At 46.3% G+C, this 144,179-nt stretch overlaps 2 protein-coding genes across 2 annotated transcripts; one reads left to right on the top strand and one right to left on the bottom strand.

Annotated features, from left to right (window-relative positions):
* Positions 1-25,581: 25,581 nt before the first annotated feature.
* LOC142259333 (uncharacterized) lies at positions 25,582-128,193 on the top strand. Its single transcript, XM_075331799.1, has 10 exons — positions 25,582-25,672; positions 25,756-25,853; positions 26,051-26,141; positions 39,400-40,992; positions 79,332-79,459; positions 115,294-115,437; positions 115,567-115,746; positions 115,828-115,951; positions 116,035-116,148; positions 125,495-128,193. Exons 1-10 carry the CDS (start codon positions 25,588-25,590, stop codon positions 128,191-128,193), a joined length of 5,256 nt encoding a protein of 1,751 aa, XP_075187914.1. The 5' UTR covers positions 25,582-25,587.
* Positions 58,841-61,369, bottom strand: LOC142259348 (uncharacterized). The gene has a single exon (XM_075331811.1). The coding sequence runs from the start codon at positions 60,964-60,966 to the stop codon at positions 60,220-60,222; it is 747 nt and encodes a 248-aa protein (XP_075187926.1). The 5' UTR covers positions 60,967-61,369; the 3' UTR covers positions 58,841-60,219.
* Positions 128,194-144,179: the final 15,986 nt, after the last annotated feature.

Here is a 144,179-nt window from a genome sequence, read left to right as displayed (position 1 = left end):
TAGAGCACAGATGTTCTCTCCAATCCCACTCGTCTCCTTCAAAGAGGATTGTGATTAACTACACAAGAACATGACACCGCTGCCATGATAAATCGCTAAGCTGTGCGTGGTTGATGGATCTAAAATACAGTTACATCTACAGGATCGTCATGAATTCTATTATGTTTCCGATCCTAAGGAATTCAGATTACTGCACAATCGCTCCTGAAATGGGGAGCACTAATACTTTTCTGGCCAGAACTCATAGTAGCTCCAATAGTCCATCTTAAATGCGTACAACTCCGCTTTACTGGACTATGTTAAAAAGTTCTCTCTAAATGTCTAATATTTATTCAAGAAATTCATCTGACAGAAGATATTGGCCCCTACAATAGTTTGGATTGCCGAGAGCCCATGAGCCACATACTGTAATTACTCCAGATGTGTCACCTCTAGTTGCTAACTCACTGACGGTGAAGGCTGTCGGGGTGGAGGGCGGTCATTTTAGTAGATGTGTGATTGTCTATAGTCACAGTTTTCTCTATAGTATTTAGTACCAAAGCCGCTCTTATTTCATGGCTTTCCACTGCTGCCAGTTTTCTGCTCCTATCCAGGCCCCATTTCTCCAATCTGACATCTGTCACTTTACATGATAACACCTTTGTAATGCTGAATCTTATCCCAGTGTTTCTGAGATTTTTTTCGTGACACATTGTGCTTTATCTTAGTTGTAATTTTAAGATTGATTTGTGTCCTGTTCACTAAAAAAAAAAAAGTCTGAAATTGTAATCCAATGTAAGAGAATACAGTGAAGAGGTTTTGAGGCTCTGTTGCATTGATCAATTCAATAGCTAAATTTATCTTTCTTCATATGTTCATAGTAGTTATGCAGATTCCATTGTTACATTTTCATTTTCACATATAGCTATTGTATTTTTCAGGACAGTATGTATTCACACAGCAGTTTCTGCTATTACATGTATTCCCCCTTACATAATCACTGGTCTGCATACCTTCTCTCCATATGGTGAAGTTTTTTTAGGTTTTTGCACCCAGTTCAGACTTAGAATGGTGTTCCAAACATTATTTCTTAATTTGAAATGTGTTTCAAACATTGCATTTGGATGTTCTTAAAACAAATAGTGATACCACAACATATAGTCAATAAATAGCATTTACCGTATTCTGCTTTAGTGTAAATTACTATTTTTGACTCCAGAGGCAGTCTCTGGAAATTAGCACAGAGTAGATGTTTTAGAGGCAAAATTGCAAATATGTAATTATACTTCCTAAATAGCACCCAGCTTAGGCTATGTGCGCACGTACCGGATTTTGCCGCGGATTTTTCGCGGATTTGCTGCATGTTTCACTGCAGAAAATGTTCATAACATCTCTGCAGTGAATCACCAGCAAATCCTATGGAGAAAAAAAATCCTGTGCGCACTGGGCGGAATTTGACAGCTGCATGTTTTGCTGCGGGAATCCCGCAGCAAAAACAAGTGCATGTCACTTCTTTTACGCACATCGCTGCGGGATTTCACTCCATTGACTCGAATGTTAATCGTGAAATCCCGCAGGGATCAACGCAGGTAGCAAATTCTGTGCGGTTCACTGCGTTTTCCTGCGTTATTCCCTGCGGTATTTCGCGGTTTACCTCCGGTAATGTGCATCGCTTGTCTGCGGTTTTGCAGGGAAGTGATGTCATTACAGGAAGAGGAAGCCGTGCAGAGAGTAAACACACACAGATCACACACACACACAGACATCACAGACATAGAACACAGACACAGACACATAGAACACACATAGAAAGAAAACGGAAATATAGAAAACAAAGAACGTGGGCTCCGCTGCATATTTACCGTCCAGATGAGTTAAGCACACAGCGGCGGCCCGGTATTCTCAGGTTGGGGAGGGAGAGGGGCAGGGTTAATGTCCCCCACCTCACTCCCCCTCCCGCAGCCGAGAATATCAGCCGCAGCTGCCCCGGGACTGTCGCATGCAATATGCGGCAGCACCGGCGTGTCCTCGGCTCTTCCTGCCGCCGTGTAGCAGTGGCGGTCAGGGTAATACAACAAGGGGTTAATGGTGGTGGATCACCGCCATTAACTCCAGGCTTGATCATGGCAGCGTCTATGTGACAGCTGACATGATCAACCCGTAAGTAAAGTGAAGAAAACACAGACACCGAAAAATCCTTTATTTTAAATAAAACAAACAAGCCTCGTTCACCCTTTTATTAACCCCTCCCGCACCAAAGCTCCGGCGTAATCCACACAGCTCTGGCATAATCCACAGGGTCCTGCACTGCTGACATCCAGCCGCGATGTGTCACAGACACAGCGCTGAATGAATGCAGCAGACAGCAGAGGTAATTACCGGTCATTTCCCACGGCCGGTAATGTGAACTCACTGCCGACCGTGGGAAATGCAGCGATCTGTCCTCTATCTATCCCTCTATCTGTCTGTCTATCTATCTATCCCTCTATCTATTCTTCTGTCTATCTATCTACTATCTCAGAATTAAATGACTTTTTTTTTTTTTTTTCAATGTGCTTTATTGCATTGAATGCAATAAAGCACATCCCAACCCGCACGCTGCAAAACCGCGGCAATACCGCGAACAATACCGCGGTGAAACCGAGGCAAACCGCATGCGGTTTTCGGGTGCGGTTTGCCGCGGTTTTTTACCGCGAGTGCCGTAATCTTTGAGAGCATGCGGAATTTTCTCAAGAAAATTCCATTTCCCAGTGCGCACATGGCCTTAGGCTTCAGGAAACACATAAACCGTAAATGTTTATATGGGTTCTTCCCTGTGGCAATGCCAAACGTGGATAGTAACAGTGTTTGGGCCACTGCAACGCTGAGAAGCATCAAGAACATTTGGCTTTTGCAGTTTCCTGGATTGGATTATGCAGCCATATTGCTTTTCAAGAGTCGTTCAGCTATAACTAATGTGGAAACCCTTCATTTTTCCTCTGACCGAGTAAGTTTTTGGTATAATTTTAGCCAGACAACATTATTTGGTGGATTATTATTCCAATATACGGGAGGCAAAATGAAAAAAAGAGGGTGGAACATCATGGTCTACTGGTTCCTGTTTTGAGGTCTAGTATTAAATTATAAACATTTTTTGTTTCAGTAAATAATTATTCTAATTATAGATTGCTACATAACTTGCAGTTTCTTTAGCTATTTTATAAATCGTATCCTTTCATTTTTATATATTAAAAAATATTTTTTATTCTTGGCAGATGTCTGTACCAGGAGATCAGAGATACAACTGACCTCTTCAGTTTTTAAATCAGATGACCTTGATATCACACAAGATATAACTGAAGTGAATGCCATGGCTCCAGATATAGGATCATCTCTCCAAAGCAAAGATGTATCATCTCATTCTTTTATACAGGTCCTACCTTCTGATTTATCTCAGACTATTAAGAAAAATATAAGTCACAAAACAAGCATTCAAAATAGAAATGCTCCTACAGTAAAAACGTCATTTTCAACTTTAGAATCTAAAAAAATTCACACAGGGGAGAAAAGATTTTCTTCAGAGTCTTTTCGTTACCAGAAAACTCAAACAGGGGAGAAGCCTTTTTCCTGTTCAGAATGTGGGAAATGTTTTGCACATAAATCACGTTTTGTTATACATCAAAGAACCCACACAGGAGAGAAGCCTTTTTCCTGTTCAGAATGTGGGAAATGTTTTGCACATAAATCACGTTTTGTTATACATCAAAGAACCCACACAGGAGAGAAGCCATTTTCATGTTCAGAATGTGGGAAATATTTTGCACAGAAATCAAATCTTGTTGAACATCAAAGAACTCACACAGGGGAGAAGCCATTTTCATGTTCAGAATGTGGGAAATGTTTTGCACATAAATCACGTTTTGTTATACATCAAAGAATCCACACAGGAGAGAAGCCATTTTCATGTTCAGAATGTGGGAAATGTTTTGCACAGAAATCAGATCTTGTTGTACATCAAAGAACTCATACAGGGGATAAGCCATTTTCATGTTCAGAATGTGGGAAATGTTTTGCACATAATTCACGTTTTGTTACACATCAAAGAACTCACACAGGAGAAAAGCCATTTTCATGTTCAGAATGTGGGAAATGTTTTGCACATAAATCACTTCTTGTTATACATGAGAGAACTCACACAGGAGAGAAGCCATTTTCATGTTCAGAATGTGGGAAATGTTTTCCACAGAAATCAGATCTTGTTTCACATCAAAGAACTCACACAGGGGAGAAGCCATTTTCATGTTCAGAATGTGGGAAATGTTTTGCACATAAATCACTTCTTGTTATACATCAGAGAACTCACACAGGAGAGAAGCCCTTTTTTTGTTCAGAATGTGGTAAATGTTTTCCACAGAAATTCGATCTTGTTGCACACCAGAGAACTCACACAGGGGAGAAGCCTTTTTCATGTTTAGAATGTGGGAAATGTTATGCACGGAAATCACGTTTTGTTATACATCAAAGAATTCACACAGGAGAGAAGCCATTTTCATGTTCAGAATGTTGGAAATGTTTTGCACATAAATCAAGTTTTGTTATACATCAAAGAACTCACACAGGGGATAAGCCATTTTCATGTTCAGAATGTGGGAAATGTTTTGCACAGAAATCACTTCTTGTTATACATCAGAGAACTCACACTGGAGAGAAGCCATTTTTATGTTCAGAATGTGGCAAATGTTTTCCACAGAAATCAGATCTTGTTTTACATCAGAGAACTCACACAGGTTAGAAGCCGTATTCCTATTCTGAGTGTGGGAAATATTTTATCCAAAAATCTCTGGACACCAGAGAGCTCACACAGGGGAGAAGTCTGTTTCACGATAGAATGTGGGAAATATTTTACATACAAATGCAATCTTTTTGAATATCACAAAAATCACACGGGTGGAATCCATTATCATACCTAGATGTTTTAGAAATGTTCTACTTGAAAATTATAATTTGTTGACCATTAAGAAAAAATCACACAGGGAGATGCAATATACAGGTGCATCTCAATAACGTAGACTATCATCAAAAAGTTAATTTATTTCAGTAATTCAATACAAAAAGTGAAACATTTATATAGAGTCTTTATAAACATTATGATATATTTCAATTGTTTCTTTCTGTTAATGTTATTGATTATGGCTTACAGCCAATTAAAAAAGTCATTATCTCAGAAAATTTGAATAATTACCACAAAACACCTGCAAAGGCTTCCTAAGCATTCAAAATGGTCCCTTAATCTGGTTCAGTAGACTACAAAATCATGAGGATGACTGCTCACTTGACAGATGTCCAGAAGGCAGTCATTGACATACTCCACAAGGAGGGTAAGCCACAAAAGGTCATTGCTACTGAAGCTGGCTGTTCAGAGTGCTGTATCCAAGCATATTAATGGACAGTTGAATGGAAGGAAAAATTGTAGTAGAAAAGGTGCACCGGAATAACCGCAGCCTTGATAGGATTGTTAAGAAAAAGCCATTCAAAAATTTGGGGGAGAGTCACAAGGTGTGGACTGCTGCTGGAGTCAGTGCTTCAAGAGCCACCACACATAGCTGTACCCAGGACATGGGCTACAACTGTGGATTCCTTCCGGGTCCCGCTGGCGGCGCGTGCGCAGTGGTGGGAACTTTAGATAAATATGAGCCCCTCGGGTGTAATCAGACAACGTGTGGTGGCCCTTGAAAAAGGATCACGAAACGCGCGTCGGGCCTCTGACCAGCAACTGCTTGATTCCGCCTGGATATCGGGAAGGCTGCTAGATACCACTCTGTGCGTTCCCAAGGTAAATACTATTGGTGCGATTTTTTTTCTTTACTTTCAGTATTTTGTCCGCGTTCCTCCAGACTGCCCTTTAACATGGGAAAAAAAAATTTTCTTGCAGTTTTCTGGTCCCCACCTTCTGAGATTTATTACCTCCTTGTCAGTCGTCTCTTTTGCTACTTTGTTTCAACTATATAGAGCTTTGTCTCTTTGTAATCTTAAATAATTTTTCAATAAATTAAGTGGATTTCTAAAACTCCATTGTGTGGTTTCCACATCTTTTGCATATTATGTAGGAGTAGATCCTTTAATATTTCCAATTATGGGGGAATATATGTGCACTTGCACCTAATGATGGTTGGTAATATGTCTTCCCCCATTTGTTTTCTGAATATTTTTTTCATCTGTATTGTTTCTGTGTTATTCACAGTTCTATATTCAGGAACTATGGATTTTAGAGCGCGAGACAACACCTGGCACTCACACATAAATGAGGCCTTCAAGGAGGATCTCAATGGTGGTCTTAATAATAAGTATAACGATCACCAGGCGGACATGTTGAAGCTAAAACAGCTATTGCAAAAACGTACGAAACTATGGTGGAACAAGGGTTATCTTGAACAGTATATTTCCAAGGGTCTAATCCCTCGTGGTCTTAGGATCCAGGTGTTCCCCTCGTTCCCTATTCAGGAAGAATGGTTTGTAAATGCCTGGGAGGGGTGTGCCAATGCTTGCTCTAAACAATTCATGGAGTTATTGATCAAATTGAACGAGACAAATGTAAATGACCTGGAAATTGAAATTGAAAACATTCAAGAAAACCTCAAAAAAGAACTCACTGAGGAAACATTGGCTAAATTTTTTTTTTTTTTTTTTTAAATTCTTTATTTTAAAGCCAAACTCGTATCAAACATTACATCCCCTGCTCCCCACTGGGACGCAGGTATTATTACAGAAATGACGGTAATATATATACAAACAGTCAGCACACATATGCAATTCCCATCCCCACTACTACTCAAGTCTGGCCCAGTTTACACCTTTTATAAGCCGACCCAACTTAATGTAAGTAGGGAGAAGAGCGAAGAAAAAGAAATCAAAGCCTGAAAAAGATTGAAGGCCTGTAGAGAAAGAGAGATATAAAGGAAGGAGTGGGAGAAGAAAGCAGGGGGGAGGGTCAGGGAGTAGTTTAGGGAGGAAGGAAGAGGGGGGCGAGGGAGAGAGAGAGGGGGAGAAAGAAAGAGAAAAAAAAAAAAAAAAAAGGTGAATCACGACTCCTGAGGTTCCGAGAACAAGTCCGCGTACTCCGCCGAGTAGGTGAACTCCAACCATGGAAACCATGTCCTATAAAAGTCTTCCTGGCGGTCGTTAATAGAGGATGTCAAATCCTCCATATGCATCAGATCGTTAATCCGCGAAACCCACTGTGTCACCGTGGGGGGGGTAGTAGACTTCCAACCAAGCGGGATGCAAGACCTGGCAGACATGACCAGAAATCTAAGCAATGATCTCCTATATTTAGAGACCGGGAGTTCGGATAGCTGTAGAATAAATAGCTCCGGACCCATTGTCTCAGTAGTACCGGTCACTCGTCTGATTACCTCCCCCACTTCTGACCAAAACCGCTGCAGAGAAGGGCAAGACCAAAAAATGTGCACAAAATCACCCTCCCCCAGACCGCATCTCCAACAAACCGGGTCAACTGAGGGAAACATTCTATGGAGTCTGGTCGGGACCCTGTACCACCTAGCCAACAGTTTGTAATTAGCTTCCAACAGTCTGGAACTGATCGAAGTTCTATGTGCCAGCTGGAGGATGTTGTTTCTTTGTGAGTCGGATAAACTAATCCCCAGGTCCCTCTCCCACTGCAACAGGTAGGCCGGGGGGGGGCAAATCCCCCGGATCTGATAGCATGTTGTATACCAGGGATAGTGAGTGCCGTAAGACTCCCTCTCCCAGGCACAACTTTTCGAATCCCGTAGGAGGTCCGGCATATCGACTGAAGCGAGGGAGGCAGTGCACGAAGTGCCTCAACTGCATGGCCCTCCAATCCCCCAGGGGACCCGAAGGCAAGAGGCCCCGGATATCCGCTAGTGAAGGCCATTCCCCCTCTCTACCCAGATGGCAAGCTCTGAATTTGCCCCTCTGAACCCAATTTCTAAAGACCGGGTCCGAGAGACCAGGACGGAATTCCGGGTCACCTAGTATGGGTGACATGGGGGAAGGCACTGGCAAGAGGAGACGTCTGACCTCCCCTCTCGAACAGCATTCAAGAGTGGCGCCAATGGTAGGATGGGATCTCAGAGCAGGCAGGGAGAGGTTCAAAAGCCAGGGGGTGGCCGGGAGATGTATTTCCGAGAAACTCTGTTCTAGGGCCACCCACGGCTTTGTGCTGGAATGGCGGCACCAGTCCAATACCCTAACCATGTGCGTGGCCAAATAGTACTTTTTAAGGTCTGGGATACCCAGGCCTCCCCTACTCTTAGGTCTGCACAAGAGAGACCGGGAAAGTCTCGCAGGTTTGTTGGCCCAGATAAATTTGATATGTAGAGAAGCCAGTTCCTTGAAGAAAGAGCTAGGGATCCTAATCGGCAAGGATTGAAAGAGGTATAAGAGACGTGGCAGGATATTCATCTTCAATATTGCACATCTCCCGAACCATGTGAAGCCCTTCCCCCAGTTAGCGCAATCTTTTCTAATTGATTGCAGGAGCGGGAGATAATTCAACTTGTAAATTTGACTAGAGTCCGCAGTCAACTGAACGCCCAAATACTTCAAGGACTGGCTAGCCCACCTAAACTCGAACGCGGATTGTAGCGATGTGAATTGCTCAAGGGGGAGAGATATATTTAGGGCCTCCGATTTTGACATATTAATTCTAAAGTTGGATAGAGAGGAGTATGTTTCTAACTCTCTCAGAAGATTAGGGAGGGAAACCCGAAGGTCGGTAATAAAGAAAAGCAAGTCATCCGCATAAGCCGCGATTTTATAAGTAGAACCTGAGACATTAGGGCCCGATATGTTAATGTTGCCTCTGATCCGACTGAGCAGGGGTTCCAGAGTCAATATGAAAATCAAGGGCGAGAGAGGACAGCCCTGTCTTGTTCCATTGCGAATGGGGAATCTCTCTGAAAGGAGACCGTTCACTCTGACTGCTGCCGAAGGGATGCTGTACAAGGAACAAATCCAAGCAAGCATCATGCTCCCCAACCCCACTGCCTGCAGGACCTCCTCCATAAAAATCCAGTTAATTCTGTCGAACGCTTTTTCTGCGTCGGTCGACAGAAGCATCAAAGGCAGCCCATCGGATTTAGCCTTGTGTATTATGTTCAGAGCCTTAGTCGTGTTGTCCCTTGCTTCCCTACCCGTCATGAACCCAGCCTGGTCTGGGTGAACAATCTCCCCAAGCAATGGAGAAAGTCTATCCGAAAGAATCCTAGTGAAGAGCTTCAGATCTGTGTTGAGGAGGGAAATGGGTCGGTAACTAGAGCACGAAGTAGGGTCTTTGCCCTCTTTAGGGATAACTACTATATTAGCAGCTAGGGTATCCCTTGGCAAGGGGGCAGCTTCAGAATGTGGGCCATGGTTGAATGCTGAGAGAAATGGGGAAATCAAAATGGAATCCACCTTTTTGTAATAGAGCAGAGGGAAACCATCCGGGCCAGGGGCCTTACCTGTGGGAGATCTTTTAAGTGTGGACCGGTATTCCTCCTCCGAGATGGGCCTTTCCAGATCAGCCGCAGCCTCCGGTTTGAGATGTCTCAAGCCGGAGTCCGCGGTGTACATCCGTAAACGGCTACGCAATTCCGTCCTGGCCCTCTCAGACCGCCCCTCATCAATTGCATAGAGGGTGGAATAGAAATCTTTAAAAGTGGAGGCAATGTCTTTCGGCAAAGTAGCCCACCTGTCTCCCGCGGTGTGCACCTTAGAGACATATCCTCTCGCTCTCTGAGTCCTCAGAGCTCTAGCCAGGGTCCTGCCACTCTTATTGCCAAATTCATAGAAATGCCGTCTACACCTAGCCACATTGGCTAAATTTAATAGAGAGGTAGAAAGCGATTTCTCCAAATGGGAGAGTGAGATTAGGGCCACTAAAACCAAAAAATTAATCAGAGATAAAAATTATTTTCAGAGCAAGCAGGTATATAGGTGGAGGAAGGGTCGTTTTAATAGCTACAGACCTAGATCTATATCCCTATCCTCTCGTACTTCTGGTGAAAGCGTGGATATGGAGGAAAGAGATAACCACCCACATTCCAGTAGAAAAACCACAGAGGGCTATAGAAACAACCGGGGACCAACTCAAGGGAAGAGGTCCGTACACCTCGTACACACACGGCTCCGCTCCGTACACCTCGTACACACACGGCTCCGCTCCGTACACCTCGTACACACACGGCTCCGCTCCGTACACCTCGTACACACACGGCTCCGCTCCGTACACCTCGTACACACACGGCTCCGCTCCGTACACCTCGTACACACACGGCTCCGCTCCGTACACCTCGTACACACACGGCTCCGCTCCGTACACCTCGTACACACACGGCTCCGCTCCGTACACCTCGTACACACACGGCTCCGCTCCGTACACCTCGTACACACACGGCTCCGCTCCGTACACCTCGTACACACACGGCTCCGCTCCGTACACCTTGTACACACACGGCTCCACTCCGTACACCTCGTACACACACGGCTCCGCTCCGTACACCTCGTACACACACGGCTCTGCTACATCCACACGGTAAACCCCTCCTGACCCCACACATAAACTTCCCCTCATCCAGCACCATGACACCAGCACAGCAGAGCCCTGCATACACTGAGGAGCTGACCATGTGACCCTGACTCCTCCCCTCCATGTGACATCATCACAGGTCCTGTAAGCACAGAGCAGCCATATATCTAGTGTGCGGCTCTGCAGGTGGAGGTAGGTGCAGGGTATTATATATCTAGTGTGCGGCTCTGCAGGTGGAGGTAGGTGCAGGGTATTATATATCTAGTGTGCGGCTCTGCAGGTGGAGGTAGGTGCAGGGTATTATATATCTAGTGTGCGGCTCTGCAGGTGGAGGTAGGTGCAGGGTATTATATATCTAGTGTGCGGCTCTGCAGGTGGAGGTAGGTGCAGGGTATTATATATCTAGTGTGCGGCTCTGCAGGTGGAGGTAGGTGCAGGGTATTATATATCTGTGTGCGGCTCTGCAGGTGGAGGTAGGTGCAGGGTATTATATATCTAGTGTGCGGCTCTGCAGGTGGAGGTAGGTGCAGGGTATTATATATCTGTGTGCGGCTCTGCAGGTGGAGGTAGGTGCAGGGTATTATATATCTGTGTGCGGCTCTGCAGGTGGAGGTAGGTGCAGGGTATTATATATCTAGTGTGCGGCTCTGCAGGTGGAGGTAGGTGCAGGGTATTATATATCTAGTGTGCGGCTCTGCAGGTGGAGGTAGGTGCAGGGTATTATATATCTAGTGTGCGGCTCTGCAGGTGGAGGTAGGTGCAGGGTATTATATATCTAGTGTGCGGCTCTGCAGGTGGAGGTAGGTGCAGGGTATTATATATCTAGTGTGCGGCTCTGCAGGTGGAGGTAGGTGCAGGTTATTATATATCTAGTGTGCGGCTCTGCAGGTGGAGGTAGGTGCAGGTTATTATATATCTAGTGTGCGGCTCTGCAGGTGGAGGTAGGTGCAGGGTATTATATATCTGTGTGCGGCTCTGCAGGTGGAGGTAGGTGCAGGGTATTATATATCTGTGTGCGGCTCTGCAGGTGGAGGTAGGTGCAGGGTATTATATATCTAGTGTGCGGCTCTGCAGGTGGAGGTAGGTGCAGGGTATTATATATCTAGTGTGCGGCTCTGCAGGTGGAGGTAGGTGCAGGGTATTATATATCTAGTGTGCGGCTCTGCAGGTGGAGGTAGGTGCAGGGTATTATATATCTAGTATGCGGCTCTGCAGGTGGAGGTAGGTGCAGGGTATTATATATCTAGTGTGCGGCTCTGCAGGTGGAGGTAGGTGCAGGGTATTATATATCTAGTGTGCGGCTCTGCAGGTGGAGGTAGGTGCAGGGTATTATATATCTAGTGTGCGGCTCTGCAGGTGGAGGTAGGTGCAGGGTATTATATATCTAGTGTGCGGCTCTGCAGGTGGAGGTAGGTGCAGGGTATTATATATCTAGTGTGCGGCTCTGCAGGTGGAGGTAGGTGCAGGGTATTATATATCTAGTGTGCGGCTCTGCAGGTGGAGGTAGGTGCAGGGTATTATATATCTGTGTGCGGCTCTGCAGGTGGAGGTAGGTGCAGGGTATTATATATCTAGTGTGCGGCTCTGCAGGTGGAGGTAGGTGCAGGGTATTATATATCTAGTGTGCGGCTCTGCAGGTGGAGGTAGGTGCAGGGTATTATATATCTAGTGTGCGGCTCTGCAGGTGGAGGTAGGTGCAGGGTATTATATATCTAGTGTGCGGCTCTGCAGGTGGAGGTAGGTGCAGGGTATTATATATCTAGTGTGCGGCTCTGCAGGTGGAGGTAGGTGCAGGGTATTATATATCTAGTGTGCGGCTCTGCAGGTGGAGGTAGGTGCAGGGTATTATATATCTAGTGTGCGGCTCTGCAGGTGGAGGTAGGTGCAGGGTATTATATATCTAGTGTGCGGCTCTGCAGGTGGAGGTAGGTGCAGGGTATTATATATCTAGTGTGCGGCTCTGCAGGTGGAGGTAGGTGCAGGGTATTATATATCTGTGTGCGGCTCTGCAGGTGGAGGTAGGTGCAGGGTATTATATATCTAGTGTGCGGCTCTGCAGGTGGAGGTAGGTGCAGGTTATTATATATCTAGTGTGCGGCTCTGCAGGTGCAGGTAGGTGCAGGGTATTATATATCTAGTGTGCGGCTCTGCAGGTGCAGGTAGGTGCAGGGTATTATATATCTGGTGTGCGGCTCTGCAGGTGGAGGTAGGTGCAGGTTATTATATATCTAGTGTGCGGCTCTGCAGGTGGAGGTAGGTGCAGGGTATTATATATCTAGTGTGCGGCTCTGCAGGTGGAGGTAGGTGCAGGGTATTATATATCTAGTGTGCGGCTCTGCAGGTGGAGGTAGGTGCAGGGTATTATATATCTAGTGTGCGGCTCTGCAGGTGGAGGTAGGTGCAGGGTATTATATATCTAGTGTGCGGCTCTGCAGGTGGAGGTAGGTGCAGGGTATTATATATCTAGTGTGCGGCTCTGCAGGTGGAGGTAGGTGCAGGGTATTATATATCTAGTGTGCGGCTCTGCAGGTGGAGGTAGGTGCAGGGTATTATATATCTAGTGTGCGGCTCTGCAGGAGGAGGTAGGTGCAGGGTATTATATATCTAGTGTGCGGCTCTGCAGGTGGAGGTAGGTGCAGGGTATTATATATCTAGTGTGCGGCTCTGCAGGTGGAGGTAGGTGCAGGGTATTATATATCTAGTGTGCGGCTCTGCAGGAGGAGGTAGGTGCAGGGTATTATATATCTAGTGTGCGGCTCTGCAGGTGGAGGTAGGTGCAGGGTATTATATATCTAGTGTGCGGCTCTGCAGGTGGAGGTAGGTGCAGGGTATTATATATCTAGTGTGCGGCTCTGCAGGAGGAGGTAGGTGCAGGGTATTATATATCTAGTGTGCGGCTCTGCAGGTGGAGGTAGGTGCAGGGTATTATATATCTAGTGTGCGGCTCTGCAGGTGGAGGTAGGTGCAGGGTATTATATATCTAGTGTGCGGCTCTGCAGGAGGAGGTAGGTGCAGGGTATTATATATCTAGTGTGCGGCTCTGCAGGTGGAGGTAGGTGCAGGGTATTATATATCTAGTGTGCGGCTCTGCAGGTGGAGGTAGGTGCAGGGTATTATATATCTAGTGTGCGGCTCTGCAGGTGGAGGTAGGTGCAGGGTATTATATATCTAGTGTGCGGCTCTGCAGGTGGAGGTAGGTGCAGGGTATTATATATCTAGTGTGCGGCTCTGCAGGTGGAGGTAGGTGCAGGGTATTATATATCTAGTGTGCGGCTCTGCAGGTGGAGGTAGGTGCAGGGTATTATATATCTAGTGTGCGGCTCTGCAGGTGGAGGTAGGTGCAGGGTATTATATATCTAGTGTGCGGCTCTGCAGGTGGAGGTAGGTGCAGGGTATTATATATCTAGTGTGCGGCTCTGCAGGTGGAGGTAGGTGCAGGGTCTCTGTTATTTTGGGGTCATCATCATTATCATTAACCCCTTCATTTCACAACTATTTTTAACTTTAACCATTTCAGGACCAGTTTCCTGCTCTTCCTGACCGGCTCATTTACATTCAGTTTAACCCCTTAAGGATGGAGCCAGTTTTGTACTTCATGACTCGGCCATTTTTTACAATTCTGACGAGTGTCACTTTGACAGGATTCGAGAGGTAACGCCAAAAAGTGGACCCCACGGTTTATTACCCATTTTCTCATGAGCGCGGTGATACCCACATGTGGACAGAAACCTCTGTTTGGACAAATGAAGGGCTCGGAATGAAAGGAGCAATATTAGAATTGTGGAAAGCAAATTTGGCTGAAATAGATTGTGGGTCCCATGTAGCGTTTGTAGGGCCCCCAAGGTACCCAAACAGCAGAAACCCCCCACAAGTGACCCCATTCTGGATACTTGACCCCTCGAGGAATTTCTCTAGATGTTTGGTGAGCACTTTGATCTCCGCAGGCTTCATAGAATTTTATAACATTGAGCCGTGAAAATAAAAAAAAATAAAAATATTTACCACAAAATTATTACTTCAACCAGATAGCTTTTTTCACAAGGGTATCCAGATAGCTTTTACAGTGGAACCTTGGTTAACGAGAACAATCCGTTCTGGGATGTGCTTGTTAACCAAGTTACTCATTCAGCAAAGCAAGATTTCCTATAGGAAATAATGCAAGCTCAGACAATTCGTCCCACAACTTGTTAAATGTCCCATCCTGGTCCCCTATTGTGCCATTCCACACACACACACATATATATTGTTCTCACCTTACCTTCCATTCCATCGACGGCCTCCTGGATTTTGCAATTCACCGGTACAAGATGTGTATTGGGTAACCATCGCAACGAGGGAGGAACTTCGCTGCCAGAGCGCTGATGTCAAAGGCAGCAACCACTTGACTCTGATTGGCCAGCGCGCTGCCTTTGAGTAGTGGCTGACAGCGGAAGTTCCACCGTCGTCTCGATGGTTACCCGATACACATCCTGTAGTGGCGAACTACAAGAACCATGAGGCCGGCAATGGAACGGAAGGTAATGTGAGTATAACATGTGTGTGTATGTGCGTGTTTGTGCGGACTGCAAGAGCGGGTTAGAGTGCGGTGGATGTACAGACCCGGAAGTGTGTGCAGTGAGTATTTTGCTCGTACGGCAAAACTTGCTTGCAAACTGAGTTACAAATTTACAGCAAGCTTTGCTCATTAAGCAAAATACTTGGTAACTGGGTTAGACATTAAACGAGGTTCCACTGTATTCACAAGGGTAATAGGAAAATTGCACCATAAAATTTATTGTGCAATGTCTCCTGAGTAGACAGATACCTCATATGTGATGGAAATCAACTGTTTGGGAACATGGCAGGGCTCGGAAGGGAAGAGGTGCCATTTGACTGTAAAATTTGCTGAATCATTAGCAAACTCCATGTCGCATTTGGAGAGCCCCTGAGATACCTCAACATTAGAGCTTCCCATATGTGACCCCATTCTGAAAACTAAACCCCTCAAGGATTTTATCCAGGGGTATATTGAGCATTTTAAACCCACAGGTACTTCACAGAATTTGATAACCTTAGCTCATCATATTGAAAATTTTCATTTTTTTTAACAAAAATGTTGCTTTAGCACCAAATTTCTCACGTTTTCAAGAGGAAACACCAAAAAGTAGACCTCACAGTTTGTTATACAAATTGTTAAGAGCTCAGCGATACCCCACATGTGGCCAAAAAAACTCTATTTGGACAAACAGGAGGGCTCGGAACAGAAGGAGCACTATGTGAATTTTGGAAAAGTTTAAATAAATTGCGGGAACCATGTTGCATTTGCAGGGCTCCTAAGGTACCTATACAGCAGAAACCCCTACAAGTGACCCCATTTTGGACACTAGACCACTCAAGAATTTTATTCAGGGGTATAGTGAGCAGATAGTTCACAAAAATGTTGCTGTAGTGCCAAATTTCTCACTTTTAGGCTGTGTCCCCACGATTCGTTGACACTGCATCTAAGACGCAGTGTCAGTCCTTCTCCGCAGATGCCAGTGTTGTCCACACGAGAATGCAGCTGCCCGTGCTCACGATCCGGGTTCAGGCCGCTGCGGACTTTATTCTCCCTGCAAAGAACACACTCATCTCAACATCATAAACTGACATCCTGCGTCTCAGGAAGCCGCACCGCTGGTCAGTTTATGCTGCAGAGAAAAGAAGCACAGTGGGCAGGAGATTTCTAAACATCCCACCACTGCGCTTGTACTGCACATCATCTCAGTCAAAACACTCTGCGTCCAAACCGCTGAAAGTCCTGATCGTGGGCACATAGCCTAATAAGCTAGGATGGATGGATGGATGGATGGATGGCTGTCTAGATAAATAGATGTCAAACACATATATAATGTCCCACCCCCCTTCATATTCTAAGCTGGCACCCTTTAGTAGCTTTCATGTGGCACTAAATTGTGTTTAACCTTGTATTTAGCCCCCCCAAAAAAAACCAAAAAAACAGCTTCACCTTAGCTTGTAATCCAAAATGGAGGTGTGTCCATGCTGTTTATTTTTAATTTTTTATAAATAATTAAAAAAAAAAGTGGGGTCCCCCCCCAAATTGGATTACCAGCCAGGGTATAGTGGACAGCTGTGGTCTGGTATTCTCAGGGTGGAAAGAACTATGGTTATTTGGCCCTTCCCAGCCTAAAAATAGCAGGCCGCAGCCGCCCAGAAGTGGCGCATACATTAGATGCGCTAATCCTGATACGTCACACGGCTCTTCCCGTTGCCCTGGTGTGGTGGCAAATGGGGTAATAAATGGTGTTGTTGAGGTTAGGGTATGATGTCATGGCGTCTTTCAGATACCTGACATCACTAACCTAGTCAGTAGTAAAAAACAAAAGATTCTCTCACATTCCCTCCTTCACCAATTTATTGAAAAGAAAAAAAAATCCGATCTGCCATAATCAATTTTGGAGGTCCTATGACGACTCTGGACCTTCCAGAATATGGGGGGCACACTCAGAGAACATATCCCCCATTTTCTGGAAGTGCAAACCCTCCATGTGAAGAGTGTGGTTGCAGTGATGCTGCACTCACACTCCTTGGGTCCACAGCATGGCAGTGTGAGCTGCAGTAAGCTCAGTGTCACTACTAGCAGGGAGACGGCTGAGAGCCGCTCTGCGCATGTGGCCAGGATCTTCTGAGAAGGAAGAGGAGGGATCGTGGGGGATCGTCACTGCAGGAGGTAACGGGAGCCCGGGGAATGACAGGGGGGGATGACCTGGCAGGACATGGGGAGAACTTTGAAGTTGCATCTAACATGTCAGATGTGACAGAACTCAGAGGAGGAGGATGAGCGCAGCGTGCGCGCCGGACATTTAAGATGATCGGGTGGGGGCGTGGGACTGGGGGGGCACTTTGGCCACATCGGAGGACCGAGGGAGGAGATTTATCTGCCATCTGACACGATTGAGTATGCCAGGTGGGAGGTAAATCATTTTTTTCGGCCTGAATCGTGATCTCCAGGGTCTTAGCTAACCCCCGGTAGCTGAAACCATGGAGGTTTTTCGATGCTGGGGGACGGTATACATTTTATTTCTTGCCATCGTTTTGAAACAGCGGATCAGAATAAGTACCTTTTTCTGCCACCGTTTTAATCCGTTAGGCTGTCATAAAGGGGTTAAAGATCTGTGAAAATCTTTTTCCTTGTTCAGATATTCAAGTAAATGTTGCATCTTTTCTCGTGATTTCCTCGGCTTCATTTTCATGTTACTGTCGTCGTCTTTATTGTTTTTGCTTTCATGGCGAGGCTGAAGTCTGTTTCTTATTCGGCAATTTATTTATTTTTTTCACGGTTTTTAGCAACAAAAATAAAAAATGAGAACAATATAATCCCCTGCAGTGCGGAGCCCGGATGTGAATACACTGAAAAGCACCAACAAAAATGATAAAACTGACACAAAACTGGCATCAAAGTGGCACCGAAGGGCGTTGTGGAAAGGGTTAAATGGCCTTTTGATCACTGATCTATATATGTAAAGCCATAATAATGTGAGAATAGACTGAAATCAGAGAACAATAGCGGCTTTCCCTTTGTGATTACTAATTATTGCCAGAAACCCATTTACATCAGCCGGAAGAGAACTTTACAGAACACCAGTGACTTATTCACATCTGAGTGAATTGGCTATTTGCTCACTTTGGTGCCAGTTCTGATGCCCAGAACCCATTTGGGCCGGGCTGGAGTGACCTGAATTTGATGCGAGACATCACAATATAGTGGTGGTGTGAGATCAGTGGCCCAAGGTCATTTAACCCTTTCCAAAACGCCCTTTGCTGCCCACTTTGATGCCCATTTTTTGTGCCAGTTTCATCATTTTTGTTGCTGCTTTTAAGTGTATTCACATCCGGGCTCCTCGCTGTATTGTATTATATTATTGTGAATATTTTTTACGTTTGTTGTTAAATTTGTAAAAAAAAAAATAGAAAAAAATTCAAATAAGAAACAACTTCAACCCCAAATAAGAAACTGGACCAATAAGAAACCAACTTCAGCATCGAGTTTTTATTGCTGATGTTGAGCGATACTGGTGGGAAAATAAGGGAAATGTCTGTTATTACCACATATATCCCCTGCCCCCCGCAGTGACTGACAGACGCTCAGCATTGGAACCTGCTGTCAGTTAGGCTGCTTTCACACATCCGTTTTTTGCCATCAGGCACAATCCGGTTTGTGCCTGATGCAACAGATCCGTCGCAGATTGTGTAAAAACTGATGCGACGAAACCAGTAAAAAACTGATCCGTTTTTGTTTTTTTTTCTTTTTCATGTCAAAGGAAGAGGGAGAGACTTCATCATCACCGCACACCCCGGCACTACCGCTCCCTTCATCACCGCACACCCCGGCACTACCACCCCCATCATCACCGCACACCCCGTCACTACCACCCCCATCATCACCGCACACCCCAGCACTACCGCCCCCATCATCACCGCACACACATCGGCACTACTGCCCCCATCATCATTGCACACACGCAGGCACTACCGCCCCATTCATCATCGCACACACGCAGGCAATACCGCACCCATCATCACCACACACACAGGCACTACCGCCCCCATCATCACCGCACACACACAGGCACTACCGCTCCCATCATCACCGCACACACACAGGCACTACCGCACCCATCATCACCGCACTCACCGACAATACCTGAGTGACGCCACCGCTGACAGCACGACTCACTTCAGTTGATACGTGGAGCTGACAGAGAGCGATCACGGTCTGTGGCCGCTCTCTGTCAGCTTCCGATGTAGCAGAGCTGAAAGCGTCGTGGGACCTCTGTGGATTACGTCGGACCTGAAGGGGTTTTTGAGAATTTTAATAAAGTGGTGAAAGAGGGTGTTTTTTTGTCTTTTATTTCAAATAAAGGATTTTTTTCGGGGGTATGTGTTTATTTACTTTCACTTACAGGTTAATCATTGGGGGTGTCTCATAGATGCCTGCCATGATTAACCTAAGGAGAATAGTGTTCCCCCGTGGAATTTTAGGGGCATTGCAGCTATAAGTCCCCCCCGTGGTCCCCACATAGCTTTCTCATGAGCCAGATCAGACACCCCCATACTTTGCACTGACGAGGGGCAAGCACCCCGAAACACCGTGTCTGCAAATTGGGATTCTGATCTGGCTTATATATCCTGAGTCATATTGCAATGGATTGTTGAAAATCCACTTGTGACTTTTAGGATCGCTGCTTCCAATAGGTGGCGCTGTGCTAGAGTTTGTCTCCTTTACTGGAGAGACAATATGATTAACCTAGGACTTACTGGCAGCTATGGGCTGCCATTAACTCCTTATTACCCCGATTGTCACCGCACCAGGGTAATTCGGGATGAGCCGGGTAGAGTCCCCGGACTGTCGCATCTAATAGATGCAGCAATTCTGGGCGGCTGGTGGCTGATATTTTTAGGCTGGGGGGGCTCCCCATAACGTGGGACTCCCCATCCTGAGAATACCAGCCTTCACCCGTGTGGCTTTATCTTGGCTGTTATCAAAATTGGGGGAGGGGCACACGCCGATTTTTTTAAAATTATTTATTGTACTGCACTACATAGACCCGCCCACCGGCGGCTGTGATTGGTTGCAGTGAGACAGCTGTCACTCAGCGTGGGGTCGCATCTGAATGCAACCAATCATAGGCGCCAGTGGACGGGGGAAGCAGTGAATACGAGATGGAATAATTAGCGGCCGGCATTTTCAAAAGCAGGAGAAGTCCCAGAGCAATGTGGCAGCTGTGCAGCGCCGCACCCGTTATCGGTGAGTATGAAAGAGGGGTTGAGCGGGAGAGACCGACATCTACAGAGAGGGAGAGAGACCGGCAGACAGAGGGAGGCCAGAAATGAATTCACATCTTATCTGAGCATGCTCAGATTAAAAAACGGATCCATCACTGGAATGCGTTTTTTTCCGGATGACGCCGGATCCCATAGGCTTGCATTATACAACATCCCGGATGGTGCCGGATCCGTCGTGGTCCGGTTTTTTGCCGGAGACAAAAAACGCTGCATGCTGCATCCTTTCCGGCAGCCAGACCAAGAGATATCGCCAGATTCGGCGGTCGCCGCATGCAACACAAGGCCATCCGACACAATCCGGCGTTAATACAAGTTAATGGGGAAAAAAACGGATCCGTCGCCGGATCCGTTTTATCCGTTTTTCGACGGATTGTGCCTGACGGCAAAAAACGGATGTGTGAAAGCAGCCTTAGTGCTGAGAGCGCGTATACAACCACTGATCACTGTATACTGAGCAATGACTAAAACCTCATCGGGGCCATCCCTATGACTGAAAGCCGGACACTGTCATATTATATGTTTATTATCACATGTAAATATTTCTTAGCTATTTTGTAACACTTATTATTTTGTATATATGGCGGATTTTTACCTGGTCGGGGCTGTCAGGTTGGTCTAAATCAGACCATTTAGATATATTGGATGGTAGCCAAATTGGATGGTAAGACTGCAGTCCGAATGCAATTGACGCAGAGTCAATAATGAGCCTGGGTAAAAATGCAAATACCATAAGTTTATTGAACAAATCACTCATATTTATGCACAGGTAGGTGTGTAGACGTGTATGTGTGGACGTGTTAGCCAAAGTCCATCATGATCTAATAAGTATGATCTAATATTACGCGTGACATCTGCAGTTTCTGATCAATATGCTGAATGTAGCAATAATTGTGCTTAGCAGCTTGTTTATTAGTAATAAAATCATAGTTGTGGCCGGTACAAGCTGTTACTTGTGTAATAGTCACGGGAGAGTCTGCAGGTCATCGTGACAAATTAAACTGTATTATCTATAGTGGTTTCTGGAAAAGGGGTCTTACTGCCCTATCAGGGCTAATAACGGAGGTTTGGATTCACAGTGGTATTTTCCTATATCTCACATATTCCGAGGGTGGGGGTCGGGGGGGGTCAGTTCCGTATTTAAGTATGTTTAATTTACTTCTTAGCAGTGACCACATGGCCCCTGTGTATGGGGGAGGAAGCAGAGTCAGCTCTTTCCACCTTGAAAATAAGACCTACCCGAAAAATAAGCCGTAGTAGGATTTTTTTTTAATGCTTTATTGACTATACTGTAATTAAAATATAAGCCCTACTCTAAAAATAAGCCTTAGTTGCGTTTCCATAGGGAAGTGTCGAACCATCTAAAAAAGTTAAAGAATACAGCAGGACTCTTCATCAAAGAAAGCAGACACCCCCAAAAGAAAGCAGACCGACCCCCCCCCAAAGTAAAAAAATCGCATTTACCAGATCCCAAACAATTACAGTGACCGAGAAGGCAGAGGCAGTAATAAACCGTCTCTGCCTTATGTAGAGATGGACGGATTTCCTCTCCGTTGCTACATGTTTGCGTATAGATGCACTGTTATGTAATGACATTGTAGAACATCACTGCAGAGTAGGAGTCAGATGGCCCGGATGTTTAACCCCTTCACCTCCGGCCAATTTTTCGTGGGGGTTTATTGTTTTTTTTTCGCTCCCCTTGTGAGAGCTGTAACTTTTTTATTTTTCAGTCAATTTTGCCATGTGGGGCTTGTTTTTTGTGGAACAAGTTGTACTTTTCAATGAAACCATGAGTTTTTCCATACAGTGTACTGGAAAACAGCAAAAAAATTCCAAATGCAGAAAAATTGCAAAAAAACCTGTGATTGCATGATTGTTTTTCAGATATTTTATTCTGTGTTTACTGTATAGAAAAACTGATGTGTCGGTGTGATACCTGAGGTCGGTACAAGTTCGTAGACCTCAAACATGAATAGGTTTACTTTTATCTAAGGAGCTAAAAAAAATCAAAAGTTTGTCCAAAAAAGTGGTGGACATTTTGCGCCATTTTCCGCAACCCGTAGCGTTCCCATCATCTATGGCTCAGTGACGGCTTATTTTTTATGTCTCGAGCTGGTTTTTAATGGTACCGTTTTTGTGCAGATACCACAGTTTGATCACCTGTTATCGCATTTTGCTCAAAATTTACGGCGACCAAAAAACGTAATTTTGGTGTTTGCCATTTTTTTTTTGCCGCTATGTTTATCAATCAGATGAATTGGTTTGATATTTTGATAGATCAGGCCTTTCTGAACGCGGCGATACCAAATTTGTGTATATTTTAAATTTTTTTAACTCTTTCATTGTCAATGGGGTGAAAGGAGTGTGATTTGAACTTTTAGGGGTTTTTTTTATTTTTGAAAACTTTTTGTTTACTTATTTTTATTTTACCAGTTCCCCTAGGGGGCTATAAGGATCAGCAGTCTGATCGCTTATTCATGTCTCCCGATCCGAACAGCACCGGTCAGATCAGGAAAAATACTGATCTCCTGTAACCTGCAGTACTTGGCTGCTTCTTACAGGACCTAAGTCATGTGAGCTACAGGAGTCATCATATAACCCTGTACTACCATGACAACCATCAGATCCACATGATCAGGTCACATGACTTCCGATGGAGGCCTATGAGTAAAGTTTTATGGCGATTGCGATTATACTGGGGCTGTCACAATTTGACAGCGCCATTTAAGAGATTAACAGCCACGGGCAGATCGCGGATCTGCTGGTACCTGCTAGGCACACATCTCAGCTGAAAATCAGCTGAGATGTGCGCCTATCTCTGCCGGCTGCCGGCAGCAGCGGGAGGGAATTAACACTATGACCGCTAGGACATAATTTTACTGCCTGCGGTCGTTAAGGGGTTAAAGTCTACGAGCTCCAAAACCAGTTTAGAATATCTAAACTTTATTTACATATTTTTTCTAGTTTAGGAGTGAAATATAATGTGGGCACATTTTGTAATTGGGATAATTTCCACTAATTTGCTGCCTTCATACAAGAAATGGGTGGTAAATTGTGCGTCAGCGAGTGCACAGATCCGTACACCATGTGTGGCCCCTCTTCTTCTGTTAGAAATAAGAAAACATTGAATCCTAATTCCATTGCCCTGTGTTCTTAACCGAAAAACTGGGAAATGTTTTATTTTTGCTCTTTCGTACCTCCCTACTTTTATTCCGGGAACAATTTACTCTTTTATTTTTCCGTTCACATTGTCGTATGAAGGATTGTGGGTTTTTTTTTATAAAGATAATGTGCTACTTTTATCGGTCGGTTTTACTACTTACATACAGTGCCTACAAGTAGTATTCAACCCCCTGCAGATTTAGCTGGTTTACACATTCAGAATTAACTTGGCATTGTGACATTTGGACTGTAGATCAACCTGAAAGTGTGAAATGCACTGCAGCAAAAAAGAATGTTATTTCTTTTTTTATTTTTTTTTTAAATTGTGAAAAGTTTATTCAGAGGGTCATTTATTATTCAACCCCTCAAACCACCAGAATTCTGTTTGGTTCCCCTAAAGTATTAAGAAGAATTTCAGGCACAAAGAACAATGAGCTTCACATGTTTGGATTAATTATCTCTTTTTTCAGCCTTTTCTGACTAATTAAGACCTTCCCCAAACTTGTGAAAAGCACTCATACTTGGTCAACATGGGAAAGACAAAGGAACATTCCAAGGCCATCAGAGACAAGATCGTGGAGGGTCACAAGGCTGGCAAGGGGTACAAAACCCTTTCCAAGGAGTTGGGCTTACCTGTTTCCACTGTTGGGAGTATCATCCAGAAGTGGAAGGCTTATGGAACTACTGTTAGCCTTCCACGGCCTGGACAGCCTTTGAAAGTTTCCACTCGTGCCGAGGCCAGGCTTGTCCGAAGAGTCAAGGCTAACCCAAGGACAACAAGGAAGGAGCTCCGGGAAGATCTCATGGCAGTGGGGACATTGGTTTCAGTCAATACCATAAGTAACGTACTCCACCGCAATGGTCTCCGTTCCAGACGAGCCCGTATCCATGGGAAGATGGATAGCACGGCCTACCTGGAGATTTTGGCCAAGAACCTCCGCTCCTCCATCAAGGATCTTAAGATGGGTCGTCATTTCATCTTCCAACAAGACAACGACCCAAAGCACACAGCCAAGAAAACCAAAGCCTGGTTCAAGAGGGAAAAAATCAAGGTGTTGCAGTCGCCTAGTCAGTCTCCTGACCTTAACCCAATTGAAAACTTGTGGAAGGAGCTCAAGATTAAAGTCCACATGAGACACCCAAAGAACCTTGATAACTTGGAGAAGATCTGCATGGAGGAGTGGGCCAAGATAACTCCAGAGACCTGTGCCAGCCTGATCAGGTCTTATAAAAGACGATTATTAGCTGTAATTGCAAACAAGGGTTATTCCACAAAATATGAAACCTAGGGGTTGAATAATAATTGACCCACACTTTTATGTTGAAAATTTATTAAAATTTAACTGAGCAACATAACTTGTTGGTTTGTAAGATTTATGCATCTGTTAATAAATCCTGCTCTTGTTTGAAGTTTGCAGGCTCTAACTTATTTGCATCTTATCAAACCAGCTAAATCTGCAGGGGGTTGAATACTACTTGTAGGCACTGTAGCACATTTCATGTTGAATTTTTCTTCCCTACTCAAATGATCGGCTCATCTTCTCCCCATTCAGGTCCTTATAATATCGAAAATTTTCCTGATTGCCCCGTGAAGGATGGATATGGACAGGGACAAGATGGCGGAGAGGATATTACACCTCACCCTAGAGATCCTCTTCCGGCTTACTGGAGAGGTGAGAGATTCTGATGACGTCACATTACATCATTCTTATCTATGGGAATAACAGATGGACAGAACTGGAGAGGTGAGGACTCTGGAAATGTCTGTAGTGAGATTTATTACTGTGTCCCTCCATAACCAGGATTACACAGTAGTGAAGAAGACCTCTAGTGAGCGCTGTCAGGCCCCTGTGTCTGAGGGATGGGGAAGACCCCTGAGCCCAATCACGGGGCCTCACCCCCCGATACATGAGGACATCAATGACCAGAAGATCCTAGAACTCACCTACAAGATGATTGAGCTGCTGACTGGAGAGGTGACACTGCTGGGAATGCTGGGACATTATACAGTAACGCTATGAAGGGATCGGGGGTGACGGTATCATTGTATGTGTCAGGTTCCTATAAGGTGTCAGGACGTCACCGTCTATTTCTCCATGGAGGAGTGGGAGTATTTAGAAGGACACAAAGATCTGTACAAGGACGTCATGATGGAGGTTCCCCAGCTCCTCCCATCACCAGGTAATAGACAGGACTAAATACACACGGCCTATAATTATCTGTATGTAAGGAATGAATTCAGTCCCTGTATGTGTCTCCTCCAGTTCTATCCAGTAAGAGGACAACACCAGAGAGATGTCCCCGTCCTCTTCTCCCACAGGACTGTAAACAAGAAGCTCCTGATGTTCCTCAGGATCATCAGGTAGATGGAGAGAAGGTGCCATGAAATCTCCCTATGATGTGTAGACGGCTGTGAAGGTCTTGTGCTCAGTCTTGTTTTATCCTCCAGTATTATATGTGTTATACTTGTGTAATGAGAGCGGTGGAGATGGCAGGATTAGAGCTGATCATAGATGGGACTTCTCCATCTGTCTGTGACTTTTACAATATTTGTTTCAGGGTGAAGATCTGCCCCATATTAATACTACAGAGACATATGTGAGGGGTGATGAGCGGAGTAAAGAGGAGATTCCTACAGATAACCGCCCAGGTGAGTAGTGACCACTAAATGCAGAGAAGTCACAGATTCTTCTCAGTCCCCGGCTGCTATGATGTGGGACTAAAAAGAATGAAAATAACTTATCCTAAAAATAATGTGTAAGAGATTTCCCGTACATCCTAGATATGGGAAATGTGCAATTTATAGTGGAATGCTCACATGTTCCATATTATTTATACTGGTGAATCGTTGATTTCTTGTATATTAGTGGATTACAGCACTTAGGTGCAGGTATATTCTAAAATAAGACACAAAACCTCCTAGATGCAGAGTGGTGTCGTACAGCCCCTTTAAAATATAAGGGTTTATTAGAATCAGTGTAGAAAAATGTTGCTGTATACAGGCCAGATACAGAGGCGGCTATCCAGCCCCCCCCTGACAGTTTTCCTGCACGTATTTGTCTTGCTAAATTCTCCTAACAAGAGGGCTGAAAGCCCGTACTTACGAAGTGCTCACTGATATCCTAATCAGGCACGAATACTAAGATTCTTTATAGCAAGATACTATTTATTTTAATAGCACATGGTAATCAATGGTACATAGGAATTAGAACTACTTTATAGTCATAGAATCTTACACAATAACAGAAATATGCATCAACATTACCGTTATGTTGTAGCAATCCTTTCTCATCGGAGGGACTCGATTAGTGTGAGAAGGAACAACCCGGCCTTTTGCATCACAGGAGCGGTACGTACACTTCAGCTTCCTGGAAGGGTTCCCTAATCTCATTAATAGAGTCCGGTCCTTTTATAAGAAACTTTGTACGTTGTGTTTTCTGAGTGGTTAATTGGTGACCAGCACGTGACAGCTGAGTCATGTTCATGTAACTTGACCACAAGCTGATGTGGGCACCAGCAGCTTCCTGCATATTTCCTGTACATTCTGCCAGTTGACCACTGGCCGACCCCAGTTTTCCTGGAGATATTGCAATGAGCTGTAAATTTTACATGCTAGCTTCCTTACACCTGTTATCCACTAACCACAAGTTTCCTGACTGTGGAACTGTAAACGTTAGTTCCTGATAATTGTGCTTTTGCTCAAGATCTGTTTGACACGTACGCTTGGTCATAGTGAAATAGGGTCAGCCAGAGGACATCTCTCTCTGATACTGAATTATGGATGGGTCAAATAATATCTGGGATCACTATCTTTTGCCTATGATTCCTATCTAAACAACACTCATTCTTTCAGTTATATCACATTGGTATCACAGTGTTCTACTATTTGGTCATATAAAATGGTTGCCTAGATCTCTTGTACAGAGTATAGCAGCATTTTTCTGCACCTGATTGTCAGGCAAAGATCGAAGAAGAGCACTAAAGTAGTTGCCCTGAAATGGCAATGGATTTAACAGGAGAGTAATGCTTATATTATAATAATCTTTATTTCTATAACACCAACATACAAAGCAAGAAGGCCTGCGGAGACACCATCACATGTTTCTCAACGCTGGCAGGAAACTAGCCAGGTCTTTCACCGGGAAGGAACAACCACGGGAAGGGCAGTCTCCAGTCAAGGAGACCACCTATGCCAAACATGGTATCCACCCACAGACAGCCGTTTCGGGGTATTTGCCCCTCATCAGTGTGGAGTAGGAATCTGGCTAGTGGGAGCATTGCCTAGTAAAAGACTATGTGAGCAAGGATGGTTGACCTTAGGGAGATCAACATCCACCACTGCGGAGACACCATCACGTGTTTCTCAACGCAGTGATTCTAGAGCAATGCCCCCTGGGAATTATTCAAAGCAAGAAGGCCTGCGGAGACACCATCACATGTTTCTCAACGCTGGCAGGAAACTAGCCAGGTCTTTCACCGGGAAGGAACAACCAAGGGAAGGGCAGTCTCCAGTCAAGGAGACCACCTATGCCAAACATGGTATCCATCCACAGACAGCCGTTTTGGGGTATTTGCCCCTCATCAGTGTGGAGTAGCAATCTGGCTAGTGGGAGCATTGCCTAGTAAAAGGCTATGTGAACAAGGATAGTTGACCTTAGGGAGATCAACATCCACCACTGGGGAGACACCATCACGTGTTTCTCAACGCAGTGATTCTAGAGCAATGCCCCGGGAAGGAACAACCACGGGAAGGGCAATGCTCCCACTATCCAGATTCCTACTCCACACTGATGAGGGGCAAATACCCCGAAACGGCTGTCTGTGGATGGATACCATGTGTGGCATAGGTGGTCTCCTTGACTGGAGACTGCCCTTCCTGTGGTTATTCCTTCCCGGTGAAAGACCTGGCTAGTTTCCTGCCAGCGTTGAGAAACATGTGATGGTGTCTCCGCAGGCCTTCTTGCTTTGAATATTTCCCAGGGGGCATTGCTCTAGAATCACTGCGTTGAGAAACACGTGATGGTGTCTCCGCAGTGGTGGATGTTGATCTCCCTAAGGTCAACCATCCTTGCTCATATAACACCAACATATTCATGTGCCGCCCCTGTGCCAGCAGCCGGCGCTGCTCGGGTCCGGGCCTTCAGGGGTGGTGGCTCGAGGGTCTCCGGACCCGGGGGTCTCGCGGACACGCCGAATAAATGGGGGGACATAAATGTACGTGCTACGCCGTATTAAGTTTGTGACGCCATCCACGGTGTGTGGTGAATTGGGACAACACCGCTGCTGTGATGGGGCACCCGGGGGAGGTTTAGCGGCAGCAAGTTGTTAACCCCTCCGTGGGCAGGGATGGTGACCCCGGGGCCCAGTGGCTGTAGTGCAGGGTGTAGCGACAGCAGGGGAATGCGTGTTTACTCACAATGAATAATTCACACAAGTCTCTGGTAAACCAAGGTGATGGTGGCCGGTGTCACGGCCGGTTGCATTCGGGTCCCCCACCCGGCTGGTGGTCTCTATCTTTTTCCTCTCCACTGTTTGTGTAAGAATGACTTCCTAGTGTGAAACGTAGGAGTCTGCTCCTGGCTGGATGTGGCCTAAGGAGCCGTGCCCACAGACGCTGGCCGGTGGGATCTATGAGCCCTGGCGGTGACTTTTTATCCCTATCGGTGGGCTGTTGTCTTCTATGAGGGACTTTGGGTGGGACAGAACCTCTAGTCCTTGCCTCAATCGGTTAATTAACCAGGTCCACTTGTTTCTGGTCCTGGCTTCAGGGTCCGAGTACCCCCCTTGTGCTCCGGTTTCCGGGTCGGTTCCCCGTGTCGGTACCGGCGGGCTACAACCCTGTCCCGGTCCACCTTGGTTCCACCGAGCCGTCTTCCCGACTGCCGCTGACCGAGACCACCGTCTGCCACCTAGCCAGAGGCACCAGGGCTCCTACCCTGGTACCGTTCAACTTGAACGTCTCTGCTGGAGCTACACCTAGCTCCAGCCTATCTCCTCTCAACTTGAACTGCAAGCTTAATCTACTCGTTTTCCCACCCTGGGCTGTCTAAACCCCTAGGTGGGTGTGTCCCAACCGCCTGGTCACGGCCACTGGTGTGTCTATCTTTCCCCATGTGGGGGTGACTAGGGTTTCAGGTCGGCTGTGTGTTGCCTAATGAGGGAAGGTATTATGCGGGGGCCTATTTGTGACTAGCTGGTTTTGCCAGGGCGTCACATTCATATTTACAAATCAAAGGTTAATATACAAACAATCATAAGTAGTTAAGCCCCTCCCTCTAAATGGTAATCCCAGGGCCCTCCTGTGATCCAGTGTGTTCACTACTCCAATTTGCTGCCTCTATATTGGCCACAAACGTTACAGCAATGACTGGCACAGAGCAAAAGAGTCTGAGCAGTGATTAGCTAGTAGTAATGATTACCCTGGCTGCAGCATTAACGATTCATTGGAGAAGGGAAAGTCTAGTTAGGGGGAAGCCAATTAATAGAGAATTACAGTAATCAAGGCGGGAGTGGGTCAGGGCCACAGTGAGGGTTTTTTAGTTGTTTCCATAGTGAGAAAGCGGCGGATTCTAGAGATGTTTTTCAGGTGCAAGCTGTCACGGGTTGATATGGGAACACAGGGAAGCCTATACTGGCCCTAGAGTGAGCATAGGGGCTCAGCCTTATCTTCTGGAGGTACCCTTGTTGGTAGGGAGGTCCAGGCTTCCAACCTAGGACATATCTCCTGTCCTTGTCTCTGATGTTAAGACCCCCTCCACAACCCACCACCCGGGGGAAAGGGACAAGAACCAAAGTAAACACCCCACTAACAAATATGATAAACAGGGGTAACAACTACTCGTACACATGGGAACCACACACAACGGAGCCACCAAAAGTGCATGAGGGAAATAAACAGAAAAGGGGGGGAATGAAACACACTACTGGGGAACATCCATACCATTTAACCAGCACACCTAGAACTGCTGCAGCAAGCACCAATGCTGCAGCCCACAACACAAGTCTCAGAGAGAGGAAGGAAAATACCAACTCCTTCCACCTCCTGGCCAAGGTTCCAAATTATGAAAATAACCTGCACCCTCTGGTGGGAGTTGAGGGTATTTATAATTCTTTATTTAACCGAAAAACATGGGAATACATCAATCCAGAACAGTAGCATAACAATTTACGACCATTGTACATTGTCACCCATCAGGCTAACTGTAACAACTGATATCTACCACACTTTGACTCCTCCATGTTTACCCGGGAATTTTCAAGTATAGAGATTCTGTAGAGAATTAAGGAGAGAAAGAGAAAGAAGCAAGAGAGCAGAAGAAAGTAGACCATAGACGAATAGGAGGGAGCACACAAAAAGGGGGTGAGGAAGGGGGGGGGTAAAGAGAAGAACATAAGGGAACAAACAGCCACTAGGCAGAGATCCATCATCTCAGAACACCACTGTCTAACGGCAGAAGAAGACCCTGTCCGTCAGGGGGGATCCAGGTACCGTATTCCTTGGAGAATTTAAACTCGATCCAGGGAAACCAAGTCCTGTGAAAAGCCTCCTGTCTGTCGTGGAGAGACGCCGTCAGGTCCTCCATATGCAGCACTTCATTCACCCTGTTCGCCCACATTGATAGTGTCGGCGGAGTGGGGGATCTCCATCTCAGGGGGATGCACATCCTGGCGGCCATCACCAGGAAGCTTAATAGAAACCCCTTATAAGCACGGACAGAGGAGTCGGGCAGTTGAAGCAAGAAGAGCTCCGGCCCAGGGTCTGCGCGTGTCCAACCACATGCCCGATCACCCCCCGCACCCCCTCCCAAAAACGCTGCAACTCCGGGCATGCCCAGAATATGTGCAGGAAGTCACCTTCCCCAGTCCCACATCTCCAACAACTGGAGTCTACACCTGGGAACATCCTGTGGAGTTTCGTCGGGACCCTATACCATCGAGAGATACATTTATAGTTGGCCTCTTGGAGTTTGGAGCTAACTGATGTTTTGTGGGCGAGTAACAGCACTTTATTTCTTTGCGAGGTCGAGAGGGTGAGGCCCAGGTCTGACTCCCAATGCAAGAGAAACCCCGGCGGGGACAGGTCTGTAGAGTTGCATAGCATGGAGTGTGAAATGGCCAGGGAGTGTCGGAGAGACCCCCTTTCTATACACAGCTTCTCAAAGTCGGTGAGAGGTCTGTCAAACTGACTATGGACCGGTAGAGTAACGAGAAAGTGTCTCAGTTGTATGGAACGCCACGGGCCCAGGGGTCCAGGGACCCGGAAGCTCCGAAGTTCCTCTATCGTTGGCCAATGCCCCCTGACTCCGATGTGTTGAGCGCGGAATCTATTCCGCGAGATCCAGAGGCGAAACATCGGGTCAGAGAGACCCGGCGAAAAATTCGGGGCGCCAGTGATCGGAGAAAGGGGAGAGGGCAAGGGCAGTAGGGCTCTCCGGACCACCTCCTGGGAACAACAAGATAGCGTAGCACCAATCGTAGGATGGGATTTGAGTTCTGTGCCCACAGGGGGAAGCGCCCAGGGAAGCCCCGCCAATGGCATGTCAGTAAAGCTCTGCTGCACCTGAACCCAAGCCTTGGCTTTAGAATGGCGACACCAGTCCACCAGCCTGGCCATGTGTGTGGAAATGTAATACAGTGCCTACAAGTAGTATTCAACCCCCTGCAGATTTAGCAGGTTTGATAGGATGCAAATAAGTTAGAGCCTGCAAACTTCAAACAAGAGCAGGATTTATTAACAGATGCATAAATCTTACAAACCAACAAGTTATGTTGCTCAGTTAAATTTTAATAAATTTTCAACATAAGTGTGGGTCAATTATTATTCAACCCCTAGGTTTAATATTTTGTGGAATAACCCTTGTTTGCAATTACAGCTAATAATCGTCTTTTATAAGACCTGATCAGGCCGGCACAGGTCTCTGGAGTTATCTTGGCCCACTCCTCCATGCAGATCTTCTCCAAGTTATCTAGGTTCTTTGGGTGTCTCATGTGGACTTTAATCTTGAGCTCCTTCCACAAGTTTTCAATTGGGTTAAGGTCAGGAGACTGACTAGGCCACTGCAACACCTTGATTTTTTGCCTCTTGAACCAGGCCTTGGTTTTCTTGGCTGTGTGCTTTGGGTCGTTGTCTTGTTGGAAGATGAAATGACGACCCATCTTAAGATCCTTAATGGAGGAGCGGAGGTTCTTGGCCAAAATCTCCAGGTAGGCCATGCTATCCATCTTCCCATGGATGCAGACCAGATGGCCAGGCCCCTTGGCTGAGAAACAGCCCCACAGCATGATGCTGCCACCACCATGCTTGACTGTAGGGATGGTATTCTTGCAGTCGTATGCAGTGCCATCCAGTCTCCAAACGTCACGTGTGTGGTTGGCACCAAAGATCTCGATCTTGGTCTCATTAGACCAGAGAACCTTGAACCAGTCTGACTCAGAGTCCTCCAAGTGATCATGAGCAAACTGTACACGAGCCTTGACATGACGCTTTGAAAGTAAAGGTACCTTACGGGCTCGTCTGGAACGGAGACCATTGCGGTGGAGTACGTTACTTATGGTATTGACTGAAACCAATGTCCCCACTGCCATGAGATCTTCCCGGAGCTCCTTCCTTGTTGTCCTTGGGTTAGCCTTGACTCTTCGGACAAGCCTGGCCTCGGCACGGGTGGAAACTTTCAAAGCCTGTCCAGGCCGTGGAAGGCTAACAGTAGTTCCATAAGCCTTCCACTTCCGGATGATGCTCCCAACAGTGGAGACAGGTAGGCCCAACTCCTTGGAAAGGGTTTTGTACCCCTTGTCAGCCTTGTGACCCTCCACGATCTTGTCTCTGATGGCCTTGGAATGCTCCTTTGTCTTTCCCATGTTGACCAAGTATGAGTGCTGTTCACAAGTTTGGGGAGGGTCTTAATTAGTCAGAAAAGGCTAAAAAAAGAGATAATTAATCCAAACATGTGAAGCTCATTGTTCTTTGTGCCTGAAATACTTCTTAATACTTTAGGGGAACCAAACAGAATTCTTGTGGTTTGAGGGGTTGAATAATAAATGACCCTCTGAATAAACTTTTCACAATTTAAAAAAAAAAAATAAAATAAGAAATAACATTCTTTTTTGCTGCAGTGCATTTCACACTTCCAGGCTGATCTACAGTCCAAATGTCACAATACCAAATTAATTCTGAATGTGTAAACCTGCTAAATCTGCAGGGGGTTGAATACTACTTGTAGGCACTGTACGTCTTGAGGTCCGGGAGACCCAGCCCCCCCGAGCCCTAGGTCTACACAACAACAACCGTGCCAGTCTCGCCGGCTTGTTTGCCCATAGGAACTTCGTTTGTAGAGAGGAAACTTCTCTAAAGAATGGCCTGGGGATCCCTATGGGTAGGGTCTGAAGGAGGTACAAGAGTCTCGGAAAAATGTTCATCTTAAAAATCGCGGCCCGTCCGAACCACGTGAAAGTGCCTTTTGACCAGGTTTTACAGTCTTCTTTAATTTTTTGGAGCAGAGGGGTCAAGTTCAACTGGAAAAGGGAGCTCACGTCGGCCGACAATTTAAGTCCCAAGTATCGCAAGTACTGAGGAGCCCACTAAATATCAGAGGCTCCCCGCAGCTGCGAAACTACCTCCGCGGGGAGGTTAACGCCCAGAGCCTCCGATTTAGACAAGTTGACCTTGAAGTTGGAGAGGAGGGAGTAACGATTATATTCCTGCATTAGCACTAGGAGTGATTCGGCTGGGTCAGCGATAAAAAATAATAGATCATCCGCAAAGGCTGCTATCTTATGAGTCGCTCCCCCGATCTCCGGTCCCTTAATGCTAGTGTTCATCCGAATGTGTCGCAGTAGGGGCTCTAATGTGAGTATGAATATCATTGGGGAAAGCGGACAACCCTGCCGGGTGCCATTGGTAATCGGAACACTTTCTGAAAGCACTCCATTAACCCGAACACGAGCCGACGGTGCACTATATAGAGAGCCTATCCAACTTAGCATGTTTCCCCCCAGCCCTAGGAAAGCAAGGACACCGTCCAGGAACGTCCAGCTGACCCGGTCGAACGCCTTCTCGGCGTCTGTCGACAACAACATGAGAGATCCACCATCAGACCAGGCCCTATGAATCAGGTTTATGGCCCTCGTGGTGTTATCCCTAGCCTCCCTGCCCAGCATGAACCCGGCCTGGTCAGAGTGGACTATACCCCCTAGCAGTGGGGACAGTCGCTCGGCCAGAATCTTAGCAAACAACTTTAGGTCCACATTGAGCAGGGAGATCGGGCGATAGTTGGCACAAGTGGAGGGATCCCTCCCCTCTTTAGGAATAACCACAATGGTAGCAGCAAGGGCATCTCTTGGTAAAGGTGGGGATGGACACGATGGGATGTTGTTGAAGGCTGCTAGAAAATGGGGGGTCAATATAGGACCCAGCTTCTTGTAATAGGCCACTGGGAGCCCATCTGGCCCCGGTGCCTTACCCGAAGGGGAATTCTTAAGGGCCGCAGCTAGCTCCGCCTCAGAAATCGGTGCCTCCAGTGCCTTTATATCTTCCAGTTTAAGCCTCGGGAGTCTTGAGGATCTTAAATAATCCTGGATTCTTTCCCTGGCTGTCTCCCTATCGTCCTCTGTCAAGTTGTTGTCAATCGAATACAGGACTGAGTAAAAGTCCCTAAATGCAGCAGCAATGTCAGCCGGAAGTGAGGCTCTCTCCCCAGATTGTTTCTGTATATGTGGTATAAACCCCTTCAACCTTTGAATCCGCAACGCCCTTGCTAGAGTCCTGCTATTTTTGTTTCCAAATTCATAAAAATGCCTTCGGCATCTTGCTAATGAGGCTTTAGCTTTGTTGGAAAGTAGCGATTTCAACTTTTCTCTTTTCTGAAAGAGAAGGGTTTTGGTCTCATCATCCAGTCGGTCTTTGTGAATCCTCTCCAACGCATGTATGTCTGCCAATAGCGACTCGATTTCCGCGTTTCTCTCCCGTTTCAACCGAGCGCCATGTTTAACAAACAGACCTCTCACTACACATTTATGTGCTTCCCATGTTACCGCGGGTGTGGTGTCTCCCCGGGCGCAGAGGTTGAAGTACTCCTCCACCGCCTCCCGTATTTCCTGCATGGTCCCACGATCCCCCAGCAAAGAAGTATTCAATGTCCATTGGCCTTGTTTAACCAATGGGCGCACTAGGGAGACATCTAGAATTATTAAAGCGTGGTCAGAAAACAAGATCTCATCTATTTCAGTACCCACCAGGCAGTGGAGATCCCTGTGTTTGATAAAGAAGTGGTCCAACCTTGAGTTCATATTATGGACAGCGGAGTAGAAGGAATAGTCCCTATCTGTCGGGTGTTGCACCCTCCACGCGTCGACTAGCTGGTATTCGTGTAACCCCCGTTTGACCCGACTATGAGCGGCTCTAGACATAGTGGCGGCACCCTTTGAAGTATCTATCTCTGGGTCCATAACAAAATTAAAATCCCCTCCCACTATCAACGTGCCCTCTGAGAACTTGTCCAGGATGCTCAGGTATTTTAGCAGGGCCGAGCATTGCCCCGTGTTGGGAAGGTAAAGGGCCGCAAAGGTGAACACCTGGGACTGGACACGACCTTTTATCATGATCAATCTCCCCTCCTTGTCCGTGTGGGTCCCCATCAACTCCCATGGCAGAGAGCTCGCAACCAGAATGCTTGTCCCCCTGGATCGTGGATCAGGTGATGGCGAGTGGTAGACCGTCGAGTATCTTCCGTCAGATAGCTTATATGGTTTGTCTAGGCAATAGTGGGTTTCTTGTAGAAAGATTACCTGAAGTCGCCTTTTCCACAACAGGTTCAGGAGGATTGAGCGCTTCTCTGGGCTGTGAAGGCCCTTGACGTTCAGGGACCCCACTCTAAGATCAGGTTTGGACATCTGCTTCGCGGCTTCAACAGGGACCTATGGGGAAACGACAAGGACAAGACGCACAAACACACCACGGGGAAAGGTATTAAGGGGGGGATAAAGGGGGAGATGTAGAAGTAGAGGGAGGGTGAAAAAGGAGAAAAAGGAAAAGAAAGAAAAATTAGGCGAAAAAAGGAGAAAAAGGAAGAAAACGGAAACCAAGAAAAGACGCTCTCAAAGAGCTTGCAGGCCTATGGGCCCGCCCTAGGCCTACTAGGGCAGTCTCAACGAAGACGGTAGTGAACACACGTATGAAGCCCACCCGCCTCCCCCACCCCGCTATATACTGGCTATCACCCCTGTAAACCCACAGAAGGCAATGCTTATTATGAATTCCAACAGCCTCTCCTCCGCCGCCACCTTCAGACCATATGTATGGCCCACCTCCACCCCCACACACACTGGAGCAGAAACCCCAGAAAATGCAAGGGTACGCAATACACCAAAACAGTAATCCAAGAATGGAGCCTTGTAAACTTCTCAGCCACTGCCACCGCTTGGCACGAAACCTGGAACCTTTCCCCTCTTCTGCATCTGGGGGCTCGTGGACTCCCAGGATAACCAGTCTGGAATGGGGAGATCGGGCAAATCCAGGAATTTGTATAGGGCCGGCAGGTCCGCAGGATGCTTCAATAGGAAGACAGACGACCCTTTCTGGACAATAAGGTGGAACGGATGGCCCCAGCGATACGAGGCGTTCACCTCCTTGATTTTAACCAGGAGTGGTTGAAGCTGACGCCTCATGTAAAGTGTGCGGCTAGAGACATCAGAGAAAAGCTTAATAACTGCACCGTCCATCTTTACAGCCCCGAACTCCCAGGCCTTCCTCAGGATCTGCTCCTTGTCCGTGAAGAAGTGTAAACGGCAGAGAACGTCTCTTGGTGCGGACGAGCTGGCTCCCTGGGTGGCCCTGGCAACTCTGTGTACTCTGTCGCATAGAAACGTGGCATCCAGAGGTCTATTAGTGACAGTATTAAATATTTCTTGCACCTTGGTACGGAGCAACTCAGTGGGCCAGTCATCCGGGATACCTTTTACTCTTATGTTGTTGCGGCGTCCTCTGTTCTCTTGATCGTCCAGCAACAGTGTCATATACTTTAAGCGGTTATTGTAGGCCACACATTCTTTCTCCAGCCGTGTGACTCTGCTTTCCATAGAATCTTGAGCCTGTTCAGTGGCTGTGACCCTGTCGTCCAAGGCCCCAATCTCCTCTCTCACTGCAGTGATGGCCTGTTGATGAGATTGCTCTATTCTGCAGACCAGTGCATCTAGGTCACTTTTACTTGGAAGGGCTAAGATTAACTCCCTCAGTGCCTGTATATCTGGTGTATTATGAGCAGGGCTCGCACATGTGGGGGAGGGAGCCGAGCTGCCCAGGGGAGGCCCCCCACAGGGAGGAAGATAGCTGGAATGTCTCTGCCTGGGGATTTCTCTGGTGAGTGCAGGGAGCAGCTCTCATGCACTGGGCTTGTGCTGGCCGGGTGCTGCAGGCCTGTCAGGGCCCCCACGATCTGGGCCTCCCCCCCCACTCCTCCGTTTCTCCTCACCTTCCTCCTCGCGGTGCCCTGCGGGTCCCATGGCATCCCCGCTGTGGAGCTTTTCAGCTGTGCGGTGTCCTTTCATCGGCTAGGACGCCCTCTCTGCAGTCGCTCTCATCCCTGCTCCGTTGCGGGGGCTCGTGCTGGCCGCCGCTGACTTCTGCGGCGTCCCTGCCTGTGGGGATTCCCCCCCAGCGGGCCGCAGCATGGGAGCCGGCGCCATCTTAACGCTGCTGCCCGCACTCCTCATCTCCAGCGGCGCCCCGCTGAAGAAACGCTCCATTCTTTCTCCTGGACGCACAGCTCCAGCCACTGTGGTGAGTGCTCCCTGGGGCTTCCTTTTAGGCGGCATTAGATTGCGGAGAGGCTGTATATTAACTGAATACGGGCAGTGGGTGTAGGAGCTCAGGTAGTTTGCATCCTCACACCACCATGTTCAAGCCACGCCCCCAAGTTGAGGGTATTTAGAGGGCCTGGGCTTGGTCCCAACTGGAAACACCTGGCCAGGAGTCAGTAGCTGCTGGAAGGTAAACTGACATTAACCCTCTCCTCCCCAAAGGAAAGGGAATCCATTTAATAAACTTAGTCCCACAAGAAAAAGTGAGACTCAGAACCTGTCACAAAAATCTGCAACACAGGAAAGTTCATGACACAAGCGACAAGAGTCACCGAGAGATTGTGTATAGGAGGTGAAGGGAACATAGGTGTCAAACATAACACCCAGACAACGAGCATACGGCCTAGGCGTTATCATGGTGCTGCACACAGAGAGGGAGATGTCAGGTTTAGGGAGGTTAGTAGACGAAGGGAGTAGAAGTTCAGTTTTGGAGAGGTTACGTTTCAGAGAGCAGACATGATGTTGGAGACAGCGGACAGACAGTCACTGGTGTTCTGTAATACAGCGGGGGTGAGGTTAGGGAATGAGGTGTATAGCTGTGTATATTCATTTATCACATTCTTCCACTTTTTTAACAACATGATAAAACCACTTTACAAATATACTTTTCCAGTTTTACACTTTCAGCAAAGTCAGAGCTTCTTCATACATAATCGTATTGCTCCTCCATTCTGCAGTAAAATGCATGTGGCTGTCAGGCATTGTGCCGGACTGACCCCTCTAATAATACTGACTGACAAGCTCATTTATGATTCTCCACTGAGAGTCTTACTACAATATAGTTGTGACCAACGCTCTGAGACATGAACCTAGGAAGATGCTGACTTCAACACTGAATTGGGAAACTACTTGAGCCGATCCTGGTGGCCTGATATCATTCTCTAGTGGTCCTTGCTAAGTGGTCTTCAGTTAGAATGTGAACTGTTTTGTCACCATTACCTTGGTGAATAATGAAATTTTGCAACATGACTTGCAATGCTAATGGACTTTGGATATAGTTAAAAAAAATAAACTATACATTATTGAAAAAGTATTAACAGTGTTTTTCTTGACAGGTGACTGTATTAGGAGATCAGAGGGGCTTCTGACTTCTTCAGACATTCAATCATATGATCTTGGTGTGCCACAAGACATATATGAAGAACATTGCGTTATCCCAGCTGTATCCTCAACGCTTCAGAGCAAAGATTTACCATCTGATCCTATTAAACAGGTCCTATCTTCTGATTCATCACAGGCTATTAAGGAAAATAAAAGTCACAGAAGAGATGTTAGAATTACAATAGGAACAAAGACATTTTCATGTTCAGAGTGTGGGAAGTGTTTTAATTGTCAATCAAACCTTGTTGTACAGAAGAGAACTCACACGGGACATAAGCCATTTTCATGTCCAGAATGTGGGAAATGTTTTACAACTAAATCAACTCTTGTTACACATCAGAGAATTCACACAGGGGAAAAGCCATATTCATGTTCAGAGTGTGGGAAAGATTTTACTCGGCTATCAGGTCTTCGTTTCCACCAGAGAATTCACACAGATGTTAAGCCATATTCATGTTCAGAATGTAGGAAATGTTTTGGAGAAAAATCAACTCTTGTTACACATCAGAGAACTCACACAGGAGATAAGCCATTTTCATGTCCAGAATGTGGGAAATGTTTTGCAAAAAAATCAAATCTCATTACACATCAGATAACTCACACGGGACATAAGCCATTTTCATGTCCAGAATGCGGGAAATGTTTTACAACTAAATCAACTCTTGTTACACATCAGAGAATTCACACAGGGGAAAAGCCATATTCATGTTCAGAGTGTGGGAAAGATTTTACTCGGCTATCAGGTCTTCATTTCCACCAGAGAATTCACACAGATGTGAAGCCATATTCATGTTCAGAATGTGGGAAATGTTTTGGAGAAAAATCAACTCTTGTTAAACATCAGAGAACTCACACAGGAGATATGCCATTTTCATGTCCAGAATGTGGGAAATGTTTTTTAACTAAATCACATCTTGTTAGACATCAGAGAACTCACACAGGGGAAAAGCCATTTTCATGTTTAAAATGTGAGAAATGTTTTACAACTAAATCACATCTTGTTACACATCAGAGAAATCACACAGGGGAGAAGCCATATTCATGTTCCGAGTGTGGGAAAGATTTTATTCGGCTATCAGGTCTTCGTCTCCACCAGAGAATTCACACAGATGTGAAGCCATATTCATGTTCACAATGTGGGAAATGTTTTGGAAAAAAATCAAATCTCATTACACATCAGATAACTCACACAGGACATAAGCCATTTTCATGTCCAGAATGCAGGAAATGTTTTACAACTAAATCAACTCTTGTTACACATCAGAGAATTCACACAGGGGAGAAGCCTTTTTTATGTCCAGAATGTGGGAAATGTTTTACAATTAAATCAAATCTTGTTATACATCAGAGAACTCACACAGGGGAGAAGCCATTTTCATGTTTAGAATGTGGGAAATGTTTTGCAGATAAATCATATCTTATTAAACATCAGAGATTTCACACAAGGGAAAAGCCTTTTTCATGTCCAGAATGTGGGAAATGTTTTACAACGAAATCAAATCTTGATACACATCAAAGAATTCACACAGGGGAAAAGCCATTTTCATGTTCAAATTGAGGTAAACGTTTTGTGTGTAAATCACATTTGATTAAACATAAAAAAAAATCACATAGGGAAGAAGCCATATCTTTGTTGAGAATGTGAGAAATTATTTTCTTTCAAAACATCTCATGTTAAATATTAAAGAGCTCACATAGGCGAGAAGCTATTTTCATACCCAGTAAGTGGGAAATGTTTTATTTTATTAAATGTTTATTCTTTTTATCAAAAATAAAGAATTTAAGTAACTTTTTTTCCCCCACAAAAAATGTAAGAGCCAAAAAACTTACAAAATACCGTAGCATTTTTTGTGTTGTACAGTAATTTTTATTATGATTTTCAAAAGTTTAATAGGGAAGAATAAAGTAAAAATCAAAACCAAGCATGATTAAGACTCACGTCGAAACGCGTAGCTTTGTGGGGTCTGCATAACTTCTATGCTATATCTTGCTGACCGCTTGTAAATCCCCTTTTTATGGATTAATTAATAAAGATGAAGTTTTATATGACAAGTTGGACTGCGCTGGAAATTTTCTTTTCCACACAAAAGGTTGGTACATAAAATGAGAATAATGGGGATAGGGGAAAATATGTGTAACTGGGTTAAAAACTGGCTCAGTGATAGGAAACAAAGGGTGGTTATTAATGGTACGTACTCGGACTGGGTCTCAGTTCATAGTGGGGTACCACAGGGGTCAGTATTGGGCCCGCTTCTTTTCAACATATTTATAAATGACCTTGTTGGGGGCATGCGGAGTAGAATTTCAATATTTGCAGATGATACTAAACTCTGCAGGGTAATCAATACAGAGGAGGATAATTTTATATTACAGGGAGATTTATGTAAATTGGAGGATTGGGCTGAGAAGTGGCAATTGAAGTTTAATGTAGATAAATGTAAGGTCATGCACTTGGGTAGAGGAAATAACATTTATGATTATGTACTTAATTGTAGAACACTGGGTAAAACAGACACAGAAAAAGACTTGGGTGTATGGGTGGATGGTAAACTGAACTTTAGTGGACAGTGTCAGGCAACTGCTGCCAGGGCTAATAAAATAATGGGATGTATTAAAAGAGGTATAAGTGTTCATGAAAAAAATATAGTTCTACCTCTGTACAAGTCACTAGTGCGACCGCACTTATATACTGTGTACAATTCTGGTCACCGATATATAAGAAGGACATAGCTGAACTGGAGAGGGTGCAGAGAAGAGCGACCAAGATTATTAGAGGAATGGGTGGGCTGCAATACCAAGACAGGTTATTAAACTTGGGGTTATTTAGTTTGGAAAAACGAAGGCTTAGGGGGGATCTAATCACAATGTATAAAAATATGAGGGGACAGTACAGAGACCTTTCCAAAGATCTTTTTACACCTAGGCCTGCGACTGGAACACGGGGGCATCCGCTACGTCTTGAGGAAAGAAGGTGTAATCATAATCACAGAGGAGGATTCTTTACTGTACGAGCAGTGAGACTATGGAACTCTCTGCCGCATGATGTTGTAATGAGTGATTCACTACTAACATTTAAGCAGAGCCTGGATGCCTTTCTTGAAAAATTTAATATTACCAGTTATGTATATTAGATTTTATGACAGGGTATTGATCCAGGGAACTAGTCTGATTGCCGGATGTGGAGTCAGGAAGGAAATTTTTTCCCCATTGGAACTTGTTTGCCACATTGGGGTTTTTTTGCCTTCCTCTGGATCAACATGTTAGGCTACGGGTTGAACTAGATGGACTTAGAGTCTCCCTTCAACCTTAAAAACTATGATACTATGATACTATGTTTTATTTTCAATATGGCTAATGGGAGATGATTTGAACTCTTTAGATTTTTTTTATTTTTTTTTCATATTTTTAAAAACATTTTTTTCCTTTTAATAGTCTCCCTAGGGGACTTATCACTGCACACTGCGAACACTTGTTCATTTCTGCTGATTAGAGCAACATCGCTGTGATCAGCAGAAATGCAGCGTTCCTGTGAGTGCCGAAGGTCTGTGGGCTCTCACAGGATGGGAGTTATGGTAGCGTCAGGGGCCATCAGCTGTCCATGTGCTACCATGTCAATACCAAGGCGTCCTGTGATCACGTCACGAGGCGCCGATGGCGGCAGGGAACAGCGCGATCCCCATCGTGGTCATTTAAATTGTGCTGTCAGTGCAATCTAAAGGGTTAACAGGTACTGGTGGATCAGATCAGTAGAGATATGTGAGGAGTACCACGAGCCTGCGGTAACCAGGGGGAGACGTCCAAGGGCGTACCAGTACTTCCTTGGTCATAAAGGGGTTAAGAAAAAAGGGAGGATATGCAGGCGCTATATATACTTGCATTGTCGCTTATTATTTATTTTTTAGTCCGCGATAAATCCAATGCTTAGTACATGATAGTCCAAGGTTAATGTTGTTTTTAATCTGTATGTTCCTAAATGAAAATAAAATTCCATAAAATGTTGCTTAGTCCTTAAAAACCTTCTGGATTTTTCTTCTTTCATCTTTTAAGGCAGGCACAAGAGGCATCTTTGTGAGTCGGGTGCCGCGCTCCTGCTTCAATGCTATGACGTCACCTTGTCTCTGTCAACGGGGTTGTTTGTTATTGGATAGGGCTTCCCCTGATGGTTCTTGGAATTATCTTTTCTTTCATGGTACAGGTGCATCTCAATAAATTAGAATATCATGAAAAAGTTAATTTATTTCAGTAATTTTATACAAAAAGGTAAATGCATATATTATATAGAGTCATTACACACAGAGGGATCTATTTCAAGTGTATATTTCTGTTAATGTTGATGTTTATGGCTTACAGCCAATGAAAACCCAATAATCATCTCAGAAAATTATAATAATTACCACAAAATACACTTAAATGTTTCCACAAACAGATGTATCCAGGACATTGGCTACTACTATCGCATTCCTTGTGTCAAGCCGCTCATGACCAATAGACAATTCAAGACGCATCTTACCTGGGCCAAGGAGAAAAAGAACTGGACTGTTGCTCAGTGGTCCAAGTTGTTGTTTTCAGATTAAAGTAAATATTGCATTTCATTGGGCAATGAAAGTCCCAAAGTCTGGAGGAAGAGTGGAGAGGCCACAATCCAAGCTGCTGGAGGTCTAGTGTGAAGTTTCCACAATCAGTGATGGTTTGGGGAGCCATGTCATCTGCTGGTGTAGGTCCACTGTGTTTTATCAAGACCAAAGTCAGCACAGCCATCTACCAGGAAATTTTAGGGCAGTTCATGCTTCCCTCTGCCGACAAGCTTTTTGGAGATGGAAATCTCATTTTCCAGCAAGATTTGGCACTTGTACCAACACTTGGTTTAACCCCTTCCCCCAGGGCCATTTTCCATTTTGTTGGGGGGGGGGGGTTTGCCTCCCCGTCTTCTGAGAGCCGTAACTTTTTTATTTTTCCATCAATCTTGCCATATAAGGGTTTATTGTTTTGTGAGATGAGTTGTACTTTTGAATAAAATGATTAGTTTAATCTATAGTATAACAATGAACCAGCAGTGGGAGCTGGAACCCCAGGAGAATGCTAGGTAGGGATTCCCCTCTAGATGGTACTAGACTTAACAAACCAGCAGGGGGAGCCAAAGTACCAGGACAGTGCTGACAGCAATCCTCCAAAGTCTTCCCAGTGGAGGGTTGTACGGGTCCAAGTCAGAACCAGGAGGTCAACGAGGTACCAGGGGTCAAACGGAAACAGTCTAGGGAGAGCTGCGTCAGGAAGCCAAGAGAAAACGTCAAAGACCGGGGAGCGCAGAAACAGAGTTAATAGACAAGCTGAAGTCGGGAGCCAGGAGAGCAGGTAGTAGCAAGGAGGGCGGAACAACAGGGGAGGGAGGAAGGAGTCCAAGAGGAACGGAGGCGGTCAGGATGGAAAGCATACGGGACAGGAGATAGGGAGAACGTACACCGTCAGAACAAGAGGCATGGGGAGCAGACACAGTGTACGTGAGGCAGGGAGAAGGAATGTAGTCAGGACGGGATGCAAGATCAGAACAAGCGGTACAATGCAGAGCAGAATTATAACTGGCACCGCATAAACGGAAGTGCCCTGAAGATAAAGGCACTGTGATTCCAGGAACGAGGCACGGAGGAGGGGCCCCTCCCCCTGGCCGCACTTCAGGAAACACTGACAGCCGGGGTCATGACAGGTCATGAGGCCACCGGACTCCCAGGTTTCCCAGGAAACCCCCAATGAAAGACCCTGATCAGTCGGTCGGCTCGCACAGAGCGCACCTACACCAAAGACCTATCTTCGGGCACGTAACCCCTCCAATGAATCAAATACTGGAGGGAAATACGAACCCTCTGAGAGTCGACAATGCATTGAACTTCATACTCCGTCTCACCATCCACCAGAACAGGAGGAGGTGTAGACGGTAAGTCCAAAACCGAACGGACAAAAGGTTTGAGCAACAACTTGTGAAAAATATTGGGGATGCGTACAGACTGAGGAAGATGCAACCGAAAATCAACTGGGTTAACCACCTCAATAATCTCATAAGGACCGATAAACTAAAAGTCCCATCTGCCAAACTGGGTCCTAAGCTCGATGTTCCTGGTGGACAACCATACCTTATTCCCTACCTGAAAGACTGGCTCCACGGAACGTCACCTATGCACATATCCCTTATGGTGACCCTGAGCCCAATTTTCCGCTGGACTTCCCTCCAAACTTCCCCAGATGCTGAATAACAGAATCAACCCCCGGACATCTAGAATCTACAGTGCCTTGCGAAAGTATTCAGCCCCCTTGAATTTTTCAACCTTTTCCCACATTTCAGGCTTCAAACATAAAGATAAAACGTTTAATGTTATGGTGAAGAATCAACAACAAGTGGGACACAATTGTGAAGGTGAACGAAATTTATTACTTATTTTAAACTTTTATAGGCGTGCAATATTATTCATCCCCTTTACTTTCAGTGCAGCAAACTCACTCCAGAAGTTCATTGAGGATCTCTGAATGATCCAATGTTGTCCTAAATGACTGATGATGATAAATATAAGCCACCTGTGTGTAATTAAGTCTCCGTCTAAATGCACCTGCTCTGTGATAGTCTCAGTGTTCTGTTTAAAGTGCAGATAGCCTCATGAAGACCAAGGAACACAACAGGCAGATCCGTGACACTGTTGTGGAGAAGTTTAAAGCCGGATTTAGTTACAAAAAGATTTCCACAACTTTAAACATCCCAAGAAGCACTGTGCAAGCAATCATATTGAAATGGAAGGAGTATCATACCACTGTAAATCTACCAAGACCCGGCCATTCATCCACACTTTCATCTCAACTCAAAGAAGGAGAAGACTGATCAGAGAGGCAGCCAAGAGGCTCATGATCACTCTGGATGAATTGCAGAGATCTACAGCTGAGGTGGGAGAATCTGTCCATAGGACAACAATCAGTCATACACTGCACAAATCTGGCCTTTATGAAAGAGTGGCAAGAAGAAAGCCATTTCTCAAAGATATCCATAAAAAGTGTTGTTTAAAGTTTGCCACAAGCCACCTGGGAGACACACCAAACATGTGGAAGAAGGTGCTCTGGTCAGATGAAACCAAAATTGAACTATTTGGGCACAATGCCAAACGATATGTTTGGCGTAAAAGCAACACAGCTCATCACGCTGAAAACACCATCCCCACTGTCAAAAATGGTGGTGGAGGCATTATGGTTTGGAGATGCTTTTCTTCAGCAGGGACAGGGAAGATGGTTAAAATTGATAGGAAGATGGATTGAGCAAAATACAGGACCATTCTTGAAGAAAACCTGTTGGAGTCTGGAAAAAACCTGAGACGGAGATTTGTCTTTCAACAAGACAATGATCCCTAATATAAAGCAAAATCTACAATGGAACGGTTCACAAATAAACGTATCCAGGTGTTAGAACGGCCAAGTCACAGTCCAGACCTGAATCCAATCGAGAATCTGTGGAAAGAGCTGAAAACTGCTGTTCACAAACGCTCTCATCCAACCTCACTCAGCTCCAGCTGTTTACACAGGAAGAATGGGCGAGAATTTCAGTCTCTCCATGTGCAAAACTGATAGCGACATACCCCAAGAGACTGCAGCTGTAATGGCAGCAAAAGGTGGTGCTACAAAGTATTAACTTAAAGGGGATGAATAATATTGCACGCCCCAATTTTCAATTATTTATTTTTTATAAAAGTTTAAAATAAGCCATAAATTTCATTCAACTTCACAATTGTGTCCCACTTTTTGTTGATTCTTCACCAGAACATTAACATTTTTATCTTTATGTTTGAAGCCTGAAATGTGGGAAAAGGTTGAAAAATTCAAGGGGGCCGAATACTTACGCAAGGCACTGTATATGTTAACATAACAGATGCACTAAATACATTAATTAGACAGGAGGTGCACAAAACGTAATTGCAGTGTAACATATCACATTAATGCGGATTACTAATGGTGGACACAGATTTATTCATGTTTTATTATTTAATGTCAATTACAGATAAAAGTAATGAACTAGTGGAATTATCATCATTGTTTTTATATCAGTTTTAATAATAATATTATTAATAATAATAATCTTTATTTCTATAGCGCCAACATATTCCGCAGCACTTTACAATTCTGGAGAATCATATACAAACAAGTAAGAGTTATAGAAAATACAATATTTAAATGGAAAAAAGACAACCCTGCTCGTGAGAGCTTACACTCTACAATGAGATGGGGGGGGGGGGGCAAGGTACAAGTGCTTATTTACAATGACAATCCAGCCATATCAAGAAAATGGGGGATAGATAATGGGTTCCTGGACCAGTTGGCCAGGGCCTTGAGATGCATTTGGGTGCCATGGAGTTTGACGTGGGGTTATTTTCTGAGACGTTGTGGAGGGATTAGGTGAAATTAGTTTGGCTAGGGAGTTTGATAGGCCGCCCTAAAAAGATGCGTTTTTAGGGTGCGTCTGAAGCTGAGTAAGTTGTGATTCGTCCTAACTTCTTGGGGTAGAGCGTTCCAGAGGTTTGGTGCAGCTCGGAAGAAGTCTTGGATTTGGGAGTGGGAGGTTAGAATTAGTGTAAATGTTAGTCGAAAGTCTTTTGCAGAGCGTAGAGAACGGGTGTGGTGATAGACAGAGAGGAGGGTGGCGATGTAGGGGGGAGCCGCACTGTGGAGACCTTTGTGGTGATAGACAGAGAGGAGGGTGGCGATGTAGGGGGGAGCCGCACTGTGGAGAGCTTTGTGGTGATAGACAGAGAGGAGGGTGGCGATGTAGGGGGGTGCCGCACTGTGGAGAGCTTTGTGGTGATAGACAGAGAGGAGGGTGGCGATGTAGGGGGGTGACGCACTGTGGAGAGCTTTGTGGTGATAGACAGACAGGAGGGTGGAGATGTAGGGGGGTGCCGCACTGTGGAGAGCTTTGTGGTGATAGACAGAGAGGAGGGTGGCGATGTAGGGGGGTGACGCACTGTGGAGAGCTTTGTGGTGATAGACAGAGAGGAGGGTGGCGATGTAGGGGGGTGACGCACTGTGGAGAGCTTTGTGGTGATAGACAGAGAGGAGGGTGGCGATGTAGGGGGGTGACGCACTGTGGAGAGCTTTGTGGGTGAGAACAGTTTTGACATGGTTATTTCTCCATATGTATTTACTCAGGTGGCGTATGTATAGGCATTAGAGAAAGTATTTTTTCATTGTACTATTGCTATCCATAAACACGTTCTGGAAATTAAAAGGTTAAATTGAAATTTGTTACACTGAAATTACGTTTTGTGCACCTCCTGTCTAATTAATGTATAGATAGAGATAGGAACTTTTTATTTTTTATATAGGTGATTAGCAAAATATTTACCCGCTAGGAGTCTGATTGTTCTAACAGGAGAGACTCCAAAATGGTTACTGGTTCTTTCTCTCGAGTTGTATTGACGATTTCATTACTCTCAGACTTCTAGTGGCTCCTCTTCAAAAGCAATTTTCTGCGGAAAGGATGGACATCTGTTATGGCTGTGAACGTGTCTAAGGTTTTGGAAGGAGAGAATGTCCGACCTTTAGAGAAAAAGCTGATCTGAGGTGCAGGTAATATATGCATGGAAAGGTTTACTACCTGGAGATGGGCTTCCAGTCTAATGTTCTGAAGACAGGTCGCTCCAACATGGTGTTTATGTTTCCCAACTGATCTTGTTGTAATCACATCAGTTCGTCTGTCCTTATTCTGATGTCAATTTTAGATGATCCACTTTCAAGAGAAAAAGTGACGCTATGGATGAACTTCTAGATGGGGGGGTGTTGCCATCAGAAGACCTTATGAGTTTCATAGTTATTGAGATCTCTTTGAAATGTTTTTTTCTTTTTATGTAACTTATTTCCTTTTCCCAGTTTTCAAAAATGTACCCTCATGACACTTCCACTATTTGGCTGCCGGCCATGTGACTTACTCTTATGACGCTTCCACTGATAATCGGTTGCCGGCCACTAGCAGGTCTACGTATACCAAACCAATTCCCTTTTTTGACACAATCCTTTAACAAAGAAAGGGTGAAACGCTCGTTAGGGTGTTGTGATGCACAACTATCACTCTGCCTTACATGTGTTACTAAAGGGATTATTACTATGACCCCATATAGTGCAGTGATCTTTCCATGTTCTTTGGTGCAATGTATGGTTATATCTTCTTCTACGGACTCTTTACATTAGTTTATTGTACGCTCCTCTCTATTCCTTCGGGATACTCTATACATACTCTAATACTTAGTGGATACTTATACACATATATGTCTTCATAACCTTAGTATTACTGCTGTATATATTCCACGCTGCTTCTACCTTTCCTTCATTTATTGTGGGTGTATATATGTGCACATTATGATGAGTCTATATAGCTTTGTCCCATGGTAGACATTATTACTCTGATGTTTGCTGTCCCCGTCTCTTCTTCATACAGACCTCGTCTTACACGCTAACCTTTGTATGTTATATTTGTATTCCATATATTTATACCTCCTGAGATATTTCTTCTGCCTCCTTTTCCTTTGGAGACTTGAACCTGCAACGGTCGTTACAAAAGTGTAAAGAAAAAATCATTGTGTGAAAGAAATTGTGTTTAACCCCTTCACCGCTTTTTGCTCCCCTTCTTCCGAGAGCCGGAACTTTTTCATTTTTCTGTCAATCTTGCCATATAAGGGGTTATTTTTTGCGGGACAAGTTCTATTTTTAAATGAAACTGTAAGTTTTACCATATAATGTACTGGAAAGCAGCAAAAATCTCCAAGTGCAAAAAACTTGAGATTGCGAATAAACTATCCCAAAAACAATCATGCAGTGTTCACTATATGGTAAAACTGATGTGTCGGTGTGATGCCTCAGGTCGGTACGAGTTTGTAGACACCAAACATGTATAAGTTTATTTTTATCTAAGGGGTTAAAAAAACTTCAGACATTTGTCACAAAAAAGGAGCACTTCTTGCGCCATTTTCCATGATCCATAGCGTTTTTTTCGGGATCTATGGCTCAGTGACGGCTTATTTTTTGCATCTTGAGCTTATGTTTTTAACAATATCATTTTTGCGCCGAAGCGCAGTTTTTATCGCCTTTTATCACATTTTGTGTAAAATTTGCGCAAATGTGATTTTGTCATTTAGAATTATTTTGCCACTACACCGTTTACCGATCAGATTAATTGATTTTATATTTTGATAGATCGGGCATTTCTGAACGCGGCGAAACCAAATATGTGTATGTTTTTATTTTTTTAACCCTTTAATTTTCAATGGGGCGAATAGGGGGTGATTAGAACTTTTATTTTTTTTAATTTTTTTTAATTTTTTAAAACTTTTTTTTATTTTACTAGTCCCCCTAGAAGACTGTAATGATCAGCTGTCTGATCGCTGATTGTTTCTTGTAGATCAGAGCAGCATTGCTCTGATCTTCACAAAAGCTGCTCTCCCCTCTGCCGGCTGTAAAAGGAACTGACCCATGATAGCTACAGGAGTCATCATATGACCCTGTGCTACCATGGCAACCATCGGATCCACGTGATCACATTACGTGACTTCTAATGGCGCCGTGTATGTGAATGTTTACCATGGCAAGCATATACAGCGTGCTGTAAGGGGTTAACAGGCATAACAGGGTAGCGAATCCACTCGTGCCTCATACCCGCACATGTCAGCTGTTCAAATCAGCTGACATGTGCAGCGATCGCTGCCAGTGGCAGATGGCAGAGATGAACCTGACTTCATCTATCTCTACCCAGTACATCATATGTCGTGAAAAGGTTGAATGTGATCTAAAACCCTGAGGAGATAAAGGTCGCACTTTTTATACATCTGTGGGGAACAATCCGACCCTTCCTGAATCCCTACATCTAGATGGATGAGAAATGGATTTCATCAGGTATTACGAGACTCAGCCGCCTATTGTCCAATAATGATTTCTGCTCGTTTCAGCAATTAGAAGAATTTATCCTCTTCATAGATGTTGTTATCGATATATTCAGGTCTGATCCAGTAAAAAGCGTTTATTACACAAAATACAATTAAAGAACTTGGACAGCGATCAGACATGATGCTGAGCACAAAATCTAATTCACGGAGAACGTCTGGTGAGATTTCTGTAAATTATTATAATTGTAAAATCATAATGAGCAGGTTTGTTCGGAGACACCAAGGTTTTATATAAGGGAATATAGAAGAACTTACACTGGACATGCAACGCCCCATGGAGCAAGTGTTTTTAACCTACTCGTTGCCGGGTCGGGGGTGCAGATCCTCTGCGTCGTCACGGGGTGGCCTGGTCCGGTTCCATTTCCCCGAGGCGTACAGAAAGGGAGGGTGGTAGGAAGGATGGAGGTGGTAGTTGGTGGATGAGGGTGGGGGTGACGGGTGAGGAAAGTCTCTAGATGATCGTGATGCCACCTGTGGTACGCGGCCACGGAAGGGCCGCCGCTGCGAGTGCTGCTCTCTGGGGCTGTTGTTCAATGTCGCAGCCAGGATGGTGTAGCTGCCTGCAGGTGGAGCGGGATTACCCCGGGAAAATGATGGAGGACAGGGACGGTGGTGGTAGTCCCCGTTGGCGCCACAGCGCTTAGCGCCGGCAAAATGAGAGGCAGAGGCAGGGGCTTCGGTTCCAGATATTTTACTCACAGTTTGTCTTAGTGCTGCCCCAGAGTACTGGTCCCTGCCACAATGGGCTCCAGCCGATTCTGGATCGATAGGTAGAAGGTCGATACCAGTGTCACAGCCAGTGAGCCCTTCCTCCTTTGATGCTCTAAGTATTGGATCCCCATGGCGTGAAGCACTTGGGGATCCCGGTGTCAGTTGAAGGGGTTGTCCGACATAACAAAAATGTTTGAGTTTAAGCTAATCTGTGCTGTCATATTAATCACCCCTACATTGTTATTTTTTGTTTTCTAACTTTTGTTCCTCTTGAATTCACCCTTTATTCTCTGCAGCTTCTTGTTTACATTCAGCTCCAGCAAACATGACCACTTCCTGTGCTGAACCTCCCAGTCACAGCTGGCACCGCCCGGCCTCAGTGTCCAGCCCCACCCCAGTGTCCAGCCCCACCCCAGTGTCCAGCCGCACCCTCTGCCCGCCCCCTGCACACACACATTCCCTGTCAGTATATTCTGCCCCAGCACTGACCTCTCATCACTACACGGCAGATCACTACACGGCAGGACACTGCAGGGCAGCACATTACAGGACACTACAGGACAGGACACTGCAGGGCAGCACATTACAGGACACTACAGGACAGGACACTACAGAGCAGCACATTACAGGACAGGACACTACAGGACAGGACACTGCAGGGCAGCACATTACAGGACACTACAGGACAGGACACTACAGAGCAGCACATTACAGGACAGGACACTACAGGGCAGCACATTACAGGACACTACAGGGCAGCACACTACAGGACACTACAGGACAGATCACTACAGGGCAGCACATTACAGGACACTACAGGACAGGCCACTACAGGGTAGCACATTACAGGACACTACAGGGCAGCACACTACAGGACACTACAGGACAGATCACTACAGGGCAGCACATTACAGGACACTACAGGACAGGACACTACAGGGTAGCACATTACAGGGCACTACAGGGCAGCACACTACAGGACACTACAGGACAGATCACTACAGGGCAGCACATTACAGGACACTACAGGACAGGACACTACAGGGCAGCACATTACAGGACACTACAGGACAGGACACTACAGAGCAGCACATTACAGGACAGGACACTACAGGGCAGCACATTACAGGACACTACAGGACAGGACACTACAGGGCAGCACATTACAGGACACTACAGGGCAGCACACTACAGGACACTACAGGACAGATCACTACAGGGCAGCACATTACAGGACACTACAGGACAGGCCACTACAGGGTAGCACATTACAGGACACTACAGGGCAGCACACTACAGGACACTACAGGACAGATCACTACAGGGCAGCACATTACAGGACACTACAGGACAGGACCCTACAGGGTAGCACATTACAGGGCACTACAGGGCAGCACACTACAGGACACTACAGGACAGATCACTACAGGGCAGCACATTACAGGACACTACAGGACAGGACACTACAGGGCAGCACATTACAGGACACTACAGGGCAGCACATTACAGGACAGGACACTACAGGGCAGCACATTACAGGACACTACAGGACAGATCACTACAGGGCAGCACATTACAGGACACTACAGGACAGGACACTACAGGGCAGCACATTACAGGACACTACAGGGCAGGACACTACAGGACACTACAGGGCACTACAGGGCAGGACACTACAGGGCAGCACATTACAGGGCAGCACATTACAGGACACTACAGGACAGGACACTACAGGACACTACAGGACAGATCACTACAGGGCAGCACATTACAGGACACTACAGGACAGGCCACTACAGGGTAGCACATTACAGGACACTACAGGGCAGCACACTACAGGACACTACAGGACAGATCACTACAGGGCAGCACATTACAGGACACTACAGGACAGGACACTACAGGGTAGCACATTACAGGGCACTACAGGGCAGCACACTACAGGACACTACAGGACAGATCACTACAGGGCAGCACATTACAGGACACTACAGGGCAGCACATTACAGGACAGGACACTACAGGGCAGCACATTACAGGACACTACAGGACAGATCACTACAGGGCAGCACATTACAGGACACTACAGGACAGGACACTACAGGGCAGCACATTACAGGACACTACAGGGCAGCACATTACAGGACACTACAGGGCAGGACACTACAGGACAGGACACTACAGGACAGGACACTACAGGGCAGGACACTACAGGGCAGGACACTACAGGACAGGACACTACAGGACACTACAGGGCAGCACATTACAGGACACTACAGGACAGGACACTACAGGGCAGCACATTACAGGACACTACAGGGCAGCACATTACAGGACACTACAGGACAGGACACTACAGGGCAGCACATTACAGGACACTACAGGGCAGCACATTACAGGACACTACAGGACAGGACACTACAGGGCAGCACATACAGGACACTACAGGACAGGACACTACAGGGAAGCACATTACAGGACACTACAGGACAGGACACTACAGGGCAGTACAATACAGGACACTACAGGGCAGGACACTACAGGGCAGCACATTACAGGGCAGCACATTACAGGACACTACAGGAAAGGACACTACAGGGCAGCACATTACAGGACACTACAGGACAGGACACTACAGGGCAGCACATTACAGGACAGGACACTACAGGGCAGCACATTACAGGACACTACAGGACAGGACACTACAGGGCAGCACATTACAGGACACTACAGGACAGATCACTACAGGGCAGCACATTACAGGACACTACAGGGCAGCACATTACAGGACACTACAGGACAGGACACTACAGGGCAGCACATTACAGGACACTACAGGGCAGCACATTACAGGACAGGACACTACAGGGCAGCACATTACAGGACACTACGGGGCAGGACACTACAGGGCAGGACACTACAGGGCAGGACACTACAGGACAGGACACTACAGGGCAGCACATTACAGGACACTACAGGACACTACAGGGCAGCACATTACAGGACACTACAGGGCAGCACATTGCAGGACACTACAGGACAGGACACTACACGGCAGCACATTACAGGACAGGACACTACAGGGCAGCACATTACAGGACACTACAGGACAGGACACTACAGGGCAGCACATTACAGGACACTACAGGACAGGACACTACAGGGCAGCACATTACAGGACACTACAGGGCAGGACACTACAGGACACTACAGGGCACTACAGGGCAGGACACTACAGGGCAGCACATTACAGGACACTACAGGACAGGACACTACAGGACAGGACACTACAGGGCAGCACATTACAGGACACTACAGGGCAGCACATTACAGGACACTACAGGACACTACAGGGCAGCACATTACAGGACAGCACATTACAGGACACTACAGGACAGAACACTACAGGGCAGCACATTACAGGACACTACAGGACAGGACACTACAGGGCAGCACATTACAGGACACTACAGGACAGGACACTACAGGGCAGCACATTACAGGACACTACAGGGCAGCATATTACAGGGCACTACAGGACAGGACACTACAGGGCAGCACATTATAGGACACTGCAGGACAGGACACTACAGGGCAGCACATTACAGGACACTGCAGGACAGGACACTACAGGGCAGCACATTACAGGACACTACAGGGCAGCACACTACAGGGCAGCACATTACAGGACACTACAGGGCAGCACATTACAGGGCACTACAGGACAGGACACTACAGGGCAGCACATTACAGGGCACTACAGGACAGGACACTACAGGACACCACATTACAGGACACTACAGGGCAGCACATTACAGGACACTACAGGGCAGGACACTACAGGGCAGCACACTACAGGGCACTACAGGACAGGACACTACAGGGCAGCACATTACAGGGCACTACAGGACAGGACAGTACAGGGCAGCACATTACAGGACACTACAGGGCAGCACATTACAGGACACTACAGGACAGGACACTACAGGACAGCACATTACAGGACACTACAGGGCAGCACATTACAGGGCAGCACATTACAGGACACTACAGGACAGGACACTACAGGGCAGCACATTACAGGACACTACAGGACAGGACACTACAGGGCAGCACATTACAGGACACTACAGGGCAGCACATTGCAGGACACTACAGGACAGGACACTACACGGCAGCACATTACAGGACACTACAGGACAGGACACTACAGGGCAGCACATTACAGGACACTACAGGACAGGACACTACAGGGCAGCACATTACAGGACACTACAGGACAGGACACTACAGGGCAGCACATTACAGGACACTACAGGGCAGCACATTACAGGACACTACAGGGCAGGACACTACAGGGCAGCACATTACAGGACACTACAGGACAGGACACTACAGGGCAGCACATTACAGGACACTACAGGGCAGGACACTACAGGGCAGGACACTACAGGGCAGCACACTACACGGCAGCGCACTGCACGGCAGCGCACTGCAGGGCAGCGCACTACAGGGCAGGGCACTACAGGGCAGCGCACTACACTACAGCATTGCAAATAACAGCCCCACATCGGGCTCTGCACCCCACACCACATCGGGCTCTGCACCCCACACCACATCAGGCTCTGCACCGCATACACACACATCGGTCTGTGCACCGCATACACAAACATACATACACACACATCGGGCTGTGCAACACACACACACACACCCATAGGGAGTACATACTCACCCGTCATCGGTCCCCGACGCTCCTGCACGTTCGCGCGCTGTCTGTGCTCTAGACATATCAGCACAGTGGTGACGTCACCGCTGTGCTGAAGAGAGCTCAGACAGCGTGCAAGATGAGAAGCTGCGCTGCTTCTCATCAGCACTTTCAAATGTACCGGCATCGGTGATCTGTGATGCCGGTATATTTGAATGTGTGATCCTGAGCAGGGGGGGCCGGTGCTGGAGCTGACACCATGGCAGCCGCCGCCAGGCCCCGCCGCCAGGTCACGGACCCCCACAGCAGTGCAGGGGGAGGTGCGGGGGAATGTGTGGGAGGGTGCAGGGAAGGGGGCGGGGCTCATCGCACTGTACAGCCCAGCAGGGAGGCGACATGCTGTTTCCACATTTGCGTGTCAACATGGCCCTGCCCATGTAGACATGAAATGACCGGAAGCAGCAAAATCGCGGCAGGAGCGGTCACATGACCACTCTGAGCCAGGGGAGAGGGGCTGACAGCAGGGCAGGTAAGTGGTCTCTATCTACTTACCTGCCCCAATGTAGCCCAATAGGGAAATAATAAAAAAAATTTCCCCCGGATTCTATGTGCTATTTGGCTCCAGGAAAATGTGACAGGTCTGGTGGCTTTCAAGCCAGTTCCTATGACCCTTGCAAAATTGGTAGATAACTTAAAGTATATCTGCCCTGGGGTCTGTACCCCGAAGAGTCGGTCCTGTGGAAGCAGCCGCCTGCTTCACCCCAGTGACCGTGTGTAGACTCCTTGGCTCATGGAGCTGCTGTCCAGCACGTCCACTCAGCTGTGTCTGCAGCTACACTCCCCATTGCGTGTGTTGTCGGTTCAGGAAGCTGTTGCCCCCAGCCGCTGCCACCATTGCGTGTGTTGTCGGTTCAGGAAGCTGTTGCCCCCAGCCGCTGCCACCGGCTGGTTCGCTACTCTCACTAGGTCAACCTGTTTCCCTCCCGTGTGCTCCTAACTTCCCCTGATGGCTGCCTATCCCTGACCTTGGGTCCCGGTTCAGTGGATCCGGGGAGCCCCTGGTGCGGAGGCATCCTATAAAGCCAAACTGATATAGTGACCCCCTACTTTAACCCAACCCTTGCCCAGTCCCCACTGGGGAGAGCAACCTTACCATGTAAGTGTGTGTTTTTGTGGTGTAACTGGCATCGACCTTCGTTAGACCCAGGATAGGTACTACACCCTAAGTAAGGTGCAGTACCCTGTGGCGCCTGAAGCCGCAGGGGCGCCACAAACACACATGGGAAAACTGCTGTAGGACGATTATTGTTTCTTACACATAAATTGATAACATTTAGATGGATTCAGACGACCCTACGACAAAACGTGATTAACAAAGTCATTACTACAGGACGGTATGAGAAGGGGATTTATTCTAAAAGAAACTCTGGAGCCAAAAATGAGAAAATCTGGGCCCCGGGGCTGGAGACTTCGGGCTTCCAGCGTGTCAGTACGAGACGGGGTCTTTGTCCCTGGAGCTTCTCTACTCGGTATAATGAGACTCACTGATCTTATTCATATAAAAAGCGTCTGAGTAAAATAGAAACTGCCTAAATATGAGGAGCTTGTCTGATCTATAAGTCATTGTATAAAGAGCTATGGAGACAGCGCTATTCTTCTGTATAACATATGTGATGTCGCTGTAGCCCTAGTATTTCTGTACATGTTGTCTCTGTATATTCTTACACAAGCATTATGGATTGGGAAACCGTGGAAATGGAAGAGGGGCATTTTACTGTAATTTTTGTTAAAAAAAATCATTAATATGATACTTCATCCCACCATTTTTGTTGTGCACTCAAAATAAAATTTGGAGTTTAAAAAAAGAATTAAAAATCATAGAAAATGTAATCAAGGACCTCGTGTGGAGAAATAAACAGCCGAGGAAAGGAAAGAAAAGGACAAAGAGGTCATACTGTCTACATTAAAAAAAAAAACCAGAAGATAAGCTTAAATTGTTATGTCAGGCCTTACAGAGTTATAATGGATATACAGGACTTTTGGGGAAAACATAGCAAACAGTTAAAGCTTTGTTTGTGAGAAATTGCAGTAATAAGAGTATTGTATCCAAGATATTTAAGGCCATAATGAGGGAACAGGTTGGGCGACCTCTGCTCCTATTCCTCCTTATTACTCCTATGATTCCTGTGATAAGGTCAAGGCCTCCAGTACTAGACGCAGCAAAGCAACCCCATAGCATTATGGATCCTCCACCATGCTTAGAGGTTGTTAGGGTGTTATTTTCCTTAAAAGCTTCATTGCACCATCTACAAACAAACTGTTGCTTTGCAATGCCTAAAAGGTCTATTTTTGTATCATATGTCCACAGAACATTTTCCCGGAAGGAGTGCAGTTTCTCAATATACTTTTGGCAAAGATCAGTCTTTCCTTTTTATGTTTTTTCTTCAGCAATGGTTCCTTCCTTGGCTTTGCCCAAAAAGCTCTGCTTGGTTTAGTATGTGGCGTATGGTACTTGTTGAAACCATTATCCCAGAATGTTCCAAGTTGGCCTTCAGGTCTTTGAATGTTTGACAAGGTGGTTTTTCCTCTATTTGCACCAACCTTCAAATACATCTCTTGTAAATTTTCCTCTCTTCCCCATGCCCAGGGAGGCTCTTGATGGTTTCATGCTTGGCAATCTTCTTAATAACATTGCACACTGTTGAAACTGGGATACCAAGGTCTTTGGAGATGGCCTTACACCCTTTGGAAGTCTTGTGTTTGCAATTAATAGCAGTTTTGATGTCCTCAGACAGCTCCTTTGTCTTCACCATTGTGAGAAAAGAACAGGGCCTAATATGTGGCTTTTTAAAATACTAAAGTCATTATTCATTGGCTAATTCATGTCACACGGGCACTGACAATTTATCACAAGTGATTCTCATTTGAAATTTACCACATGTGAGTCAAAATGTGTATCCATACTAATTTAATGTAAAGGGTGCCGATACCAGTGTCACAACAGCTTTATGTTTTTTAACTTTTCCTTCCCATTGTTTTATGTTTTAAATTGTTGTTTATCATTTTCTCTTTTGTATTTAACATGAGTGCTCTATACAAAAAAGCTGTTTCACTTGATTTATTTTTTTCAGGAGATATTCCACATTATGTACTTCAACTTCTTGGGTGTCAATAATGATGAGCAAGCCTGAATATGATTTCTCCCCATGTGAATTTTTTTTAGTGGTAAACAAATTATAAATTTCAATTAAACCATTTCTCACCTTCTAGGTATGATAATGGCTTCAACCATTGTGAGTTTTGTGATGTTTAAAATGATGCACTTGTGTAAAGTATTTCCTTCATTCTAATCACAAGGGTTTCGCCCCTGTATGATGTCTTTGGTGTTTAGCAAAATTTTATTGATCTGCAAAACATTTCTCACATTCTGAACATGAAAATGGCTTCACCTGTGTGTGATTTCTATGATGTATAACAAAATTTGATTTATTTGCAAAATATTTCCCGCATTCTGAACATGAAAAGGGTTTCTCCCCTGTGTGAATTCTTTTGTGTTTAGCAAGAGTTGATTGACCTGCAAAACGTTTCCCGCATTCTGAACATGAAAAGGGTTTCTCCCCTGTGTGAATTCTTTTGTGTTTAGCAAGAGTTGTTTGACCAGCAAAACGTTTCCCACATTCTGAACATGAAAAAGGTTTCTCTCCTGTGTGAGTTCTCTGATGCATAACAAGATTGGATTTATGTACAAAACATGTCCCACATTCTGCACATGAAAAAGGCTTCTCCCCTGTGTGAATTCTTTTATGTTTAGCAAGAGTTGATTGAACTGCAAAACGTTTCCCACATTCTGAACATGAAAAAGGTTTCTCTCCTGTGTGAGTTCTCTGATGCATAATAAGATTGGATTTACGTGCAAAACATGTCCCACATTCTGCACATGAAAATGGCTTCTCCCCTGTGTGAGTTCTCTGGTGTCTAACAAGATGTGATTTAAGTGCAAAACATTTCCCACATTCTGAACATGAAAAAGGCTTTTCCCCTGTGTGAGTTCTCTGATGTGTAACAAGATGTGATTTTTGGTTAAAACATTTCCCACATTCTGAACATAAATATGGCTTCTTTTCTGTGTGAGTTCTCTGGAACATAACAGACTCTGAAGAAAATCTTTTCTCCCCTCTGTGAATTTTTTTATGGATTTTTCCATATTCTGAAGTTGAAAACAGCTTCTTTGCTGTAAGAGCACTTTGATTTGTAATGCCTCTTTTGTGACTTTTATTTTTCTTAATAGACTGTGATAAATCAGAAGATTGGACTTGTTTAAAAGAATCAAATGATAGATCTTTGCTGTGAAGGGATGATGGTGTATCTGGAATAGAGGCATTCACTTCAGTTATATCTTGTGTGATATCAAGGTCATCTGATTTAAAAATTGAAGATGTCAGTTGTGCCTCTAATCTCCTCGTACAGACATCTGCCAAGAACAAAAATTATTTTTAATAATATATTCAAAGTTAAGGATATAAATTTATAAAATAGCTTGTAATGCCGTTACTGGCATCCCCGCAGTTTTACCTTCCCGGCCGTCCAATGGTGGCTTCCATGTCCACAGTCCCTGCCACAGTCTTTCAGGACCTACAATATGCCAGGCAGGTCTCCTGGGAGTGTGCTTAAATCATTTGTGCTCCTCTTACTAAAGGGTCAGTGTACCCTAACCCAGCCTCCCAACTTCTGTCTAAGAGGCACTAGGAATTTAAGGCATCCTCCCTCTATGAGAGGTGCTTGGGCAACGTGGTCTATCCTTAGATACGGGTTGCTAGTTGTCAGTTTCTGTTCTATTTGCTGAGTCTTAGGCTATATGCGCATGCTGATGTTTTTGCATATCTCAAAAAATCTTAATTACTTACCAGTAATGGGATTTTCAGAAGCCCATGACAGCACCACCTGAGAGATAGGTTCCGCCCACATCAGGACAGGAAACCCACTGATAAAAAGGCGGTACCTCTCCTCCACATCAGTAGGTTTACAGAGCCAGAGAGGACCAACAAAACACAAACAAAAATGTTAATCACACCACCATCAAAGGAATACACCATTAACTCTAACACTCCCCGAAGGGTGCCCATAACCAGTGAATAGGGGGGGAACTAAGGGTGCTGTCATGGGCTTCTGAAAATCCCATTACCGGTAAGTAATTAAGATTTTTCCCTTTCGCCCATGACAGCACCACCTGAGAGATTCTAGAGACCAATCACCTTAGGGAGGGACCACCGCCTGTAATACCCGTCTACCAAGAAGGGTCGGCCGTGGAGAACAAGTCAAGTCTATAGTGACAGAAAAAGGTAGAGGAAGAGGACCAAGTGGCGGCCCTGCATATATGATCAATAGACATTAGTTTCCATCAGGACAGGAAACCAAACTGATGTGGAGGAGAGGTACCGCCTTTTATCAGTGGGTTTCCTGTCCTGATGTGGGCGGAACCTATCTCTCAGGTGGTGCTGTCATGGGCGAAAGGGAAAACGCTGCGTTTCTGGACACAAAAAACCCAAAAAACGCACCCGCGGCAAAAACGCATCGGTAAAAACGCTGCGTTTTTTATTGCGTTTTTGGCTGTGTTTTGCTGCGTTTTTGATCATTGCGTTTTGCTGCGTTTTTCCAATGCATTGCATGGGTGGAAAACGCAGAAAAGAATTGACATATTCAGGTGTTTTTTCACCTTAAAAACACGGCTTAAAAAAAGCAGGTTGCGGACAGCAAAAAGAAAAAGTCATAGACTTTGCTGGGGAAGCAAAGTCATGCAGTTTTAAGTTCAAAAACACACCACAAAAACACGGTAAAAAACACAACGTGCGCACATAGCCTTATGCTGTGTGTTCGAACAGGTGTCTGTATCCTGGCATCCGCTGTGCCCAGGAAATATGCTGCATGTATCTATATCAGCTGTGCCTGCCGTATCTGCTGTACCTGTCGTTTCAGCTATCAAATCTGCTTAGGCCAGATGTCAAATCTGCACCCAACCACATCAGTGACTGTCAGTATCCAATCCCCGCTGCTGCAGTACCAGGACTACCCGGAGTAGCACCTGGCATCTACCTTCCAACAAAAGCCTAATCTCACCATCAAAGGCTCTAGTGAAGCTGAGGTAGCCGCTTAGATACACCCCTCCTGGTTGAGACGATACTGCGGTCCAGTGGGCCCACTTCCATTTGCACCGGCAAGCATAACAGATTGCCCAGGCCATGGCTCCCACTGGCTCCAGAACTCCTCAGCTCGCAGGTATGCAGCAAGAGAACGTCCATCAATGGGAACAAAAAGACCGGATCCTGATCAGTGGCTATGTCAGTGGACACCCGTTTGCAAGCCTTCTGACCAGCACAAACCTATCCTCATCATCAGAGGCTCTACTGAAGATGAGGTAGTTGCTTAGTTATGCACTTTCTGGTTGATTCAGTGCTGTGGCCTAGTGGGTCACTCTCGCTCGCACACGTGTGTATAACATAGCTAAAGAAATTACAAGTTATATAAATTGTAATTACTGTATTTTTAGGACTATAAGACGCACCAGACCATAAGACGCACCCTGGTTTTAGAGGAGGAAAATAAGAAAATAAAATTTTACGCAAAAAATGTGGTCATGACACACTGTTATGGGGCGATAATCTGCTGCTGACACTGTTATGGGGGTAATGTCCCCAAATTCTCTACTAGGGTACCCCATCCTGGTAATGATCCTCCTGCCTTGTATATATATATATATGTCCCTCATACTGGTATAGCCCCATCTTGCTATATACTGCCATCCTGGTATGTGCCCCCATCCTGGTATGTGCTCCCATCCTGCTATATACGCCATCATCCTGCTGATATACCCCCCATCATCCTGCTATATACGCCATCATCCTGCTCATATACCCCCAATCATCCTGCTCATATATCCGCCATCATCCTGCTCATATATCCCCCATCATCCTGCTCATATACCCCCCATCATCCTCCTGATATACCCCCATCATCCTGCTATATGTCCTGCATCCTGTGGCACACAGAAAAAAAATAAACGTTCATACTCCCCTTTCCTCGCTCCACGCAGCATCGCTCCTCCTCCTGTCTGTGCCGGCAGTGCTGTGGGAGCCGGCCACGATCCCTGCAGCATCGAGATGTCCTCCTGTCTGTGCCGGCGCGGCTGTGGGGACACGTGCGCACAGCGATGACGTCATCGCGGTGAGCACCGCTAGTCTCCACACAGCGCGGCCGGCAGACAGGAGGACATCGCGATGCTGCAGGGATTGTGGCCGGCTCCCACAGTGCTGTCAGCAGACAGGAGGACATCGTGGTGCTGCAGGGGAACAGTGAGCACCTCGTGCTGATGATGACGCGCGGAGGGCAGTGAATACAGCCGCACATGATCACTCCAGGCTGTAGTTGCCAGGGGTGATCACGGCCGGCTCTTTACTATGCGCGCACCTCTCGCCCTTCACCCCGCCCACCTGTCAGCACCGGCTTAAGCGCTGAGAGATGGGCAGGAGGATGGGCGTGCATATGTAAGGAGCGGGCCCACGTGGTCACGGCAGACGCTGCTGCTGCCTGCTCGTGCCCCCGATGACCCGCTCCATCACAGCACCCTCATTCCCAGCAGCCATGCCCTACATTCAGACCATAAGACGCACCCCCCACTATCCCCCAACATTTGGGGGGAAAAAAAGTGCGTCTTATAGTCCAAAAAATATGGTATTTATACAAGAAAACCATTTACAATCTCACATTAGTCCTCAGAGCAGGAACCAGTAGGCCATGATGTTCAACCCTCTATATTCATTTTGCTTCTCGTATATTGGAATAATAAGCCATCAAATAATATTTTGTAGGATAAAATTATACCAAACTGCTTCTCTATCAGTGGAAAAATGGAGGATTTCCACAATGGTTGTAGCTGAAAGACTCTTGATAACAAAGAGACATGGCTTCTTAATCCAATCCAGCAAATCCCAAAGCCAAATATCCTAGATGCTTCTCAGCCTTGTAGTGTACCCAGACACTGTCACTATCCACATGTTTGGCATTGCCACAGGGAAGAACCCACATAAATATTCACAGTTTGTCTCGTGGAGCACAAGCTGGGCACTATGTGTTGGCCACTAAAATGGTAGATTTGCAATTTTCACTCTGCAACATCCACTCCATGCTAATTTCCAGAGTCATTTAGTCTAAAGCAGAATATGGTAAATGCTATTTACTGACTGTATGTTGTGGCTTCAGTGTTTGTTTTAAGAGCATCAAATGTTTGATCACTTCTAATTCTTTTACATTTTTGGAGAATTTCAGTTGTTTTTAAATAAATGCAAAACAAATGAATCTTACATTACAGCTAAGATAAAGTAGAATATGCCACAGAAAAAAAAATCTCAGAAACACTGGGATCAGATTCAGCATTACAAAGGTGTTACCATGTAAAGTGACAGATGTCAGATTGGAGAAATGGGGCCTGGATAGGAGCAGAAAACTGGCTGCAGTGGAAAGCCATGAAATAAGAGCGGCTTTGTACTAACTACTATAGAGGGAGGGGAGCCAGCACGATCTCAAAATGGCATGCATCATATAAAAAGTGCTAATTCACGGATTTATTCCAACTGTACTATAATAAAAAAATGAGATTTTTAGCAAATAATTGATCAATTTTTTGAGCCACACCTGCCACGTCACGGCAAATCTCAATAGGGGGATCCTACACTATATTATGTATTTCATGTGCCATGCGGCCTCCTAGATAAAATTAAAAGCAGAACCTAATGGAGCACACATACCTGTAACCTGTATATAGCCGCTTCCATGTTGCAAAAGAGGTAATAATGGATAAAGGGCAGCCCAGGTCCCAGCATGTGGAGCAAGCTCTACACATACCAGGACTATATCAGAACTGACCTTCCCAGTGCCAGACAGCAACCATTGATAAAGGCGGAAATTAAATACATAATATAGAGTAGAACCCCCCCTATTGAGATTTGCTGTGACGTTGGCAGGGGTAGCTCAAAAAATTGATCAGTTATTTGCTAAAAATCTCATTTTATTATAGTACAGTTGGAAAAAATCCGTGAATTAGCAATTTTTACATGATGCATGGATTTCAGATCATGCTGGCTCCCCTTTCTCTGTTACAACCACTATAGAGATAACTGTGACTATAGAAAATAACATATTTACTAAAATGACCGCCCTCCACCCCGACAGCCTTCACCGTCAGTGATTTAGTAACTAGAGGTGACACATCTGGAGTAATTACAGTATGTGGCTCGGGGGCTCTCGGCAATCCAGACTATTGTAGGGACCAATATTTTCTGAATGATGCGATTCCTGAAGACATATTAGACATGCTCCAGTACAATAGTGACAGAACTAAAATAGATAAATAAAATATCAAATTTTTATTGAAAAGTACATAAAAAAAAACAGTCATGCAAAGAATATAAAATCAGGACAGGGATACACCCTAATAGCAGCAATACAGGGGACAGTACAAGTAAAACCATATATAATACTATGAAAAAACAATATAGTGCATGGAATAGTAAAATACAGGGCCTATGGAGAACTGAAACTGTATTAAGTGTGCCAGTGCAAAAAGAATCCCCAAAATACACTGTGAATATCAACATATGTAAGGTCTAAGGGACAATCGTAAAATAAGCGCAATGATATAATAGCAAGTGGGTATTAAATGAATACCTTAGTAGATGGTCAAAATATTCTGCAAGCTGCTGACCCCGACGTATGTTTCGTCTGCAAGTAACTTGCTCGGGGGGTGCTATTTCTTTTTTTATGTAATTTTCAATAAAAATGTGATATTTTATTCATATATTTTGGTTGTATCACTATTTTCGTTTTGGTGGTTCTGCCTACACCTCTTGGGGAATTTTTGATTTGCACCTTCACTTACTGTGACTAAAAACAGAGTTTTTGATTTTTGATGCTTGAGTACAAGTTTTTTTTATAGTGAACATTTGTGGAATTCTAAACAAACAAAATATCTTTCAGGCTCTTGAAGGTAAAAATATCAGATCTTTGTGTTAATTACTTTCCTTTTTTTCATTCTAATTATATTGTGGAAATCACGTGGGTGGGCTGCCCGGCTGTACCCTCTATGGGATAATTCAACCCTATCAGCACATTCAGCAGAAGGGACAGAAGAAAGATCCATCAATAAGATGCCAAAATACTAGGAAGATGGATTCATTGTTCTAAATGTGAGAAACAATAGGAATCTTGTATTTATGATACTTATTAATGGCGAATAAAAATATAATAAATGATATTACAAAGCAAGTTTTCCAGTCTACTGAGGTCTCTTCATCAACTACAAGATTATTATTTTGTTTCTCCCACTGAGAGCAATCAATCTTTATTCACCTGGAGAACACGGCACCAAACTAAGAATCTAGGAGGTCACCAGCATCATTACCCTCCGCTTTCTCTTAGGGGTCCACCATACTGATTAGATTCTTCTTCCCATGATTTTCTAAGTTGTCTGCACATTCTACGTACACTGTCATTTGGCTTTGCAGATAGGAAATCTGGGCAGCTTGGGTGGAGGAGCATGTGGTGGTCTAGCAGCAAAATGGTGACCATTTGATATGGCCGGACTACAACCCTGATAAAGCAGCCACAGCCGGTGACTGAGAAGAATCTGTGACTTCTCTGCATTTAGTGGTCACTACTCACCTGGCCGGTTATCTGTAGGAATCTCCTCTTTACTCCGCTCATCACCCCTCACATATGTCTCTGTAGTATTAATATGGGGCAGATCTTCCCCCTGAAACAAATATTGTAAAAGTCACAGACAGATGGAGAAGTCCCATCTATGATCAGCTCTAATCCCGCCATCTCCACCGCTCTCATTACACAAGTATAACACATATAACACTGGAGGATAAAACAAGACTGAGCACAAGACCTTCACAGCCGTCTACACATCATAGGGAGATTTCATGGCCCCTTCTCTTCATCTACCTGATGATCCTGAGGAACATCGGGGTCTTCTTGTTTACAGTCCTGTGGGAGAAGAGGACGGGGACATCTCTCTGGTGTTGTCCTCTTACTGGATAGACCTGGAGGAGACACATACAGGGACTGAATTCATTCCTTACATACAGATAATTATAGGCCGTGTGTATTTAGTCCTGTCTATTACCTGGTGATGTGAGGGGCTGGGGAACCTCCATTATGACGTCCTTGTACAGATCTTTGTGTCCTTCTAAATACTCCCACTCCTCCATGGAGAAATAGACGGTGACGTCCTGACACCTTATAGGAACCTGACACATACAATGATACCGTCACCCCCGATCCCTTCATAGCGTTACTGTATAATGTCCCAGCATTCCCAGCAGTGTCACCTCTCCAGTCAGCAGCTCAATCATCTTGTAGGTGAGTTCTAGGATCTTCTGGTCATTGATGTCCTTATGTATCGGGGGGTGAGGTGGAGGCCCCGTGATTGGACTCAGGGGTCTTCCCCATCCCCCAGACACAGGGGCCTGACAGCGCTCACTAGAGGTCTTCTTCACTACTGTGTAATCCTGGTTATGGAGAGACACAGTAATAAATCTCACTCCAGACATTTCCAGAGTCCTCACCTCTCCAGTTCTGTCCATCTGTTATTCCCATAGATAAGAATGATGTAATGTGACGTCATCAGAATCTCTCACCTCTCCAGTAAGCCGGAAGAGGATCTCTAGGGTGAGGTGTAATATCCTCTCCGCCATCTTGTCCCTGTCCATAGCCATCCTTCACGGGGCAATCAGGAGAATTCTCTTCTATAGAAGATCTCCACTGAGAGGATCCAATATTGTAGGGACCTGAATGGGGAGAAGATGACGATGTAACATCATAAAGAATCCGCTGTAATAATACAATTAATAGAGATAATAAGGGGAAACAAATCAGGAGAACATTCTGGGGGAACATTATACTGTGTGAGGATTGAAAGGGGCCGAGGACTGAGGGTAGAAAGGGGCCGAGGACCGAGGGCAAAAAGGGATCGAGGACCGAGGGCAGAAAGGGGCCGAGGACCGAGAGCAGAAAGGAGCCGAGGACCGAGGGCAGAAAGGGGCCGAGCACCGAGGGCAGAAAGGGGCCGAGGACCGAGGGCAGAAAGGGGCCGAGGACCGAGGGCAGAAAGGGGCCGAGGACCGAGGGCAGAAAGGGGGCGAGGACTGAGGGCAGAAAGGGGCCAAGGACTGAGAGCAGAAAGGGGCCGAGGACTGAGGGCAGAAAGGGGCCGAGGACTGAGGGCAGACGAGTTTCCTCACTTCCGGCTTCTCATAGTTGGGGTGTCTGTATCTATCAGAGGAAAATTAACAAAAACCTCACAATTCATAGAAATCAGCGAGAGAAAAACTCCAAGAAAGTCTCAGAGCTGAAGGGGTTAATGCCGCCTGCCCCAGTAATGGGGAATCTCCACACACCTCCACCTGCAGAGCCGCACACTAGATATATAATACCCTGCACCTACCTCCACCTGCAGAGCCGCACACTAGATATATAATACCCTGCACCTACCTCCACCTGCAGAGCCGCACACTAGATATATAATACCCTGCACCTACCTCCACCTGCAGAGCCGCACACTAGATATATAATACCCTGCACCTACCTCCACCTGCAGAGCCGCACACTAGATATATAATACCCTGCACCTACCTCCACCTGCAGAGCCGCACACTAGATATATAATACCCTGCACCTACCTCCACCTGCAGAGCCGCACACTAGATATATAATACCCTGCACCTACCTCCACCTGCAGAGCCGCACACTAGATATATAATACCCTGCACCTACCTCCACCTGCAGAGCCGCACACTAGATATATAATACCCTGCACACACCTCCACCTGCAGAGCCGCACACTAGATATATAATACCCTGCACCTACCTCCTCCTGCAGAGCCGCACACTAGATATATAATACCCTGCACCTACCTCCACCTGCAGAGCCGCACACTAGATATATAATACCCTGCACCTACCTCCACCTGCAGAGCCGCACACTAGATATATAATACCCTGCACCTACCTCCACCTGCAGAGCCGCACACTAGATATATAATACCCTGCACCTACCTCCACCTGCAGAGCCGCACACTAGATATATAATACCCTGCACCTACCTCCACCTGCAGAGCCGCACACTAGATATATAATACCCTGCACCTACCTCCACCTGCAGAGCCGCACACTAGATATATAATACCCTGCACCTACCTCCACCTGCAGAGCCGCACACTAGATATATAATACCCTGCACCCACCTCCTCCTGCAGAGCCGCACACTAGATATATAATACCCTGCACCCACCTCCACCTGCAGAGCCGCACACTAGATATATAATACCCTGCACCCACCTCCACCTGCAGAGCCGCACACTAGATATATAATACCCTGCACCCACCTCCACCTGCAGAGCCGCACACTAGATATATAATACCCTGCACCTACCTCCACCTGCAGAGCCGCACACTAGATATATAATACCCTGCACCTACCTCCACCTGCAGAGCCGCACACTGGATATATAATACCCTGCACCTACCTCCACCTGCAGAGCCGCACACTAGATATATAATACCCTGCACCCACCTCCACCTGCAGAGCCGCACACTAGATATATAATACCCTGCACCTACCTCCTCCTGCAGAGCCGCACACTAGATATATAATAACCTGCACCTACCTCCACCTGCAGAGCCGCACACTAGATATATAATAACCTGCACCTACCTCCACCTGCAGAGCCGCACACTAGATATATAATACCCTGCACCTACCTCCACCTGCAGAGCCGCACACTAGATATATAATACCCTGCACCTACCTCCACCTGCAGAGCCGCACACTAGATATATAATACCCTGCACCTACCTCCACCTGCAGAGCCGCACACTAGATATATAATACCCTGCACCTACCTCCACCTGCAGAGCCGCACACTAGATATATAATACCCTGCACCTACCTCCACCTGCAGAGCCGCACACTAGATATATAATACCCTGCACCTACCTCCACCTGCAGAGCCGCACACTAGATATATAATACCCTGCACCTACCTCCACCTGCAGAGCCGCACACTAGATATATAATACCCTGCACCTACCTCCACCTGCAGAGCCGCACACTAGATATATAATAACCTGCACCTACCTCCTCCTGCAGAGCCGCACACTAGATATATAATAACCTGCACCTACCTCCACCTGCAGAGCCGCACACTAGATATATAATACCCTGCACCTACCTCCACCTGCAGAGCCGCACACTAGATATATAATACCCTGCACCTACCTCCACCTGCAGAGCCGCACACTAGATATATAATACCCTGCACCTACCTCCACCTGCAGAGCCGCACACTAGATATATAATACCCTGCACCTACCTCCACCTGCAGAGCCGCACACTAGATATATAATACCCTGCACCTACCTCCACCTGCAGAGCCGCACACTAGATATATAATACCCTGCACCTACCTCCACCTGCAGAGCCGCACACTAGATATATGGCTGCTCTGTGCTTACAGGACCTGTGATGATGTCACATGGAGGGGAGGAGTCAGGGTCACATGGTCAGCTCCTCAGTGTAGTCCTATATTGGCGTGCACACACTGGATGGGATGAAGTGCGGTGTTAACAGATGGTTACAGTAAATTATTTTTGCGTATGTATGTGACCCCTGTTGTTTATTTATGTGACCCCTGCACACTCTTGTTTCAGTTTTTGCTATATTGAATAAGAAAAACGTTTGGACCTTCACAGTAATATTCAATAGACCATTTCAAAGGGGAAATGCTAAAACCTGGAATTTTAGGAAAGCTGATTTCAACAACTTAAAGGGAACCTGTCAGCAGAAATGTTGCACTAAACATAAACATTTCCCCCTCTGCAGCTCGCGGGCTGCATTCTAGCAATGTTCCGGAGCAGGACACCACCGATCAGGATTAGACGCAGGATTGTCCTGCTCCGCGCTCCTCCCATCTATTTCCTGCCTCAGGGCAAGATGGGAAAGAGGTAACGTGTGGTCAGCAGGCCCGCGCTTGCGCAGAGCGAAGGAGGCAGAGGGGGAAAGCACGGTCACGCGATTATGGGCGGTTACTTGGTAATGCAAATCAAAGCGCCGCCCATAATCTAAAGCCTGCGCACACGTCACCAGCGGTGACACTGGGCACAGTGCTCATCCACCAGACATAGGCACTGGGCATGCGCGGGGACCTCTGGAGCACTGGGCGGCGTCCACAGCTATGGAAATGAGCAATGGGGGATGGCCTAAAGCGGCAAGAGGCAGAATAACGGACACCAGGCAGCCCGCCCCCGTGTACCATTTACAGTATCTGCATACAAGAAGGTACCATTTTATAAAGTCTTTATTTTGGTCTAAAAGGGGGCACAAGAACAACAGGAACATTGCTAGAATGCAGCCCAGGAGCTGCAGAGGGGGAATTTTTTATATTTAGTGCTACATTTCTGCTGACAGGTTCCCTTTAAGGGAAGAACTTAAATGTGTAGATTGGGACAGAGTCATGGTAACTGGGGATACCGAACATAAATGGGGTAAGTTTAAGGATATACTACTAGAGTCCTGTAAAAAACGTATACCCTCTGGTAATAAAATGTCCAGGAATAAAAATAAACCACTATGGATAAATAAGACTGTACAAAGTATAATAAAACAAAGGGCATTTAAAATCTTAAAGGCTGAAAATACAGAAATAGCATTTCAGAAGTATAAAGATATCAATAGAAAATGCAAAAAAAAGAAATCAAGCAAGCAAAATTAGCTGCTGAAACAAAAATCGCCAATGACATTAAAATAAATCCCCAAATCTTTTATAAATACATTAATGCAAAAAAAAAACCAAAAGATAGTATCGGCCCTTTAAAATATAATAACAAGTTAGTTATAGAGGACAAACAAAAGACTGAGATATTAAATAAGCATTTCTCATCTGTGGTCACCAAGTAACAGACTGTACCAGGGATCATTCAACAAGTGAAAAATCAAAGTTCACCACCTGATATAATTAATTTAACACAAGAAGAAGTACGCCTAAGTCTGAGTAAATTAAACATTGACAAATCCCCAGGGCCAGATGGCATTCATCCACGAATATTAAGGGATTTGAGCTCCGTAATCCACAGACCACTGTATGGCTATGTGTGCACGTTGCGTAAATACATGCAGTTACGCTGCGCTTTGTAGCGCAGCGTAACTGCATGCGTCCTGCGTCCCCTGCACAATCTATGGAGATTGTGCAGGGGCCGTGCGCACGTGGCGTCTTAGAGCGCAGCGCTTCGGCTGCTGCCCGAAGCGCTGCGTTCTAGAAGTGACATGTCACTTCTTCCGTGCGCTTTGCCGGCAGCTCCTGCTCTGTCTATGGCAGGAGCTGCAGGCAGAGCGCACGTTCTCGCCGGCACCATGCGCTTCAGAACGGAGCTTTTCAGCTGCGCTCTGAAGCGCACCTTTTCGGTGCGGTGCAGAGCACACACGTGCGCACATAGCCTTACTCATCTTTTTAGACTCGCTTGTAACAGGGTTGGTGCCTCAGGATTGGAGGATTGCTGATGTGGTACCGATATTTAAGAAAGATAAGAGGGTGGATCCAGGCAATTACCGTCCAGTAAGCCTGACATCAGTAGTATGCAAAGTTTTTGAGGGCATTTTAAGGGATGACATGCAAAACTATATTGCAGGAAATAATATAATAACTGACAGACAGCATGGATTCATGAAAGATAAATCGTGTCTAACTAACCTCTTGGGGCTCTATGAGGAGGTAAGTGCAAACCTGGATATTGGTAATGCAGCTGATGGGATTTATTTGGACTTTGCAAGGCATTTGATACTGTACCACATAATAGCCTTATACTGAAACTCCAGAAGCAGGGACTAGGGGAAACTATATGCAACTGGGTAAGGAATTGGCTAAAAGCTAGGAAACAAAGAGTAGTCATAAATGGAACATTCTCTAAATGGGCTATAGTCAGCAGTGGGGTGCCGCAGGGATCTGTGCTAGGACCGATCCTTTTTAATCTCTTTATTAATGATTTTGTGGATGGGATTGATAGTAAGGTGTCAGTCTTTGCTGATGACACCAAACTATGTAGGATATTAAAAACTGGCCTTGATAGTACAATATTACAAAAAGATCTGGATAAGATGTCAGAATGGGCAGATACTTGGCAAATGAGATTTAATGTTGATAAATGTAAAGTAATGCACCTAGGACGAAGTAATCTTATAGCTGCGTATACATTAAATGGAAGTAAACTAGGGACTACAGAACAGGAAAGGACTTGGGTATTCTTATTACAAATAAGCTGAGCAGCAGCACTCAATGTCAAGCAGCAGCTGCTAAAGCAAACAAGATTTGAGGCTTCTGCCACACTCACGTGAAATTCACGCACGTGCCGAGAGACACGTATTTTCCCTGCGTGTTGCGTGCAGGTAAGTACGTGTCTCTGGTACGTGCGGGACACGTGTGTTCTACGTGTGCTATCCGCGATAGCACACGTAGAACCGGTAATTATTATACTCACCTGGTCCTTCCTGATGTCCGCGCTGCTGTCCGTGGTGCTGATCCTCGGTCTCCAGCCCTCCCGTCTCCCCGCTGCTGCTGCTGCCAGGCAGTGAAGTGAATATTCAATGAGAATAATGAGCGGCGGTCGGCAGCAAGAGGCAGCAGCGGCAGAGACAGGAGGGCTGGAGAAGGTGAGTTAATGTTTTTTTATTTTTCACTGACATGTGTGGTTTCTCTGGTGCGTGTCACACGGGACCGCATCCACACTACACCCGTGTGGTGCGGGTGCGGGCCGTGTGACACCCGTGCTGCGGGAGAAAACACTGACATGTCAGCGCTTTCAAAAAAGCACACACGTACAAACGCACACGGACACACGTTCCGTGTGGTTTTACGTGTGTGTGCCTGCTACAATAGGGTAGCATTGGTTAAAGTGTCTCCGTGCCGCCGGTACGTGTAAAAAATGACAAACACGTGCCGGCAGCACGGATGTGTGGCGCTAGCCTTAGGGTGTATAAAAAGAGATCAGATCCCATGATCCCAACGTATTATTATCCCTCTATAAATCACTTGTAAGGCCACATCTGGAATATGGGATCTAGTTTTGGGCTCCACATTTTAAAAAGGACATTCAGAAGTTAGAGTCAGTTCAAAGGCTGCTAACTAGACTACTACAAGGAATGGAAGGCCTCACATATGATGACAGGCGGAAAAAGTTAGATATGTTAAGCCTAGAAAAAAGACGTCTCAGAAGAGATCTCATTTATATGTATAAATACATGTGTGGTCAATATAAAGGACTGGCACATGACTTATTTCTTCCAAAGACAGTACTAAGGACCAGGGGGCACTCACTGCGAGTGGAAGAAAAGTGATTCCGGCAGCTAAATAGGAAAGGGTTCTTTACAGTTAGAGCAGTCAGACTGTGGAATGCCGACCACAAGAGGTAGTAATGGCAGATACTATAACAGCTTTTAAAAAAGGGCTGGATGATTTCCTCAGTACACACAACATTGTTGGTTATAAATGACTTAGTGACCAAATGTAGAACTGGGGGAGAAAGGTTGAACTAGATGGACCTAGGTCTTTTTTCAACCTAAGTAGCTATGTAATTATTTAACTTGATCGGTCTTGAACACAAGTTGCTGAAAATGTGCGTATGATGTATGTGGAGCAGAGCCGCATGTGTACGATGTGTACGGGACAGTGCCATGTGTGTATGATATCTACGTAACGGAGCTGTGTATGTAACGGAGCCGTGTGTACATGATGTGTATGTAGCGGAGCCGTGGGTGCACAACGTGTATGTAGCGGATACCCTCTTTTACCACTTTATTAATCCCCAAAACACTCGTGCAGGTCCAACATAATCCACACGAGGTCCCACGATGATTCAAGCTCTGCTATATGTAAAGTTACAGCACGTGATCATGGCACATGGCCGACTTCTATGAGGTTCAGGCAGAGACTTAGCAGCGATCAGTGATGACATCACTTAGGTTAGCCGCGGCCACAGCTGGAGGTTCCCATGGTCCACCACTTGTGACCGCAGGTAACTTGACCTTAGGTGACTTCAGTGACCTCACCTGAGTTCATTCACAGCTCATCACGCGACTCACTCAGTCTGTGCCTGACCATCACAGTGTATGTAGGAAATACTGTGGATAGAAGCGCAGAATAGGGTCTTACCAGGTAAGGTAAGAGATAAGCCAAGGTAATTTAAACTCAGAACTGCTGCTTTTGAATCCAGTAATTCCCATGATTTCACGACAAATTTCATTACCACATACAGTAATGACAGTGTTTTTATTAGAAACGTTTTGGAAAAACAGTGAACATGTTATTAAATTATCGTATTTTAAAGGATGTTATGCCTACTCATCCAGGTATCACTTTTAGAAAGGCCCTTACCCTGAGAAATATTGTAGCCCCCAGCAGGTTGAGAAGTTCCACGGGTGGATTACTCGTCACTGGGCCGGTGTTGGTTTGGGTTGTCACAGTGGCCGGGCCCGGTTCCGTGACCCCGGCAGTGTCAATAATAGTTGGGATGGTGTGTGGAGTTTGTATTCGTGACACCACCTGTGCTGTGCAGCCAAGTATTAGCCGCCGCTGCGGGAGGTCTTCTCTGGGGCGGATGATCACGCAGCTCGGATGGTACAGCTCTCCACAGGCAGAGCTCAGGCCCCAGGGAGGATGTTGGGAGCAGTAGTCGCCTATGACGCAGATAATGGGAGTGTCGGCAGTGATGGGACGACACAGAGGTTGAAGTCAAAGTTCTTTACTCACTGAGATTACACCACCTTTGGAGCGCCGTGCTCTGTCTCTCAGTCTATGGGCTCCACCCGATCCAGGATAGTTCAGAGATCAAAGCCGGTGTGTGTTCTTTTTAGTGGTCTTCCCTCCACCCCAGCCTCTGGGCCGTGGAACTGGTCATGGGTAGTTGCTAAAACTCCTTGCAAATCCTGGGATTCCCCTTCTTCCTAAGAACCTAGGTCAAGCATCCAGCTCCAGACCATGGGCCCCTTTCTAGTCTGTCATTTTTTCCTGACCTCTCTTCCTGATGCCTTCTCGACCCCCTTCTTGGGTGCCGACATGGCGCTAACTGAATTCTGTGTGAGATAGCTGAAGGTGCCCCACCTCCTGGGTTGCTGAAATAGTGGGCAGGAGGTCCCATACCTCGTGATGGCCACCCCCTGCACCTCCCCTGTCCCAGTCCCAGTGAAAGAGCTCCCGTGTTATGTGTTGGATGTGTTATGGTGGTTTACCGGTGATGACCTCCTCCGTATCCAAGATGAACACTGTACCCTAGATGAGGTGCAGTACCCTGTGGCGCCTGAAGCTGCAGGGGCGCCACAGGTACAGTGAGCTCTGTGTTGCAAGCAGGCTCATATTGATGCTTTGCAAAAAACTGTTTATTCTGTAAGTCAATCAAACATCCAACATAAGAGGAAATCCTTCTGCTCTTCCTCTGTTCGGAAGATTTTCTGATCAAGGGCAGTCTCAGATGCCAGTCTTTTTTATTGTATACCTGATAGAATTTGAGTGTAATAAAGTATGTGGGAAGTACCTCTAAGACACTCCACAACAGACTTCATTCCCATAGGCAGGGCCGGCTCCAGGTTTTTGTGGGCCCTGGGCGGAAGAGTCCCGGTGGGCCCCATCCACACGCAGACACACACATACGTACACATACATATACATATTTAAAGACAAACTCACAAAAATACGTATAGAACTGACATATCTATACAGTCATATACACTGACATACATAGATACACATCATACATGCATACAGACACACACAACACAACTCTGCTAGATACATACATACAGACACACACAGCTCTGCTGGATACATACACACATAGCTCTGCTACATACATACACACATAGCTCTGCTACATACATACACACATAGCTCTGCTACATACACTCATAGCTCTGCTACATACACACACAGCTCTGCTGGATACATACACACATAGCTCTGCTACATACATACACACATAGCTCTGCTACATACACACACAGCTCTGCTGGATACATACACACATAGCTCTGCTACATACATACACAGCTCTGCTGGATACATACACACATAGCTCTGCTACATACATACACACATAGCTCTGCTACATACATACACACATAGCTCTGCTACATACATACACACATATAACCAAGAAGAAAGAGTCTTTCAATTTGCCAAGTAGTAAATATACCCACGCAAGCCATATTATGAAAATATATATGAATATTTATTATAGAGGCTGTAGGGGAAAAAACAATACATAGGCATAAATATATGAACAAAGGACCAAGGGAATTAGTGCTGGAGGGGAAAACCCCACGTGTCCCAAGCATTCATTCAGGAGAACAAGTCTCTACTGAGTAACGGCAGACATACCATAATAGAGTCACACCAGGCAGGCACAGCTCAAAGAGAGTAGAAATGGCCAAGATGGCACAACCAGTTATTAGCAAAAGCCGAGCAAACCTACCAGGAAGATATGACGCCGAGGGCCCGGGTAACACGTGGGGACCAGACGTCCCAACACGTGTTTCGCTCCGTGTGCTTCGTCGGGGGACGATAAAAAATAGTGCAAGGTGTGAATCTTATATAGGAGGTCCGGCCCCAATGAACAGACGCCCCCTCATTAAGTTAATCATACAGACCGGGGTATTGCGAGACGCGCCGCCCTGGGTCCTCAGCAGCGGAAGCCGGAGGGAAGAAAACTTCCTGTGACGTCACAGCACTTCCGGAACTCCGCTGCTAAGGACGCCAGCAACGGCCGCGTCAGGAAGTAAAGACCTCCCTCTGACACGTCATCGGGTAAGTCCACCTACCCAAGGGATGACAAACCGTCCATTAGTATATCGGGCAAAGATGCCCACAGTGTGGGACATAGACGGATGGTCAATGATAAGAACGTGTGGCAACAGAGGAAGTCGCAATATACCATGGTTGGATGGATATAGGTGGAATATAGGAAAAGCAAAAGATGCGTTATAGAGACAGGGAGAGAGGAGAAGCCGGCACTTTCACATATTCATAGCCACATTCCCAGCAAAGAGACATAGTTTGTGTGATACTACACATACATGCATATACCATAAAAATATATATACGAGGATAAAACGTCACACATATAATACATCTGTAGATGAATAGAGATATATGCATTACATCATTCAAATGGAACATGCAAGTATTTAATTTCTATCCAGCATCAAGGACACCTCCATGTCTCAAGATAACTTGAAAAACGACATCTTCCACCGTAGATATCCAAAGGCTGTGGGGCTTAGGACATGATAGGGGTAGGACCAAAAACTGAGGAAAACAAACAGCACTGTTAAAATTGAGAAACAGAACCACGCCAAGGAACAATCATCCTATTAATACTAATACGAAGTCTAAAACTCATAAAAATGATTACCCAGGGGTGGCAACTACCATCAGAGGACAAAAAATTCTCCAGTCCACACCTCCGGACTACTACATTGAACCGGAGGAAATGATGGCAATTACTAACCAGAACCGGCCAATGAACTACAAAAAAGGAGCAAAAGTGAGACGCTCATTAAGTCCATGTGGGGACATGGTACCGAGGGTAAAAATCCATCGGCACTCTACCTGTGCAAGACGTTTTTTCAAATCTCCACCACGGATACCAAGATGCACCCGGTCAATCCCACGAACCTTCAGGGAGATTGGATCACAATTGTGAACCTCCCTGAAGTGACGGGGGATCGTCTTAAGGGTCTCCGGGTTAGTAACCTCTTTGGCGGCCAAAATATCACGTACATGTTCTCTCGTACGGATACGAAGTTCCCGAGAGGTTAATCCGACGTAAATTTTGTCACATCCACATGTGGCGTAATATATTACGCCAGATGTGTTGCAAGAAATATAGACTCGGATCGAATACTCTCTCAGGCCATCAGCAGAACAAAAAGTGGTGGCCCTAACAATGTTCTTACATCCCCTACAGCTACCACATGGGTAGCAGCCAACTCGTTGTGGGCCACATCCGAAAAGAGGTGGAGTCTTCGCCACATAGTGGCTATGCACCAACAAATCTTTAAGACTCCTACCTCTTCTCGCTGTCATCATGGGGTGATCGGGCAAGTACCCCTCAAGAGAGGGTTCTGTTTGCAAAATTGCCCAATGCTTATTAAGCACCCCCCTTATCTGCTCCCACTGCCGGCAGTAGGTGGAGATAAACCTGGCCACATAACCAGATGGCTGCACTGTAGAGGCTCTTCCTGACAGTATATGGTCGCGATTAGAGGACTTAGCCCTCTGGTACCCACGTTTGATGGATCTGTTGCTATATCCCCTGCTTTTAAATCTCTCCCTCATATCACTGGATTCAGTCTCGAAGGTATTACCCGAGGAACATAATCTACGCAGCCGCAAAAATTGGCCAGTAGGGATGGCATCCACCGTTGACCTAGGGTGACCTGAAGTGGCATGGAGGAGGGAATTAACCGCGGTGGACTTACGGAAGATGGTAGTAGACACTGCTCCGCCCAGCTCTATGGATATCTTGATGTCTAGGAAATCAATGGATCTCTGCCCGATCTGGTGAGTCAAAAAGATGTTCCGGTCGTTGGAGTTGAGCCGACGCACAAAGTCCTCCAGTTCAGGGCCGGTTCCGCCCCAGACGACAAGAATGTCGTCTATATAGCGGAGCCAGCACTGCGCATGGGAGCTTGCCGGCACGCCGCCCCCGAAAACCTCCCTCTCCCAATAGCCGAGAAAGAGGTTTGCGTAGGACGGCGCACAAGCCGCCCCCATCGCAGTGCCGCGCCGCTGGAGGAAGAACCGGTCCCGAAAAACGAAGAAGTTGTGCGTCAACACAAACTCCAACAACTCCATAATCAGATCGGACAGAGATTGATCCAAATTGCTGGAATCCAAAAAGAACTGGGCGGCCACAAGTCCATCGCGGTGATCAATGCTGGAATAGAGGGCCTCGACGTCCATGGTCACCAGTGATACCCCCTCCTCCAAGGTCAGACCCTCTAGCCTCCCAAGAACGTCCGAAGTGTCTCTGACATGGGAGGGCAATGTCTCCACAAGTGGGTGCAAGTAATGTTCAATGAATTTGCAAGTGACATCACAAAGCCCCCCCATGCCAGAGACAATAGGACGTCCGGGAGGCACTTTCGGGTTTTTATGGATCTTAGGGAGGAGGTAAAATGTTGGGACCACTGGAGTTTTGACTAAGAGGCCCTCATAGATTTTCTTAGGGATAATTCCCTCCTCAAAAGCCCGCAACAGAATCGCCTCCAGGTCATTGGTGTAGCCACGTACAGGATTATAGGGGAGAGATTCATAAGCATCCCGGTCTCTTAGTTGACGCCATGCCTCCCTTTCGTATAACTCCACCGGCCATATTACCACATTACCGCCTTTATCGGCGGGTTTGATAACCACATCCTCCAGAGACTGGAGTTCTCTGAGTGCGGATTGTTGCTGTTTTGTCAAGTTGTTATTGCCGCCCTTAAAAGAGATGCGTCGTATGTCCCTCGTAACCAGATCCCCAAAGATTTGAATCGGGGGACATAGTGACAAAGGCGGGAATGTGGTGGATCTAGGTATGGTGTGTTGTGGAAAATTACCTGGTGGGTGGTGGGTGGACTCCGCCTCCAGCTCCTCCAGGGTGGAAATAGCCTCCTCTTCAAGAGTGGACCATGAGGATTCAACTGAGGTTTTTCTATGATGCAATTTATGTAGCACCAATTTCCGTAGAAATAGGTGAAGGTCTTTAATCACTACAAAAAGATTAAAATTAGCCTCTGGCACAAATGAAAGTCCTAATTTCAGGACTTCAATCTGAGAGGGAGTGAGGACATGTTTAGAAAGATTTATTACCTCTAGATGCTGATCCATCCCTTTCTTCTGAGCTGGAGGAAGAGTCCCACGTCCACCACCCAAAACAGGACCTTGTCTATTACGGACATTGGCAGCCCTCGTGTTGGGTCTCATGCTCCGTGCTTTATCCGAAGTAGACTCGTCATCCAATGAGGAGAGTGATGACGCTGATACTGACGTCATGGATACGTGGTGTTTCTTTTTTGGCTGTGACACCCCTCTCCACCGAAATACTTGACCGTTCTTATAATCCATAACATCCCGTTGATACTTTTTTGTTTTGGTGTTTAGGATTTCTTTCTCCCATTTGGAGAACTCCTTATCCAAGGATTCATGGTATTTGGACAACTCCTCAGGGGACAGCTCCGAGGAAAGGAGGGCCTGGGTCTCCCCAATCTCCGTCTCTAACTCACAGATCGATTTCTCATTCAGTTCTATGAGTAGCCGCATAAAGACCTTGGAACAGCCTGCCGCGGCTTCCTCCCATTGAGTTTTTATACTATCATCAGAGACGGTAAAGGAGGGAAAGACCCTGACCCTCAATCCCCTCGGAACCAGCCCCCTGTCCAGATACCTCTTCATAAAGGCCACATTCCACCACAAACGTGTTTTTCTATTGAGCATAGACTTCAAATTATTCATATGTTCCAAGGCAGTTCTGGAACTCAAAGATGGTAAATCATCCCCGCCAACTTCAAACACCCGGTCCAATTGTGTCTCCCAGGTTATGTGGCCAGGTTTATCTCCACCTACTGCCGGCAGTGGGAGCAGATAAGGGGGGTGCTTAATAAGCATTGGGCAATTTTGCAAACAGAACCCTCTCTTGAGGGGTACTTGCCCGATCACCCCATGATGACAGCGAGAAGAGGTAGGAGTCTTAAAGATTTGTTGGTGCATAGCCACTATGTGGCGAAGACTCCACCTCTTTTCGGATGTGGCCCACAACGAGTTGGCTGCTACCCATGTGGTAGCTGTAGGGGATGTAAGAACATTGTTAGGGCCACCACTTTTTGTTCTGCTGATGGCCTGAGAGAGTATTCGATCCGAGTCTATATTTCTTGCAACACATCTGGCGTAATATATTACGCCACATGTGGATGTGACAAAATTTACGTCGGATTAACCTCTCGGGAACTTCGTATCCGTACGAGAGAACATGTACGTGATATTTTGGCCGCCAAAGAGGTTACTAACCCGGAGACCCTTAAGACGATCCCCCGTCACTTCAGGGAGGTTCACAATTGTGATCCAATCTCCCTGAAGGTTCGTGGGATTGACCGGGTGCATCTTGGTATCCGTGGTGGAGATTTGAAAAAACGTCTTGCACAGGTAGAGTGCCGATGGATTTTTACCCTCGGTACCATGTCCCCACATGGACTTAATGAGCGTCTCACTTTTGCTCCTTTTTTGTAGTTCATTGGCCGGTTCTGGTTAGTAATTGCCATCATTTCCTCCGGTTCAATGTAGTAGTCCGGAGGTGTGGACTGGAGAATTTTTTGTCCTCTGATGGTAGTTGCCACCCCTGGGTAATCATTTTTATGAGTTTTAGACTCCGTATTAGTATTAATAGGATGATTGTTCCTTGGCGTGGTTCTGTTTCTCAATTTTAACAGTGCTGTTTGTTTTCCTCAGTTTTTGGTCCTACCCCTATCATGTCCTAAGCCCCACAGCCTTTGGATATCTACGGTGGAAGATGTCGTTTTTCAAGTTATCTTGAGACATGGAGGTGTCCTTGATGCTGGATAGAAATTAAATACTTGCATGTTCCATTTGAATGATGTAATGCATATATCTCTATTCATCTACAGATGTATTATATGTGTGACGTTTTATCCTCGTATATATATTTTTATGGTATATGCATGTATGTGTAGTATCACACAAACTATGTCTCTTTGCTGGGAATGTGGCTATGAATATGTGAAAGTGCCGGCTTCTCCTCTCTCCCTGTCTCTATAACGCATCTTTTGCTTTTCCTATATTCCACCTATATCCATCCAACCATGGTATATTGCGACTTCCTCTGTTGCCACACGTTCTTATCATTGACCATCCGTCTATGTCCCACACTGTGGGCATCTTTGCCCGATATACTAATGGACGGTTTGTCATCCCTTGGGTAGGTGGACTTACCCGATGACGTGTCAGAGGGAGGTCTTTACTTCCTGACGCGGCCGTTGCTGGCGTCCTTAGCAGCGGAGTTCCGGAAGTGCTGTGACGTCACAGGAAGTTTTCTTCCCTCCGGCTTCCGCTGCTGAGGACCCAGGGCGGCGCGTCTCGCAATACCCCGGTCTGTATGATTAACTTAATGAGGGGGCGTCTGTTCATTGGGGCCGGACCTCCTATATAAGATTCACACCTTGCACTATTTTTTATCGTCCCCCGACGAAGCACACGGAGCGAAACACGTGTTGGGACGTCTGGTCCCCACGTGTTACCCGGGCCCTCGGCGTCATATCTTCCTGGTAGGTTTGCTCGGCTTTTGCTAATAACTGGTTGTGCCATCTTGGCCATTTCTACTCTCTTTGAGCTGTGCCTGCCTGGTGTGACTCTATTATGGTATGTCTGCCGTTACTCAGTAGAGACTTGTTCTCCTGAATGAATGCTTGGGACACGTGGGGTTTTCCCCTCCAGCACTAATTCCCTTGGTCCTTTGTTCATATATTTATGCCTATGTATTGTTTTTTCCCCTACAGCCTCTATAATAAATATTCATATATATTTTCATAATATGGCTTGCGTGGGTATATTTACTACTTGGCAAATTGAAAGACTCTTTCTTCTTGGTTATATTCAATTGTAGAGTTGTTGCCTTTATTCATCAAGTGGCCCTCTTTTGATTTATTATACATACACACATAGCTCTGCTACATACATACACACATAGCTCTGCTACATACATACACACATAGCTCTGCTACATACATACACACATAGCTCTGCTACATACATACACACATAGCTCTGCTACATACATACATGAATCTGCTACATACATACACACATAGCTCTGCTACATACATACACACATAGCTCTGCTACATACATACACACATAGCTCTGCTACATACATACACACATAGCTCTGCTGCATACATACACACATAGCTCTGCTACACACATACATACACATAGCTCTGCTACATACATACATGAATCTGCTACATACATACACACATAGCTCTGCTACATACATACACACATAGCTCTGCTACATACATACAAAGCTCTGCTGGATACATACACACATAGCTCTGCTACATACATACACACATAGCTCTGCTACATACATACACACATAGCTCTGCTACATACATACACACATAGCTCTGCTACATACATACATACATAGCTCTGCTACATACATACACACATAGCTCTGCTACATACATACACACATAGCTCTGCTACATACATACATGAATCTGCTACATACATACACACATAGCTCTGCTACATACATACACACATAGCTCTGCTGCATACATACACACATAGCTCTGCTACACACATACATACACATAGCTCTGCTACATACATACATGAATCTGCTACATACATACACACATAGCTCTGCTACATACATAGCTCTGCTACATACATAGCTCTGCTACATACATACATGAATCTGCTACATACATACACACATAGCTCTGCTACATACATACACACATAGCTCTGCTACATACATACACACATAGCTCTGCTACATACATACACACATAGCTCTGCTACATACATACACACATAGCTCTGCTACATACATACACACATAGCTCTGCTACATACATACACACATAGCTCTGCTACATACATACATGAATCTGCTACATACATACACACATAGCTCTGCTACATACATACATGAATCTGCTACATACATACACACATAGCTCTGCTACATACATACACACATAGCTCTGCTGCATACATACACACATAGCTCTGCTACACACATACATACACATAGCTCTGCTACATACATACATGAATCTGCTACATACATACACACATAGCTCTGCTACATACATACACACATAGCTCTGCTACATACATACACAGCTCTGCTGGATACATACACACATAGCTCTGCTACATACATACACACATAGCTCTGCTACATACATACACACATAGCTCTGCTACATACATACACACATAGCTCTGCTACATACATACACACATAGCTCTGCTACATACATACACACATAGCTCTGCTACATACATAGCTCTGCTACATACATAGCTCTGCTACATACATACATATAGCTCTGCTACATACATACATGAATCTGCTACATACATACACACATAGCTCTGCTACATACATACACACATAGCTCTGCTACATACATACACACATAGCTCTGCTACATACATACACACATAGCTCTGCTACATACATACACACATAGCTCTGCTACATACATACATGAATCTGCTACATACATACACACATAGCTCTGCTACATACATACACACATAGCTCTGCTGCATACATACACACATAGCTCTGCTGCATACATACACACATAGCTCTGCTACACACATACATACACATAGCTCTGCTACATACATACATGAATCTGCTACATACATACACACATAGCTCTGCTACATACATACACACATAGCTCTGCTACATACATACACACATAGCTCTGCTACATACATAGCTCTGCTACATACATACATGAATCTGCTACATACATACACACATAGCTCTGCTACATACATACACAGCTCTGCTACATACATACACACATAGCTCTGCTACATACATACACAGCTCTGCTACATACATACACACATAGCTCTGCTACATACATACACAGCTCTGCTACATACATACACATAGCTCTGCTACATACATACATGAATCTGCTACATACATACATAGCTCTGCTACATACATACATGAATCTGCTACATACATACACATATAGCTCTGCTACATACATAGACATAGCTCTGCTACATACATACACACATAGCTCTGCTACATACATACACACATAGCTCTGCTACATACATACAGACACACACAGCTCCAGGGGCCAGCACATACAGCACCGGGGGGCAGGGCATACACCTAAGGGGGGAGAAGCCCATACAGCTCCCCAGGGCCCATAAATCGGGGGCGGGGAGGGCACATACCTCTCAGGTCACGGTGGAGAGGGGGCCCACAAAGCGCCGGGGAGGGGGCCCACACAGCGCCGGAGAGGGGGCCCACTCAGCGCCGGAGAGGGGGCCCACACAGCGCCGGAGAGGGGGCCCACACAGCGCCGGAGAGAAGAGCTGTGCTGGGGGTCGCTGGCTGGCACTGCAACTCCTTCATCTGTGGGACTGAGCAGGCCGGTCGGTAGCTCCGCCCACAGATGAAGTTCAAACCAGGAAGTCTGCGCGCCTTAAAGGGACGGCGCTGCAGATTCCTGCCGAGGACTGCGGAACTCGGCCCGGGGGCAGCAGAACTAAGGCGAGGGGGCCCCGGCCAAGGGGCACCAGAACTGACGAGGCCGAGTGGGCCCCCCCGGCTCTCCAGGGCCCCGGCATTTGCCCAGGTATGCCGCGTGCTGACGCCGGCCCTACCCATAGGCAGAATATTAAAACTGTTTTTTATTACATGGACTCTCTAGGCATTGTACGGTAGTTCATAATAAAAATATGGCTTTAAGGGTGACCCCATTGAACAGATCTCTCCTAATACCCCTAATAGAGTGGAGGTATTAAGTACAAAAGAAACATTCTGGATATATAAATTAAACACTTTGTAGCCTATAGGTTTAAATGAGCTGACAGATCTGTGTTATTAATATTATTTTTTTAATATATTTTTATTCATTTTAATAGATTTCTTGTTTTTATATTATTTTTTTATGTTATGATAATTTTATATTATTTTAATTCAGGTCCCGACTTTTAAATATGTTTCATTTTAATAATGTTTATATTTATTAATATTATTATTATTTATTATTATAGCGCCATTTATTCCATGGCGCTTTACAAGTGAGAGAGGGTATACGTACAACAATCATTAACAGTACAAGACAGACTGGTATAGGAGGAGAGAGGACCCTGCCCGCGAGGGCTCACAGTCTACAGGGAATGGGTGATGGTACAATAGGTGAGGACAGAGCTTGTTGCGCAGTGGTCTACTGGACTGAGGGCTATTGTAGGTTGTAGGCTTGTTGGAAGAGGTGGGTCTTGAGGTTCCTCTTGAAGCTTTCCACGGTAGTGGAGAGTCTGATGTGCTGAGGTAGAGCGTTCCAGAGTATGGGGGATGCACGGGAGAAATCTTGTACGCGATTGTGGGAAGAGGAGATAAGAGAGGAGCAGAGAAGGAGATCTTGTGAGGATCTGAGGTTGCGTGCAGGTAGGTACCGGGAGACAAGGTCACAGATGTAGGGAGGAGACAGGTTGTGCATGGCTTTGTATGTCATGGTTAATGTTTTGAACTGGAGTCGTTGGGCGATGGGAAGCCAGTGAAGGGATTGGCAGAGTGGCGAGGCTGGGGAGTAGCGAGGGGAGAGGTGGATTAAGCGGGCCGCAGAGTTTAGGATAGATTGGAGGGGTGCAAGAGTGTTGGAAGGGAGGCCAGAGAGCAGGAGGTTGCAGTAGTCGAGGCGGGAGATGATGAGGACATGCACTAATGTTTTTGCAGATTCTTGGTTAAGGAAAGCACGGATCCGGGAGATATTTTTGAGTTGTAATCGGCATGAGTTGAAGAGGGCTTGGATGTGTGGCTTGAAAAATAGAGCAGAGTCGAGGGTTACTCCAAGGCAACGAGCTTGTGAGACTGGAGTGAGTGAGCAACCATCAAGTTTGATGGAAAGGCTTGTTGGAGGAGATGAGTAAGGAGGGGGAAAGACAATGAACTCTGTTTTGTCCATGTTAAGTACGTTAAGTATGTTAAGTTATATATCTATAAATTGTATATGATTGGTGTTAATGATTCATGTTTCTAATTGAGGGATGGGGTGCGTGATTCGGGAACCCTTTATGGGGTCCTGTGTGTGGTTATTCCGGCACTGTCCTTCGCACTGTAGTCATGCGGGAGGGCTTCTTGTTTGAAGCTTGTGAACTTTCCGTAATCTGCGCAGACGTAGTGAGGTAATTCCCACGGTCTGAAGTCTTTTTACCCCCACGCATGCGCGGTGTGGTTCTCTCCCACGGACCTGAGCTCCTGTTACCCCTCACGCATGTGCACTCCTGCTTTGCTCTGGCACTCGCTTTCTGAACCTTCACAGCTAGAATCACTATACTAAGGAATACAAATATATGGTGCACATCAACACTCCCCACCAATAACTAATATTCTTTAATTCTATTAAAATTATTTTAACATTCCTTTTGTTTTTAAAACTGAAGAAATGTTCATTAATTACTTTCCTCCATGGATTTTTCTTCATTACTTCCTGAGCGGCTTCATCTGTATTTGCACATTAAAACCCGCAGGCGGACCGCCACCTCCATGGCTTCTAACTGGGTCTGTTTAGGGCCCTTATACAAAAAGATTTTTTTTAAATTTTCACCCATATTGCCTTTTTGCTTATATTAACTCCTTCTACAGTAGTACGTTACCCTCATATGTACGATTGCCGCACGCGATCTCTGCACACACACACTGTATATTATGTCTGCACTACTATATGAAACCTCTCAACACTTCTTACCCATAAGGACTTTCCTGCTCGTGGTCTCTGAACATTCGCACTGTATATCAATTTTTGCTCAACCCGTCACTATACACACGCAATTTTTTATTTTTCTTCAGTTTTCTCCTTTTCCCCTTTGATAAATAATACACGATCGTGAGAATGAAGGTTTTTAATTTTATTTTTTTTATCTCTGTAATATCATCATCAATTTAGTTTTTCAGCACAACCCACCCCCCCATTTATTAACACAAAAAGTACCAAAACCTTTCTTCTCTTCCCATTGTTTATCCTGATCCCCTATATAGGGCTGTGGATAGCGCCTCCAGCCAGTGCATTACTACAATCCCCAGTAAATCCCACAGTTCTAGACTCTCAGCATTCTGTTATATTTCCAAGAAATATTTTTGCATTATTCTTTTTGTCTTTTTGCTTTTTATTTTGTAATTTCTATATTGTTGCGATATTTGTTACTTCCAGGACTTTTAAAGTCGTCTTTTAATACATTGTGCTTTAAATCTTGTTGCCGTTATTTGATAAGTCGATTGTCCCTCCAGTATTTGAAATACAGCGGGCGGTCCTCTGACGTATCTGTATGTATATATATATATAGGTTCTTACCTCTGTAGTAGACTGTTGATTTTTCCTTGTTGTCCTGATGAAGGAGACAGGGTTCTCTGAAACGCGTCGACCTGAATAAAGCATAAAGAGATGAAATAACATCTGATTTTCTGGTGATAGCGCGGCATACACCCGATCTCTCCCCTGTCATGTCTGAATTCGCTTTCCAGGGCTGCGGCTGCCACCATCTTTTATGTGCATTTAGGAGTTGTGACTGGCACAACCCTTATAGGGGAATGAAATTACCTTGGCTTATTTGTTACCTTACCTGGTAAGACCCTATTCTGCACTTCTATCCACAGTATTTCCTACCTACACTGTGATGGTCAGAAAAAAAACAAAGAGAAAAATTGTATGAAAAATACCCTGAATAATAATGAATAAAATGCAAGTGCTTAATAACAGGGTACTTAGTATATACATTTTTGCAAAAAGGTAAGAAGCCGTCCCACCTCGTCACGGTGTACCCATCTGGGACGGTCCCTAACCAACTAAAGTTAAAACTAATATATATACCTGACTTGTGTCTATCAAAACTCCAATGTGGATGGTAACACGTGGTCAGCTGGGTCTCAGATTAAATACACAACAAAGTGGGAAGCAATTGGTTGTTCAGCCTCAGTATAAGGAGGGCTGCACCCCCAACTTGCAGTAAAGCAAGATAGCAGACAAAAAACACCAAAAAACTGAACTGTAACAAAATGGTTTTAACTTTAGTGACTTTGACTGTGATGTTCAGGCAGAGACTGAGTGAGTCGCGTGATGAGCGGTGAATGAACTCCGGTGAGGTCACTGAAGTCACCTGAGGTCAAGTTATCTACGGTCACAGGTGGAGCACCGTGGGAACCTCCAGCTGTGGCCGCGGCTAACCTGTGTGATGTCACCACTGATCGCTGGTCAGTCTCTGCCTGAACCTCACAGCAGGCGGTCATGTGCCATGATCACGTGCTGTGACTACATGTAGCAGAGCTTGAATCGTCTTGGGACCGCGTGTGGATTATGTTGAACCTGCACGGGTGTTTTTGGGGATTAATAAAGTGGTAAACGAGGGTATCCGCTACATAAATGTTGTGCACACACGGCTCTGCTACATACACGTTATGCACTCACGGCTCCACTACATACACGTTATGCACTCACGGCTCCACTACATACACGTAATGCACACACGGCTGTTACATACACAGCTCCGCTACGTAGACATAGTACACACATAGCACTGTCCCGTACACATCGTACACAAGCGGCTCTGCTCCATATACATCATACACACATTTTCAGCAACTTGTGTTCAAGACCGATAAGGTCCAAATGTCTTTATTTTAAAGTCGCTCAATAAATCTTCTCCTCACCTGAACTTATCAATATTCTGTAATGACCAGAGGTCCTATTAAGATCCAGTGAGTCACAGACCGAGACTGAGGCAGAAATGAACAACAGTATTTTACTGAAATGGGGATCAAATTACGGTGAAATGTAGAATATAATAAGCTCAAAATCCCCTTAAAAACATTACCATTAACAATTTCGCACACTAAGCGTTAGCCGAAGATCAATGCACCGATCTCAGAGATCCCAGTATATGTAAATCACATTTGGGACCCGGAACAAATTTACCTACACGTTAAACTTATCAAACTGGAAAGACGATGTAAATCAGATGAGGGTGGTCTGATGAAACCTCTGAGATGGCGCACTGAGTATAACTTATCACAGATAATAATACAATACACTAAATTAACGATGACTATACACTTATCACAGGGATACCCGGGTATCTCACAACCTATGGTACCATTAAACTCCAATGTAACTTTACACCGGTGTGTTTCCGCGTGGGCTGCAGCAAGTCCAGAAAAATAAAAATAAAAATAAAACTTTGGCGCCAAAAATAAGTACTTATTGCAAAAAAAAAAAGAAAACAAAGTTTGGCAGCTATCAGCCAATGCCAGAGTCACCTGTCAAGCACTTTAATTCTGTAGCCTCAGGACGCAGTCTGGGGATCACTCCTCTCCAGGGCTTGTCAGAATCCTTCCAATGGGGATGACACCGGACGCCGTCTCTCTTGTCGCAGTCACTCACGGCCTTACTGGACATCAATCACTTGCTCTGTCAGGGAGGGAAACATCTCCTCAGCTTCTCCTCAGATGCTCTTTCAGTTGGACCCAGGTCCGCACAACTGGATCGCTTATCACTCAGTGATGTGGTATTGTCTCCGCAATTTCTGTTTCCCTTCACTCTCCTCAGATGCCGTCACTGGCTCTGTTCACCAACAAGTCTCTTGGTCACCAACCGGGGCTTACAACCAACTTTTTTAAGGCCCATATTGCTTCACCTACTACGTTTTCAAAAACCCATTGCCATGGACACCAAACTCCCTCCTCGCATTTCCTGGATTTCCACAACTACTTCCTGTTTATCGCTCAGACAGACAGGCAGACTCTGCAGGGTCCTAATGCTCGCCCTGTATTGTCATAGTTCACTCTCTTACAATTCAATAAAGCAAAGATTCAAATAAGAGTGTTCAGGGGTCACATACATACGCAACAGCGGATTACTATAACTGTCCATTGACACCGCGCCTCATCCAGTGTGTGCACATCAATATAGGACTACACTGAGGAGCTGATCATGTGACCCCTGACTCCTCCCCTCCATGTGACATCATCACAGGTCCTGTAAGCACAGAGCAGCCATATATCTAGTGTGCGGCTCTGCAGGTGGAGGTAGGTGCAGGGTATTATATATCTAGTGTGCGGCTCTGCAGGTGGAGGTAGGTGCAGGTTATTATATATCTAGTGTGGGGCTCTGCAGGTGGAGGTAGGTGCAGGGTATTATATATCTAGTGTGCGGCTCTGCAGGTGGAGGTAGGTGCAGGGTATTATATATCTAGTGTGCGGCTCTGCAGGTGGAGGTAGGTGCAGGGTATTATATATCTAGTGTGCGGCTCTGCAGGTGGAGGTAGGTGCAGGGTATTATATATGTAGTGTGCGGCTCTGCAGGTGGAGGTAGGTGCAGGGTATTATATATCTAGTGTGCGGCTCTGCAGGGGGAGGTAGGTGCAGGGTATTATATATCTAGTGTGCGGCTCTGCAGGTGGAGGTAGGTGCAGGGTATTATATATCTAGTGTGCGGCTCTGCAGGTGGAGGTAGGTGCAGGGTATTATATATCTAGTGTGCGGCTCTGCAGGTGGAGGTAGGTGCAGGGTATTATATATCTAGTGTGCGGCTCTGCAGGTGGAGATAGGTGCAGGGTATTATATATCTAGTGTGCGGCTCTGCAGGTGGAGGTAGGTGCAGGGTATTATATATCTAGTGTGCGGCTCTGCAGGTGGAGGTAGGTGCAGGGTATTATATATCTAGTGTGCGGCTCTGCAGGTGGAGGTAGGTGCAGGGTATTATATATCTAGTGTGCGGCTCTGCAGGTGGAGGTAGGTGCAGGGTATTATATATCTAGTGTACGGCTCTGCAGGTGGAGGTAGGTGCAGGGTATTATATATCTAGTGTGCGGCTCTGCAGGTGGAGATAGGTGCAGGGTATTATATATCTAGTGTGCGGCTCTGCAGGTGGAGGTAGGTGCAGGGTATTATATATCTAGTGTGCGGCTCTGCAGGTGGAGGTAGGTGCAGGGTATTATATATCTAGTGTGCGGCTCTGCAGGTGGAGGTAGGTGCAGGGTATTATATATCTAGTGTGCGGCTCTGCAGGTGGAGGTAGGTGCAGGGTATTATATATCTAGTGTGCGGCTCTGCAGGTGGAGGTAGGTGCAGGGTATTATATATCTAGTGTGCGGCTCTGCAGGTGGAGGTAGGTGCAGGGTATTATATATCTAGTGTGCGGCTCTGCAGGTGGAGGTAGGTGCAGGGTATTATATATCTAGTGTGCGGCTCTGCAGGTGGAGGTAGGTGCAGGTTATTATATATCTAGTGTGCGGCTCTGCAGGTGGAGGTAGGTGCAGGGTATTATATATCTAGTGTGCGGCTCTGCAGGTGGAGGTAGGTGCAGGGTATTATATATCTAGTGTGCGGCTCTGCAGGTGGAGGTAGGTGCAGGGTATTATATATCTAGTGTGCGGCTCTGCAGGTGGAGGTAGGTGCAGGTTATTATATATCTAGTGTGCGGCTCTGCAGGTGGAGGTAGGTGCAGGGTATTATATATCTAGTGTGCGGCTCTGCAGGAGGAGGTAGGTGCAGGTTATTATATATCTAGTGTGCGGCTCTGCAGGTGGAGGTAGGTGCAGGGTATTATATATCTAGTGTGCGGCTCTGCAGGTGGAGGTAGGTGCAGGGTATTATATATCTAGTGTGCGGCTCTGCAGGTGGAGGTAGGTGCAGGGTATTATATATCTAGTGTGCGGCTCTGCAGGAGGAGGTAGGTGCAGGGTATTATATATCTAGTGTGCGGCTCTGCAGGTGGAGGTAGGTGCAGGGTATTATATATCTAGTGTGCGGCTCTGCAGGTGGAGGTAGGTGCAGGGTATTATATATCTAGTGTGCGGCTCTGCAGGTGGAGGTAGGTGCAGGGTATTATATATCTAGTGTGCGGCTCTGCAGGTGGAGGTAGGTGCAGGGTATTATATATCTAGTGTGCGGCTCTGCAGGTGGAGGTAGGTGCAGGGTATTATATATCTAGTGTGCGGCTCTGCAGGTGGAGGTAGGTGCAGGGTATTATATATCTAGTGTGCGGCTCTGCAGGTGGAGGTAGGTGCAGGGTATTATATATCTAGTGTGCGGCTCTGCAGGAGGAGGTAGGTGCAGGGTATTATATATCTAGTGTGCGGCTCTGCAGGAGGAGGTAGGTGCAGGGTATTATATATCTAGTGTGCGGCTCTGCAGGTGGAGGTAGGTGCAGGTTATTATATATCTAGTGTGCGGCTCTGCAGGTGGAGGTAGGTGCAGGGTATTATATATCTAGTGTGCGGCTCTGCAGGTGGAGGTAGGTGCAGGGTATTATATAGCTAGTGTGCGGCTCTGCAGGTGGAGGTAGGTGCAGGGTATTATATATCTAGTGTGCGGCTCTGCAGGTGGAGGTAGGTGCAGGGTATTATATATCTAGTGTGCGGCTCTGCAGGTGGAGGTAGGTGCAGGGTATTATATATCTAGTGTGCGGCTCTGCAGGTGGAGGTAGGTGCAGGTTATTATATATCTAGTGTGCGGCTCTGCAGGTGGAGGTAGGTGCAGGGTATTATATATCTAGTGTGCGGCTCTGCAGGTGGAGGTAGGTGCAGGGTATTATATATCTAGTGTGCGGCTCTGCAGGAGGAGGTAGGTGCAGGGTATTATATATCTAGTGTGCGGCTCTGCAGGAGGAGGTAGGTGCAGGGTATTATATATCTAGTGTGCGGCTCTGCAGGTGGAGGTAGGTGCAGGTTATTATATATCTAGTGTGCGGCTCTGCAGGTGGAGGTAGGTGCAGGGTATTATATATCTAGTGTGCGGCTCTGCAGGTGGAGGTAGGTGCAGGGTATTATATATCTAGTGTGCGGCTCTGCAGGTGGAGGTAGGTGCAGGGTATTATATATCTAGTGTGCGGCTCTGCAGGTGGAGGTAGGTGCAGGGTATTATATATCTAGTGTGCGGCTCTGCAGGTGGAGGTAGGTGCAGGGTATTATATATCTAGTGTGCGGCTCTGCAGGTGGAGGTAGGTGCAGGGTATTATATATCTAGTGTGCGGCTCTGCAGGTGGAGGTAGGTGCAGGGTATTATATATCTAGTGTGCGGCTCTGCAGGTGGAGGTAGGTGCAGGGTATTATATATCTAGTGTGCGGCTCTGCAGGTGGAGGTGTGTGGAGATTCCCCATTACTGGGGCAGGCGGCATTAACCCCTTCAGCTCTGAGACTTTCTTGTAGTTTTTCTCTCGCTGATTTCTATGAATCGTGAGGTTTTTGTTCCTTTTCCTCTGATAGATACAAACGCCCCAACTATGAGAGGCCGGAAGTGAGGAAACCCGTCTGCCCTCAGTCCTCGGCCCCTTTCTGCCCTCAGTCCTCGGCCCCTTTCTGCCCTCGTCTTCGGCCCCTTTCTGCCCTCAGTCCTCGACCCATTTCTGCCCTCAGTCCTCGACCCTTTCTGCCCTCAGTCCTCAGCCCCTTTCTGCCCTAGGTCCTCGGCCCCTTTCTGCCCTCAGTTCTCGTCCCTTTCTGTCCTCGGTCCTTGGCCCTTTTCTGTCCTCGGTCCTCGGCCCTTTTCTGTCCTCGGTCCTCGGCCCCTTTCTGCCCTCGGTCCTCGGCCCCTTTCTGCCCTCGGTCCTCGGCCCCTTTCTGCCCTCGGTCCTCGGCCCCTTTCTGCCCTCGGCCCCTTTCTGCCCTCGGCCCCTTTCTGCCCTCGGTCCCCGGCCCCTTTCTGCCCTCGGTCCCCGGCCCCTTTCTGCCCTCGGTCCCCGGCCCCTTTCTGCCCTCGGTCCCCGGCCCCTTTCTGCCCTCGGTCCCCGGCCCCTTTCTGTCCTCGATCCCTTTCTGCCCTCGGTCCTTGGCCCCTTTCTGCCCTCAGTCCCCGGTTCCTTTCTGACAACGGTCCTCGGCCCCATTCTGCCCTCAGTCCTCGGACCCTTTCTCCCCACACAGTATAATGTTCCCCCAGAATGTTATATGTTTTATATGTTTATTATTATTATTACTCATTATATGTTTCCCCTTATTATCTCCAGTAATTGTATTATTACAGCGGATTCTTTATGATGTTACATCGTCATCTTCTCCCCATTCAGGTCCTTATAATATCGGATCCTCTCAGTGGAGATCTTCTATAGAAGAGAATTCTCCTGATTGCCCCGTGAAGGATGGATATGGACAGGGACAAGATGGCGGAGAGGATATTACACCTCACCCTAGAGATCCTCTTCCGGCTTACTGGAGAGGTGAGAGATTCTGATGACGTCACATTACATCATTCTTATCTATGGGAATAACAGATGGACAGAACTGGAGAGGTGAGGACTCTGGAAATGTCTGTAGTGAGATTTATTACTGTGTCTCTCCATAACCAGGATTACACAGTAGTGAAGAAGACCTCTAGTGAGCGCTGTCAGGCCCCTGTGTCTGAGGGATGGGGAAGACCCCTGAGCCCAATCACGGGGCCTCCACCTCACCCCCCGATACATGAGGACATCAATGACCAGAAGATCCTAGAACTCACCTACAAGATGATTGAGCTGCTGACTGGAGAGGTGACACTGCTGGGAATGCTGGGACATTATACAGTAATGCTATGAAGGGATCGGGGGGTGACGGTATCATTGTATGTGTCAGGTTCCTATAAGGAGTCAGGACGTCACCGTCTATTTCTCCATGGAGGAGTGGGAGTATTTAGAAGGACACAAAGATCTGTACAAGGACGTCATGAAGGAGAATCCCCAGCCCCTCACATCACCAGGTAATAGACAGGACTAAATACACACGGCCTATAATTATCTGTATGTAAGGAATGAATTCAGTCCCTGTATGTGTCTCCTCCAGTTCTATCCAGTAAGAGGACAACACCAGAGAGATGTCCCCGTCCTCTTCTCCCACAGGACTGTAAACAAGAAGATCCCGATGTTCCTCAGGATCATCAGGTAGATGGAGAGAAGGTGCCATGAAATCTCCCTATGATGTGTAGACGGCTGTGAAGGTCTTGTGCTCAGTCTTGTTTTATCCTCCAGTATTATATGTGTTAGGCTATGTGCGCACGTTGCGTTCTATTACGCAGCGTAAAATAGTCACTGCATGTGCATCTCAGAACGCAGCCGAAAAGCTGCGTTCTGAGACGCATTCAGCAGAACGCAACGTGCGCACATTCCTGCAGAATTGATGCGTTCTGGATGCTTGCTCTGTCATGGGAAAAGCATCCAGAGCGCACATTTTTGACAGTGCGGTCCCACTCGGCTCTGCTGCATCCCCATAGACTTGCAGCAGAGCCGACTGGGACTGGAATGTCAAAAAGAGCACATGGATGGCTGCGGGAGACAGCCGCGCGATCAGAATGAACCCGGGTGAACTTCACCCGACTTCATTGTGATCGCGCAGCTCTGTCTGTGGGCCGCGGCTTGATTTGCGGTCACACGTGAAGGACTCACCTGTGACCGCAAATCTGAGTGACTGCAGTGAGCCACGCGATCACCGGTGCCGTCACTCAGGTTACCTGAGACCTGTGGCCGCGGGTAACCTGAGTGACGTCCCCGCACACATCCCGACATTACCGCCTACATCCCCGCACACATCCCGACATTACCAACAACATCACCGCACACATCCCGACATTACCGCCCACATCACCGCACACATCTCAACATTACCACCTACATCCCCGCACAGATCCCGACATTACCTCCGACATCCCCGCACACATCCTGACATTACCTCCGACATCCCCGCACACATCATGACATTACCGCCTACATCCCTGCACACATCCCGACATTACCTCCGACATCCCCGCACACATCCCGACACTACAGCCCTCATCATCACCGCACACACACCGGCATTACCTGAGTGACGTCCCCGCTGAAAGCGCGACTCACTTCAGTTTCTACATGGAGCGGACAGGAGCGGCGGTGTTGTACTGCCGCTCCTGTCCGCTTCATGTAGCAGAGCTGGATGTGTCGCGGGACCTCGTGGATTACGCCGGACCTGGAGGGGTATTTGGGGATTTTAATAAAGTGGTGAAAGAGGGTGTTTTTTGTCTTTTATTTCAAATAAAGGATTTTTCGGGTGTATGTGTTTATTTACTTTCAAAAGGTTAATCATTGGGGGTGTCTCATAGACGCCTGCAACGATTAACTAGGACTTAGTGGCAGCTATGGGCTGCTGCCATTAACTCCTTATTACCCAGATTGCCACCGCACCAGGGCAGTTCTGGATGAGCCGGGTACAGTCCCGGGACTGTCGCATCTAATCCATGCGGCAATTCCGGGCGGCTGCTGGCTGATATTTTTAGGCTGGGGGGCGCCCCATAACGTGGGGCTCCCCATCCTGAGAATACCAGCCTTCAACCGTGTGGCTTTACCCTGGCTGGTATTAAAATGGGGGGGGGACCGCACGCCGTTTTTTTTTAATTATTTATTTATTTATGTTAGTGCACTACATAGACTCGCCCACCGGCGGCTGTGATTAGTTGCAGTGAGACAGCTGTCACTCAGCATGGGGGCGTGTCTGACTGCAACCAATCATAGGCGCCGGTGGGCAGGGAAAGCAGGGAATACGAGATTGAATAATGGACGGCCGGCATATTCAAAAGCAGGAGAAGCCGCCGGAGCAGTGGGACAGCCGTGCAGCTGATCGGTGAGTATGAGAGAGGGGGGAGAGGGATAGACCGACAGAGAGAGAGAGACCGACCGATAGGGAGACACAGAGACCGACAGACAGAGAGAGAGAGACCGACATTACAACCAATACGCACAAAAGAAGTGACATGTCACTTCTTAGAACGCGCGCTTTGGGCAGCAGCCGAAGCGCTGCTCTCTAATACGCCACGTGCGCACGGCTCCTGCATAATCTTCATAGATTATGCTGGGGACGCAGGACGCATGCAGTTACGCTGCGGTGTAGATCGCAGCGTAACTGCATGTAAATACACAACGTGCACACATAGCCTTATACTTGTGTAATGAGAGTGGTGGAGATGGCAGGATTAGGAGAGATAAGAGCTTTGATGATTCCTTTTAGTCCTCGTTCACACTACTGTATTTTCAGTGCTGGCCATAAAATAACACAACGTCTCGCCCTCAGACCATTGTTATTGGATGTGGCGGTGCAGATGGGGATTTTCTTTCTCACTGACAGAATCTGCATGTGAGAATAATCCCAGCATCCTCTAGTGCCGTCCGTAAATTGGAGGAGACTCGTCCATTCAGGTCTGTGTCTGCACAAACCATCAGATTCCCACCAGCTCCACCATACAGCAGACATTGTGTTACGGGTACATTGCAGTTCTGTAATGGAGGAAGCTGTAAATGGTCTTGTAAATTATTAATAGCGGCTGTAAATACCGGATTGTATATGGATGACAAATGAGAAAAGACTTGTCCTAGTTTTCTGGATGAAGCTGTGATGATTCTTTATCCGGCCGTGTGATCCCGGCATTATAGGCCGTTACATCCCGGGAAGAGAGGATTTATCTACAAAGTGTAAAATCTCTCCCTTCCCTGAATATTTTTGCCTCCGGTCACATCCCGTCTGCCGGTATAACGGGCTCCGCACCACAAAACTTACATCCAACTCATCAATTGTGGTGTTTTCTAAGTCACTTTTTTTATCTTCTTGTATTAATTAATGTTTTTTTGTTCCAAATTCTTCATATTGGTCCAAGTAGATAATGAGTTTTGCGCACAATAGAAACGCTTTGTATTTTTTCCTTTGACCTGTGTTTGTGACTTTTTAGTGCAAAAAGCCTCATGTTTTCCTAAATGGCGACAAGTTTGCACCAAAATATTTGGTCTACATAAAATACCTCGGGTGTGGACTGGAGAACATTTCTGACAAAATTTCCTAGTTTTTAGGTTGAAGTTAGACATACCGTTCCTTGAAAAACTATTCACACCCGGTGAACTTTTCCACATTTTTTCACATTACAGCCACAAACAAATGGATTTTATTGGGGTTTTATGTGATAACAGCACAAAGTAGTAAGTTTATTCTTGTAAAGTATAAAGGAAATTATACAGGGATTTCTAAACATTTTAAGAAATATAACTCTGAAAATTGTGATGTGCATTAGTATTCATCCCCCTGAGTGAATACTTTGCAGGACCTCCTTTCACTGCAATTACTGCTGCCAGTCTCTTGGGGGATGTCTCTACCAGCTTTGCACATCTACAGGTGACATTTTTGCCCTTTCTACTCTATAAAACAGCTCTATCTCAGGTAAATTGGAAGAAGGCGTCTGTGAAGAAATTTTCAATTCTTATGTTTTGCTTTTAAAAATGTCCACTCTTCCATAAAGGCCAAATTTGTGGAGTTTATGACTTATAGTTGTCCTGTGGACAGATTCTCCCCATGAGCTCTGGATCGCTCCTGCTTTTCCACGGGCCTCTTGGCTGCTTCTCTATAATAGTGCTCTTCTTGCTTGGGATGTCAGTTTAGGTGGACGGCCATGTGTTTGTAGTTTTGCAGTTGTGCTATATGTGACAAACAAGTATCTGGAGATTTGTGTGAGGGGTGAACTGTTCTGAATTAGGCCAGACATATTGTGCTTTTGATTGGCAAATCAAGAGAAGTTAGCCCTTGTTTCATGTCAGACTGACCAGAGCCATATTGTGTGTTAAATGTTGATTGCCTCAGCCTGTTTGACTATGTCAATTAGAGGAATATTATGCAGTCGAATTTAATTGAACCAATGAGAGAACAGCCATCTCTGACCAATCCTGTAAGATACAGTACTCTGAAATGAGAACTGAGGGGTATAAAAAGGACTTTGCTCCTCTTTCCACATTCATTTTGCAGGACTTCAGCCTAAAATCCACATTTTTAGCTGGAAGATCACAGATCTGCTTCACTGCTCAATGCTGAGCCCACAATTGTGCCTGGAGAACCCAGGTGAGGACAATTCAGTCGCCTGGCTACATATCTTGCTGTGCTCAGTCATCTTTCTAACCTTGCCGCTATCTCCTCTCAGTGGGTGCTCATCAAAAGCGAGGCGCTGCTGACTGGGATAGTTAGCCCAGGAAGCCCCGAAGTCGCAAAGATTTTAATCTCCCGCGAGCCAACGGATGGGAGAGACTCTGTCGCTTGTACCATCTTGTGATCTTTCTGGAAATGTACAATATGATTTTTCCTGTTGGTGAACCAGTAACGTCCTACTAAGGTGTGGTTCCCTTACTCTGTGTTGTCTGAGTAGTGTCCTGACCACAAGGAAGAAGTGCGGGCATTCAGTGGGATGAGCCCTGGTCAGAGTGGTCTTTCTGAAAACAGCCAGGCCAGCGGACGACCGTACCCATTGACCCTCGTGTCTCCACACTATACTCCTGCTATTTTTGGATGATGGATTGAAAAGTGCTTAGTGAGATGTTCAGAGCTTTGGCTATTTTTTTTTTATAACTGAGCCCTGCTTTACTTATCTCCACAACTTTATCCCTGACCTGTCTGGTGGGTTCCTTTGGTTTTAAAGATGCTATTTGATCCCTAATGTTCTGAAACAAAACTTGTGAAACCTTCACAAAACAGCTGTAGTTATACTGAGAATAAATGGTACAGGTGACTCAAATTACTAATTATGTGACTTCTGGAGGCAATTGGTCACTCAGGGGCATCATACTACAAGGGACTGAATACAAATGCACGTCACAATATTCAGATTTATATTTTTAAATATTTAGAAGAACATCTATCATTTACTTTACACTTCACAAATACTTGTTACTTAATGCTTGTATATCACATAAAATCACAAAATGCATATACATTTGTGGGTATGACGCTAAAATAAGTGGAAACGTTCCGGGGGTGTGAATACCTTTACAAAGGGCATAATTCCTTCATGACTCTAAAAATATCAGACTAGTTCCCTGGATCAATGTCCCATCACAAAATCTAGTCCTGACAACCTGCAATAATATACTTTTTACGGAAGGCATCCAAGCCCGCCTTGAATTTTTTGTAGTCTATCAACAATTATCACATCATGTGTCAGAGAGTTCCATATTCTCACTGCTCTTACAGTAGAGAATCCCCATCTGTGATTATGACTGAACCTCCTTGTCATCATTGCAGGCCTCAGTTGTAAAAAGCTCATTAGAAATATCTCAGTAATGCCCCTGATATACTTGTACATTGTAATAAAATCGCCCCATAGACTATGTGTTTCCAGAATGAATAACCCCAGGCTTGCTAACCTGTCTTCCTAATGCAGTCCTTCCATTCCTTTAAGGACATGTGCGCATGTTGCGTAAATACATGCTTTTACGCTGCGTTCTGCACCGCAGCGTAAAACCATGCGTCCTGCGTCCACAGCACAATCTATGTAGATTGTGCAAATTCCATCCGCACATTGCTTTTTAGAACGCAGTGATTTGCATGCTGTCAGAACGCTGCGTTCTAAAAAGTAACATGTCAATTGTTTTGTGCGTTCTGGATGCTTTCTCCACTCTGTCTATGGGAGAGGCAGCATCCAGAACACACGAATTCTGCAGGAAATCTGCAGACACCAAACTTTCAGAACGCAGCTTTTCAGCTGCGTTCTGAATCGCACAAGCAGTGACTTTACGCTGCGGTGCAGAACGCACTTACGTGCGCACATGGCCTAATGGTCGCTCTTCTCTGCACCTGCTCTAGTTCAGTTGTGTCCTCTTCATTCACTGGAGCCCAGAATTGTACAGAATATTGTAAGTGTGGCCGCACTAGTGACTTGTTCATTGCATCCTATTATGTTATCTGCCTTGGCATCAGCTTCCTGGCACTGGTTGGTTTTCTCGTCTACCCACACACCCACGTCTTTTCAGTGTCATTATTATGCAGAAAGTTTGGAAATATTTAAAAAAAAATTGCAGTTTAAAAATCAGACAAAAAAATCTGGAAAGCTAAAAACCTGGAAACATACAAAAAAAAAACAAAAACAAGCAAACAGATGAATATTATAAAAGTGTCACGAGCCATACATGTAAAGTAAAAGCTGCTTCTTAATATTATTGGATCAAGAATCTTCATTTCAGTTTCTGCAGCCCAAAACCAGGAACTGTCTTTGTAACGCCCTGGACTATTCGGGTCGTCACAGGGTACTGCACAAACTGCCCTCCCGTGCAGTATTCAACCCCCATGGTTCTGGGAACCTAACCTGCAGTACTGCCTCCACCAGCATTCACAAATCCTACATACATCTTGCACCACACCTGTCAGGCACACCAGTGGACTGCTTAAGCAGGAATAGGGCAGCCCACCTAGGGGTCAAGCAGGGAGGTGTCAGTTCAGTCGAGTAGTAACCCTCGAGCTGTGAGGAGCTCTGAGGAAGCTGGGAGTTGGAGCTCCCAGGGAAGAAGCAGACTGGGTCGCAGACGGTGGTCTGGACCTAGAGGAGTAGGACCCCCGGTCGCAGGGGATTAAGGCTAGGTGCCTAGAACCCGTCGAGAAGGACGGCCAGCAGCCTGGTCTTATCACCGGTCCGGGACCGAAGGCACGGCGAGGTACACGGACCCTAGGTCGAGGAGAAGCGTCAGGCAACCCGGCAATTAACCTGAGGAGAACGGGGCCTTTATGGACTGTTCCCACCCAGCTCAGAGATCGGGGTTACTAGCGCAACGAGGGACATAGGGCTTTCCTAGTAAGTGGCCCACTAAAATCCAAAGCGTGAGCCCCTGAGAGCAGGCTCCCTCACATTAGCCACAGTGGGGAGTGGGGCCCGGCAAGCGCCAAGCTACCGGGCCACAACGGACACTCTAAATTTGTGCCAGGAGCCAGGTCACGGACCACCAGGCAGTGCTGCAGGGGACGGGATCCGGACATGCTCCCCTCGAGAGGCAACGGCAGTCAGAGACTTGGTTTACCCTGTTGTCAGCATCAGCTTCATTGCTGAATGAGTACCCGACTGACCCCCGCACTGCACCCCCATAACCACTATCCAGAGTCCCAGGGCCTACCCCCCCTACCCGTGGAGGGCAACGTCACCTTGCTGCCCCATTCCATCACCCGGGTACTCCCAACGGCAGCGGCGGTACTCCCAATTACCGTACACCATGGGTGGCATCATAAACTATACTAATGCCCTGTAAATATCCCCCTTTCACATTTGAGTGTGGCCCGGCCCCCGGGTCAGGAGACCCGCGAGCCACGAGTAATCACCAACCCCTAGATCCGAGCAGTTCGATCCGCTGCAGGGGCGGCACACCTCCTTCATGCCATATATGTTAGCGTTATTTCTGCAGCCAGTGATCAGATATAAAGTCTCCTGTAATTATAATACTGTACAGGATTCTTTATGATGTCACATCAGGGACGGATTATAGGCGGGGCTCCAGCCCTGGGGCCCCCACCACAAGAGCTTCTGAGGGGGCCGCCACCACTATCAGTGCGGCCACCATTTTATTAACGCCGCAGTGTTGAGGACCGCACTGTACCTTTAAAGATTTTCAATCCCGGCCGTCACTGTGCTGCAGACACGCCCACTGCACGCTGTGTGGGCTGCGTCTGCAAGGATGACGTCACCGCGCGCCTGCTGCTGCTTCTTCGTGCCGTAGAGGAGCTTGTGTGAGGACCGGAGCAGAGGACTCAGTGAATGACGGTGAGTGTGACGTCATCCATCATGGTGCCGGGCAGGAGGTTGCAGTGAGGAGGGAGCAGGACGGGATTCCATAGTGTCAGCAGCAGCTCTGCCCGGGATCAGTGTGAGTTATTGCAGGAGTGTGAACTGCTGCAGATCAGGTCGGGCTGTCAGTGCCGGGTCATCAGCCTCATCCCTCCCCTGCAATAACTCACACTGATCTCCAGCACAAACATCACATCTGAGCCTGCAGCACACATTACACTATATGGCCCATATTACATATAGGATATGTGAGGTGCTGTAGGCCCAGGTGTGATCAGTGCTGCACATTGTATATCTGTGTACATGGTATACCACATCCAGTGTATAGAGCAGTGTGATATACGGTGTACATCATATACCACATCCAGTGTACAGAGCAGTGTGATACAGTTAGGTCCAGAAATATTTGGATAGTGACACAATTTTCGCGAGTTGGGCTCTGCATGCCACCACATTGGATTTGAAATGAAACCTCTACAACAGAATTCAAGTGCAGATTGTAACGTTTAATTTGAAGGTTTGAACAAAAATATCTGATAGAAATTGTAGGAATTGTACACATTTCTTTACAAACACTCCGCAATTTAGGAGGTCAAAAGTAATTGGACAAATAAACCAAACCCAAGCAAAATATTTTTATTTTCAATATTTTGTTGCGAATCCTTTGGAGGCAATCACTGCCTTAAGTCTGGAACCCATGGAAATCACCAAACGCTGGGTTTTCTCCTTCTTAATGCTTTGTCAGGCCTTTACAGCCGCAGCCTTCAGGTCTTGCTTGTTTGTGGGTCTTTCCGTCTTAAGTCTGGATTTGAGCAAGTGAAATGCATGCTCAATTGGGTTAAGATCAGGTGATTGACTTGGCCATTGCACAATGTTCCACTTTTTTGCACTCATGAACTCCTGGGTAGCTTTGGCTATATGCTTGGGGTCATTGTCCATCTGTACTATGAAGCGCCGTCCGATCAACTTTGCGGCATTTGGCTGAATCTGGGCTGAAAGTATATCCCGGTACACTTCAGAATTCATCCGGCTACTCTTGTCTGCTGTTATGTCATCAATAAACACAAGTGACCCAGTGCCATTGAAAGCCATGCATGCCCATGCCATCACGTTGCCTCCACCATGTTTTACAGAGGATGTGGTGTGCCTTGGATCATGTGCCGTTCCCTTTCTTCTCCAAACTTTTTTCTTCCCATCATTCTGGTACAGGTTGATCTTTGTCTCATCTGTCCATAGAATACTTTTCCAGAACTGAGCTGGTTTCATGAGGTGTTTTTCAGCAAATTTAACTCTGGCCTGTCTATTTTTGGAATTGATGAATGGTTTGCATCTAGATGTGAACCCTTTGTATTTACTTTCATGGAGTCTTCTCTTTACTGTTGACTTAGAGACAGATACACCTACTTCACTGAGAGTGTTCTGGACTTCAGTTGATGTTGTGAACGGGTTCTTCTTCACCAAAGAAAGTATGTGGCGATCATCCACCACTGTTGTCATCCGTGGACGCCCAGGCCTTTTTGAGTTCCCAAGCTCACCAGTCAATTCCTTTTTTCTCAGAATGTACCCGACTGTTGATTTTGCTACTCCAAGCATGTCTGCTATCTCTATGATGGATTTTTTCTTTTTTTTCAGCCTCAGGATGTTCTGCTTCACCTCAATTGAGAGTTCCTTAGACCGCATGTTGTCTGGTCACAGCAACAGCTTCCAAATGGAAAACCACACACCTGTAATCAACCCCAGACCTTTTAACTACTTCATTGATTACAGGTTAACGAGGGAGATGCCTTCAGAGTTAATTGCAGCCCTTAGAGTCCCTTGTCCAATTACTTTTGGTCCCTTGAAAAAGAGGAGGCTATGCATTACAGAACTATGATTCCTAAACCCTTTCTCCGATTTGGATGTGAAAACTCTCATATTGCAGCTGGGAGTGTGCACTTTCAGCCCATATTATATATATAATTGTATTTCTGAACATGTTTTTGTAAACAGCTAAAATAACAAAACTTGTGTCACCGTCCAAATATTTCTGGACCTAACTGTATACTGTGTACATGGTATACCACATCCAGTGTATAGAGCAGTGTGATATACTGTGTACATGGTATACCACATCCAGTGTACAGAGCATTGTGATATACTGTGTACTTGGTATACCACATACAGTGTACAGAGCAGTGTGATGATGTGAAGCCCCACAGGTGTAGTGTCGGTGCATTACCTTCAGGGACTCCACGTAGCTGGATCTGGTCACAGGTAGGAGATCTTCTTCTTGTCGTGACGCCACTCTCAGTATTGCGGCCAGTAGGGACCGCCACTGCAGGTTGAGGGTCGCCTGGGGCTGATGGTGTGTGCAGTTAGTTGGAATAGCCTCCTGAGAGTGAGGCAAGCCCCAGGGCCCTGTGTAGGTGCGTAGTACCACAAGGCGCAGAATAACTCCACACAGGCAGAATGTCTTTCAGGGTTTTTACTCACTTCAGGTGGCAGGGTGAGTAACCCGGGCGTAGCTGGGATGAACCAGGCGGGAACCAGGTGTCCTTCAGGCTGACTTGTGAGGGTGACTACTAACTCGCCTTCCTTAGCCCTTGGTGGTTTGGGGTGACCCCGACTTTTAGTCCCTATGGGGGTCACCCAGGGAAGATGCTGCAGCCTCTCTCCCCTTCGTTCGCCGTGTGCTTGTTGCCTGGGCCAGATCACTCCAGCTTCTTGCCTCCTGTGAGCTATGGGCCCTAACTGTGGCTACGTGGCTGCGGCTTTTGTGGTGTTGTGGCGTGGGCTTTGAGAGCCCCACACCGGCAGGTTTAGCAAAAGAAAGCTGGATCTATCTCCGCTTCGGGATCTGCCGCCCGTTTGGGCCTGGTACTCTCTAGCAGTCTCCTTACTTCCCACTCCGTGCCCTCTCTTTAGCTGAAGATGGATTTCGGGTAGCACTCCTAGTTGACCGTTCTCCCCCGTCAGTAGCCACTGCGCGGGCGCTGTTAGACAGCAACAGCCCCACAGGTCTGCTCCTCACTGAGCCCTATGGAGTTCTGCTCTAACTGACTCACTGCCCCTCCTCTCCTGTTCTTGCCTACGCCACCTAGCAACCAGACTCTCTTACCACACCCCTTGAGAGGAGATGGAGGCTTTTGGCCCCCTCCACTATTCCAGTGAAGGTCAAGGCTTTTCCCCCTCCTGGGATCCCCCAGGGGTCCTCTCATGGGTACATGTGTGAGACCTGATCACTATGCGCCTGTGTACCACACCCCGGTCAGCCTTCTGGATTACCTGTGTTGTACTGTCCCCAGCATGGGTGCAGTACTCAGTGGTGCCTGACCAGGTCAGGGGCGCCACATTCCCCCTTAGTTATCACCAGCACGTCCTCGGGCTGCAAGACAACATTTTAAAATGCATAAAACATTAAAACATGTAAAACATTTTAAGAGCACCAGGTACCATACATCACCACCCTCCACCCACAAGTCCGTTAACCCACCCAAAACCCTTTCACGTTGGCCGCGACTTCAGCCACTTCTGGCAGGATGTAGAGGCGGCTTTCATGGGCTGGTGGTCTTCAGGGTATACCTGGCCTGGTGGATCCGCGCCTTCAGCCTCTTCTGGCAGGATGTAGAGGCGGCCTCCACAGTTGGTGCTGACCAGGTACCCTCTTTGTGGTGGAGAGCCAGGCCCCATAAACAGGCATGCTCTCTGGTCGCAGGTGAGCCAAGGCCCTATATACGGACGGGCTCCTCCTGGTTGCAGACGAGCCAAGCCCCTAAACAGGCTGACTCTGGTGGCGGTGGTGCCCTTTTGGTGTAACTATTTACACTGCGAGAGTTTGTGGCTATAGCCAGTTCATAGCCTTAAGGTTTATGGTTTTTCTCACAATAGTTTTTGTGGGCACATGCTTAAACGTGAACGTTGCAAAACAAAACTTTTCAAAACTTCAACTGGTAACTTCTTTCTTTACTTTACTCCTCTTTACCAGGGCTTGGGCCTGTTGGGCTGCGGCACCTGTTGCTTTCTTGGTCTTTGTCGTCGTCTGAGGTAGTTTCATCTGTAGGTTCCTTGTCTTTTCTTTCTTGATCTTCATCTGTTTCCTTATCTCTGGCTTTTCTTTCTTCTTTGGGACATGGTGCTACATCTAAAGCATACAATCCTCTTTCGCCTTCATGCATAGTGAATTGCACTGTATTTCCCATCTTTAAGTTTCTGCCAGGGTGTCCTCTAGGCAGATGAGCGTTCACATCTCTTCTGTTGACAAATATCCCTTCTTTGATACCAGGGGCTACAATGAATCCATATCCACTTCTCAAATTGAAATCTTCCACTACTCCTCTGCAAAGGGGTCCTCTGACCTGGGCTTTGGCTCTTCTGAGGGACCGTTTTTCTTGTAGGTCTCTGGCTGTGACTTCTCTCTGCTCTGGGGATGGCGGTGCAGGGGACAGCGTTGTTCTGTTGCGACGCCTTGTCTTGCGGCCTGAACTCTGCGTGGTACAGCTTGCAAGCTCCCAGGTGAGACTTTTAGGCAGATCTTCGTCAGCGGACGGTGTCAGGTCTTCCTCATCCCAACGTGAATAGGGTAACATCTCCGGCTCTGAGTATTGCTCCACTGCCGGTGGCTCCGGAGTCAGCTCCTCAGCTTCCTGGCCTCCTCTCCCCCTTAGTTCTTCGCTGCACTCTGGTTGTGGTAGCGCTGGAGATGAGTGGTCCTCAGCTGGTCTGGGCGGTGGACTCTCTGGCGCGGCTGCAGGGGTTGCCTGAATCTCCTTGGGGGTATGCGGAGGGAGCAGATACCGATCCACCATCTCTTGTGGGAACTGGGCCTCAAGGTCAGCCTTCAGCTTCCAGTATTCGGGGTCCTCTCCTATCAGGGTCTTCCTAGCAGGGACCTCTTTGGACTGGGGAGCGGTGTCTGCTCTGGCCTTGCAGGCCGGGGTAAATGATGAGGTAATCTCTTCTTGGCGGGCCGCGCCTGGCATGGCGGCGGCCTGGTCTTGGCGGGCCGCGCCCGGCATAGCGGCGGCCTGGTCTTGGCGGGCCGCGCCCGGCATGGCGGCGGCCTGGTCTTGGCGGGCCGCGCCCGGCATGGCGGCGGCCTGGATCAGTGTCGCTGTTGCAGGGGGCTCTGTGCAAGCTGGGCTGGACGTCGCTGCAGCAGTCTGGGCTTGGCGGGCCGCGCCTGGCGTGGCTGCGGCCTGGTTCAGCACCTCACTTGCGGCGCGGACGAGCGTTGCTGCGGCGGTGGGGTCTCGGCGGGCCGGGCCTAGCAGGGCGGCGGCCTGGGTCAGCGTTACGCCTGCGACGCGGATGAGGGTCGCGGTGGCAGCCGGTTCTTTGCGGGCCGGACTGGGCGTTGCTGCAGGGACCGGGTCTTGGTGGGCCGAGCAGGGCATCGCTGCGGCCGCTGGGGCTTGGAAGGCCGCACCTGGCGTGGCTGCGGCCTGCTTCAGCGTCGCCGCACCGGACGCCTCTTCGGGGACCGCGGGCGTGGCAGCAGGGGTCGGGGCACTTGCGCTGGCCGGGGCATCACTCGACTCACCCACCGGTGGCAGCATCGGGGTCTGCGTCATCGCCGTCCTGTCTGGCACTCGGCGCGCGGCTCTCCTTTCATAGGCCCGAACCGCCGCGGTCATCTCCAGCATTTCCATTCGTTCTTCCCGGATCTGCTCCACAACCCGGGTCTCCAGTCGGTCGCAGAACTGGGCCAGCTCCCGATACCACCAGGCAGCGGAGCCCGGTTCTGGATTTCTGCGGTCAGACGCCATTTCTTCTGCACGACTCTCCAGCTGTGGACTCGCCGTTGCCTCTGATAGCAAGCTGTTCAGTTTCTGCTCTGCCTCTTTCAGCAGCTCCTCTCCCAGCAGCAGGCTTCTGGCTCCCTTTCTGTCCCGACGTCTCTGGACGCCTCCGCTCTCTTCACAAGCGAGGTCAGAACTCTGCAGGGGATCTCTGGGTAGCCACACCTCTTCGTGGGCGGTAACTTCTCCCAGCGCGGGCTGCTGTTGTTTTTCAGCGCGCTTTTCATGGTGGCAATATGGCGGCGCTTCCAATTTTCCAAGCGGACCGCCTAGGCACATGGTCACCTGTCTGAACAGGTCTAGTCCTTATCCTGTTCGTGACGCCAGATGTGAAGCCCCACAGGTGTAGTGTCGGTGCATTACCTTCAGGGACTCCACGTAGCTGGATCTGGTCACAGGTAGGAGATCTTCTTCTTGTCGTGACGCCACTCTCAGTATTGCGGCCAGTAGGGACCGCCACTGCAGGTTGAGGGTCGCCTGGGGCTGATGGTGTGTGCAGTTAGTTGGAATAGCCTCCTGAGAGTGAGGCAAGCCCCAGGGCCCTGTGTAGGTGCGTAGTACCACAAGGCGCAGAATAACTCCACACAGGCAGAATGTCTTTCAGGGTTTTTACTCACTTCAGGTGGCAGGGTGAGTAACCCGGGCGTAGCTGGGATGAACCAGGCGGGAACCAGGTGTCCTTCAGGCTGACTTGTGAGGGTGACTACTAACTCGCCTTCCTTAGCCCTTGGTGGTTTGGGGTGACCCCGACTTTTAGTCCCTATGGGGGTCACCCAGGGAAGATGCTGCAGCCTCTCTCCCCTTCGTTCGCCGTGTGCTTGTTGCCTGGGCCAGATCACTCCAGCTTCTTGCCTCCTGTGAGCTATGGGCCCTAACTGTGGCTACGTGGCTGCGGCTTTTGTGGTGTTGTGGCGTGGGCTTTGAGAGCCCCACACCGGCAGGTTTAGCAAAAGAAAGCTGGATCTATCTCCGCTTCGGGATCTGCCGCCCGTTTGGGCCTGGTACTCTCTAGCAGTCTCCTTACTTCCCACTCCGTGCCCTCTCTTTAGCTGAAGATGGATTTCGGGTAGCACTCCTAGTTGACCGTTCTCCCCCGTCAGTAGCCACTGCGCGGGCGCTGTTAGACAGCAACAGCCCCACAGGTCTGCTCCTCACTGAGCCCTATGGAGTTCTGCTCTAACTGACTCACTGCCCCTCCTCTCCTGTTCTTGCCTACGCCACCTAGCAACCAGACTCTCTTACCACACCCCTTGAGAGGAGATGGAGGCTTTTGGCCCCCTCCACTATTCCAGTGAAGGTCAAGGCTTTTCCCCCTCCTGGGATCCCCCAGGGGTCCTCTCATGGGTACATGTGTGAGACCTGATCACTATGCGCCTGTGTACCACACCCCGGTCAGCCTTCTGGATTACCTGTGTTGTACTGTCCCCAGCATGGGTGCAGTACTCAGTGGTGCCTGACCAGGTCAGGGGCGCCACAATATACTGTGTACATGGTATACCACATACAATGTACAGAGCAGTGTGATATACTGTGTACACACATCAGATGGTGTATAATAATATGTATATTGTATAACATCTGGTGTCTGTATCACAGTAAACCCGGTACTATGTGAGGATGCCTAACACTATCTGGGTCTGTACTGTGCTATATACTGGCTGTATACTATGTGAGGATGCCTAATACTATCTGGGTCTGCACTGTGCTATATACTGGCTGTATACTATATGAGGGTGACTAATGCTATCTAGCGCTGCACTGTGCTATATAGGGGCTGTATACTACATGAGGATGCCTAATACTATCTGTCTCTGCACTGTGCTATATAGGGGCTGTGTACTATGTGAAGGTGCTTAATATTATCTGGTCTGCTCTGTGCTGTATAGGGGCTGTGTACTGTGTGAGGATGCCTAATGCTATCTGGCTCTGCACTGTGCTATATAGGGACTGTGTACTACATGAGGGTGCCTAATGCTATATGGGTCTGCATTGTGCTATATGGGGGCTGTATACGACATGAAGGTTCCTACTGCTATATAGGTCTGCATTGTACTATATGGGCACTGCTTAATGTAATATGGGGGCTGCATAGTGCCATATGGGGGCTGCATAGTGCCATATGGGGGCTGCATAATGCAATATGGGGGCTACATAGTGCTACATGGGGGCTGCATAATACTATATGGAGGACTATGGGAGCTTCATAACACTATATGGAGGAATATGGGGGCTGCATACTACTATTCCCCCAGAATTGTATGTCCCCCTCCACCCCAGAACTGTATACCCCCAGAGCTGCATGTCACCCCCCACCTCAGAGCTGTTTGTCCCCCCCACCTCAGAGCCACTGCCCCCCTCTAGAGCTGTATGCCCCCCATTGATATATACCCCTTTCCTCAGTAATATGTATGCCCTCCAGTAATGTGTATGTCCCCAGCCTCTCTTGTAATGTATATAAAGTGTTAGTGTGCTCTATGTGCGGCCATGTCTGTTAGTGACTGCCACCAATCAGCGTGGCACAGACACATGCCCAGGCGGAGCTGGATGGAGACAAGCGGGGAGGTGAATGAGACTGTTGCCGGCTTCCCAATATGAGAAATATATATAAAAATTTAAAAATTTGTCTGTGTGTGCATGTATGATGTGTATCTATGTATGTCAGTGTATATGACTGTGTCTAGATTTATGTCTGTTTATATGTGTTTTTGTGAATTTCTCTTTAAATATATATGTGTACGTATGCCTGTATGTGTATGTATCTGTGCATGTCTATGTGTGGATGGGGCCCACTGAGACTCTTTCGCCCAGGGCCTACAAAAACCTGGAGCCGGCCCTGCGTGTACCAGTCATGTATTCTCCTGTACACTGTACAGGGGCGTACCTTTGGGGGGCATGCGGCATATTTGCCCCTGCACAGCAATCAGGGGGGCACCATTGGAAAGTGTGAGGCAGCAGTATGGTGGGAGAAAATTGTAAGTGGACAGTATTGGGAAAGAAAAGTGTGAGGGCCATAGTATAGAGACTGGGTAGTGGGGAACATAAGCAGTATAGAGAAGGGGCAGCATGGTGGCCAGTGTGAGGTCACAGTATGGAGGGCACAGTATGCTGAGGAGGGGGAATGTGGGATGGAGGTATCATGTAGTGACTGGATAGTGAAGGAGGTAGGCAGTATAGAGAAGGGGCAGCATGGTGGCCAGTGTGAGGGTACAGTATGCTGAGGAGGGAGAATGTGAGATGGAGGTACAGTACAGTGACTGGATAGTGAAGGATATAGGCAGTATAGAGAAGTGAGAGCACAGTATGGAGGGCACAGTATGCTGAAGAGGGGGAATGAGAGACTGAGGTGCAGTGTACAGAAGGGGCAGTATGGTGGCCAGTGTGAGGGTACAGTATGCTGAGGAGTGGGAATGTGAGACGGAGGTACAGTATAGTGACTGGATGGTGAAGGAGGTAGGCAGTATAGAGAAGGAGCAATATGGTGGCCAGTGTGAGGGCACAGTATGGAGGACACAGTATGCTGAGAAGGGGGAAAGTGAGACGGAGGTACAGTATAGTGACTGGATAATGAAGCAGGTAGGCAGTATAGAGAAGGGGCAGCATAGTGGCCAGTGTGAGGACACAGTATGCTGAGGAGGGGGAATGTGAGACTGAGGTGCAGTGTAGAGAAGGGGCCGTATGGTGGCCAGTGTGAGGGCACAGTATGGAGGACACAGTATGCTGAGGAGGGGAATGCAAGACTGAGGTGCAGTATAGTGACTGGATCGTGAAGGAGACAGGCAGTATAGAGAAGGGGCAGCATGGTGGCTAGTGTGAGGGCACAGTATGCTGAGGAGTGGGAATGTGAGACAGAGGTATAGTATAGTGACTATATAGTGAAGGAGGTAGGCAGTATAGAGAAGGGGCAGCATGGTGGCCAGTGTGAGGGCACAGTATGGAGGGCACAGTATGCTGAGGAGGGGGGAATGTGAGACAGAGGTATAGTATAGTAACTATATAGTGAAGGAGGTAGGCAGTATAGAGAAGGGGCAGCATGGTGGCCAGTGTGAGGGCACAGTATGGAGGGCACAGTATGCTGAGAAGGGGGAATGTGAGACTGAGGTGCTGTATTTATATCTTAATGCTACAGTTCGTGCTCTACTGTTATGGCTAAAAATGTTAACATTATTGGGCCCCCACCAAACTTTCTGCCCAGGGGCCCACACCAACCTTAATCTGGCCCTGTGTTACATCGTCATCTTCTCCCCATTTAGTTCCCTACAATATCAGATCCTCTCAGTGGAGATCTTCTATATAAGAGAATTCTCCTGATTGACCCATCAAGGATGGATGTGGACAGGGACAAGATGGCGCAGAGGATATTACACCTCACCCTAGAGATCCTCTTCCGGCTTACTAGAGAGGTGAGAGATTCTGATGACGTCACATTACATCATTCTTATCTATGGGAATAACAGATGGACAGAACTTGAGAGGTGAGGACTCTGGAAATGTCTGTAGTGAGATTTATTACTGTGTCTCTCCATAACCAGGATTACACAGTAGTGAAGAAGACCTCTAGTGAGCGCTGTCAGGCCCCTGTGTCTGAGGGATGGGGAAGACCCCTGAGCCCAATCACGTGGCCTCCACCTCACCCCCTGATACATGAGGACATCAATAACCAGAAGATCCTAGAACTCACCTACAAGATGATTGAGCTGCTGACTGGAGAGGTGACACTGCTGGGAATGCTGGGACATTATACAGTAACGCTATGAAGGGATCGGGGGTGACGGTATCATTGTATGTGTCAGGTTCCTATAAGGTGTCAGGACGTCGCCGTCTATTTCTCCATGGAGGAGTGGGAGTATTTAGAAGGACACAAAGATCTGTACAAGGACGGCATGATGGAGGATTCCCAGCCCCTCACATCACCAGGTTATTGACAGGACTAAATACACATGGCCTATAATTATCTGTATGTAAGGAATGAATTCAGTCCCTGTATGTGTCTCCTCCAGGTCTATCCAGTAAGAGGACAACACCAGAGAGAGGTTCCCGTCCTCTTCTCCCACAGGACTGTAAACAAGAAGATCCCGATGTTCCTCAGGATGTGTTTCCTCCAGCTCTATCCAGTAAGAGATATCTACTTATGTACTCTCTGCACTAATTTTGTGTTTACATTTTTAGGCTTTCTGCTCTGTTTTTTTTCAGCTGTATTTTCTTTGCTTCTGCTTCTTCTGCTGTTTGTTTCTAGTCCCTTCTCTATGTTGTTATGAAGGCAACTCAAAGACCTGCAGAGGGTTCATGAACACCCTGTTTCCCTAAAAATAAGCCCTAGTTATAGTCAGGGCCAGCGTTGGGAGGAGTCAAACTGTGCAATTTCTCAGGAACCCCAGTTTCTTAGGATCCCCATCAGTTGTATTCTAAGGTTGATTGTTTAAGGACCTTTTATGAAGTCATGTGACATGATGTATCCAAAGGTCTTTTAAATCTAGGAGTCTAAAAGAACTGACCAGGACACAGGCTGGCATGAGTCTAAAGCTGAAGAGCAGACAGGCTGGTGTGTGTGTGTGAGTGTGTGTGTGTGTGTGTGTGTGTGTGTGTGTGTGTGTCTGAATAATAGAAACAAAGAGTTACAGCCGCACACTTAAATACCAAATTTTTAAACTAACAAAAAATATCTAATAAAATTATTGCTTTAGAGAATGTGAACTACTGGGAAACTACCCTGGAAGGATTGGAGACACCTACAAAAGGAGATTTGACACCTAGACCTTGTTTCTTCAAAGCAATTATGCCAGAATTCTGACAGAAATCACTTTTCAATCAATTTTTTATGCAACACAGAGTTGTGAAAAAAGATTGTGCGACTAAATCATCACAGTGCACTGTGGTGACCTCACTCGCATGTCCTTCAGCTCCCAGCAGTACAAGCAGACATGGCCTCCTCTTACTGGTAATTCATAGCAAAATGTATGGCCTCCGGCGCCACTGCGAACAAGCTGACTATCAAGCACGTGACTGTGATCAGAGGAGGCCTGATGGGTGCAGGGGTAACGCAGGTAGCTGCAGCAAACAGACACACTGTTGTTTTTGTGGACCAGACTGATGACATCTTGAAAAAGTTTGCCAAAAGTATTGAAGACAGCTTGAAAATGGTCACTAAGAAGATGTTTGCGGACAAGCCTGAGGCTGATTCACAATTCATCAGCAAAACCCTCTGATATTTCAGCACAAGCACAGACCCAGCAGCCGTGGTGCACAGCAATGATCTGGTGGTAGAAGTCATAATAGAAAACATGGAAGTGAAAAATGCACTAATGAAGACACTGGACAAATTTGCACCAGAACACACCATATTTGCCAGCAACACTTCCTCATAGCTGACATAGCCAACTCCACAACTAGGCAGGATTAGTTCGGAGGGCTGCATTTCTTTAATCCAATGATGAAGCTGGTGGAGGTCATTAAGACACCAATGACTGGGGGGCGGAGCCTGGACCGGGATGTGAGCGCACGCGAGGAGACACTCTCCCGCTGACTCACCGTGACACCGCCGGAACCACCGCATGGCCGACGGGTATAGTGGCACCGGAGGACAAGGGAAGGACCCGACTCCCAGCAGAAGAAGTTCCAGCTCCTGAATCAGCGAGATGACCAAGCGGCGGCAGAAGGAAGTGGGAGCCGGGAAAGTGCCTGGCTTACAAGATGGCACCGAGGTCAGAGAGGAGCCAGAGAAGGCAAACGTAGCCTGCCAGCGCCGCATGGAAGCGGCTGCAAAGCTGGCACAGTATGCAAGGCAATCGGAGGAACCTCTGGGGGAGCCTGGTAAGATGGTGGAAGAAAACGGGAGGAGGAGGAAGACCCGGAGGAGGCTGAAGGAGCAAGGGGAGAATCAGGGGAAGATAAACAGGATGAGGATTCAGGAGAGCAGCAGGCAGCAGATGAAATACAGAAGAACCCCACTATTAAGGATGTATTTCAGGTGGTCTCCTTCTGCAAACAGGCCCTCACAACTTTAACCCAGCAGGTGCTGGGAATAAAGGGAGATATAGCTACTCTCAAAAAAGATCAGAAGAAAGCTGATATGAGAACCAGTGCTGTGGAAGAAAGAGTGGGGACAGCTGAGGATCACATAGTTGCACTACAAAAAGCAGAGAGAAAATTCCAGAAGCAGATATCTGAGATGGCCACAAAAACAGACGACTTGGAGAACCGTTCCAGGAGGAACAATATAAGACTGGTGGGCATCCCAGAAAGAGCTGAGGGAAGAAATCCTACTGACTTCATAGAAATGTGACTTAAAGAGAAGATTATAGCTATACGCTATTGAAAGGGCATACAGGGTTCCAATGCAACCGCAGCTACCTGGCAAGGGACCTCGTATGATGCTGGCGAAGCTTCTTAACTACAGAGACCGGAATATTATTCTACGCAAGACACGGGATATGGAGACCCTGACAATAGATGGACACCCAGTAGCTATATACCCTGACTACTCTGTACTGAAACAAAGAATGCAATTCACAAGGGTAAAGAGACGACTCCGAGAGCTGGAGGTTAAATACTCCATGATTTTCCCAGCAAAACTCCGAGTAGTAGCACTGGAGAAGGTTCACTTCTTTCTTGATCCGGAAGAAGTCATGAAGTGGATAGACATCAATGCAAGGAAGCCCGCAAGCAACAGGAGAAGGATAGAAGCTACCTACGAGCGATATTGCAATCTCGTGATTTTCCTGGGATTCAAGACTGGTTATTCATAAGCAATTGCATACACTAGAAGAGGAGGAAACTTCATAGGCCCATCTTTGTTGTAGAGACAGTACCTCCTTTTTTTTGGTTTTTTTTTTCTACCGGGTTATCATTGTTGATCTCCTGCTCCTGTTCCTGAGTGTTAGATGAGACAGCGGAATTCACTAACAATAAGCTGGACAATGACAGGAGGTCGATAATAATTCTTTTTTCTTATGGCCGTTCAGCGGCGATTGATAAATATTTAAGTTTTCAAATTTTCAGGTTAACTGTTTACATTATATGAAATTTGCAAATGAAAACGAATATGGTTAAGGCGGGAGGTGAGTTAGGGGGTTCTGCTCACTAGGATGAGACAGGTTTGGTATGGGAGAAAAAGAGGAGAGAGGTTGACCGGTCTAGGACAGATAGACCTCATTCCCCATAAGGGAGTTAAAGATGTAAATCGGAGGTGGAGGAGTTTAGTTGGGGAGGGCTAGGGAAGGGCTAGGGAAGGGAAAGACTCAGCGTACAGAGGGACAAAATGCCTGTACAAAGATAACCTGTGATTCAATATGGGAGAGGAGATTAAAGTATTATGTTGGAATGTAAGGGGACTGTCAGATAGAGGTAGAAGAGATGCAATGATAAAATATATGCTAGACCAGAGACCATCAGTAATGTGTTTATTGGAGATGCATTTGACAAGTGAAACGACGAATGTACTGAACAAACGATGGGTGCAAAAGGCATATCATTTTACTTTCTCTACCTATGCTAGCGGGGTCTCTATGTTGGTTCATAGATCCGCCCAATATGAAGAAGTGGAGACATGGATAGACACAGAGGGACAATATGTAATGGTGATCTGTAAGTTGTATGGACAATTACTATGCATTACTGCTATATATGTTCCGCTGCCTTACACTAGTGCCAAAATTAGAGAGGTGAGAGAGCGCTTGGCTAAATGGGGGAATTTGCCATTCTTGTTGGTCAGTGACTTTAATAATGTCATAGATGCATATTGGGACAGGAGCAAAAAATCACGGGAGACGCGAAGTGATGGAGCGACAGGGTTTGGTACCTTTATCCAAGAATTGGGGTCGGTAGACGTTTGGAGGATAAGAAATTTGGGGGTGACCTGGTTTTCCTGTCACTCCGCGACCCTTGGTACGCTTTCACGTATAGACCTGGCCTTGGGAAATGATCTGATGGATTCTGGGATTGCGCATGTTGAATATTTGACTAGAGTAATATCGGATCATAGTCCAATCCTGATATCTATTAAAAAACGAGGAGTGGGGGAGAGGCTAACAAGAGAATGGAAGTTACACCCGGTTTGGTTAAATTGTATTGACATGGACGGTATATCTAGTGAGATGCTGGAATATTTTACCCTTAAGGCCCTGTCACACACACAGATAAATCTGTGGTTGCAGTGAAATTGTGGACAATCAGTGCCAGGTTTGTGGCTGTGTACAAATGGAACAATATGGCCATGATTTCACTGCAACCACAGATCTGCCAAAGGTTTATCTGTGTGTGTGTGTGTGTGTGTGTGACAGGGCCTTAAATAGAGGTAGTGCGGATCCTTTGGTAGTTTGGAACGCCATGAAGGCATACCTTAGAGGCCTTTTATTTAGAGACGTTTGCCAGTGTAAGTCTCGTAGTAGACAAGGGGAAATTGATTGCTTAGAGGCTTTGAAGGGAGCAGAAGCAGAGATGGTAGCACAGCCCACACCAGAGTATAGGCAAAAGCTAAAAGCAGCTCAGGAAGAAGTTAATAAAGTGCTATTGAAGAAAGCAGCAGGAAACAGGCTTTTCAGAGAGAACGTCTATGCGGAGGGAGAAAAGGTGGGACACCTGTTGTCGGTGGTGACGGCAGCCCAGAGAAAACCATCCTTTGTACACTGCATTCGCACCACAGCGGGAGATTTGGTCACAGAGGGGAAAGATATTTTGGACACGTTCGCAGCCTTTTATGAGGAATTGTACTCCACTAGAGGGGGGTCGATACAGCAGAACCTAGAGATTTTCTTAGATACAATGACATTACCCAAAATAGCATAGACAGAGAGACACAGTCTGGAGGCCCAAATTACACTTGAGGAGATGGAGAGAGCTTTGCATGGCATGGCAAATGAAAAAGCCCCAGGGGTGGATGGATTGCCGGTGGAGGTGTACAAATCTCTGGAAGAAATACTCTTACCCAATTTGTTGAATGTTTTGGAGGAGGCAAGAGAGCGGGGGACACTGCCAGCGTCTATGAGGGAGGCGATAATAACAGTAATACTTAAAGAGGATAAGGATCCAAAACTCCCCGAGTCATACCGGCCCATTTCACTTTTAACGACTGATGTTAAAATTTTGGCCAAAGTACTCTCTAATCGATTAACCGAAGTGATATCTGCTCGAATTCACCCAGATCAGTCGGGTGTCATGCCTAGTAGATCTACGGCGAAAAATATACGAGGATTATACCTTAACATGCAGCTACCGGTGGACAATCCAGGACAGAGGGTGATAGCTTGTTAGATGCCCATAAGGCATTTGACAGTGTGGAATGGGGGTATCTATGGGAAGTGCTAAGACATATGGAATTTGGCCCTAACTTTACATCTTGGATACAGCTGTTATATGCTAGACCAGTGGCTAAAGTGAGAATTAATGGAATGTTGTCACACACAGTGGACTTACAAAGGGGTACTCGTCAGGGTTGCCCGCTCTCGCCTCTCCTTTTTGCTCTAGCGGGGGAACCACTGGCGGCTGCTATACGGCAGAACAGAGACATAAAGGGATTTGTATATGGCCCTCTAGAAGAAAAGATAGCCCTCTATGCAGACAACATTCTGTTATTATTCGCAGACCCAGGGGCATCATTGAGCCATGCCATGCAGGTGATCGAACGGTTCGGAAGGATCTTTGGACTGTCTATAAATTGGACCAAATCAAACCTTTTCCAGGTGGATGCGGGAATAGACGGGTCTACCTAGGGTGATGAGGTTAACAGATTGTGGGTTGTGGACCAGTTTAGATATCTGGGCATACAGGTATCCTTACCAATTGGGAATTACATCACTATTAATCTAGTCCCTTTGCTGAACCAACTGCGTAGTAAGATAACTGCTTGGAATAAGCTTTATTTATCAGTAATAGGACGGATTAACCTTATTAAAATGGTAATATGCCCATGATATTCTACGTGATACACAATACTCCTATCTGTATCCCTCAGAGTCACTTTAAGGAGATTAATTCTATGTTCCGTGCTCTAATATAAAAGAACAAACAAGCCAGACTCAAACTTGAAAGGTTGCAGAGACCAAAGGACAAGGGAGGGTTAGCGTTACCCAATCCAGGAATATATTATCTGGCAGCTCAGAGTAAACATTTCAGGGGATGGGCGAATTTAGTGGCGGTGGATCCAGCATCTAGATTGTTGGGGCATGTTTTACATCGACGACCATTGGTGTTAGGATTGGAGGACGGATCATTTGGGAGACAAGGGAAAACAAACCCTACACTTAATTTGATGAACAGAATTTGGAGAAAGATCAAGCAGATGAGGGGGGTTACGGCAATAACTGAATTCACTCCGGTGTGGGAAAATGATAACTGCTCTGAGATATATAAGATAGGCAAAATTAAGGAATGAAAAAATTGAAAAAAATCCAGCACTCAAAGCATTCAACTGGAATTGTTTTATATTTTATTCATTGTTCTGTGTAATTATTAAAGACGTTTCGGTCATCCGACCTTCATCAGTTTACACTACAATAAAAAGATACATGAAAAATTTTTAAGTATACAGAAATAATGGCATTATACAATCATGGTAACAAAAAAGGGCAGAAATATTCACCACATTATAATGCATGAACCATAAACTATGATATACAAAAAATGTCTATATTCTATAAAATTAAGGAATGGGCACGTAAAGGTATATGGTATATGTGGCAAATTCTAGACCAGAGACATTAGAAGCTGTTTACACAAATACAAGATGAATTTGTGATATCTCCATCCGGGTGTTACCACTATAAACGAATGGCACATGCAGTAGCGGCTCAGAGGGTTAAACAATCATTGCTGGTTCAGGCCGACTTAGTATTGAAATATGTGTGTAGTAGTGTGCCCACAAGAGGAATCATATCAACTATATATAGGGATCTATTGCATACATATTTGCTTAACCACCCAGTAAGAACTAGAACTAAATGGGAGGTAGAGATAGACGGGATCACTGATGAGGTGTGGGAAAGTGTCCTGGAGTATATACCGAAATTATCAATAAGTGAACCAGCAAGATTGTCCCATCTGTATGTGGTGAATAGGGCGTATAGATCCCCACTAATTATGTGTAAAATGGGACTGAGGAGTAACTCTGACTGCCCTAGATGCAATGGAGACGATGCCGGCATCTTCCATATGATGTGGACGTGCCCCAGGTTGACGTCTTTCTGGATAACTGTTCTTAACAAAATAGAAGGAGCTTATAGATGCAAACTTCCCAAACAACCTTTGGTATGTCTCCTAGGTTATGTGGAGGAAATCAGAGTAGACAACATTTTTAAAATAGTGATAGCCAGATTGCTGTATGCGGCCAGGAAAGTAATTGCCAAACATTGGATGCAGGGGGACCCACCGACTAAAGGGGAATTTATCGCATATCTTAATCATATTGCTTGGATGGAGAGAAGTATATATGGGAAAAGGAAACAACTTGCACTTTTTGATAGACTGTGGAATCCGTGGTTGCAGTATGGATAAATATTAGGGCTGGGAGATGTTGGTCTCTGAGCAGGGATACCTGGTTCTACACATTCCAATATATGTCACTGAAAGGCACAAATGTGAAATCTTTTATATAGATGTGGGTAATATGTACGCTGAGGGGGGAGGGGTTGTTGGGAATGGAAAGTTTGTAGTTATGTTTATTATTGCTGAAAATTTGACATTGGCTTTGTATATTTAATGAAAAATAAAAAATATTTGATTAAAGACAACAATGACTAGCCAAACAACTTCTCACTCTCTCATAAACTTCAGTAAAGCAATGGGAAAGACGCCTGTGTCATGTAAACACAACCCAGGCTTCATTGTTAGCCGTCTTCTGGTACCATACCTAATGGAATTTGTGCATCTTCATGAAAGAGGTCATGCATCCAAGGAAGACATGGATTTTGCAATGAAATTGGGGGCCCGTTACCCAATGGGTCCTTTTGAGCTTTTGGATTATGTTGGTCTGGACAATAGTAAATACATAAATACATCACTGATGGTTGGTACCAGATGGAACCTGAAAACCCCTTTTTTACCTCCAGTGAATTGCTCAATAAGCTTGGAAAGAAGACCAGAGAAGGATTTTATAAGGACAGATGGTTGGCCTGGCTGCACTGTAGAGTTATATTGTTATAGTCTCATGTTTTCTTTGATTACGATGACCGTTGTTGGTTTTACATTGCACGGTTTTCTCAGCACTTATTAACACTCTAGTGCCTTACAGTCATGATTCTCTATTTCATCAACATCCTTTTGTACCGCTGATTCCAAACATTGATACGTCATAGCCATTCTACAGTCAATAATAAATGAATGTACAAAAAATAAATTGTGCAACTTTTGGAGGTTTCACGCCAATTTTAACCAGCTTTGCCAAATTGGGCAGAGCTAGGCCAGAAGAAGGGTGTGATGCCACCGCTTCTCTAATTCATAACAAACTGCGGCGTTCCCTATGCCAGAAATCTTACGCCAGTCCCTGACATCAATTTTCATTGTACATCGCCGGTCTTGATGAATTGGAGACCTAATGTTTATCTGCACAGACCCTGCTACCTGCTTTGGTTACAAAGCCTAAGGATAGGCCATCAATGTTACACTCCCGGACAAACCCATTAAATATTTGGCATCTGTCTTCTTCGAAAAAAAACCTTTTTGAAATTGTCTATGTTGTGGATCAATGTCACAACCAGACGGTTGCAGCCATCGCCAACTGTCATGGCGGTATCAGGATCTGTGGAAATTACAGATTCTGGCACTCTGCTAACTTCTCTGATGTCTGTGAGCAATGCAGTGAGACGCAGGTGTTGAACCACATACTTAGTAAAACTAGCAAGAGTTATTCTTTGCTGGGCTCCTTGTTAATGTCTTTGATTACATGCTGTAGGGGAGCCAGTATCTTTCGCTCCCCTTCTGTATATGCTGGCTGGACTATTCCATTAACGCCAGCTATAATTTACCTATACAAGTGTGGTGAGGTGTTGTGATACAAACTAGTGGTTGTTGTGCATTATTGCTGTGAGCAGTTGTGGTGTTAACCCTTGTTATTTCTGCCTTCCTGCTCTTGCTTTTCTCCTTAGTATCTCACTGTTTATTTCTGTGAGTTTGCGGTGTGTCTGAAATTTGGTTTTACCGTCTGTCTTAATCTGTATTTCCATCCTACTCCTACCCCTTCTTCCACGTTCAGGGGTAATCCAGAGGTTAGGGATAGCTAAGGTCTCCTAGCATGAGGGAAAGTATAGGAGCCCCCTGTCCCTCATTATCCTACAGTCACATTGCAACAATCAATCAGATTATTTACTGTAGCACATTCCAGAGAACGAAGATGTAACTCTTAGATCTGGAAATTGAAAAACAAATTCAGAATAATTTGTTTCCTAATTTAATTTCTGATGTTATGGTTAAAACTAAATCTACTTTCGAAATTATATGATTAAAAAACAATAAGATTGTGTTTATTTATAGCCGATGACTGTATCAGGAGTTCAGATGGACATCTAATATCTTCAAAATTTAAAACAGATGATCAAACTATCACACATAATACATATGAAGAGCATGCTGCTGTCCCAGATATACCTCCAGTCCTTCATTGGAAAGCTTTATCATCTGATCTTTTCAAACAAGTCCAAAATTACGAATTATCACAGAATTGTAATCAAAATAAAAGTTACAGAAAGGATGTGGAACATGAGACAGCTCCTACAAGGGAGAAACCATTTTCATGTTCAGCGTGTGGGAAATGTTTTATTTGTAAATCACACCTTGTTAGACATCAAAAAATTCACACAGGGGAGAAGCTATTTTCATGTTCAAAATGTGGGAAATGTTTTAGTTGGAAATCAGATCTTGTTTGGCATCAGAGATCTCACACAGGGGAGAAGCCATTTTCATGTTCAGACTGTGGGAAATGTTTTATTCAGAAATCACACCTTGTTAGACATCAGAAAAAACACACAGGGGAGAAGCCATTTTCATGTTCAGAGTGTGGGAAATGTTTTATTCAGAAATCACACCTTGTTAGACATCAGAAAAAACACACAGGGGAGAAGCCATTTTCATGTTCAGAATGTGGGAAATGTTTTAGTTGGAAATCAGATCTTATTTTCCATCAAAGATCTCACACAGGGGAGAAGCCATTTTCATGTTCAGAGTGTGGGAAATGTTTTATTCAGAAATCAGACCTTGTTAGACATCAGAAAAAACACACAGGGGAGAAGCCATTTTCATGTTCAGAGTGTGGGAAATGTTTTATTCAGAAATCACACCTTGTTGGACATCAGAAAAAACACACAGGGGAGAAGCCATTTTCATGTTCAGAGTGTGGGAAATGTTTTATTCGGAAATTTCAGCTTGTTGAACATCAGAAAAAACACACAGGGGAGAAGCCATTTTCATGTTCAGAGTGTGGGAAATGTTTTATTCGGAAATCAAACCTTGTTAGACATCAGAAAAATCACACAGGGGAGAAGCCATTTTCATGTTCAGAGTGTGGGAAATGTTTTATTTGGAAATCAGATCTTGTTTGGCATCAGAGATCTCACACAGGGGAGAAGCCATTTTCATGTTCAGACTGTGGGAAATGTTTTATTCAGAAATCAGACCTTGTAAGACATCAGAAAAAACACACAGGGGAGAAGCCATTTTCATGTTCAGAGTGTGGGAAATGTTTTATTCGGAAATCACACCTTGTTGGACATCAGAAAAATCACACAGGGGAGAAGCCATTTTCATGTTCAGAATGTGGGAAATGTTTTAGTTGGAAATCAGATCTTGTTTTCCATCAAAGATCTCACACAGGGGAGAAGCCATTTTCATGTTCAGAGTGTGGGAAATGTTTTATTCAGAAATCAGACCTTGTTAGACATCAGAAAAAACACACAGGGGAGAAGCCATTTTCATGTTCAGAGTGTGGGAAATGTTTTATTCAGAAATCACAACTTGTTGGACATCAGAAAAAACACACAGGGGAGAAGCCATTTTCATGTTCAGAGTGTGGGAAATGTTTTATTCGGAAATTTCAGCTTGTTGAACATCAGAAAAAACACACAGGGGAGAAGCCATTTTCATGTTCAGAGTGTGGGAAATGTTTTATTCGGAAATCAAACCTTGTTAGACATCAGAAAAATCACACAGGGGAGAAGCCATTTTCATGTTCAGACTGTGGGAAATGTTTTATTCAGAAATCAGACCTTGTAAGACATCAGAAAAAACACACAGGGGAGAAGCCATTTTCATGTTCAGAGTGTGGGAAATGTTTTATTCGGAAATCACACCTTGTTGGACATCAGAAAAATCACACAGGGGAGAAGCCATTTTCATGTTCAGACTGTGGGAAATGTTTTATTCAGAAATCAGACCTTGTAAGACATCAGAAAAAACACACAGGGGAGAAGCCATTTTCATGTTCAGAGTGTGGGAAATGTTTTATTCGGAAATCAGATTTTGTTTGGCATCAAAGATCTCACACAGGGGAGAAGCCATTTTCATGTTCAGAGTGTGGGAAATGTTTTATTCAAAAATCACACCTTGTTAGACATCAGAAAAATCACACAGGGGAGAAGCCATTTTCATGTTCAGAGTGTGGGAAATGTTTTATTCAGAAATCACACCTTGTTAGACATCAGAAAAATCACACAGGGGAGAAGCCATTTTCATGTTCAGAGTGTGGGAAATGTTTTATTCAGAAATCACAACTTGTTGGACATCAGAAAAAACACACAGGGGAGAAGCCATTTTCATGTTCAGAGTGTGGGAAATGTTTTATTCGGAAATTTCAGCTTGTTGAACATCAGAAAAAACACACAGGGGAGAAGCCATTTTCATGTTCAGAGTGTGGGAAATGTTTTATTCGGAAATCAAACCTTGTTAGACATCAGAAAAATCACACAGGGGAGAAGCCATTTTCATGTTCAGAGTGTGGGAAATGTTTTATTCAGAAATCACACCTTGTTGTTCATCAAAGATGTCACAGAGTGGAGAAGCCATTTTCATGCCCAGAATGTGGTAAATGTTTTACCAGGAAATCAGGTCTTGTTTACCATGAAAAAAAAATCACACAAAATACACCATTTTTATGTTGTGAATGTGGAAAATGTTATTGTCAGAAATCACATCTTGTTAAACGTGAAGAAGCTGCAATAATTGAAATGTGTAACTGGTAAATCAAGTCTTGCCGACAATCAGAAAACCACCAGAGCGGAGCAGCCTCTCTTGTTTTCAGAATTTGCCAAATGTTTTTTGTATCATTAATCAGGTCCTGTTGTCAGATGAGTCACATGGGAGAAGCCATCATGATGTACTATAATTCAAAGGGTTTATCCAAAAATCAGCTACAATTGCTCAAGTAAGAATTGGTGAGGGAAAGAAAAATTCTCTCTCTTTTTAAACTCATCGTATTTTTCGGACCATAAGACATACCTAGGTTTTGAAGGAGAAAAATAGGGAAAACGATTGAAGCAAAAATGTTGTCATGACGCACTGTTATGGGGGATCTGCTGCTGACACTGTTACAGGGGTAATATCCCCCAGTTTCTAGTGCAATGTGTTTGATGACTTTCCCCTTAAATAGTGCTTATAACAAATCTGTGGCTGCTTTTATTATTTACTAAAACAGTGAAGAGCCACAGATTAGTGATTTTTTTAAATATAATGCAGTGCCAAAAGTGTCCCTAATGTCCCCCAAAAGGAACTTCCAGGTTGTGAGATCCCACAACCCTCAGCGATCACTCTCACAGTGAAAGAGTGAGCTCTACGACCCCAGCTCTGCAGCATCCTTCTTAACCAGTTCAGTAAAACCTTAAAAAAATATGTGACCGTGCTGGATTATTTGAGAGAGCAGTGTCTCGTGCTTAGAGCTTGGTAGTACGTGGCCGTAAAGAGGCGTGGCTACGGGACCCGGTAGTTTAAGAATGTTGAAAAATACCAGTGGTTTAACGATGCCATAGAACTGTTAGGTATTGGTATTTTCGTTTATTGTTTTTCACAGTTTGTTATTTTCCATATGGAAAAGGTTAGTGAATAAGTGCATAGTCAATCAGGGTTTAAATTAATGCAGAAGTTACCTAATTTGCAACCAGATTCTTTACAGTGTGTACACCCGGTACATGGACTTTGTTATATATATATATATATATATAACAAACATAGTAAAAATGGACCATTTTCACAGGACTGGCGTGATCAACACGAACTTGTGTATTGTACATAGTTGCACCTCCTGTGCCAACCAGAGTCATCTAACACAAGACCTGGGACCTTAACCTGGTCATGGACCCGTGGATAGGTATCCAGAGGTCAGGTTGTTTGGGTGGCGGGTTATTGGGATCCGGGACATTGGGACTGGACTGTCGCAGGAAGGGGCTGCAACAGAGCAGGTTGAGTCCCCGCTACTACTGAAACTGGTAGCGTTCCACCGTTGGGAGATGAACTCTTAATAAAGTTTAGTAACATTTAAGTAACCAGCCTCCCTAATGTGGGATGTATTTGTAAGTAAATGTTTTACCCTTTTTTCTTCCAATTGAAAAAAAATAAATAAACCTCTGATGTCCTGTAGGTCGGGGATGAGCTACGCTTAACCAAGGGGGAATGTGATGCCCAGGCCTATCAGGACGTCACCGGGTACTGTGCAATCTGCCCTTCTGTGCAGTATCCACCTCCTTGGTTACCGATCCCTAACCTTTGGTGTTGCCAAGAACAAGCTAATCAAAATCTTAGGAACACTCTGCACCACACCCACCAGACACACCAGTGGACGGCCTGAGTGGAATAGGGTCGCCCACTTGGGGGGTTGGTTAAGGGGGGATCAGCAGTGTCAGGAGCAGTTCAGTTGTGGAGTGACTCTCGAGAGGAGAGGTTAGGAGCACGGCTCCTTGAGACTAATAGGTGACAGACGTTGGTCTGGACCTGGTAGGAGCTGGAACCCTGCTCGCAGGGGATCGTGACAAGGGGCACGGACTGTCAAGGAGGACAGCCGGCGGCCTTGTGCCATCTCCGGGCAGGGGCCAGGGCACGGTGAGGTACGTGACCCTAGGTCAGGGAGTAGCTTCAGGCGTCCTGACAATTTACCCGACGAGGACGGAGCCTTTAAGATCCGTTCTCCACCCACTCCAAAATCGGGGTACTAGCACAACGAGGGGGCTAGAACTTTCCACTACACGATCAAGAAAATCCCAAGCGTGAACCTTGAGAGCAAGCTCACCCAGTTAGCCATACTGGTGAGCGGGACCCAATTAGTTCTACACTAAAGGGACCAACTAGAAGACAAAGGTGCCAAGCAAAGGTCACAGACTAACAGGCAACACCAACAAGCACGGGATCCAGGCGTGCTCTCTCCCAGCGGCAGCGGTGTCCAGAACTTTGGTTTACTACAGTTGTCGGTGTCAGCGTTATTAGACTGAGTGAGTACGCAAGTGACCCTTATCCCCCAACGGCACCCTCCTGTCGCCTTCACCGAGTCCCGGGGCATTCCCCCCTACCCACGGAGGGGTTAAACACCTGGCTGCCCACTCCATCGCCACCGGATACTCCCATCAGCAGTGGTGGTATTCCCCCTTACCACACACCGTGGGTGGCATCACAAACTTTCCACATCATCCCCTGTAAATACACCCCCTTTTACTCGAGTGGCCGCACGACACCCAGGTCCGGAGAACCCTCGAGCCACCGTGGATCCAGATCCGAGCAGCCCGGCTGCTGACACAGGGGTGGTACATATGTAAATATATATTCTTCATGCCTGTCTTTCTCTGTTGTTTATATGTGATGATTTTGCCTCAGAACCTCTGGAGTTGAGGCAGAGCTGTAGGCATTTCACACAAAAATAGTAAGGGGATGTCACAGAGGTGTCACAGCCGGTGGACAATCCAGTGGCAAAAGTGTTGGAAAATCCCAGAGGTTTGCAGAACGTGTTGTTAACTGACAGTTCTCTGTTAATGCAGCAGCGGACTATATGACTCTGGGAAACTGTCAGTGTGCACACTATGAGAACTTAGAAGGCTGCAGTCACAGAGTAACACATGGAGTGACTGCAGACTCATTACAAACTTGGACAACCCCTTTAATGCTCCTAACAACATAAATAAAACATAGTGACCTTTAACTTGTCACATGGCACAAGACTTTATTAAAGAGATAGTCCACTACTTTAACATTGAAGGCCTTTCCTTAGGATAGGTCACCAATGACTGATTGGTCGGGGTCTGGCACCTGGCTCCCCAGCCATTTGCCTGTTCTAGGTGCCGTGTCGGTGATGGCCGGAAGTGCTCAGTTATGGATCTGCTCCGTCTTCTGATAGTGGCAGCAGTCTACTATTAAAATCAATGAGGTGGATGTGGAGTACCCGGCCGCGGACACTTATCAGAGGACGGAGCAGATTCAGAAATAAGAATTTCCGGCCACCTGCACCAAGAACAGCTGATCAGTGGGGGTCCCATTTCACTCACATAAAGCCTGCTTTACACGTTGCAATTTCGCATACGATATCGTATGCGATTTGCAACGCCCCCATCGTATATGCGGCACGTTCAATTTGTTGAACGTGCCGCACAAACGATTAACCCCCGTCACACATACTTACCTTCCATACGACCTCGATGTGGGCGGCGAACGTCCACTTCCTGGAGTGGGAGGGACGTTCGGCGTCACAGCGACGTCACACGGCAGCCGGCCAATAGAAGCGGAAGGGAGGAGATGAGCGGGATGTAAACATACCGCCCACCTCCTTCCTTCCGCATTGCCAGCCGGGAGCTGCAGGACGCAGGTAAGCTGCAGTTCATCATTCCCGGGGTGTCACACGCTGCGATGTGTACTACCCCGGGTACGATGAACAACTTGACGTTCAATTCGTCAGGAATGAATGACGTGCATGTGATGAACGGTTTTTCGTTCAATCGCAATTGCACATCGCTGTCACACGCTACAACATACTTTACGATGCCGGATGTGCGTCACCTACGACGTGACCCCACTGACACATCGTAAGATATCTTGTAGCGTGTAAAGCGGGCTTTAGAAGCAATGCGCAAGTGGGACCGAGGCCTAATGATGAGACATAGTCAGTATCACAAATAAACATTTACATTCAGGTACGTTATAGATGATTGTCTCTGAGTTGTTTCTTTCTATTCTTTATCTTATCCTGACGCCATGATTACTTTTCACATTCACATCTCGTTTCTGCAGATTTCCATCTTCTCCGATCTTCTGCAGCACATCCCGACACGATGCCCCTAAATATAGCAGAATGATAATACTTTTACTTAAAAATATCTGCCCTATGCTGTGCCCCAGAATAAATAATGGCCCCTCACTGTGTTCTCTGCACAAAAAATGACCCACACACTCTCCCTCTTATGGTACATGCCCTCCACACTGCCCACTTCTTTCCATACTGAGCACACTCTTCACACTGTCCTTTACACCATGTCCCCTTATACTGCCCAGTCTTTATACGGTGCCCTGTGTATTCTGTGTCCTCCAAACTTCTTTCCAGTTTGCTCCACATCCTCTCTCTCCCCATGCATCACCCCTCATCCTCTCTCTCCCCATACATCACCCGTCACCCTCTCTCTCTCTCCCCATACATCACCCCTCACACTCTCTCTCCTCATATATCACCCCTCATTTTCTCTCTCCCCATGCATCACCCCTCATCTTTCTCCCCATGCATCACCCCTCATCTTCTCTCTCCCCATGCATCACCCATCATTCTCTTTCTCCCCATGCATCACCCCTCATCCTCCCTCTCCCCATGCATCACCTCTCTCTTTATACTGTGTCCCAAGATTCTTCCCCCTCCCCATCCTCTCTTCCCACCATATTCTGTCCACAGATAGTTCCCTCCCCCACCCTCTTTCTTGTCTTCACAGCGCCACGGGAACACTTATCAGCGTTCTCTTTCACCTCCGCGCTGCGGCCCTGACTTCCGGGTCAGCAATGTGATAAGCTGACCTGATCACATAACAGCCGTCGCTCTGACCCGTAAGTCAGCACTAGCGATCACCGCTTCAATTGTCCTCGCATCTGACAGATACAAGGACAATTGAGTACTGGGAGCCGCGCGCTGCACTTTCTACGAGTGTGGTTGTCAGTGTGACAGCTGCGCTTAGAGAATGGCCGTCTCCCACTACGGGGCCGCAAACGCAGCCCCCGGGCAGACTTTCACACAGCCGCATCAGGCAGCCCGACAGTACCCCACTGACTGTTGCGCCCCCGGGGCAGATACCACACCAGCCCCCCCCTAGATACGCCTCTGCTTATGTTCAGTCCTAGTCATTTCTTGGACTACTTCATACCACATTATGGCCTGGTCAAACTTATTATGGTCCTCTAGCCATCCTTTACATTTAGTCAGGAAATCCTGCCATGTTTGTGTGACACCCCAGGAGCGCTGATCCTGTTTGGGGACGCCACAGTGCTGGATAACAGGTAGGTTAACTTCAATGGGAAATTCATGACGCCACTCTCGGTATTGCGGTCAGGACGACCGCCACTGCAGTTTAAGGGACACCTGGGGCTGATGGTAGGTGCAGTCAGATGTGGTGGCCTCCCGAGAGTGAGGCTGGCCCCAGGGCCCGGTGTAGGTGTATAGTGCAGCAAGTCGCAGAGTAATCCACACACACAGCAGTAATTCTTTCAGGGTTTTACTCACTTTGTTGTTAGAAGAGTGAGGTATCTGGGGCGATGCTGTGATGAACCAGGAGGGGAACCGGGTATCCCTTTGGCTGACGTCGGGGTGGCTGCTAGCTCGCCTTCCTAGCCCTCTTTGGTTGAGGTGGCCCCGACCTGAAGTCGTGTGGGGCTCACCCAGGGAAGCTGCTTCTGCCAGTTCTCCCCTTTTTGGCCCTTTGTCTGTAGCCTGGACCAAGTGTTTCTGGCTGCTGCCTTCTTCCACTTATGGGCCCTCTCGTTGCTACGTGGCTCCGGACTCTGTGTTGGTTTGGTGAAGGGCATGGAGTGCCCCCCACCTGCAGGTTTAGCAGGCCAACTGAATGGGCCCCTGCTCTGGGGACCTGTAACCCCGTGCGGGCAGGGTCTACTGGCAGTCCCCGTACTCGACCACCTCTCTGCACTCCGGCCTCAGGTAGTTTTCGGGCGGCACTACCAGGTAGCCCTTTCTCCCCCGCCAGCAGCCACGAACGGTGCAGTGTCTGTAAGGGCCCTGCTCACTGCTCTGCCCTCCAGACGCGACTCCTCCACTTCCTTCTCCTTTGGCTGCCTCTGCACAACTCCCTTGTTCCCAGTGACGCCACCCCCCACTAGCTGGGAGGCGAGGGCCCCGCCCCCTCCCTGAGTCTGCTCAGGGGTCCCCTCTAGCTGTGTGTGTGTTCCTAGTTACTAGTGTTCCGTGTGTCCACACGCTTATCAGCCATCAGGATTACCTGTATTGTACTGACCCGACTTGGGTGCAGTACTCAGTGGTGCCTGACCAGGTCAGGGGCGCCACATTTGTTCATCCAGTGTTCCATTCATACCTGCATTCACCTTTTCCCAATTTGGTCTACAGCCTTTGATAGCTTCTGCGCCTTTTATGTGTTGTACAACATCAATTGCAGGAGTCCATATCTCCACATCCTCATCCTCACTGGATGAGGATCTACTCTGTGTAGTTCTTATCCTTGCAACAACTCGGAATGACAACAACCACACGACAATGATAACAATTACAGAGAACTATGTCTTTGCATCCATGTTGCTTTCAAGGGTAGGACCTTACCTTGCACCACACCACTCGACACTGCGCAAGGTAAATAGTGGCTACTACGTGATACCCCACGTCTGGGGCCCACGAGTTGCCACTTGAGTGATTGCACTGCCGGTACCACGCTTTTGTGGCACACCAGCAGCCACTCAAGAGTGACTGCACTGCCGGTACCTCACGTCTGTGGCACACCAGCAGCCACTCTACTTTACTGCAGTAACTTAATATCTAGAATTGGGATCCCAGTATCACAGAGTAGGTAATATAATAATATGGGGCCCTTCTCCCCCCTTGGTTTTCCACATGAGCGTCTGTACAGCACGCTACACTGGAAAACCCTTAAATCACTTAACGTTTTTTTCTATGGCACAGAAAGCAGGCAAATATTGTAGGGCAGATAATGACTATAACCAGTGCCCAATCAGGAGGGATGTTAGGTACTGAATTAATCAAAGATGGCAGCAAAAGGGAGCTAATGAGAGGACCAGAACAACCAAAACCCTATGAGCTGCTAATCATACCCTGGGAATGTTATCAGGGTGTCCAAATAGACCTGTATCACAATTTTTAGCCCATAAATTTAAAGTTCAATGTCTTAAAGGGACGGTACACTTTTTGCAAAAATGGCAAAAAAAGGACTCGCACTTACAGCAGAGTAAAGATAGTGATTATAAACAGCGCTCACACAAGAGGTATGTACGATATTCCATGCGTAACACCAAAAGAGCAGCAAAAAGAACTAAAGAGAAAACTATAACAAGCAGCGTATTATCAGGGTGCGTGATATAGTTTCTGCGGATTAATTGCTGTGTTAGTGAGAGGTGATCAGGGTCGTGTAGTACAGGCACAATGAAGTCCACGCAATGTGCTATAAATAATATGTTAGATTCTCTGAGAATGTGAGCAAGAGCAGGACATTGCAAGATGAGAAAGGTTAGTTGCAGGACGTCCAGCGTCTGCTTGCACAGAGATGAGACAGTGTCTTGCTGTAAAAGTCGGCAGCGTTCACTGCTTTCAAAGTCACAAATTTGGCCACTGTCAGACATGAGGCTGGGACAGTCAGTGTCAGTAGCCAGGATGTGAGAGCATTCTTTACAAAGTCACACAACATACCGGTGTTCTCACCAAACCGACAGTCCTCATCACAAATGGCAGGTCATCCACATACACACATACAAGAAATCACAACCTGTCAGCAAAACTGCCAGTCAGTCAAAAAGTCAGTTACGGACATTGCAATCAGTCTTCAAGTACACTCATTGCAATGTTTTTACAATCACACAAAGTTATAAGGTTACCACACATAGAGAAACCACAAAGTCCCTGGCTCGTACCCAGCAGCTCCGTCCCTTCTGAACGGAAGCCTCAAGTGGTGTACGACCGTTCCCTGCCTATAGTGATGCATATCTAGATCTTATACTCACCTCAGTCTCCTCTAGAGTTGAGCGCGGTTCGTGGTTCGAGGTTCTCCAGTTCGGGGCTCGAGTGATTTTGGGGGCTGTTCGAGATCGAACTAGAACTCGAGCTTTTTGCAAAAGCTCGATAGTTCTAGATACGTTCGAGAACGGTTCTAGCAGCAAAAAGCAGGGCTTTTTACAGCTACAGTGTGCAGGAGCCATCGCTGGCAGCCTGCCAGAAGCTGGTAACCAAGATAAACATCGGGTATCCAAGCAAAGCGCTTTGGTTAGTAACCCGATGTTTATCTTAGTTACGTGCAGGAAGCCCACACTTTCCCGCTCAGCTCGCTACACACACACACACACACACACACAAATACACACACACACACACAAATACACACACACACACTCACTCACACACACACACACACACACACGGTCCCGCTCGGCTTACCTGCGGTGACGAAGTCCCGCCATCCCGACCTCAGCGCTGTCACTGTCCTCCATGGCCGCCGCTTGTCACATCACCTCTCGCTTCCGACCCGAGACTGACTAGCGGTGACGTCACGGACCTCTCGCGATACTTGATGTGAAGGCGCCGGTCATTGACCTCAGTGACAGGGGCTGTCAGTGTGCAGGAGATCAGCGCAGGTAATGTACCTCGCTGACAGCAGCACTTGTCATGCCCTGCAGTGACCTGGGCTGACCCATTGATGTTAGCTCAGGTCACTGCACTGCTCTCCCAGCCAATGGGGAACATCCTGCTCTTCATTGACTGGGACAGTGTGGATCGTCATGGCAACCCCTTGGATTACACCAGACCTGGATTTGTTTTTCATTCTAATAAATTGGTTAAAGAGGGAATGTTTTGGGGAGTGTTTTTTCAAATAAAAATGTGGTTGTCGTCTATTTTTTTTTATTACTGACTGGGTTGGTGATGTCGGGTATCTGATAGACGCCTGACCTCACCAACCCCAGGGCTTGATGCCAGGTGACATTACACATCTGGTATTAACCCCATATATTACCCCGTTTGCCACCGCACCAGGGCGCGGGATGAGCTGGGGCGAAGCACCAGGATTGGCGCATCTAATGGATGCGCCACTTCTGGGGCGGCTGCGGCCTGCTATTTTTAGGCTGGAGAGAGTCCAATAACCATGGACCTCCCTAGTCTGAGAATATCAGGCCCCAGCTGTCTGCTTTACCTTGGCTGGTGATCCAATTTTGGGGGACCCCTACGTGTTTTTTTTTTTAAATTATTTATTTAATTTAAAATAACAGCGTGGGGTGCCCTCAGTTTTGGATTACCAGCCAAGGTGAGGTTGCCAGCTGTGGTCTGCAGGCTGCAGCCGTCTGCTTTACCCTAGCTGGCTACAAAACTAGGGGGAACCCTACGTCATTTTTTTTTCATTTGTTTGGCTAAATACAAAGCTAAGCACCCCTTAGTGCCACATGAAAGGTACCAAAGGGTGCTCCACTTTTTCTCCATTTTTTCTCCACTTTTTCTCCACTTTTTCTCCATTTTTTTCTCCACTTTTTCTCCACTTTTTCTCCTCTTTTTCTCCACTTTTTCTCCACTTTTTCTCCATTTTTTCTCCATTTTTTTCTCCACTTTTTCTCCACTTATTCTTCACTTTTTCTCCACTTTTTCTCCACTTTTTCTCCATTTTTTTCTCCCCTTTTTCTCCATTTTTTTCTCCACTTTTTCTCCACTTTTTCTCCATTTTTTCTCCACTTATTCTCCACTTTTTCTCCATTTTTTTCTCCACTTTTTCTCCACTTTTTCTCCACTTTTTCTCCACTTTTTCTCCACTTTTTCTCCACTTTTTCTCCACTTATTCTCCACTTTTTCTCCACTTTTTCTCCACTTTTTCTCCATTTTTTTCTCCACTTTTTCTCCATTTTTTTCTCCACTTTTTCTCCACTTTTTCTCCATTTTTTTCTCCACTTATTCTCCACTTTTTCTCCATTTTTTCTCCACTTTTTCTCCACTTTTTCTCCACTTATTCTCCACTTTTTCTCCACTTTTTCTCCACTTTTTCTCCACTTTTTCTCCACTTATTCTCCACTTTTTCTCCACTTTTTCTCCACTTTTTCTCCACTTTTTCTCCACTTTTTCTCCACTTATTCTCCACTTTTTCTCCATTTTTTTCTCCACTTTTTCTCCATTTTTTTCTCCACTTTTTCTCCACTTTTTCTTCATTTTTTTTCTCCACTTTTTCTCCATTTTTTTCTCCACTTTTTCTCCATTTTTTTCTCCACTTATTCTCCACTTTTTCTCCATTTTTTTCTCCACTTTTTCTCCACTTTTTCTCCACTTTTTCTCCACTTTTTCTCCACTTTTTCTCCATTTTTTTCTCCACTTTTTCTCCATTTTTTTCTCCACTTTTTCTCCACTTTTTCTCCATTTTTTTCTCCACTTTTTCTCCACTTTTTCTCCACTTTTTCTCCATTTTTTTCTCCACTTTTTCTCCATTTTTTTCTCCACTTCTTCTCCACTTTTTCTCCACTTTTTCTCCACTTATTCTCCACTTATTCTCCACTTATTCTCCACTTTTTCTCCATTTTTTTCTCCACTTTTTCTCCATTTTTTTCTCCACTTTTTCTCCACTTTTTCTCCACTTTTTCTCCATTTTTTTCTCCACTTTTTCTCCACTTTTTCTCCACTTTTTCTCCACTTTTTCTCCATTTTTTTCTCCACTTATTCTCCACTTTTTCTCCACTTTTTCTCCACTTTTTCTCCACTTTTTCTCCACTTTTTCTCCACTTATTCTCCACTTTTTCTCCATTTTTCTCCACTTTTTCTCCATTTTTCTCCACTTTTTCTCCACTTTTTCTCCATTTTTTTCTCCACTTATTCTCCACTTTTTCTCCATTTTTTTCTCCACTTTTTCTCCACTTTTTCTCCACTTTTTCTCCACTTTTTCTCCACTTTTTCTCCACTTATTCTCCACTTTTTCTCCACTTATTCTCCACTTTTTCTCCATTTTTCTCCACTTTTTCTCCATTTTTCTCCACTTTTTCTCCACTTTTTCTCCACTTTTTCTCCACTTTTTCTCCATTTTTTTCTCCACTTTTTCTCCACTTTTTCTCCATTTTTTTCTCCACTTATTCTCCACTTTTTCTCCATTTCTTTCTCCACTTTTTCTCCACTTTTTCTCCACTTTTTCTCCACTTTTTCTCCATTTTTTTCTCCACTTATTCTCCATTTTTTCTCCACTTTTTCTCCACTTTTTCTCCACTTTTTCTCCACTTTTTCTCCACTTTTTCTCCATTTTTTTCTCCACTTTTTCTCCACTTTTTCTCCACTTTTTCTCCATTTTTTTCTCCACTTTTTCTCCACTTTTTCTCCGTTCTTTTTCTATGGTCGGTCTACCCATTAGCTCTGCCATGCATACTGTAGCTCTACACCTACTGCACATGTTACTTTATGATTGACATCTCTTTCGTACCAGAGCTGTCTAAGTCTACTCTGACCCCATATTTGTCATTACTATATTGTCCTTGTACTGTATTATGACATTTGTGTCATGTGTTTCATTTCTTGCTGTGTTGCATTTTTTTTGCTGCATCCCAATTGTACCTCTACATTGTTCGAGTTTATGTTATTGTTCTCTCACTCTTATGTGATACTGATTATTGTCATTTTTCATGATTACATGCAGATAAGTCCAATCTGACGAAGGCTCAGGCCGAAACGTCATTTGTAACTTGTTTTGGACAAAAACATATATGCTTATGAAAATTTTTTTTTTCTTAATACGGACCAATAAAGAGTGATTTTGCATTACTATCCGTTGTGACGTACTGACTCAGTCTGGGAGATTTAGAGTGCCGAGGTTACTCACTAATTTTATCTATTATTACCTCTGAGCACCTATATACCAGTGAGCAGAGCTTCCTCTACAGTAGTTCTCCTGATTAGGCATGCCCTTACCTCATGAGCAGGGCATTGCAGCTTTGGTAGCAACCATTACGACATGGACTCTGCTGCTGTGGACCCGGGGAGAGTGAGTGCAGATTCATTGCACCCACACTCCTCACATGAAGGGTCCGCACTCCTAGAAAATGGGGGATACGTTCCCTGAGTGTCTCCCCCCCATATTCTAGACGGTCCAGAGTCTTCGTGGGACCCCTTTATTTTTTTTCTTACAATAAATTGGTGAAAGAGGAAATGTTTTGGGGACTGTTTTTTCAAATAAATTTCTTTTGTCGATTTTTTGTTTTTGTTAGTACTGACAGTTTATGATGTTGGGTATCTAATAGACGCCATGACATCACAAACTGCTGGGCATGATCTCAGGTGACTTTACAGCTAGTATCAACCCGATTTATTACCTCGTTTGCCACTGCACCAGGGCACGGGATGAGCTGGGGTGAAGCGCCAGGATTGGCGCATCTAGTGGATGCGCCACGTCTGGGGTGCCTGCGACCTGCTATTTTTAGGCTGTGAAGGCCCAATAACTATGGACCTTCCCACCCTGAGAATACCAGACCACAGCTGTCCGCTTTACCTTGGCTGGTGATCCAATTTGGGGGGGACCCTACTTTTATTGTGTAATTATTAATATTTATAAAATAATTATAAAAAAGAGCCTGAGGGGACCTCCACATTGGATCCCCAACCACGGTAAAGCTGCCAGCTGTGGTTTTCAGGCTACAGCTGTCTGCTTTACCCTAGCTGGCTATCAAAAATGGGGGGACCCAACGTCATTTTTTTTTTTAACTATTTTTTAAATAGAAAAAATTAATGGGCTTCCCTGTATTTTGATTGCCAACCAAGGTAACGGCAGGCAGATGGGGGTGGCAACCCATAGCTGTCTGCTTTATCTGCGCTGAGAATCAAAAATACTGCGGAGCGCTACGTCATTTTTTTTAAAGATTTATTTTTACAGCACTGTGATGTCCAGCAATCAAAATACAGGGAAGCCCATTTTATTTTTAGTTATTTAAATAAATAATTAAAAAAATATATATGGGCTCCCGCTGCATTTTTTGTATTGCTAGCTAAGGGTAATGCAAGCAGCTACTGGCTGCTAACCCCCACTGCTTGGTGTTACCTTCACTGGCAATGGAAAATCCAGGGAAGCATTTTTTATTTTTTTTGCCAAAAAACTACAAAAAAAAGGACGTGAGCTTCGCCATATTTTTGTATGCTAGCCAGGTACAGCAGGCAGCCACGGGCTGCCTCCAACCCCCAGTTGCCTATTTGTACCCGGCTGGGAACCAAAAATATAGGAAAGCCCGTTTTTTTTAATTATTTCACTTATTTCATGAAATAATTAAAAAACAAATGACGTGGGCTTCGCCCCATTTTTGTGTCCAGCCGGGTACAACTAGGCAGCTGGGGATTGGAATCCGCAGCACAGGTTAGCCCGAGGTTTCTGGGCGCCTCTGCTGCGAATTTCAGTCCGCAGCCGTCCCAGAAAATGGCGCTCTCATAGAAGCGCCATCATCTGGCGCTGTATCCAACTCTTCCAACAGCCCTGGAGCCGGGTGGCTTGTTGGGTAATCATGAGTTAATACTGGCTTTGTTTTACTAGCCAGTATTAAGCCAGAGATTCTTAATGTCAGGCACGTTTGACCCGGCCATTAAGAATCTCCAATAAAGGGTTAAAAAAAACACCACACAGAGAAAAAATACTTTAATAGAAATAAATACACAGACACATTAGAGACTCCATCTTTATTACCCCCTGTCAGCCCTCCACGATCCTGCTCTTCTGTCTTCTTTCTTTCTAGTGTAGTAGTAGTGACGATTGTAGTGAGGATGAGGTTCACCAGCTCATCACTTGGGGCTGGGGAACCTCCATCCTCACTACAATCCTCACTACAATCGGGAAGCAGCGTGCAGCCTTCACTCCGTGAGTGATCAGTGCTGGCTGTCAGCGGTAACAGCGGTAACGCTGACAGATGCGTTACCATAGCAACGGTGCTCACGGAGCCGCGGTTAGCGGTGACATCACCGCTAACTGCGTTGTTATGGCAACGGTGATCTCCGTTATTGACCGGCTGTGTCAGCTGGTCCCTAACGGAACGGGGAGTCGACCGTGTGCTAGAGCATGTCGCCGGTACACGGCGATACACATATGTGCACCGTGTACCGGAGAGATGCACTCGCAGGTCCTACATGACGTGTCATAGTCATGTGACCAGTCTGTAGCCAATGAGATAATAGCCACGTGACTGGTCACATGGCTATTTTGACGTCACGATAGGTCCTGCATCTCTGCTGGCAGTGCCGTCACCGGGAGGATTCAGCGATCATCGGATGGAATAGCGGCAGGAGACAGAGTGCAGAAGGGATCGTGAGGACCGGTAAGTGTTATGGCAATGTTTATTAACTGTTTGTGTACATTTATCATGCATTTTTATGTGTTTGTGATTGCCTCCCATTCTAGCCTATACGTTCGAGTTCGGTTCGTCGAACGTTCGACGAACCGAACTCGAACGGGACCCCCGTTCGGTGAGCCGACCTCGATCCGAACCGGGACCGGTTCGCTCATCTCTAGTCTCCTCCGAGTATGTCTATCAAGCTCAAAGAGCGACAGACCTGGTCTATCAAATCGTGCCAGGGTCCGGGTAGGTCTTTGCACATGAATGTTAGAGTTTCAGACCCTCAGTTTCAACTGCTATACTCATCAATCTCGACGGGTGTCCCTAGGTATAGACAAAAACAAACATGTAACAGTCCCTGGCCGGAGGCGCCTCACATGGGTCAGCTCGCAGAATCTCAGGGGCCCTAACTTCCTCACGGTTGGACCCCTCTATACTGGGCCACCATTCTCAGCCTCCCTCGTAAGAAGCTTATGACCCACCCCAGGGCTATGGGGTACTTGGTCCCAGGCCCAGTATTACAGGGATATGTCACGAGTCTGGCCAAGGCCTGGTTCCGTGACCCTGGGGGTTGATTAAAAAGGGGTTTAAAATGAAGATAAAAGAATGTTTTTTTTTTGCGATGCCACTTCCAGTATGCGGCTAGGTGAGGAAAGTCGCCGCTGCAGTCTCTCATTGCTGGGGCTGGTGGTATTTAGCAGCTTAGATGTAATAGCCCTCTGCAAGTAGGGCTGAGCCCCAGGGGACAATGATGGGAGTGTAGTATGAGGGCAACAGGTGAAACAGGTAAGAGAAGAACTCAGGCCACACAAGAGCTGTGGTTTAACTTGTCTTTTACTCACGGGTTTTGTGAGCTGCAGCCCGACTGGTGCTGGTCGGCACCAAACTGGGCCTCAGGATTCCTTTTGTCCCAGTGCCGGTTTTGTGACCTGGTGAGCTGTACTTCCTTGCACCCGTCTGTAGTTGGTGGGTCCCTGTAGCCTGAAGGGTTCTGGGGCTCCCCTCCTGGTCTCTCAGTCTTGGCCCGTATAGCAGGCAGATTTAACCACTCATGAGTTGGGCCTCCGCCTCAGCTCCCTTGGTTCCCTGTTAGCTGCTGAGCTCCGGACACTAAAGTTGGTGAGGAACCATGATGATTCCCTCACCGGGCAGATTTATTAGATGAGCTTGAAGCGTCTTTCTGAACTAGGGCTCTGCACCCCACCGGTGCCTGGTCCTGTAAGTACTCCCCGTACTCTCCCAGCGACCGTACTCCTTTTTGCCCAATCAGTCACTCCACACTTGCTGTCTCTCTGCATGTTATCCTCAGACCTACTGTCAACTGCCTACTGCACACTCTAGCCCCTCCCCTTTCCCTGGTTTCTGACTAGCGGGTTTGGACGAGCCCCCAGCTACAGGTGGCTATCCATCAGGTCCGTCTCTAGCTTGTTACCCAGTCTGGGGACAAGGGCATGGTTTTGTGTGTTTAGTTGGTGTTGTTTGGTTTTTACTTGCATTGGTCTTCCAGGAATCCGAGGTTAGTACTGCACCTGTTACTGGATGCAATACCCTGTGGCACCTGACAACTCAGGGGCGCCACACATATTACAGACACTCACAGACTCATACGCCTATAGACAATAGCACATATAAAGCAACACTCATTGGGTACTAGGCAGCAGGATGCCTACATGGCACACCCCAAACGACAAGGACAGCACAGGAGGCAGTCAGT

This window comes from Anomaloglossus baeobatrachus (assembly GCF_048569485.1).
Source record: "Anomaloglossus baeobatrachus isolate aAnoBae1 chromosome 5 unlocalized genomic scaffold, aAnoBae1.hap1 SUPER_5_unloc_9, whole genome shotgun sequence".
Lineage (NCBI taxonomy): Eukaryota > Metazoa > Chordata > Amphibia > Anura > Aromobatidae > Anomaloglossus > Anomaloglossus baeobatrachus.
The sequence above is the reverse complement of the archived record's forward strand: the minus strand, read 5'-3'. Positions and strand labels throughout refer to the sequence as shown.

What these genes read in the sequence shown, in the direction of transcription:
- LOC142259333 (XM_075331799.1), top strand. Translation starts at nt 25,588, where the DNA reads ATGGAGGAGTGGGAGTATTTAGAAGGACACAAAGATCTGTACAAGGAC. An exon ending in ATGTTCCTCAGGATCATCAG is followed by an intron (nt 25,854 to 26,050) that starts GTAGATGGAGAG and finishes TATTTGTTTCAG; the next exon opens with GGTGAAGATCTGCCCCATAT. An exon ending in CCAGCCCCTCACATCACCAG is followed by an intron (nt 115,952 to 116,034) that starts GTTATTGACAGG and finishes TGTCTCCTCCAG; the next exon opens with GTCTATCCAGTAAGAGGACA.
- LOC142259348 (XM_075331811.1), bottom strand. Translation starts at nt 60,966, where the DNA reads ATGTTCCAGAGAACTCACACAGAAAAGAAGCCATATTTATGTTCAGAA.